Source organism: Gopherus flavomarginatus, chromosome 10, assembly GCF_025201925.1.
Source record: "Gopherus flavomarginatus isolate rGopFla2 chromosome 10, rGopFla2.mat.asm, whole genome shotgun sequence".
In the NCBI taxonomy this organism is placed as follows: domain Eukaryota; kingdom Metazoa; phylum Chordata; order Testudines; family Testudinidae; genus Gopherus; species Gopherus flavomarginatus.
The window spans coordinates 7,396,046-7,540,224 of NC_066626.1; the positions used below are offsets into that span (position 1 = coordinate 7,396,046).

Below are 144,179 nucleotides of genomic sequence, written 5' to 3' on the forward strand. Positions count from 1 at the left end.
GTTCCACAGATTAGTTATGCATTATGTCAAAATATTTTCCTTCATGAGTTTTCACATAGTTGCCTTTAAATTTCAGTAAATAATCCCCATAATCTTGTGTGTGAGACAGTAAATAGGAGCACCTTGCTCTTCTGCATGCATTATTTTGTATCCCTTTGAAATGACCTCTCTTAATAATCATCTTCCCTTATACTAAACAGTCTCAAGCTTTTCAATCTCCCCTTTTTTGAAAATGGTTCCATGCCTCTAACTGCAGGGTGTAAATCAGCAAAGTATTTGGCCCAGGCAGTTTAGAAAAGACGAGGAAGAATATCTCACTAAACTGTAACTATAATGTAGCCCAGTAAGGTGCTAAGACAGTATTTCCAAGCCACGCTAGAAGAATGCTGTGGAAACCCTGTTTTTATTAATTGTGTTTAATTTTATAGTCAGAACCATATGGCTGGCCATCTGGACCCTCTTCCAATCAAAGCTTTCACAATTAACAGTAATTTACTTGCCCCTAGACTTCCATGATTCCTACATGTGTTTTTCCTCTCAGCCTTAATATGTGTGGTCCACTCATGCAGCATTTACGACTGAAACCCTATCCTGGGACTTGGCCATAGCTGATTGTAGTGGAGAGTCAGCAACTGTTTCATTGAGTGGTTCTCAAAAGCCACTTGGATTCTTGCTAGTGGGTTCATTTTTTTTTGTTTTGTTTTGTTCCATCAACCCCTTGTGACAAGCACTGATCTTAGCTATTTACAGAGGCTGGAGCTAGGCTGCCTATCGGCTCCTTTTCAGAACTGTAAGAGCTATGATTGAAACAATACCTTTGAGTTATCAGAGTGTGTGTGTGTGTATATATATAGTCATGTGGGAAACCTGATAGACATTAATTGGAACATGGAAATGAAGTCCCTTCTTTTCCACCAGACTCCCGGCTATCTCTAGAGAGATCTCAGAAAGATCTTAGTATTACTGGCGTTCTACTGTGGTTTAGATGATTGAGTTTAATTAAGCAAACTACAGCTGATTCCCCCATGGACATTCTTTGAGAGCATTAGCAGCTGGAAATGATAATGGTACATTTCTATGCAGTATTCCCACCAGAAAGTTGGGGAAACCTTCCTGGCTTTCAGCAAACTTGAGCTCTTTACTACTAGCATGAAGACAGTTACCAGGAGACTCCAGTAACTAGAAAACCAAACATCTTAAGAGAAATTTATCTCTGGGGCTAACGCCATTGACTTCAGTGGATGAATTTCGCCCATTGCAATTTGTGGTAAAATAGAGGTGTTTTCAGTGATAGCGCCAAGCAGTCTGCAGCTGACAAATAAACATTTCCAGGGACTTTGGGAGCTGCCTCAGCATTTGCGATGGCAGTTTGTAAAGCAGTATTTCTAGTAGATGACACCCTTGCGCAAATGGCATTTCCTCACCAGCAATGCTGCTCTGCTGGTGAAGTCATATTACTTTCATGAATGACATTGTCCTGATGGTGGATGCAGGTAGCATGTATTTTAATGCCCTTATGTCTCCAGTGACTATGTCCTTTCCTAACCTCCTACAGCTTAATATAATTAATATCTAATGAATACCAGATGAAAGATCTGAATAGCAGGATTTAAGATCTGCCCTGTGCATTATGTGACTGTTAACTTTGCATGTTATCTTGATATGGTTTCTCAAACGGAATAGGAAAAAAAAGAGAAGCTTTTCCACTCATTCTTCAGAAAATCATTTGATTCTTGCTGATTTGGTGTAGCGCTGATATTTTGACTCCTTGGTTTAGCGGGTCAAAAAACAAAACTATGTTTTCAGATACCCAGGGTGCATTAGAATATGGCTAGGCTTCAGCTTCCAAGTTATTTATTTGCAATGGTGTTTGTGAGGATAGCCTCATGAAATGCAGTTCACAGGGCTCCCTGGAACAGCTGACAGGCATTAGGTCTGCCATGAAAACGGGCATATCATTTCATACAGTACAATCGTCAGATCTCAAACACATAGCAGAGAAGTGGATGTGACATTGCTCCAGACCTGTTCCTCGTTGCAGTCTAAAGAACAGCAATGATTAAAGCAAAGTGATGGCTGAAGAGTATGCCTGCCTAGGCAATGAGAGGGTTATTACTGGAGCTGGTTGAAAAATGGTATTTTGTGCTGCAAGTTTTGAAAAGGTTTGGATAAAATTTTTCTGAAAATTTTTTAAATGAAAACCAAAAATTGTACATTGGGGGATTTTCTCTCCCCCACCACTTCTTCCTGTTTTCCCTGTCCTCCAAAAAACCTTCTGCTTTTCCCAACCAGAACTCAATTCTGTCTCTATGGTACAAGAAACACTGGAGAGAATTATACCATAGAGAGGAAGGATGATCCAGTGGTTAGAACACTATCCAGAGACCTGCATTCAATGCCCGACTTCTCCACAGACTTTTTGTATGACCTTGGGCAAATGACAGACTTCTATGCCACAGCTCTCCATCTGTAAAATGGGAATAATAATGGGTTGTTATGAGACTACATATATTGAGGATTGTGAGGCACTCTGATGCTATGGTGATGCGACTATATCAGTACCTAAGATACGTAGAGGAAAATCAGAAGGCACCAATCTCACAGGTATAGAATCAAGAGTTGGTTCTCCCAGGTTGTGATCCTTGTTTTTAGAAGCATTAAGCTATAACCTCTAATTAGCTTCTATGTCATATTTACATGCAGTCTGAGATGATGAAAACCAGAATGTCAATTTAGTCTGATCTGGGATGCAGGCACTGGATATTTCTACATTCATGCTCTGAAAAGTGGGATTTGAACTTGTTTTTTGCCCATTGTGTCAGTTACATAGAATATCAGGGCTGGAAGGGACCTCAAGGGGTCATCTAGTCCAACTGCCTGCTTAAAGCAGGACCAATCCCCAGACCCCTAAATGCCTCCCTTAAGGATTGAATTTACAATGCTGGGTTTAGCAGGCCAATGCATAAGCCACTGAGCTATCCCTCCCCCCTGATTCCTTAGTTCATCAGAGAAATCAGTCTGACTTGCCAGCTGGCTTCCAAGGCTCAGCCTGAGACGGAATAATATGTTCCTCCCAAAGGCATTGTGATCTTGATGTACCTTTGTTACCAGATACCATTAGAAGGCTGAACAAGGAAAGAGGTGTTCTAAGTCGGCAGAAAGAAGCACCGGACCAAGTGAGAACAGGGGATGGGACAGCAGGTGTGCAGAATGGGTGTTAGGAAAGGGAGAGGATGAAAAATGACATCTGCTGGAAGTCGACCCTTATTTTAACCCATTTATTGTTGCAATCAGAGCCCCATTGTCTGGCTGCTATACAAAGACCAAAGCACAAGCCGTCCCTGCCCCAAAGCGCTTACAATTTAAATAGCCAGGACAGACAAAGGATGGCAAGAGAGACGGATTGCTATGCCAGTGGTAACACTAGGGAATAACCCTGGGTCTTCTGAGTCCCAGTCCCGAACCACTACTCCAGCTTTCCTGTCTGCTTGAATTTGGCCAAATCCCAGGGTCAATCATGGTGCTGCAGAGATGGGGCCTCGGGAGCATGCAGACTGGATGCTGAGGGAGCGGAAACTATTAGATGCTAAGTGTCTTTCTACTAATCAAGTTGCAGTGGGGGAGGTTTAGGCTGGATATTAGGAAAAACTATTTCACTAGCGGGGTGGTGAAGCACTGGAATGGGTTCCCTAGGGAGGTGGTAGAATCTCCTTCCTTAGAGGTTTTTAAGGCCCGGCTTGACAAATCTCTGGCTGGGATGATTTAGTTGGTGTTGCTCCTGATTTGAGCAGAGGGTGGGACTAGATAACCTCCTGAGGTCCCCTCCAACCCTAATATTCTATGACACAGAAAAATAGACTGATAATGAAAAAATCAAAGTGTGGGACATGTTTGGCTGGAGCTGTATGGCCTGATTTTCAGAGGTGCTGACCACCAACGAATCCTTTTGTCTGTGCTGAGTACCATTCATGCAGAGCTCAGTACTGGCGCAAGGGCTTTCAGCAGCATGCCGGATTTTTTTCAGGAAGCCCATGAAATAAGTGACAGTTCAGTAAACGAATGCGTTATTATTCATGAACCTTTCTTTCTTTTCCCTGCTCCCTTGAAAGACGGCAGCGTAATGTCATCACTCCCCAAGCAGAACCCAGCTCTTGCGCCTGATTAAAGGGAACTGAAATAGAAAATATTGCAATGAGTGATTTCCATGAATACCTCCTGTGTGCACTGACTCCAGTCAGACAGCCTGTCCTCCTGGTTTACTCACCAGAACCGCCGGATCCCGTCACATTTAATTATCCAGCTCAGAAAACTAAACATGGTGTAAAATGTAGTGTGCCCAGATGCTGTGTGGCAGACGGGGATGAATTACCGCACTGTTTGTGGTTGTTCGGTGGTCGTGTATGAAACCATTTTGGGTGCATTGTTCCTTTTTGCCTTCCTGTTGCTCAGACCACATTGTCCTGGTGCCCTTTGTTGATTCAACAGCATGCAGATCTGGGCCAGATACAGTCAAGTCAATGTAAAAGGGCCCGTTTTAGCGATACTACTTGCAGACTTTAATACTGAAAAGGAAATATCAGCATATTTCCCAAGCTACTGGTTTGCTACCCATAAGGCCATGCACTTTGCTTCTGGTGGTCACCTTCAGCCAAATGTTCTCTGATGGTTCTGTAGTCAGATGGATCTGAAGGATGGATCTCTCCATGTGCTCCATGAGGCTCCAAGGGTGGGGGCTGGAGATGACAGCACCATCCTTATCCTCAGGCCCCAGCCAAGCAGTCAGATACCACTCTGATGGGCTTAGGCAAAAAATACATAGAGAATCTGTCAGCGCCAACTCAGCCTAGTTCCCCTGTTGTGATGTGAAGCATGTCTGAGGGCAACTGGTAATGAAGACACTGAGGTAGATCAGGCCATTCAGAAGGCAAGCTACAATGGGAGCCTGTGATGGGGGAAACAGTTGACAAGAATTAGGTGAAAGACATGTTTGTTCGTATCAGGCCCTGAAGGATGGAGCCCTCAGAGAAGCACGGGTCAGGGCACCATTAGACCCCAGGCTGGGACTGTTTGGTTTCAGGATAAAGGCCAGGAAGCAGGCCCTGGGAAGTGTATCTATCTCTGGAGAGGGGAATCAGGGTGTTGCTACAGCACAAGGAAAGAGTCAAGGAAGGGGCGCTAGCTGTCAATCTCCTTTAGCAAAGCATGTTGGGAATGGGAGGAGCTTGGGCTCTTTATAAGGCAGGCACTAGTCTTCTGTCACTGATAGGCAAGATGCTGCTGAGGAAGGAGATGGTGGTTGCTGTGCTGGGAAGAATGCTAGGTGGTAAGCTCTGAAAGGGGACATACAGGTAGGAAGGAGCCTCCGACTTGGCAGATTCTAGGTGTATATAGACTGGCTTTAGGGTGTGATTACTGGGTACTTTGTGAAAGATAGTTCTGTGCAATCTAATGTCTATAGAAGTAATAACCACCCTGTTTTTTTTTTAAATAGAGCAGCTTCATCTCAGTTCCTCTGTATTCTGCCTCTTTGCTATGGTTGGTGATAGTGCTCTGCAAGGCACAGCTCAGCTACCACGCAGCTCGGTACATTGGGTCTCTAGGGGCTGGGGGCTGTCAAACTCCACGGCTTGAAATCTTTTCTTGCCCTACTAGGGGCAAACTCTGATGGACACAATCAGTAGTAAGTCCCACAAGCTCCTTCGCATGGAGTCTGCTGCTCTCTGTCTGTGGAAAGCCTACCCAGGGAATGTTTTTGGCCCTAATGATTAGGAGTAAGGCCAAACTGGAACTTGTGATCTTAACTCTAGGTGCTGGAAATCTGGATCCAGATCTTGTGGCTTGGCCCACTCTTACTCTTGTCTGCCCTTAGAGCTTGAAACAAACAGCAGTTGTGATGCACTGATGACTTCCCCCTTCCTTTCTCTAAAAGCTTTTCTGTGGCAGCTCTGTTTGAGCTCTGGCAGAGTTATAGAAGCCCTGAACCCGATGGCGGGGGCCTGCTGTATTGTTATATTGCAGGGAAGTCACTGAGCTGCTGCTGTGTTTATGGCACATGTGTAGCTGATGATCCATCTGTGAGCCCTAGGAGGAGGTTTCGAGGGTTGGAAGTAGGAGCCATGCCTGGGGCGATTCATAGTCTCTGCTACCATTCACTTTAATGACAGCAAGCCAGCTTCTCTTTGGGGTTTATTTTATTACACTCTTAGTCACAGGCTCTGTCAAGTGAAACTGTAACTTTACTGCATCACACTGGGGCCAATTTCCTACCAAATATGATTAAAAGGATGTGGGGTCACTGGCCCTGACAACCTCCATGACAGTTTCCAGATCCTTATCTCTTACAAACGAGTGCAGAATTCAATTTAACGGTGAGATTGGGGCTGATTTGAAGCAGGGGGGATAAAATGTGTCCAGCTCCCCATGGCGGGTGAGTAGAGAGAGAGAGGGAGAAATATATATGGGGGATAGTGACCAAAAGGACTCCAATGATCTCCTGTGTGCTGCAGAGGATCAGCAGATGATCTGTGGCACTACAGCTAATTGGAACACTTCTGTTGAAGGTGAAGGAGGAGACACGACTCTCACACTCTGGAGACTGGTAGTTAGAGCCCTAGGCTGGGATGCAGGAGACCCAGGTTGAAGTCTGTGATCTGTGAGGAAAAACTCTGCTCTGAATCAGGCAGAGCAGGGGCTTGAATCTGGGTCTCTCATTTTCCAGGGCAGTGCCGTAATCATCAGTACATGCACACACCTGCCTTCTTGCATTGAGACACTCGGGTTCTGCTCCAGAAATGGACCCATGCTGACCCAACTCTGTTCTCACGAATGTTCTTGAAAGCTATTGGTTTCATTCCAATGTGGAACAAAAACAATGCTCAAAGATTCCAAAATTGCAGTGAAATCACATTGTCATCCTCGGATCAGCTGTACTTCCCACCCCCCTGGGATCCCATAGAACCTCTGCTCCAGGCCCACCGGGTGGCTTGAGATTTGTAGGGTGGGAGTTATTGGATGTGGGAAGGTCTCTTTGTAGCATGGGGCCCTCAGGACATGGCCAATGTCCAGTCTGAAGTCTATGCTCTTGAATGGAGGCAACAGTATCTCCCCAGTGAGGCACTTACATCCCTCAGAGAGAGGATCCTGTCAGTGCTCCTAGTGGAACCTTCCTGTCATGGTGGGGCCCAGGTAGCCGTGTAGAAGGGAAAGACGTCCGTGAGTGTAGTGGGCTGTCCATGTTGGTTTTCCCTGAGAGACCTTTGACTTGGCTCGTCTTCCTGTCTGTACCCAGTTCACCAGGCCCCAAAGCCCTTCCCCAGGAGGCCAGAATGCAAGTTCATTCCCACTGGTGAAGCCAGTGCAACTTCTAGTGTAGTCCTGTGGGGGATTTCTGCACTGGGACCCATGGACTGACCGGGACAGGAATGAGAAGGAAAAGATGGGAACATTTGGAAGGAATGACAGGGAAAAGGAGAGGGAGGAGCTAACTGAACAAACACAGAAATCTCCCGCAAACAAGCTGAGGACTTGCATCTGTGCCACATGCTGGTAGATCAGAGTTGGCACCGACTTACGCTGACCTTGCTCTGGCGTCAATGGTTACACAAGGTGCGAGGCGAGGGTCTGACCCATTTTGCATCTGTGTTGTTTTCATGTCATTAATGTCATGCTGCTGCTTCTGCACCACTAAATTCCAGGAGGGCGCTGGAACTCTTTAACATTGATGGGGATGTGCGCGGGGGGAGGGAATTGGGCACTTGTTTCCCTCCACTTATGGGTGAAAGATTCCACCCATAAGCCTGGCAGTTGCAAACAAAGGTCTCCATCCCCATGGCAGCTTCCATCTCAGCAGCTGCAAGCAAACCCCGCCCCCTGCACCAAAAGACTGATGGTTTCAGGGACCTGAAACTATTTTGTTGGCTGATGAGTGGCCCCCAGGTTTGAAGCAAGTGAGGAACCTGGCTGAGTTAGATGCCAGTCAGCTTTCCCCTCCCTCTGGTAGTTGATTCTATGAGCGTCACCAGCAGTTATCTGCCTGCTCAAGCTATCTAGCATGCACATATGTCCTGTACTCCGCCCCTCCCAGTCCCTCAGGCTGTGCTAGGATGCTCAGTTCTCAGCACTAAAAGCTATCACCTCGTCCACTTGCATGGTCAGACTCTGTTCCCTTACAAAACCAGAAGTTCACGGGGTGCTTCCTGGCCAGGGCTAAAGAGCCCTGACATGGGACAGATCATTCTTGCCGTTAACATTAAAACACCCTGATTATCTGTCACGAGCTACAAATTCCAGAACCCGCCTCATCCTTTAGGAAAGGGTTTTAAAAAAACCCAAACCAAACAGTCTTCATTTCTCTGATAAAACAGTAGTGGTTCAGGATAGTTTTTGTGCTTGCAGTGATGAACGTTTCAGCTGCTTTACCCAGGGTACAATTTATCACCCTCACACATTCTTAGCAAATTTATCTCCTCACTCCCAGAGCACGGTTGTGCTGGTTTTAAGATTGCACTTTCCCTTTTTGAAAGTCTGCCAACAACAAAACAGTACAGAACAGACCCTTTGTAGCACAGGCTGGTCTGTGTTCGCCTCAAAGGCTGTGACATTGTACATTTGTGTTACTTCAGGAATCTGCCTCTCTCTGTTACGCAGCCCAAACAACAGTGGTCATGCATGTTAAATTGTTGCAGTTTAGACTTGCCGCATTCTAAGTGGGTGTAGCTTTTCCTGTCTGCAGAATGAAGTCAGAGCTGATGTTAGGCTAATGGTTAACAGCATAAAAGAGAAGGGAGTTGGCTGGAACGTGGTACTTCTTGGGAAGTTCGTGTGTGGCAATGATAAGGTTGAAACGACTCTAAAAACAGAGCAAAACCACCCGTCTTCCTCACACCCGGCAAAGAGCATGCTGAAATGGGCAACCTCAGTATGCAGTCGGTCCCAAAATAGCTGTGCCGGTCCCAGAATATTGGAGAGACGAGATGGGTGAGTGTGACATACTAAGACACAATCCAGACTAATGAGTAGCTGTATCACCCCTGCCCTCTAACCTGGGGTGCCTTTTCCACTGCTTTGCTGCTCACAAACGGCCTCCAGCATGTAAGTCACTCCCAGCTGTGTCTCTGTGTGTGTGTAGCCAGCCAGACACACCTTGGCTCTTATCAGCTTTTAAGCTTAGCTCAGGGTGACCCCACCACACTCCCAGTCTCAGCTTTCCCCCTGGAAACATATGTCCTGTACTGCCCAGCCCTCTCCTGGACAATACAAATACACTGAGTCTGTTATTCCTTGTTACCCCAAATGGAGTTACCCAGACACTTCAACTTCAACACACTGGATCAGCTAAAATCTAACTCGTTTTATTGTTTTAAATGAATACCAGTAATGAGACACAAGTCAGAAATGGTTACAAGAAAAACAAACATAAAATGCTCACTCATGCCTAACTTAACAAACTTTATATGAGATTCAAGCAAAGTTTTTCACCACGTGATCCAGCAGATTACAGACCGAACTCTCATGTCAGGACCCTCCCTCAGTCAAACGAACACTTCGTTTGTCTCTTCAGGTGCAGTAAATGCAATAGGCAGTGAGAGAGAAAGGGGTTCCTTAGAGGGTTTGTTCCTCCTTTTTATAGTTTCAGTTCCCCCATGAAAAACGTTTCTAGCTGAGAACAAGGGGACAGATTCTATGTGGAAGGATGTTCCCTGCTGGTTGCTGGGTTCTTTTTTTCATTTGTTTGATCTTCTTCTTTTGTCTTCCCTTCCTGCTCGAGCACACATTCCTTTGTTTAGGACACATCAGTTAGCCAACTTCTGTTTGGGCAGAGCTGTGGGGTTTAGAACATGTGTTAATAACACCACACAGGGGAATCTTATAACTTCACATACAAAGTTGCCACATATACTTTACCAGGACAATACTGACCAGCAAATTATGAATTTTCTGATCATGTCTTTCAAGGTATACTTTGTACAAAGATTATTACTGTAGGATGTAAATACAGGGATATATTCTGTCACAGTGAGGTGATATCTTTTACTGGACCAAATTCTGTTTGGTGAGCGAGACAAGCTTTCAAGCCACACAAAGCTCTTCTTCAAATATCACTGTCTATAACCCTCTGACCACTACCTACAACTCCAAATACTCTGAACAGTTCTGTAGATGGGCTTCAGAGAAACTGAGGAACCCCTTGCTGCACCTCTCATACTCCAGAAGGAATCACCCCAAACAAGAAATCATCACATACTGCCACATACTGGAGGAAAAAAAAATGAGGAATTTCACTTGGAAATCATGCAAAAAATCTAAAACAAGTATATAAAAAAATCTGATGATCGCCATCCAACACAAAAACACCCCCACTACACAATTGACTTCTTCCACAAACTTTGCAACATTAACAACCTCCCTCAGAATACCATCTTCGCCACCATGGATGTCGCTTCCCTATACACCAACATCCCTCAAAATGAAGGCATCACTGTCTGCCTCAAATATTTACAAGTCAACGAACAACCCTCAGATACCAAGCCCAAACACATTGCCATACTCAGCCATTTCATCCTGACCTTTAACAATCTTACATTTAACTACAAACACTTTCCCCAAACCATGGGAACAGCTGTGGGTAATTGGATGGGTCCCCAATATCCCAGTCTCTTTGTGGGCTACCTTCGAAGAAGAATTTCTGGACAAATGCACCTCAAAACCAATGATATATGTGAGATAAATTAATGATATTTTCATCCTCATCCTTTAAGACAGCTTAAACTCCCTCATAGATTTCCACTACAATTTCAACAACCACCACTCATCCATTAAACTCTCTCTGGAACACTCCCACACTAACATCAACTTCCTGGACACCACTACTGGCTTTGACAATGGAACTTTACAGATAACCATATACAACAAAACCCACAGATGGCTGCACCTACTTTCATAGATCCAGTAACCACTCAAAATACATCAGGAAATCTGTTATCTGAATGCCAGGCTGTAGATACCACAGAATATGCTCACAGTAAAAAGTCCAGGGTATTCACCTTAACATGCTCAAAACTGCCTTCACCAAACAAGGACACTCCACAAGAAAAGTAGATCATGGAACGGGCCACTCAAATATCTGGAGAGAACCTGGTTCAATACATAGGTATATCTCCTATTATATAGATATATATCTCCTAGAACTGGAAGGGACCTTGAAAGGTCACTGAGTCCAGCCCCTGCCTTCACTAGCAGGACCAAGTACTGATTTTTGCCCCAGATCCCTCAGTGGCCCCCTCAAGGATTGAGCTCATAATGCTGGGTTTAGCAGGCCAATGCTCAAACCACTGAGCTATCTCTTCCCCCAAAACAGAAATAACTCCCCCTCCAACCACACACTCCTAGTTGTCACCTACTGCCCCACACTGGAACCCATACAGGGTATCATCATATAACTAAAACCCATAATCTTTCCTGCCCCTCCACTTCTGGCCTTCAAACAAACTCTCCAGCCTCTCAAAGTTCATCATCAGAAGCTCCCCACAGAACAAGACACAACTCAAAGAGGCACCAGAACCTGCCAGAACAGATGGGAAACTGCAGACATATCTCCCCTGCTACAATGATCAACACCCCTCACAACACACCTTTCAAGATCCAGGGATCCTACATGTGCCTACCACAACATGTGGTGTGCCTCACCCAGTGCACTAAATGCCCCAATAATAACTATGTGGATGAAACCAAACACTATGCTCGTTAATGAGCTCAGACAGGTCACTCCATATCTGACCTCTCAGTCCTCGTCCTCAAAGGAAACCTGCACAGCACCTTCAAAGGACGAGCCTGGGAACTTGAATTCATAACTCTGCTAGACACTAAAAATCAAGAGCTGAACAAAGATCCTGGATTTATAGCTTAGTAATAATGTCTTTACCCACTAACACCCCTTTTTTTCCTATGACTGCAGAGGTGTTAACGGGCCTCTGTACCTAGAATGGTCCCTTAGAATATGTGTTAACTACTTACGTTAAACAATCTGTTCCATGGTGCATTTAGCTGTGACGATGGAAGTACCTTTCCCAGACTTGAAGAAGAGCTCTGTGGCTTGAAAGCTTGTCTCTCACCAACAGATGTTGGTTCAATAAAAGATTTACCTCACCCACCTGGTCTTGCCAACTTCAATATGGCAGATGGCTCTCTTCAGAGGAAAGCCTTTCAAACAGTGATTAGTGGCTAAAACGTCTTCCCTCCTGGCTCATTGGGGATTGCCATAATTTTCTTTCCTTTCCCTTTCCTCAGCAGTTTGCACCCTATCTTATAGCCAGGGCTGGTGCTTCCATTTAGGTGACCTAGGCGGTCGCCTAGAGCACCAGGATTTGGGAGAGTGGCATTTTGCCGCCCTTGGCGGCAATTCAGCGGTGGGCAGTCCTTCCGCGCTCTGGGTCAGCGGTGGCAATTCTGCAGCGGGTCCTTCACTCACTCCGGGACCCGCCGCCGAAGTGCCCTGAAGACCGGGAGCACGTAAGGACCCCCGCACCGCAGAATTGCCAGGAACGCGGAAGGACCTCCGCCTAGGGCGCCAAAAACCCTGGTGCCATTCCTGCTTGTAGCCCTTCTACTTAGGGTGACCAGATGTCCCGATTTTATAGGGACAGTCCTAATATTTGAGGTGTTTTCTTATACAGGCTTCTATTACCCCCCACCCCTGGTCAGCATACTTCTACTTTGCTACTTTCATAGGTTCTTAGATTTCAAAGCCAGAAGGAACCATTGTGATAATTTAGTCTGACCTACTGTATAACACAGACCAGAGAACTGCCCCAAAATAATTCCTAGCTGATCTGTGTATTAGTGGATGGACTGTTCTTTATCATTAACCTCCTATGCCATCTCCTGGCATACAGGTGTCTGCTTTAGAGCAGCAAAATCTTTTGGAAGATTTTTTTGTTTTAAGTAAACAATATCTTTTTGGTCCAAACAAATGCATGTGGAGCAAAATTTTCTGGTTTAAACTTTTTTAGTAAAAATCTTCATTTGGGGATGGGAAGGGATTGTGATGTTTCTCTTTATTCATCTTTCATAAGGAAAAGTACAAAAAGATAACTGATGTACCAATAGAATAATGCAGTTTGACAAGCTGAGAGAAGACAGACATGTTACACGAGGGTGGGGATTACAGTAATAAAATAGGAAGAGAGAACTTTTTACCAAAAATGGAGCTCTTCATTTGAAATTCTAGAGACCCAATATTTTTTTTTAAATTTCCCACAAAAATTAATTGGTGTTTTTTGGCTAGCTCAGGTCCATTTGATCACTTTATCTGTTTTTCCTCTATTTATTTACATTGGCCTTTTTGTCTTGTATGTAATTAAAAAAATTTTTCTTGGTATTTTTTGCTCCTCCTGTTTTCTTTGCTCCCCACATTCCTTCACGCATCGAGGGGGGTATACACTAACCATGGAAGGTCTATTAAATGGCTCTATAGTGCGGGCTGTTAGTGCTTTCACAGCTGAGCTCATTGCCCTGATAGCAGAGCAAAGACTGGAGTGCCTGAGTGCATAGGCCGGTCCACTGCTGGCTGCACTCAGGCCTGCTGTGCACACAGGGAGAGAAGCTGGATGACAAAGAGCTGCCTGTTTTATTTGCCATCGTGGGATCATGCTTGCACTGGCACATGGCTAAAATGCCCAGACACCTTTCCCTGTCCCACTCCCAAGGCCTACTCTAGTCATATGTTCCATTCTATGCATCCGAAGAAGTGGACTGTAGCCCACGAAAGCTTATGATCAGATAAATTTGTTAGTCTTTAAGGTACCACAAGTACTCCTGCTCTTCTTTCAGCAAACCAAGCACATGCTTGTGGCAGCACATTTTCAGGGGAGGCATTTAGGCCATCTTTTTTTTCTTTTTCTTTTGCTTTGGGGCAGTGCGTTGTGCGTGGGGGTGCCCTGGGGCCACTGCAGTTCGCGTCATGGGGGAGCAGCGCCTGCACCTTGTGGCTGGACCGGGCAGGCTCTGAGTGGGGGACACTCGGGCTAGGGGCCACCCCGCGGGGTGCACAGAGCAGCTTGCAGGTGCTCCAGGGCAACTGCCCCCCAGAGCCGCAGCCGGGGCTGGGCAAAGTGGCCCGAGCTGCCCAGGGACTGTGGCAGGGTGGCCAGAAGCAGCAGCAGCAGTGGGGCTGTCAAGGTATTTTTCCCACTTTGAACTTTAGCTTCTAAAAAGTGGGGACTTGCATGTACCCTTCTAAGCTTAATTCCTAGCTTAGATCTGATAGTGCTGCCACCAACCAGAAATTCGAGTGTCTGGTACACTCCCTGTCCCCCAAAACCTTCCCTGGGGGACCCAGGACCCAAACCCCTTGGGTCTTAAAACAAGGAGAAATAAACCATTCCCCCTCCTTCCCCGTCCCAGACTTTCCCATCCCTGGGTTACCCTGAGGGGCTACACTGATCCAAACTCCTTGGATCTTAAAACAGAGAGGAACTAACCTTCCCCCACCTCCTTTCCCTCCACCAATCCCCTGGTGAGTTTAGACCCAATCGCCTTGGGTCTTAAACAAGGAAAAAAATCAATCAGGTTCTTAAAAAAGAAAGCTTTTAATTAAAGAAAGCAAAAGTAAAAATTATCTCTGTAAAACCAGGATGGAAAATATTTGCAGGGTCTTCAGCTTATATAGACTAGAGGGATTTCCTCCCCCTTAGTCTAAGATACAAGTTACAGCAAACAGAGGTAAAAATTCTTCCAGCAAAATACACATTCACAAGTTAAGAAAACAACCATAAGACTAATCTGCCTTTTCTAGCTAGTACTTACTATTTTGAACATGAGAGACTGTTTCAGAAAGATTGGAGAATGACCTGGTTGCACGTCTAGCTCCTCTTAGCCCCAAGAGCGAACAACGAACAACACAAACAGCACAAACAAAGACTTCCCTCCACCGAGATTTGAAAGTGTCTTGTCCCCCGACTGGTCCTCTGGTCAGGTGTCAGCCAGGTTCACTGAGCTTCTTAACCCTTTACAGGTAAAAGAGACATTAACTCTTAACTATCTGTTTATGACAGGGGCCATAGAGGGCGAGGTGCTGCTGTGTGGGGCCCGTGCCCCACTCTCCAGGGCTTTACACCCTCTGGGGCTACCCTGCCCTGGCTCCTTAGCCCCCAGCTGGGGCGGTCCCCCGGCTCTGCTCTCCCAGGTCCCAGCTAGTTCTGAAGGCGGGAGCCCTGGCTGGAGGGACTGTGGGCGGAGGTGCAGCCTGGGAGCCCCGCTGCTTATCCCAACCCTGCCAGCGCTGGACCGGCTGGAGGCGAGGGAGGAGTGGGTGGAGTCAGCACTGGTATGGGGGAGCCAGGGCTGGGGCAACACGGGGGTGAGGGGAGGGGGGGACTGGTGTGGGAGGTGAGAGCCCAGGGCTGGGGGGCAGCCAACAATTTTTTTGCTTGAGGCGGAAAAAAAACCCTAGAACCGGCCCTGCCCACTCCTTTCCCCTGAATCACTCTGGCATTTCTCCCCACTCAGGAAACTTCCCAGTATCCTCTGGTCCTGAGTCCACGACACTGCCCCTAGCTCAGGAGCGCTCGATGAGGTGCCTGCCAGAGACCTGAGCCCAACAATACAGCTCCTTGAGTCAGCCACAGACGTCACCAGAGCTCAGAGACGAAAAACTTCCTTCCCCAGAGCGAAGTGAAGCACTCCTAGCTCCTGCCAGTTTGGAACATTAACCTGAGGCAATGAACATGGGCTGCTCCGAATGCACTGTGCCATCTGGAGGGCCATGCCTGTGGGTCTTCGGAAACCTGAAGTTTTGCTGGTCAAAAGCTCTGTTATAACAAAGGCTACTTGTTCCTCTCAATGAGCTGCCTTTATCCGTTTGAATTATTTTGTGGTCTTGTCTGTAAGCATCTAAATCATCATTTCAGGCTCTCTTAGATGCGTGTTTATTAGGTGGGTTCTCAGAGGAAGGATAGCCCAGTAGTTAGTGCACTAGCCAGAGGCATGGGTATAAGACCCTGCTCCGCCACAAGTCGATGCTCAGTTCACCATCAGTCAAATGGGGTTAATCGTATTTCTTTGCTCCGTGTGGGGTGTTGTGTGGATAAATCCATTAGACCGTGAAACGTTCAGATGCTCTGGCAATGGAGACCATATAAGGACTGAAGAGAGAAAACGTTCCCATACTGCGACTCTTCGTTACAAATGCAGAGATTCCAGGCTCTGACTCCTCCATGAAGAAAGGCGGGATATTCCGTTTATGAACCCAGGATGCTGCATTCTGCACATGGTAGCAAAGAATTCAGTTCTGAAGTGGTCAACTGACTTCTCAGGAAGCCCAGTCCTTGGGTTTTTACAATGTCTTGTGTCATTTTTACACTGTTCATCTGAATGCTTTTGTTAGCTGTTATGCACTTCATCTGGGGAAGCGTCTTGTTGCAAGTAACTGACATTAGTCTATTACCTCTTCTCCAAACGGGGCAGCATGTGTTTGTGCTGTAAAAATACAAATACTCTTTTAAAGGGAAATTACTGTCTTTAAGACACACAAGGAAAAAATTCAGTGGGGCCACTGACAGCTCTGGCTGGATGTGTGACTACTGAAGAACCTAATGTCTGGATAAAAGTACTTTGAGGGCAGATTGGAAGCTGGATTTGGAAAGCACAGGAGCTGTACGTGACAACTAGTGAATAACAGATCAGTACTGGAAATGCTGTGGAAATAAAGGCAGTCTAGTCTGTGCATAATACGTGGAATTGATCATGTGATTCTACTTGAGCCAGAATATTCTTTCAGAAAGAGAACTGACCAGATGTCTCTTTATTACCTTGGACAATGGTGCACTTATAGTACAACAATCCATCAGGGGGTCTCAGCTCAGCCCCACAGAAAGTCCTTGACACATTTATACAGAAGGGCCATGTTCTCACAACTTTGGTGCATTTTTACACTTGACAAATAGCTGTATGACTCCGGTTTTGTTCAAAGTCACAGTGAGTCAAGCACAGTGCCCCTATTCAAGGGCCCACCAATGGTGGTCTACATCTCACTGTTTCCTCCTTCTTTCTTGTTTTGTTTTCCCCTTGACGGACATTTGTGTGCTACATCTCTCACGTATCTAGGCTTCTAAAAGAGTTCTGGGGATTTCAGCAACTACAAAATACATCTGCTAAGGGCTCTAAGAACAGGGGCTGGAGAGTCTGGAGTGGGGAAGTGTCATTTGCCTCATGATCTTGTCGTCTGTTGTATCTTCTGCTTCCTTCCTACAGTACTCTCCGCTCTTGGCTTTCTCAAGTTCATAGATTATAAAGCCAGAAGGAACCACTGATCATGTAGCCTGATCTCAGAGGCCATAGGACTTCTCTGAATGAATTCCTGTTTGAACTACAGCATTTAAAAAAAAAACCCAAATAAATCCATGTTTATAGAAATGGGTAACGAAGCCCTTGAGCATCTTCAGAATGCAAGCTGTTGGCTCTTCTGTACTGACAAATGGAACCACTGGAGATGAGCTCAAACCCAAGGCTAGCTCTGAGCACACTTCAACTTCAAGATCTGGATCTGAATTAAGCGGCCTGGAATCAGCTCTAAAACCTTTAGATAAAGATTTATCTCTTCCGTCAAATGAGTTGATTTTTTTAAATACTTATGACAGACGTGCCTAGAGGCTCCAACAAAAAACAGGGCCTCATCATGCTAGATGCTGTAGAAATACCTAATGTGAGAGAGAGAGAGAGAGAGAGAGAGAGAGTCCATATACGTCAAGTGGTTCTGAAGGTTCAGATCTAGACTTCAAGCACCATGAAAAGTCATGAAAAGACTTCAGGCACAAAGAATAATAAGATGGAGGTGTGAAGGGCCCAGCCAGGAAGAAATTGGGCACAGAATGGCTACTGGAGAGCAATATTCTACTGAAAAATTTGTATGAGCAAAATTTCCAGCTGAAGGGCCTTGGTTTAATCTTTGTGTGTAAGTACAGATACTGTGATTCTTTCCTGGATAATGCTCCCTTTGACTGCAGCAGGTATTTTATCTGCTTGGGGAATATATTTCATCCGTTTACCTTAAGGGGCAGAAGATATATGGAATACGGAAAGAGAATTTTGGGTCCCCAGTGCTACAAACTCAACACATGTGCATACGTGTTTGCAGGAGTGGGACCTAAATATGCAAGTATACATATTAAAGCCACTTACACAGTAGGGTTTAGTGTTTTCTGACATAGTCTCATACTGGATTTAAGTCGATATGAAATGTTTTGGCTTTTTTGCTTTAAAATATCACCATATCCAATAGTAACTTTCTCAGAGTAAAAACAGCAGTGAGGTAATATCCATGTCCAGGCACTGTTTAACTGGTCTAGATCTGAACAAATAAGCTTCCTAATGGCAAAAGGCTTCCTAGCCTGTTACCAATCCTGCGCCATCCTGTTGCCTGCTTCCATCACTCTTGAAAAATGGAAATTTCTTCCACTAATATTCAGTAAAAGCAGGGTGATCTTATACAGCCTTCTTTTACACAAACCTTTGTACAATAGCAAAGTATCCCATTCTCCACAGAAATCAGATGCAGCATTGTAAATGTGGCAAGTTATTTAACTTCCCATACTGCTGCCCTTCTACCCCATTAAATTATGGCAAGTATATTATGATTTATCCCTCCTATTATCATTCTCTTCCTCTTGCTATTCTTCTAGTCATGCATCATCAATATGGAGATCTTTGGTGTCTCTTTGTACACTCCTGTAATTTTTCCAGAGCTCGGTTTATGTGCCTTCAGTCTAAGCATCAAAATGATCTCACAGATCATCGCAAGATTCTCTCTAGCATAAGGTCCCAGGGCTTTTGTGGCAAGTGATATGAGCTGCTTGACTGATCACTTTTAAATGGGAATCTGGGATTAATCTTTGTAAGAAGGCAGTTTATGAGTTAGCTTGTCTAGCGTTCTTTATTAATTAGCACAGTGATAGTGCATCCGTTCTTACTTAGAGGTATGAGACTCACATATGGGGAGCGAAAATGGAGAATTAGCCTCTTTTTATTAAATTATCAATATTAGTAAGACCAAGTGTTCAAAATCATGATTCTAGCTAAAAGTCTTTGGGTTTTATTTCTTTTATTTTCCGTCTTCCAGTTTTTGAACCTTTCGGAGTCATGCCATCTTCAAGCAGCGCTTTTCTGCAAACTTGAAGGCTAGGGACTCAAAAGCTGAGGTTCTCATGTTCCCATAAAAGCAGGAGTAGGTAACATTAAATTCTTTGCTTACTTTAGTATTTTTGCAACTTAGAGTCAGTTCAAACTCCTGTAGCAAATGCCTCTATCACACAATGGATTTTCTTTTGTGAACCTTCACGCAGAATTGATCATACACACTTGTGAATTGGAATCTTTTGTGTGCGTGTGTGTCGGGAGAAGGGGGAAGAACTTGATGTATTTTCATATAAATCTGTACGCAGTAGGACTTGTTTTGCCAGATTTGCAGGAAGTAAAGGAGTCCCCGAGGCATGAGATGAATGTCTGACAAAAGCAGATAGTGTCTGACAGCTCTTATCAATGCGCAGGGGTCAGACTGTGGAGCTGGAGGGCACGGTGATCTGATCTTACTGTATTTGGGGAAGAGTCATTCTTAAGAATAGTGCAGCTTTGTGCTATTCGAGGCATTCACGTTCACTGCCAGTGATTGAGTCCCTTGTTGCTACATCATTGCTTATTATTAGCGTTCATTCCAGGGGATATAGCTGGTGAAAATACAACTGAAGAGAACAGAGAGAAGATGTCTGGACAGCTTGTCTCTCTTTAAATTGGCCTTTTTTTCTCCATTAAAGGACCAATCCTTCAAATCCTTACTTGTTAGACTTTTATGATTCAGAGGCTTCAGTAGACCCAACACCTGTGAACTATGGTTGCAGCATTGCGCCCCAATCCAGAGCCAGATGGTGTCCCCCAAATCCATATGTGAAAGGGGCCCTTGACATACAGATCTTCCCCTTTGGCAGGAAGTAGGAGAGAGACAGCTCCCTCCCTTGAACTCTCCTCTATTGCTATGACCATGTGTAGGGCTCTTTGGGACTTCAGTGGAACAGGCTTGTCCCTTGATTTATTTATAGTGCGTTGTGGCTAAATGCAGACGGAGCTGAAATTCTCTATAACTTGGGGTCCTTGTTTATAGAGTGGAAAGGTCTCTGCTTTCTGTATGACTTAAAGACTAAATCCAGCTCTCCTTACTCCAGTGAGTAGTCTCATATAAATCCATTCCCCTGCTGTAGCCTGGCCAGAAGAGTGAGGCGTGTTGGCAGGGACTAGGGTGACCAGACAGCAAGTGTGAAAAATGGGGACAGTGGTAGAGGGGTAATAGGAGCCTACATAAGACAAAGGCCCAAATATTGGGACTGTCCCTATAAAATCAGGACATCTGGTCATCATAGCAGGGATATACAGGGAAGCTGGTGTTGCTCTGCCTGTTCTCCATTCATTTTGTGGATAAATAAAGAACTCCATTTTCCAGAGCTCTCCGGGCAGCTGCCAATACTGGTTTTCATGTAATGCTGTGCTGTCCTGCTTGGGAACCCTACTCTGAGTGAGTTAAGTATTTCTGAAGGTCTGACTGCAATTGCTTAAAGCCAGGCACTGCCCAAGCTTCCCTAACATGTCATCCCTCGCTCTGCGTTTCAGCATCTCAGCTATGCTGTTTCATTCAGCAGAGCCTGCCTGTTAGTTTGAGTTGTAGCTTGGCTTTGTGAGGTGGATGAAGATCTACAAGCAATCCCCACAAGCTTGGGACCTGAAGCAGAATCTGAACCCAGGTTTCCAGAAATGAAAGGCCAAGCCACATATTAATACAGTAATAACCGGTTTCCAAAGAACTCAAGGGTTACATTTTGATTACAATTCAAAGCACTGTTCGAGTTCTGTGCATCTCTACGGAAAGTTCATGACAGAGAGAGAGAGAGCATGGCTGGGCTCCTGTGAACCGCTCTGGAATAGGATAAATGTATTGGATAAGTGTATAGGATAAGTGTATTAAGAGATGAGTCATTTCTGCCATTGAGTCTTGAAATTTCTTCCATGAGATCAAACCATATTCATTTGGTTTGGCTTTGCAGGTTGTCAGGGAGTTCAGAGAGAACTCAGCACAGCATGGGCAGTTCTGATTTGTGGTGCTGTTTGATTCCTCATGGCAGGCAGCTTCCCAGTGGGTGTGATTTTTGTGTTGCTGGTTGCATTTTCCTGTAAATACTTATGCCTAAATCCTTTCACCATGTATCCAAATTACTGTGTTCCTCTGTGTCTTATTCCAGCATTCAGGTCGAAGGCATTTTTTTATTTGGTAGTGCATCTGTTTTGCTCTTGCCAGATGTGCATTGCTTTAAGAGGCATAGGCCTAAATTTTCAAAAAAGACTAGTTGCTTTGGATGCCTCAGTGTCTGGATGCGCAACGTAATTCCCCTGACAAGGGGATTTTCAGACAATAGAGAGCACATGCCCTCTGAGAATGAAGATTCTTCAAGGTTTCAGACTGGGTACCTAACATCGCTAGTCACCCTTGCGGATGTAGGCTGTCACAAATCTGTCCGTCTGGGTTCCTTTCTTCACTTGGGTAGGCGGGGTGTTAGGTCACCTGCTCTGGTATTCACTATCTTGCCGTGGTCACTTTAAAGAGGCCAGCTGTCTTTGTGCTGCATTTACTATTGGCTTTATGCCTCTGGAATGTGGTACCTGCAAAAGAAAATAAAGCACCAACCTGGTCACTTCTAGAAAGAGATGCATGATGCACCACTTTGCCAAAGCCTTCCCATATGACTATATCCTGGTTTCTAGATGATTTATAACCAGGCAGCAAGGGAACATGGGGTTTAATCTCCTTTCAAGATCGTAAATACCAGGCTTGATGGAGGAATCCAGGACAAGACTTTTACAAAGGCCAATGGGAATTGAATGACCAACTCATTCAAACTGGGAGGAGTGGTAGATATGCTGGAGGGTAGGGATAGGATACAGAGGGACCTAGACAAATTAGAGGATTGGGCCAAAAGAAATCTGATGAGTTCAACAAGGACAAGTGCAGAGTCTTGCACTTAAGATGGAAGAATCCCATGTTCTGCTACAGACTAGGAACCGAATGGCTAGGAAGCAGTTCTGCAGAGAAGGACCTAGGGTTTCCATGGATGAGAAGCTGGATATGAGTCAACAGTGTGCCCTTGTTGCCAAGAAGACTAACAGCATTTTGGGCTGTATAAGTAGGAGCATTGCCAGCAGATCGAGGGACATGTTCATTCCCCTCTATTTGGCATTGGTGAGGCCTCCTCTGGAGTACTGTGTCCAGTTTTGGGTCCCACACTGCAAGAAGGATGTGGAAAAATTGGAACGAGTCCAGCAGAGGGCAACAAAAAAGATTTGGGGGCTGAAGCACATGACTTATGAGGAGAGGCTGAGGGAACTGGGATTGTTTAGTCTGCAGAAGAGAAGAACGAGGGGGGATTTGATAGCTGCTTTCAACTACCTGAAAGGAGGTTCCAAAGAGAATGGATCGAGACTGTTCTCAGTGGTAGCAGATGACAGAACAAGGAGTAATGGTCTCAAGTTGTACTGGGGGAGGTTTAGGTTGGATATTAGGAAAATCTTTTTCACTAGGAGGGGGTGAAGCACTGGAAAGGGTTACCTAGGGAGGTGGTGGAATCTCCATCCTCAAAGGTTTTTACAGCCCAGATTGACAAAGCCCTGGCTGGGATGATTTAGTTGTGGATTGGTCCTGCTTTGAGCAGGGGCTTGGACTAGATGACCTCCTGAGGTCCCTTCCAACTCTGATATTCTATGATTCTATGAACTCCCTTAGGCCCTTCTGAAAAGTTCTGACCCAGACACCCTGATGATGGGCACCAAATAACTGTTTGGAATTAAAAGTCAATTTCTGTTCAGCACTCAGGTCACTTCCTGAGGATACTGGCTTCACTGTTATTCAGTGTCACTCATATTATCATTGAAATGTGCACACAAGGAAAAATCTGGCCAATGATTCATCACCTGAACTTCAACTGATTTCTCCTGATAAGGAATCTTGGTTGAGATTTTCAACCCTTATGTTTAGCAGGATACATCAGCATTCTAGTCTCCCCATGTGACAGTGTTCTAGTTTGGAATGGGAAGTAATGCTTCTACCAGTTTGCTGAGAAAGCTAAAGATACTATTTTCAGATTGTATCTTGGCAAAATGAGTTTGACAATGGCTTTGGCTTCTTGGGTCAGAGGATGCCTGATTTACTTAGTGACTGAGAACTTGCACTGAAAAATATGTGAGGGAAGATCGAAGTTGGTGTGTTCTATTTTCATATTGCTAGGCTACATGCTTCTCTTTCTGCAAATTTTTCCCATGCTGGGGCTTTTAGATGAGCTTCTACTTGCAGAATTTCCTCCCCTTTATTCTGTGGGAGAAGGCAGTGGGGTCAGGACTCAGAATCTGCAGATGGCAAGTGGTGCTCAGATCCAAAGCCTCTTGAAGTCAATGGGAAAAACGCCTGTTGACTTCAATGGATCAGGCCTTAAAAGGATATTTATCTTGCAGCATATGTGCATGGGCTAAATTGAAGTAAATAGGAATCTTTCCAATGGCCTTACTAAGGTTTGGATTGGTCCCTTAGTTACTGGACTAAAAACAACTTGAACTGGTCAGGAATTTTCTGTTAACGTTTTTGACAGAAAATGTGGCTTCCACAAAATCAAACTTTTCCACAGAAAAGATTTTTTCCATCCCAAACTTTTCAGTTTTTCCATCAGGAACATCAAACCAAAATTGATTTTTGTTTTGGGTCATCCCAAATTAAGACATCTGGGTTTGTGGAACTGAATCACGCTGTTTTGATTTGGCTCAGGTTTACATTCACCTGTATCTAGCTGAGCTGCCACATTGCCTCATGGGAGTTGAAATTGGGCAACTCATGCCCCCAGTCTCTTCAATATGCTGTGCTGCCTGCCTGGCCTACCTGTCCCAGGATGCACTGCAGCCTCCCCTCTGGCTGAACTGGTGCATTGCAACATGGACCTTTCAATTGAAGACAAAAACAAATATTGAAATATAGAAATTTTCAGCAGAATGGAAACTCCAATTTTCAATCAGGTTTTAGAATTACACATTGTGATTTCCCTTTTTTTCCCCCCATAGAAACAAAAGAATTCACTGTCCTTGCAGGAGTTAGACCTGGGAGTAACACCATAGATGAACTTGCCTTTAAGCTTGACTGCCTTCGAATAGGTCATAAATACTACATACAAGTAATCAACTTATTCAGTGTAATTGATTATGGGACTATTGCCAAAGCAGAGTATTTCCAATCACCTCTCCATCTAATTTGTAAAGAGACACTGTAGTTCACCTTGACATGTTTATTATTTGACTCCAGAGCCAGTTATCTAAATGGGCTCCCTCTATATCTCCTGCGACTGGCATAACAATATCACATCATGGCTCTCCTACCTGGCTTCCTATTGCAGCTGTATAACAAAAGGAAAGTAACTGCAGAGAGTGTTCCTTTGAACCAGCTTCCCTAAGCTGATGAGACATTCAATCAGCCTGTTGCTAGGAAGGTTGGGGATGTTATTTTTTGCCAACACCATTAAAGCATTTCTCCCCTGAGTTGAATATATCAAATAGACTGACAGAGTCAGACACAAAAATGTCCCTTTCTTATGTTCATCCAAAGTGTGTTCCTTGTCAGATGCCACAATGCATTCCTATGAGTCAGTTTGACCTTCTGTAATCCTTTAAGCCCTGGCAGGGGTGATGCTTCTAACCTATCCATCCACTGGCATCACAGCAGCTAAAATGGGGTGTTAGTAAAGGTTACTGCTGGGTGTTTGCAGGGAATGATCTCTGAATCTGTCGAAAAATTGAGAATCAGACTTTTAAAGATAAATATAAACCCCCCAGCGCATTGGTCAGTGCAGTGAAGCAAGGAAAGTAACCTGCTGTTATTCTGTACTATCATCTTTCTTTGAGATGTTGGGACTGATTTTCCACGTCTCTGGACTAGTATAAATATACACAATACAATGTGCCAAATCTATATGTATCTTATATGGCACTCATTGACACCTCACCATCTTTTAATATAGTTAGTCTCACCACATCACTCTAAGGTAGAGAAGTACTATAATCTTCAGCGTTTAGCTGGTGAACTGAGGCTCAAAGACTAAATGACTTGACCAAGGTCATATAGATAGTCTGTGGCAGAGCAGGGAATTGGAATCCTGGTACTCCAAGACCCAAGCTAAGCCTTTTCTGCTGTACCAGATAACACTGCAGTCTGTAACAAGTTGAGAACTGAGTGTTACTGGAGCATTTGTTCAAGATGGGTGTGGTTTCAATAAGATCTATGGACCCCAATGCACAGCATCCTCTGTGTTTTGATCAAAAATTGAGTCTGAAAGCAAAATCGAGCCTACTATCTCATTCCAGTGCACTAGGAGCAAAACAGCATCATTTTGCATCTCCTGTCTTCAGCTCGAGAGTTAATTATAAATTGCTTTTCTGGTAACTAGTGGCGTGTATGACGAATTGGCAGTTATCTGAGGCAGGTCTTTAATGTTCTCATAGACTTATAGACTTTAAGGTCAGAAGGCACCATTATGCAGGCCACAGAATCTCACTCACCTACTCCTGTAACAAACTCCTAACCTATCTCTGAGTTACTGAAGTCCTCAAATTGTGATTTGAAGACCTCAAGCTGCAGAGAATCCTCCAGCAAGTGACCCGGGCCCCATGCTGCAGAGGAAGGTAAAAAACCTCCAGGGCCTCTGCCAATCTGCCCTGGAGGAAAATTCCTTCCCGACTCCAAATATGGCGATCAGTTAAACCCTGAGCATGTGGGCAAGACTCACCAGCCAGCACCCAGGAAAGAATTCTCCATAGTAACTCAGATCCCACCCGATCTAACATCCCATCACAGACCACTGGGCATACTTATCTGTTGATAATCTGAAATGCCTTTGCTAAGAAGGGTTGAATAGAACTTTCTTTGGAGCCTATTAGTCAGCGAGGTTGTGACACCATTAGCCCAGAGTGAGAGCCTTGGCTGGGGAACTGTTTTAAAGAAGTGTGGTGAACTAACCTGCTGAAGCTAAGATAAAAGGTGTGGTGTTGATGTCTTCGCTAACATAGTCTCCCAACATAGCTTTAAATTCTGGGCTAGATGAGGCTTGGAGGGCCAGCCTAATGAAGAGCGATTCTAAACCACTGCAGCGTATGTCTGTAGCCCCATGCTCTGATTCATGCAGTGTGCTGACATAATGATGTGCTACAAATCACGTACTAAATTGTTGCTGTAAGATCTCTTGATCGCGGTGAAGCCACAAGCAGGATTTAGATAGCTGTGTGTTTATTTATCGTGCATATGTGCTTTTATTATAATGGTCATGGTTGTTTATACCATAATGTTACTGAACTCTATGGAATTCTTTGACCTCTAATACACAAGAACCATGAAGCAATCTTGACATCTCCTTGCTTTTCTGGGGTGGGGGGTGTCTGTGTCACAAAATACCTTAGCCCATTGAGTATCAAAGCTATGGAAAATCTTGCAAAGCCTCAAGAAAATAAATATCCTTAATTTCTTACAGCCCACGCTGTTGTTTTGGGGCAGCTTTGCCAGTCAGAGAGAAACAATGAGCCCTGAGTGAGGCCTCTCTTTCAAATCCTAAAACTGGGATTGGGTAAATCATTTAAAAGTGTATCCATCTTTTATGAGCCTTGAGTTGAATGAGCGTTCTGGCTTTCCTTGGACACTGATAATGATCAATAGACTCGCTGTAAGTTACAAGTGTTTCCAGTCTGAAAGTAGGAAAGTCAGGAGATGGTGTCACTAATTCCCCCCTCCCACACAACACATTTTATTTGCATTAGGAAACTTGATACAATGTGTTGAAGTAATTACCTCCAATTGCTTCTCCTCAACCTGTTGGATATTCATCACCTTCTCTCTTGGGGCTGCTGCCTCCTTTCCTACAGCAGCTGTCATGTCACTCTCAATATCATCATTTAAAGGTTGCAGTTCTTAGATGTCCTGTCCTGTCCTGTTCCCCACCTGGCAGCATGGGCATTACAAAGAGATCTGCAAGCTATCCCTGATACAGTTGAAACAAAAACCTCATGGCCACACACTGCTGATTTCTCAGCTGTTCCAGAAGTCAGGAGCTAAACTCCTACTGGGGTTGGCTAGTCATTAATGCCACCAATACAAAACTATTCTAGCATCTCTCCATCCCAGAGATGCTGATTAGGAGTTTTTCCTCTAACACTGACTTGATCCTGGATTAAACTGGGTATGTGGAGCTAGATGTTACCCCCTGTTGCTGAAAATCTTCCAAAAGATGCCAGAACTATTCAGTGTGAAGGGGCTTCAGTATGCCAAACACACATGAAGGGTCAAACTCCTGCTGTTACAAGTTGTACTCAGCTAAGAGATGTATCAAGTGACATGTAACCTGTCTGGATACCAGTGTGGGCCTTTTGCCACCCTGTGGTGGATGGACCGCAAAAAGAGTTCAAATTCTGTTACTAGAGAACCTCCAAAGGCAGTGGTCTGCTTCTCTAATGCTTTTGGATTTTGAGGTCCAAGTTCAATCCCCACAGGAGACTGAATAGGACTTTCTCTCTGTTCTTGCTGATGTGGTTCTGGCAGCTTCTCACTTTGTGTCATATCTTGTGCGCTTCCTAACTCTTCCTCCACATCTGAGCCTGACTCATCATCAAACAAAAAGCATTTTGGGCTATTACTTAATAGTCTCCGAGGCCATAGCGCTGAGGGTCAGAGTAGGACGTTTTAGGTGAGGCCCATGCTGGAGGGGTTGTGCAGGGTATCTGCTGGAGCTTGTGTAGATCGTAAATAAACTTGACATGGGTTGTTGTGAAGGTCAAATGCATAACTGGGTTCACAAAAGAATTAGATAAGTTCATGGAAGATTGGTCTATTAGCAGCTATTAGCCAGGGTGGTCATGGATGCAACCCCATGCTCTGGGTGCCCCTAAGCCTCTGACTGTCAGAAGCTGAGACTGGAGGACAGGGGATGGATTGCTCAATAAACGGCCCTGTTCTGTTCATTTCCTCTGAAGCACCTGGCATTGTCCACTGTCGGATGACAGGATACTGTGCTAGATGGACCGTTGGTCTGAGCCAATATGGCCATTCTTATGGCCTCCTAATTTGTGCCCATAACTAGTCTGTGTAAGTCCATGTTCCTAAGACTGTTGTCCTCATGCTGCCTCTGCTAATTTGTTACACCTACTTTCAGGGCCGGCGCTATTAGGTGACCCTAGGTGGTCACCTAGGGCACCAGAATTCGGGGGGCAGCATTTTGTGCGCTCCCCATGGGGCGCACGGGAGCTTCCGGTTCTGCTCCTGTCACGCTGCCGAAGAAGGACCTTCTGCCGACATGCCATGGAAAACAGCGGCAGGCAATTGAGCAGCTCAATGACTGCCGCTGTCGCCTGCAGCATTTTGGCGGAGGGTCCTTCTTCGGCAGCGAGATGGGAGCAGAACTGGAAGCTCCCGTGCAGCAGCAGGAGAGGGCAGCTTTGATATGCTTTGAGGGAGGACATGGTGCCCACTGACCTGAGCGGAGAGCTCTGTATTGCAGGGGCTTCTGCCAACATCACCCAAGCAGAGCCCTGGTTGCAGGGCAGCAGTGAGGGCCCTGCCCCACAATCCCCTGCTGGAGTAGTGTTGGGCAGGGATGCTCAGAGCAGTGGTGGCTACAGAGTTCTCACTCCATTGAGATGAATGGGGCAGTGAACATCTCTTAGCTATAGTTTCAGACTTTCTGCAAATTCAGACACACATTACTTTTCTTTGCAACTATGCAGGCTAGCAACAACAGCTCATCTTTTAATGAAAGCAGGAATTGTGTCATCACATGACTCCAAGAGCCAAAGCCACAGCCATGTGGCTAGCCCTTAATCTCCTGTGGCCCTGTACATGAATGGCCCCCAATTTTCTATACTACATCTTATTTATTAGAACTGGTTGAAATGTCTAACTCTTTCCACAAACTTTGAAAAGTCATGAAAACCATTTCACTGGTTTTGTTTCTTTTTACCAGCTCAGTTACTTATTCTGTTTGAATTTTAAATGTCCATTATTTGTTTTTTTTCTTAAAAAATAAACTAAACCTGGATGTGCATTTGGTTATTTACATATGTGCATGGCAACATCCGTGTGACTCTGAGTCTGACTGGCTGCAGGTGTGTTTACAACAGTCCTTGCCTTATCCCAGACAGCAGCATAAAAAGCTCTTCCAAATTATTCCGCATCAGAAGCGAGAAGGATTTGGATAGACTCCTATGGGAAGCTCTTGAACTGTTGCCCAAACCTCAAACCCAGTGCTGTAAGTCAGACACGTGGTTGAGATTTTAGCTGCCCAACTTGGATTTAAAGACTTTTTACTCATTGAGGAAATGGATACTTGGAAGTAATTTTAGTCAATGATTTCTGGGAACTGGACTAGCCTCTTTTTCTCCATCCCGTCCCGAAGGCTTTGCTGCACCACTCCCAAGGAGACAGTTTTCTGTGAAAAAAAAGGGCAGCCACTTTGGCAACCAGTGAGATTTGGTCTGCCAGCCTCCAGAACAGCAGGGGCAAGGCCCAGCAGGCTGAAATGAAAGGAGTTGCCTGCTGTCAGCAAGGCAGTTCTTGGCTGGACCCAGACGAGTGAGGAAGGATGCTCCCTAGGCTACAGCCAAAGGAACCAGGTTGGGCCCATTGCTGGGTGCAATCAGTGGCAGGAGTTCATGGGGGACCCTGCTGACCAAAACCTGGAGAGGGAATTTAGTCTAATAAGGCAAAACACTGTTTTGTTAACTGGCCCCAAAGGGCAAGGAATTCCTTCCATTTTGAGTTTGTTGTCCCCGAGAAGGGGTTTTGGTCCATGTGGCCAAGCCAGGAACCACAGAACAGCTGACAGCCTGCAGGGGGTGCTGAGAGCCGAGGAGAGTGATAGTTTTAGCATGCCCCTAGCTTCGAGGTTATAACGACCTTTCATTTATGTTTCGCCATTCATGAAAATACCCCACTAGCTTTACTGGGTAACAGTACCCTGGTCAGGCTGGCTGTGAGGATCCAACCCAGGACACGTGGATCTAACAGCTGCCTCTCTGAGCTTGGTGTCAATAGAAGACTCTGTGCATAAGAGAACCAATAGATGGCGACAAAGTGCCACTTTGAGTTGCACTTGCACAAACTGCTGCATGGACAAAATCGTGTCCTTACATTTCAGAGATGCATTGCTGGGGGGGATGGAAGCTGTGCCCGCACCTGTGGGGTGGGAGTCATCTTCCTGTGTAGAGCAGGATGTAAGGTCAGGCAGGCACCAGGGAAGTGAACATAATGTGAAAAATAGCTACCATTTCCCTACTCATCCTAACAAAATAGGTTAGAACAGAGAGAAAAATGTCACTGGGTACTAATGTTCTCTAGTGCTCACAGTATCTTGATTAGATAGCATTAGTTTGGTTTTAATCTTCTACTCCTACCTCATGAACGGACTCTAGCTCAAGGGCTTTTAGTATCACCAGCCCCAAGTGTTCAAAAATCCTGTATCAGTCCCTCCCACCCCCAGATCATCATATTGGTTTAAACTGTATGTGGTTAGAAATTGGGGGGCAAACTTTTTATTTGCCTTCTACTTTTATTCTCATGACTCCAGGAATGGGAGCTCTAAGAAAAGCACAAGATTAATAAAAATCAGAAGAGTTGGCTCCCAGTATAGATCCATCCTACATCTGTGTGAAGCAGGGCCTCCATGATGTGACTTACATGATCTGGACGTGAAAATGCAGTCAGGCCCCACAGGCCAGGAGAATTTTTATAAAAATGGCCCTGTATTTGCTTGCTGGTCTTGAAGCCTCGAGGGTTAGTAACTTTAAGCTGCAAAGAAAAGCTGGTAACCCCTCCTCCTTTTAAAAAAATACAGAAGACATTATCCTATGAACCCCATGAATGGGAGTTTTAAGAAAAGTCCCACCTATCTCTGCCAACTCTTGATTTTATCTAATCTTAAAAAGAAAAGTGATATTGACTTCAGAGGTCAGGCTCACCTTGTCTCTCAATCATTACCAGGTAACATCTGTATTAAGAGACTGGAGTTTAATATTTAATCCCTATTAAAACCTGGCTAAAGGCCATGAAACCTCTTGGTCTTTGCTACCCAGTATCCCCGTTCAGAAGACTATTTAAAATGAAGAATATACAATAACTCTATCCAGATGAAGCAGCTGAAATTACCGCTTGCAATCATTTGTCTAAATCTATTCTCAGGTAGACATCCCAGTAAAGAGGCTGTCTTGATTAAATGCTTTGCCATTAAGTGGAGCAGACTGTGCAAATAACTCTGAAAATTATCGCGTGTAGAAATCATGGAAAAAACCATGAAAGATAAATGGATTTATCTGCCAGTCTGATTCATTGAATTCAAGGGTTTTCCACTGTGAAAATAAATATACTGTTATCCGGCTGGTGAGAGCTTCTGTATCCAGGCAGCTATTGCACTGGGCTTCCTTGCTTTCGTCCCAGAGACACCATCTCCTAGCGTGTTCAGTTCACCTTACTGGTTGTAATTCACATGCCAATACCCAGCAGTATTAAGAGAAAAAACAACTCTGCAGTCTTAATTTTCCTTGAAGGTTAAGATGCAGACTTAAGATCACTATGTAAATTCAGCCATGGCACTAGCCATGGGTGGCAATTTAGAAAGGCCGCTAAGCTTGTGTGTGTCCTAAGATTATTCCTGCCAAGCCAGAGCATTAGAGTGAGGAACAGAAGTCTCTCCCATCTGGCTAAACACTGGCTTCTGGTCTCTTTTCAAATGCCCATTAGACTTATTGATGGGGGTGGTGGGATAGGGGTCAAATCTCATGAGAAAGCTAGGCTGAGTTATATCAGCTGAGGATCTGGCCCTACATGTTCAAAACAAAGCTAACAATTTGTGCAAGGCCACATGGAGGTGATCCACAGTTCCCACTGCAATGCGTGGCTTCAATTTGAATCTCAGCCATGAGGCTGTATTGGCAAGCAGTGGATTTTTATCCAAGGGATATACGGAAGAATTTAGACAATCTCCTGTATTGCTCCAAGCAGATTCCAAAGAGAAAACCAATGCTTTGTTGAAGTATTCCTTTCACCTTCTACTTTTCCTTTCCTCCAAAAAAATATACTGGTCAACCTGAGCAGAGATTCCAAAGGGGCATCTGCTATAGCTCCTAGTGAAAGGGGGAGGGATAGATCAGTGGTTGTAGCATTGGCCTGCTAAGCCCAGGGTTGTGAGTCCCATCCTTGAGGGGGCCATTTAGGAATCTGGGGCAAAAATCTGCCTGGGGATTGGTCCTGCTTTGAGCAGGGGGCTGGACTAGATGACCTCCTGAGTTCCCTTCCTGATATTCTATAATTCTATAAGGAATTTAATCCCTTAGTAATTGGAGATGGAAACTCACATCTCCTGTACCTGACCAGACACAAGCCTCCTTGCCAAGATTCCAGATCTCTTAGAGGAACTAGAGCACTGACAAAGATACACAACACCACAGTGTAAGCAACAAGGCCTGGTTCCTCAGCTGCCATACCTGGATGCAGCTCTGACTTCGGCAGAGCTATGCTGATGTTACATCTGCCGGGAAGCAGGCCTCCTGATAGCAATTGTTTTTATGCTGTCCGCCAATGTGGACCAGTAAAGTCGCTCAAATCTGAGGCCTGTGTTTTAACAAGCATCAGCTGATATTGGAAACCTGGATATCTGTTTCAGCATCTTATACTCTTTCCCCCACCAGCTCTGTTTAGGCTAGGCCTTCAGTCTCAATCACATCTGGAGAATTGCTTGGTTTTTCAAATGTAAATAACTCCCCCTGTGCTGCTCTAATTGTAAAGGACACCACCCTGACCACAGGATTCATGCCACGCAGCCGAAAGCCGATGAAATACTATAAACTGGAGAAGTGACACTGGATTATAGGTCTACTCTTTCTTTGAACTGTGATTTCTGTCTTCGCATTTCTTGAGGAAGCCGTGACCTCTCAGTGCGCCATCACCACTTAATGATCTTTCAGTATAATCACATTCAGAGGTGCCTCATCTGAAGCAATAGTAAAACAATCTACCTGTGATATGAAATAAAAATATTAACTTCTCTAGCATTGGCAGCTTGAAGCAATTTCATCCAAGATCTAGTCTAAATACAGAAGTTGCACCTAGTTAAAAATCAGCTTAACCAACTGGTATAAAACCCAGTGATATTTTAAAAATCAGTTTAAATTGTGATCAGACAAGACCTCACCTTACCAGCACACACTGACCAACGTTACCTAGTTTAGCTTTTATATTGATTTATATAAAGCAAGCCAACTGCATGTGGACACTCCGTTTGGTTATATCGGTTTAGCTGGTGCCTGTAAACTTACCCGTGCAAGCTAAGCTATCATAATTCAGTTTGTAACCGATATGAGTATCCACATGTGAGTTTGCCACAGTTTAACCGGTGTGATGTCTGCACGTAGATGAGGCCTAAGGGAGTGTAGAGAGGAGAAAGCTGGGAGAAGAATTAAAGGAAAACACTCTGGACTAGACCAGTGGTTCTCAACCTATATTGTTAAGGCTACAATTTAGTCACAGGTATTTTTAGTAAAAGTCATGGACAGATCACGGGCAATAAACAAAAATTCACAGCCTGGGACCTGTCCATGACTTTTACTAAAAATGCCTGTGATTAAATCTTGGGCAGGGGGAGGAGGGTTGCTCGAGGACAGGAGGGGGAGGGGCACTGTTGGGAGGAGCGCCCGGGGCCAGCGGCACCAGTTGCCAGGGGCCGCGGATGGTGGCTGCTCCTGCCAATCAGCGGGAGACCGCTGCCTGGGGCCATGGACTGCAGCTGCTCTGGCTGGCCGCCCGGGGACTGCTGCTAGTGCCACCCGAGCAGTTGCTGGTGTGGCTGTCCCTGGGGCTGCTACAGCAGCAGGCCACCTGAGCAGCTAGCCCCGGAGCCAGCTGCTTGGGTGGCCCTGACGTCAGCCACACTGGCCACTGCAGAAGTCACGGAGGTCGCCGCAAAATCATGGAATCCATGACTTCCACAATCTCCATAACAGACCTGGAGCCCTTACTACTGTGGTCCTGAGAATGTCACATGGGCTGCAGCTGTGTGCTGATTGGGCCACAAGCAGCCCACGGGCCGCAGATTGAAGACCACTGGACTAGACTGTGGCAGCAGTAGCTAGTGCAGAAGGGCACCTCATCAGTAGCACTAGCTGTGGGTAAACAGAGCCAGATCCTACACTGACACGTACTCTGTGCAACTGCACACAAGTCAATACGGTGTAAGTAGAAGCAGGACTTTTGCCCTCTGTCGACAGAAGAGACATGCCAGCAGAGTGCTGCTGAGACCACAGGAGCAGCAACTGTGAAGCCCTGTAACAGGCCGTGGCATGCACTTCCACGTCCCAGGCTGCATGCAGTGCAGAATGCAGGTGAGACCCTGAGGCCCTGCGTCCTGCCAGTGTGGAATGACAGCGCCCCTGCTTTTGCTCAGAGTGAGCACCGAGAGTCTGAGCTCCCCTTGTAGATGGAGGAGGGAGAAGGGTTCTCTGCACTCACACTTTGCCTCCCCTTGTCCAGCTGCACGGAAGCAGCAGGACAGAATCTGGCTCTAAAGGCAGTGAGACTGGAGAGAAATCTCATGCGCTGGTTAATTTACTTTGTAAGTTGTCAATGTCTATTAGGTTTTCCTATTATGATGTCGAGCCATTTACTTCCCCAGCATCATTCCTTGTTGGGGAGGAGTCATGCCCTTGGCCCCAGGGCACAGTGTGGTAGCTGTGTAGTGTCACCGGGCTTGGAGTACTTCCTCCCAATACCCAGAGGCCTGTGCAGCTGTAGGCGGCTCCACCTACCAGCGGAGTTCTACAGATGTAACTAAGGGCAGAATTTGGCCCTACACATATTCTGCGTTAGTGATGTGCAGTATATGTTTCATTATCTGAATGAATGCAGGGAACTTGGATGGTTTCTGCTATGTGCATTCAAACCAGGGGTTAGCTGTTCTCCACTCTGGCAGATGCTATAGCTCATCTGCATTCAGTTGGTCACACCAACCCGCTGTCATGCACAGTTCTGCCTTTAATTTCACTTTTTCCATGCTGTCAGCAGTTGGAGACACTTGAGCCAGAGGCTTGGCTAAACCCTAGAATATCTTCTGCAGTGCTCTATAAACATTCATAGAATCACAGAATATCAGGGCTGGAAGGGACCTCAGGAGGTATCTAGTCCAACCCCCTGCTCAAAGCAGGACCAATCCCCAACTAAATCATCCCAGCCAGGGCTTTGTCAAACCTGACCTGAAAAACCTCTAAGGAAGGAGATTTCACCACCTCCCCAGGGAACCCATTCCAGTGCTTCATCACCCTCCTATTTTTTCCTAATATCCAACCTCCCCTACTGCCTCCATGATGCCAACTTCTGGTAACTCTTGTTCTACGCTTGCTATCCAAGTGAGAATTAAGCTGCACACAATTCCAGAGTCTTCCTCTCACCCTTTGCTAACTCCAGAGCCTTGTGATAATACAACCCCATTCCAAACCTCTTATACTTGGTGAATATTCCGTGGTGGCTGTTACCATATAACTACTAATATAGGGAGATACTCATTTTACTCTGGAGCCCTGTAGTTCATCAGATGGTATCAAGCAGTTGCGGATTTAGTCTAGTATCCACTCACTGAGAATGACTGGTATTGGGTGTTTTCAGAAAAAGGTGTAAGGAGAACGCTGCAGTAGGCAGTTGTGGGCTAATTTTTTCCACCAAGGAAAAAGTCCTCCTAATTACCAATAAGTAGAGAGATTGACTTAAGCTTTGAAGTTTGAGAGTTTATATCCCTGAAAAACCTGTATCTTTTAAAAAATATTTACTGTTATAACCCTGGATATTCTTGTTTTCCATATAATCCTTTTCTAAATCCTGCTAAGCTCTTGGTTTCAATATCTTGCAGCAATGAGTTTGTCAAACTAATTACACACTGTGTTTAAAAATATTTTTGAGTCTTGAATTTGCCTTCTATTCCTTCCTACTCTTTTTCTCTTAGCCAGTTTTTGACTGACAGGGCTCTGCCTCTCAAAATAGAACTGCTTTCTCTAGTGAAAGCATTGGAAAGCCTAAATGGATTATCAATTGGTTGTCCGGTGTATTCAATTAGATGGAATATGTGGGCTAATGCTGCTAACGTAACCCAGTCACTGTTCAATATTAAACAGTGTTAAACAAGGTCCAGGGTTTGGTATATAGAGACCTCAGTCTGTTTAGTACCATGACAAACAAATCATTAAAAATCCTTGTCACTTTTCTTTAAAGACAAAGCATTTGAAATGCAAAGTATCAAATAAGGTTTGAATGTTAACATCCTGTGTTCCCTTTCCCTGTAGTTGCAGAGCATTTTTAGAAGGAAAATAGCCCTTGATCGACAGTCTCTGAGACAGTATCAAAGATGACAATAACTGTCCTTTTAGGGAAAAGAGAGGAAGTTAGTAGAGATGGGTGGGAGCTGCTGTTAAACCCTGATCCAGTTTCATCCCAGGTGGTGGTCAGGATTCAGCTAGAGCTAGTAGAGGTGGTGATGTCATCTGGGTCCCTCTTTCTGGGCTGGTCTGGCCAGGACATATCTCAGGATAAGGATGAGGAAGGCCCAGAATCCCAGGAGATGGTGGGGGTGATAGCCATGATGGTGAAGCTCACTTCAGTAGCCAATTTTTCTTCCAAACACTTGTCTTTAAGGATTAAAAAGGGAATGCAGAATAGCCCATCCCCTTCACTGTTTTGTCCACCAATATGCTCTTGTTTCCACTACTTTTAATACACTGATTTCTGAATTGTCATGTTTACCAAGCACGATCTTAACACAGTCCTTGAGTTATAGCAGGAAGACCGAACGAGTCCAAACAAAAAGGCCTTCTGTCTTCCCTTTGTACCTTTTCCCTTCAACAGTTGTTGTTATAGGTTATTGTATCATCTTATGAACATTCACATACTTCTTTCAGCTGAGCCCACAACTAGGGTAAATTTGTAGGCCCAATTATTACCACAGTCCTACATCTGCTATTATAGAACTGTTTGAAAAAATGGGAAAACAGTTTTATGAAGAAGAAAATTTGAAATTTTTGAAGTTGTTTCCATTTTGCAGGGTCTGAAATGCACCCAATTTTTATACTTTTTTTAAAGAATATTTTATCAATAGCTCAATCAAACATATTTGAAATCATTATCTACACTTTTGTTTAGCCAAAAACTTGGTTTGAGTTTTGGTAAATGAAGGAGACAGATGACTTTAATTAAACATTTTGATTAAAATATCCAACAATTATGGAAATTTACCTCTCTCTCCCCCTGCCCCCTAATTGACAATGTTGATGATACTCACAATTTTTGGAAAAATTGTTTCAGGCCATATTTTTACAAAAGGAGAATTTTTGAGTAGCTGTTCTAGTCTCTTGACATGGTCAAAGAATTGATAGGTTTGTACAGGACCTTGCAGAGGTAAAAGAGAATGGGGGTCGGACACTAAGCTATGTCTGTTGGAGTTTTTCCAACAAGGTTATGATGGACTGTGTGTGTCCAATTGGGATTTCTGTGACACTGTTCTTACCACCCAAGCGATGCAAAGGAACTGCCCCATAATATTGACACTGGCACAGTGTCAGGTTTTTGTATCTTTGCATAAGATTGTATCACCAGAAAACAAACTTAAAATATGAAAGAATGACCCAGTGTGGGCTTTTCACTCTATCAACAAGTGATACCCTCTCCATTGTGTATCCTGAACTTATTTCTCGTCCTCTGCAGCACTGATAGTCTATCACCTCCTCTCAATGAAAACATGAACTTCTATCAGCGTGCCCCACTTTCAGTGATGCAGCCCAGAAGATACATTTAGAGAGCTCTGTTCTGCTTAGAACCCTCTGCACTCAGCTGTAGATCGCTATCTCAAAATCTTTAAGTGTGAGGGTTTCGTCATGCAGCTGTCATTGACACTAGTGCCAGGAGAGTGACTAAAGCCATAGACCCTGTTTTGAAATGTTTACTATTACCGTAATCCTCCTTCTTCCTGCCGATCTATCAGACGCTTTTTATGCTTTCGTGAACAGCTGTGGGTGGGAGCAGATGAGACTTAGGGAAGAAAAAATGATTTGGTCATTTATGATGTATGTTGTTTAAGTGCCTTTGGTACTGTTGGAAACACCCTGGAAGACAAGTCCCTAACAGAAGGAGCTTACAGTTTAAGGGTCCAATCCTGCAAATTCTCTGCTTGTGGAACTCATTCCTTTAAAAATCTCATTGCTACTCATATAGTTATATTGGGCCCCGGAGCTCAACTGAGAGCCCTGAACTGAAATCAGAGGCCCAGGGTGCTCTGTACTGTACAAACACACCAAGACAGTCCATGCCCCCAAAGAATTTACAATCTAAATTGACAAGACCAGCGAAGGGTGGGAGGAGAAAACTGACTTGACCATGGTAAGTTCGGGGCTAAGCCAGGAATAGAACCCAGGTCTTAGAACTCCTAGTCACTGGACTATGCTATCTTTTGATTTTTTTAAAAAAATCTACTGACAAGTAACAACACATAAAATTCCTAGAACTGAAAGATTTCAACGAAGTATTTTTGTCTGTCTTGTTTACTTTGTTGATAGTATAGGACAGTATTTTGTCTGCAGGTTGTTTCAGTTTTCCCTGTATCTAGTCTCAGTTCCTTATTTGTGGGCAGGGGCAGTTTTCCCCAAGAAGCAGCCAAGACATCTCTTTTAAAAGTAGGAAAATGTGATTGTAAACTTACAAAGATAATTGGTAGGGGCAGGATGAGAATCTGAAATGACTTCTAACTTACTTTTAAAAAACCCGCCATCCTGATTGGCTGTCGATGCTTGTCCTGTTAATAGGAGTTCCATGCTGTGAGGGGGTTGCAGGACTGAGGTTCTAAATCACAGCTTTGGTTCTCTCATTCTTGACTTGGCTTTAGCTGTCATACGGACCAAGGCTCAGATCCTCAAAGGTATTTAGGTTCTTAATTTCCATAGAAGTCAAGACTAACAAAGGGTGGGAGGGGAAACTGAAGTCCAAGGAAGCTAGGAATCCCAATATATTTGAAGATCTGGGCTGTAGTCCCCATTTGGGGGATAAAATATAAAAGGCTACAAAGTCATCTGTTCTGATGTCAGTCTCTGGCCTATAGTCAATGCGAGCAGGAAGCATTAAAAGCCATAGAGATTGTTGTCTAGTAAAAAGATGAGTACAAAGTGGCTGTATCTAGTGAGAATAGTGCCATTTATAAGATCAGTACCACCGGCATCTACTTCAATGAGCATTCTTCATTCATTTCCCTTTCAAAAGCAATACTCATCAAAATTTCTCTGACCAATTTTTTCCTTCATGTAAAACTATCAAGTTTTATTAACTCTGCGTCTAAAGGTATCGGTAAGGAATGCATATTGAGAGACTAGCAATCAAAGCACAATGGTGCTTTGAGTTGTCTGTCAAGATTTGACAAGATTAAGCCTTCCGAGCTCAATCAGCAGAAGAATATTTGAGAGGCACTGAATTTGAAACACCTGTAGCCCATTGCTAAACAATACTGACATTTCTATGCGTCATGCTGCCCACTCTTTCACCCAGATTAAATACAGGAAATAAAGTCCAGGCTATTGTGTATACAAGCATAATCCTCCATCCAGAAGCATTTACAAGGTTCAGTGGTGGCCTACCTTTCACCGAAATAATTCTGCTAGAAAGATCTAGTGAACAATCTGAATAAAAAGCCTATTTTTCAAATACAAGCGTTTATTCACCAAAGTGATAAACCGTAACATTGTGGGGTTATTTCCTTTACCAATATAGCATTTTCCTTTCTCTGACTGGCAAAAGGTATCAGGGTTTTAGAAAGCAAGCTTAAGGATGTTTTAAAACATAGCCATTCTTTCAAGCCCATTCCTCTTCTGTTTCAACAAAACACTATTGTGCATTACTCATGAGGCATATTCTGGAACTAGTTCATATTAATCATCCTATTTGTTTTCCTTGTGGTGCCATAGCTTTGTTCTGCTAACTAGTTTAAAAGGTTTCAGAGTAGCAGCTGTGTTAATCTATAGCCGCAAAAAGAACAGGAGTCCTTGTGGCACCTTAGAGACTAACAAATTTGAGCATAAGCTTTTGTGGGTTAAAACCCACTTCATTGGATGCATGCAGTGGAAAATACAGTAGGAAGATATATATATACACACAGAGAACATGAAACAATGGGTGTTACCATATACACTCGAATGAGAGTGATCAGTTAAGGTGAGCTATACCAGCAGGAGAGAAAAACAATTTTTTTTATAGTAGTAATCAAAATGGCCCATTTCCAGCAGTTGACAAGAAGGTGTGAAGAACTGTAGGGGAGAAAAATAAACATGAGGAAATAGTTTTACTTTGTGTAATGACCCATCCACTCCCAGTCTTTATTCAAGCCTAATTTAATGGTGTCCAGTTTGCAAATTAATTCCAATTCAGCAGTCTTTCATTGCAGCTCTCCAACACCACATTCTACAAGCCATTACCCTCTGATCCTATTGAGAATTACCAAAAGAAACTACACCATCTGCTCAAGAAACTCCCTGAAAAAGCACAAGAGAAAATCTGCAAAGACACACCCCTAGAACCCCGAGCAGGGGTATTCTGCCTGCTATCCAAGATCCATAAACCTGGAAATCCTGGATGCCACATCATCTTAGCCATTGGCATCCTGACAGCAGGATTGTCTGGATATGTAGACTCCCTCCTCAGGTCCTATGGTACCAGCACTCCTAGCTATCTTTGAGACACCACTGACTTCCTGAGGAAACTACAGTCCATTGGTGAACTTCCTGAAAACACCATCCTAGCCACTATGGACGTAGAAGCCCTCTAAACCAACGTTCCACACAAAGATGGACTACGAGCCATCAGGAACAGTATCCCCAATAATGTCATGGCAAACTTGGTGGCTGACCTTTGTAACTTTGTCCTCACCCATAACTGTTTTACATTTGGGGACAATGTGTACCTTCAAATCAGCAGCACTGCTATGGGTACCTGCATGGCTCCACAGTATGCTGACATTTTTATGTCTGGCTTAGAACAACGCTTCCTCAGCTCTTGCCTCCTAAGGCTCCTACTCTACTTGGGCTATACTGATGACATCTTCATCATCTGGACCCATGGAAAAGAAGTCCTTGAGGAATTCCTCCAGAATTTCAACAACTTCCATCCCACCATCAACCTCAGCCTGGACCAGTCCACAGAAGAGATCCACTTCCTGGACACTACAGTACTAATAAATGATGGCCACATGAACACCACCCTATACTGGAAACCTACTGACACTATACTTACGTACATGCCTCCAGCTTCCATCCAGACCACACCACACAATCCATTGTCTACAGCCAAGCTCTAAGATACAACCACATTTGCTCCAACCCCTCAGACAGAGACAAACACCTACAAGATCTTTATCAAGCATTCTTACAACTACAATACCCACCTGCTGAAGTGAAGAAACAGATTGACAGAGCCAGAAGAGTACCCAGAAGTCATCTACTACAGGACAGGCCCAACAAAGAAAGTAACAGAACACCACTAGCCGTCACCTTCAGCCCCCAACTAAAACCTCTCCAGCGCATCATCAAGGATCTATAACCTATCCTGATGGACGACCCATCACTCTCACAGATCTTGGGAGACAGGCCAGTCCTTGCTTACAGACAGCCCCCCAACCTGAAGCAAATACTCACCAGCAACCACACACCACACAACAAAAACACTAATCGAGGAACCTATCCTTGCAACAAAGCCCATTGCCAACTCTGTCCACATATCTATTCAGGGGACACCATCATAGGACCTAATCACATCAGCCACACTATCAGAGGCTCATTCACCTAAACATCTACCAATGTGATATATGCCATCATGTGCCAGCAATGCCCCTCTGCCATGTAGATTGGCCAAACTGGACAGTCTCTGCGTAAAAGAATAAATGGACACAAATCAGATATCAAGAATTATAACATTCAAAACCAGTCGGAGAACACTTCAATCTCCCTGGCCACTCGATTACAGACCTAAAAGTCGCAATATTACAAAAAAAAACTTCAAAAACAGACTCCAACGAGAGACTGCTGAATTAGAATTAATTTGCGAAGTGGACACCATTAAATTAGGCTTGAATAAAGACTGGGAGTGGATGGGTCAATACACAAAGTAAATCTATTTCCCCATGTTTATCTTTCCCCTCTCCAGTTCCTCACATCTTCTTGTCAACTGCTGGAAATGGGCCATTTTGATTACCACTACAAATTTTTTCCCCTTCTCCTGCTGGTAACAACTCACCTTAACTGATCACTCTTGTTATAGTGTGTATGGTAACACCTATTGTTTCATGTTCTCTGTGTATATATATCTTCCTACTGTATTTTCCAATGCATGCATCCGATGAAGTGGGCTGTAGCCCACGAAAGCTTATGCTCAAATACATTTGTTAGTCTCTAAGGTGCCACGAATACTCCTGTTCTTTTTGAAGTTAAAAGGGAACATTCCAAGATATTAGCTGTGGAAACTGCCAAGCTGAATCAACCCAAGGCATTATGCAAGAGCAGCGAACTTTCGGTTATATTCAGCAAGCTTTCGGTCTGCAACTCTACTGGGAATCAGCCTGTGCTTTTTAACCAGAAAATGACAAGATATTAAATAGCATGGCAGCAGCCTGGCTAAGTCAAAAGGGGCAGTGTTGAGTGCTAGTGTGCTCCTAGGCTAGGAGCAAGGGGGCAGGGATCTGCTATTTGATTCTGTGGCCCCATAAGGGATAACACCATAGTAGGTATATTCTGGGAGACTGCAAGAGTTGTGAAGCAGGCTCCAACTAAGGGCAAAAACTACCCACTTCCAAGGAAAAACCTATGTAAATTAGAGGTGACTCTGAGTTCCACTCTACGGAATTCTGGATGCAGGGGGACTTGTGGCCCTTTGGCATGAGACGTGACCCAGGATCTGCAAAGATCTCAAAGACACCCAGCAGATCCCAACACCACCCACGTGCCCACTGTTTCCTCTTCTCCTAGCCCCATGTCTGACCTGGGATTCCATTGTGTAGATGGGAGCGCTTGCCGTGGGAACAACAATCAATCTTTCTAATCTCTCTGTTGTGAACTCAATGCATCAAATGGACTCATCACGAGAAGAAAAACTTTGGCTGGATAAATTGGCTAACATAAGAGCTGCTATAATACCCAGCCCCGCACCCAGAATTTAAGATGAACCTCAGCTGACCTGGTTCTGAAGACAGTAACATTTTTAATATTTCCCTTGCTATCTTCATTCACTTCTGGGTCTAACCAGGAGCCAATGTGGGAATTATGGACCGCAACAAAAGAAGCTATTCTTCCTTTCTGTTCTGTTCAACTTCCTACACCAGGCACACCACTATGGTATTCAGCAAGACAGAGAGAAGAAGAACAAGCATCTGTATCTCTGAAATTTCCAGAACTGTAGGTAAGAACTGAAAGATTCTTATACGTTGGGTGACATCTCTAGATTTTTTAAATCTCATTCTGAGGATTTAACTGAACTCGTTAATTTTTCCCTTCAATACAGTGAGATCCAGCTAATGAAAACATACAGTGGCAAGTGGAATTTAGCCTTTGACCTCTTCGAAGACCCACTACAGCTGTGACATACAAGTTTTATTTTGCTTTTCTGACCAGAAAATTTGCAAGAGTGTATCAGGCAAAAGGTGACTGTCTTTTGCCTTAGCACAGATTATATAAATAGATAAATATTTAGGACCTAATCCAGAGACCACTGAAAGTTAGTAGAAAGACTCCCATTGTCACTAATGGGTTCTGAAACAAACCTTTGCACTCTAGTAGCATACAGAATAAACTTTCCCTTACTTGATTACATAAAATTTTCCACTTATACCACATCTCCTGTAGGTTCTGAGCTGGAAATTTTAGGCATTTATGGATTTTTGGCTTAAAGTTATTTTAGAAAAAGATTAGCTTGGCATTCAGTCTAACAAATTCTTGCGTACTACATCATGGAATGATGTTACACTGGACTATTTTTTTTATTGTCATTTATTCAATTGGGGAAATTGAGAAGCTTCCCAAAGGTGGAATTCTATACTGTCTCCCTCTTTTGTGAGCCACTGCACTGAGCCCGTAGTTTATGCTGTAGCCAGCTTTCCATTATAAGACTAATTTTAATCCTCTTCTAACTCTGTTTGGACAAAACCTTTCTGTGAAATTCCCTCTGGCTGGTGTTCTGCTAGAGGATTATTTTGTAAGAGAGCTTGTGAATGATCAGAAAAGGCACTTTAGATATGAGAGTTTGGACAATTTGTGGTACCGTATTTCACTTTTACAAGCATGTGCTTTTTAGTTTTATATAGATCTTTTGCAGCATCATATCAACTTTTGGATTTTATACTGCTGTCCTGTCACCTTAGTATCTGGGCATCTCCCACGGAAAATCAGTAGCTAAATCTTTAGAGAAGGAGTCCATGGATTCTCTGTCTCTTCTTCCTTGTCAGAGGCAACTCAGCTTGCAGTAGGGTAGATTGTTTTGGTATGGGGATGGTTGCTTTTGGAGGTTTGGTAGAAGGGGTGTCAGTGAATGTCCTTTTTCGGGTAGCAAGACCTCTTCACTGAGAAAAGTTCTGCAGCACTTCTTAAAGACCCAAGTTCTAGATTTGCCAAATCTCCTCTGGAAATTTGTTCCCTAGCCAGATTCCCTTGAACAAGATAGCTTTGGTTGTGGGCTTTTGTTTTTGTTATATCTAGAAAAAAATCTCATTCTACAAACTCCACCTACAAACTCAAGGCTCCACAAGTACCTCAACTCTACTTTTGCTTTGTGAATCCAATTGCTAGAGCTATTGTGTTCTGAGACTGAATTGACTTTGTTTAGGGCTTGAGCTGCTCAAAAAATTTCCATCAGAACTATTCTATGAACAGTGTCTGCTTTCTGCAAAAAAGGACTCTTGATTTTTATGAAAGGAAAAAAATACTTTGGCTGAAAAAGAAATACTTCAACTTAGATACACTGCTGCTGTGCCTCATGGGAGTTATAGTTTGATTTAACACATTCTTCTCTATGGGCTGGGAACCCTGGCTGGACTACATCTCCCATGATGCACCCTGGCTGTGGACTCCCATGATTAATTGCTTTCTCTATCCAAGAGCCTGCTCTTCTAGGAGAATGGGAATTCCATGAGGCATTTCCAAATCATATCTTTTTAGTAGCTGAATTATCACCACACAATCAAAAATTGCCATGGAAGAAACTCTACCACACCCTCCCAACCACCTTTGCTCATGGCATCTCTGATATAGTTTCTGGTGGCTGCCATTCAGTGCTCCAGAATATCAGCTTTCACTAAAACAAAAGTCAAGAGAAGGTGGGATTTCTCTGCTTTGGAAAAGCTCATTTCCTTCTGTGGCTATTGCTAGGAATCCTGCCTGGGTTGCCTTTTTACCACTCGAATTGCACCAATCTGTTAAACTTGATCAGTTATAAGGCAACATGTACCTTCTAGGTGTTAGATGTCAGAATTTAAGCATATGAGTCTCAAGAGCTCATCTGGTGCAAATGTCAGAGCTCCAGTGTCTTCAAAGGGGCTACATGGATTTACACCAGCGGAAGATCTGACCCACAGGCTAATCTGTGTTTGACATGCTATAAATGAATCCTGTGTCCTAAGGGCTGGAGTCTGCACTGATACACAAATTAATGGGGGTTGCACAGAGTGGATGTTAGGGCTGGAGTTGGAGTTTAGTGTCTGTATATTCCTCTCATACCCCGATGCTTTCATCTTCTTGCCATGGTTGCGGATTTACATGATGTGTGAAGACAGGCAGTTTGGAGGTGATGGGGGGGGACAAAAATCCCTCCGGCTTGCCAAGAGGGTTACAGTCTAGTAATAAATCTAGCAGAGGAATGCCTATGCCGCTCTGCTCTTTTCATGCCTTTGCATGCCACCCTTTAAGTGGAACGTGAACTGAACATCTGCACAAATAGTATTTAAAAAGATTTGCCTATAAATATTTTTCTTTGAAACTTCTTGAAAGGCTTTAGTTCCCCAGTTGTCCTCGCTAAAAGATGCTATTGACTTGACAGGCTCTCCACAAATGAAGCGTTTAATGACTGTCATGCGAACATCAATAAAAGGGCATTCTTACTGGTGGTGTATTCTCAGCTTAATGCGTGGGCAGTTACACATGTAACTTCCTGGATACTGATTTGAGGTTTGAGCAGGTCTGCAGTAGAAAGTAGAGATTAGGAAAGCATTCCATTCTCACAGGGTATATCACTGTGTATGTTAGAGTAGTGCCCGAGAGCCCCTACTGGGAGCAGGGCCCCTGTCGCGCTACAGACACATAACAACAAAGACAGTCCCTGCACCAGAGACCTTGGAACAGTTGATCAATTCATTCTGGGGCCTTAACTCATGTACGGTGAGGTTCTGCCACCTTACTTACATTTATTAAGCCCTTATAACCAATACCCCTACTTGCAACATAAGGGGCTCTTTAGCATAATTGGAAGAAGAGCATTACAGCCTATATGCAGTAGTACAGCATAATAAGGGGGGAAGGATAGCTCAGTGGCTTGACCATTGGCCTGCTAAATCTAGGGCTGTGAGTTCAATCCTCAAGGGGGCTACTTAGGGTTCTCAGGCAAAATCCATAATTGGCCCTGCTAGTGAAGGTAGGGGGCTGGACTCAATGACCTTTCAGGATCCCTTCCAGCACTATGAGACAGATATATCTCCATGTATTGTTATTATTATTATTATTTCCTTCAGGCGCAGGGGAGTTCTCTCTGATGCTCTCTTGACTCACTAAGCTACATTTGCCCTACACATCTGTTGACACAGCTCTCTCAGTCAGGGGAGTGATCTCTGACCACCCTAAGTGTGCTGACAGACACTCCTAGTGTAAATACTGCTATACTAGCAAAACTGCACTTCTACTGGTAAAACTTGTTTGGTTTGGGGGGTGGCGGAATAAGCTATACAGGGGAAAACATAGGCTTTGATCATGTAAGTGGTGTCCATGCTAGGAACACATTGCTGGTATTGTATAGCTACACCTGCAAAGAACCTCTAGTGTAGACAGGGGCTAACGCTGTGAAAAGTTGGAACTCAGAGCAGATAAAACATTACCTTTGAGCCAAGTTGCAATGCACTCAGTTTCAGCAAGGGCAAGTGAGTGAGAGGTACCCAGTTGTGGGCCCTTCCCCATCTGTAGCTGTGTGGCCAGGCTGCCGAGGCCTATGTCTTTGTTCAGCAATTACCTCAGCTGCCAGTCCCTGTCCTGGGACAGAGTCCACGTCTCGACCACACTCAAGCATGAAAGAGATGACATGAGGAAGAGCTGCCACTTACGCCTTTGCATTTCAACTCCAGGCTTCTCTCCCAGCTACTAATCAAGTGGGGGTTGCAAGGCAGGAGAGGATGTACTGACCGACAGCTTTTACCCTTGGATGATGGAATCCACCTGGGCAAAGCAATCTTCACCAGGTGGAGATCAAGAGGAGGACACAAGCATCGCATGATAACATGGATTTAAAAAAAATAATCTATGCTGGGGGATCAGCCATCTTCCTCTTTCAGCCTCTATCACAGCTCTGCAGGGTGACTGCAGCTCTGAGCACCAAGGAGAGATGGAGACCAGAAGCTTATTAGGAAAGAGCTCTGTTCGCCTTATGTAACAAAACATGAAGGCAGGATTAATGCTGTTTAATAAAGAAATGCAGGGATAGGGAATAATTGAACTAATACACAGTAATGGCTTTTCTGACCAGTTTTTGCTGCACTGCACAAGCTACTCAATCTGTTTGCAGAACAAAACAGCCTGGAACCATTTTGCAAGAAAAGACCCTAGTCTGAGCCACATGAGTCCTGCTCCAGTGTATAGGTTCCTCTATCAGATTACTAATTTGGTTTTCAAAGGGGATTACATGCTAAGCAGTAGCTCTTTATTCAGAAGGAAGATAAACAAATGAAGTAGGCAAGATGTGTGCATTTTCAATGTGTTATAATAAACCGTAATGGAAAAAGCTGGAGGATTTTTTTTTATAAGCTACTTAATGGGTGCATATGCATGGTTTCCTGTGCCCAAACCTTTAACATAAAAAGCAGACCACAGCTGTTACTGTTCAGCCTGGAAAACTTGCTGACAGACTGTACCTGTGGCGCTGATTCTGATTGTCGTATTTAGGCTCATCCTAAACCTTCAACGCCACACACTGCTCCTTGGGCTTCATGTCAGTGTACAGCTCTTAGCTGCATGAAGCATTCCATTCCCTTCACTAAGAGTTTGTCTGGCCTCTTCAGGATAGGGTGACCAGACGTCCCGATAAAATCGGGACCATCCTGATTTTGAGGAGTTTGTCCTGTGTCCGACCAGAGTACGGTCAGGATGCCATTTGTCCCGATATTTTGTTTCCTGGTCTTCGGCGGCAATTCGGCAGAGAGTTCTTCAGTCGCGGATGGTCTTTGGCGATATTTCGGCAGTGGGTGCTTCTGTCTTTGGCGGCAAGGTTTATTACCCGCTGCCGAAATACCGCCGAAGACCGTCCGCGAATGAAGGACTCTCCGCCGAATTGCCGAAGAACTCCCGGCTGGGTGAGTGTGAAACCCCACCCCACCCCGCCCCCCGTGGCAGTCCCAATATTTTCCCCTTAACATCTGGTCACCCTACTTCAGGATGGGGTCTGGAGTTGGGAAATCCAGGTTCCTCTGCACAGGAGTAAGCATCCAGGACACATTTTGATAATTGAAGTGGACTGGATTGTAGGGATTCAATGGGAATACCATTGAGCGCCTCTCTGCATCTCTAGGCTCCTAAATATCTTTAAAAAACTGGCCCTATGTGACTTGCCCACAAGGAAGTCCGTGGCAGAGCAAGGAAGTAAACTTGGCTAACAGCCTAGCCACTAGACCATTTCTCCTCTCTATTTTGAAAGGATCACTTTGCGTCACCAAAAGCTTGATATTTGTGTTATTGGGTGGTGCAAAGGGGAGTGGAAGCTGGCAGCCAAGCACTTTAGATGATCATTAATAAGGGTAAAAATGTGCATCCAACACATCATTACACCCTTCGTAAATGCAGCAAATACTGCAGGGAGCGTACATGCTGGTAGAATGGTGCCGCAGTTATCCATGCCTATGGAGTGATGCTATGTCCTGCACCCAGTTTGCTGATGAGCGGCAATGCGAGGAGATACTCTTGAGGAAAATACAGATCCTGACAAGCACTAAGTTACCTCAGAGCAGGGATTCTCCTAAATTGGACATTGGAAAAGCAAAGAAAAGCTTCTGGGTGCTCTGGCCCCCAAACCTGCCAAAAAACATGTAGGCACATGTTTCACTAATGAATTCCCAGGCCAGAGGAGCTAGAGTGCTCAACTAGTCTGCCTTCCTGTATAACACAGGCCCCAGGCCTTCCCCAAGATAACCCTAGAGCATATCATCGAGAAGAACCTCTGTTCTTGATTTGAAATGGTCAGTGATGGACATGCCACCATCCCTCTTGGCAAGTTGGTCCAATGGTTAATTACTCTCACTGTTAAGAATGTACACCTTCCTTCCATGCACAATTTGTCTAGCTTCAACTTCCAGCCACCGGATCATGTTATACCTTTATCTGCTAGATTGAAGAGCCAATTATTAAACATTTGTCCCCATGTAGATACTTCTACGCTCTAATCAAGTCACCTCTTCACCTTCTGATTGTTAAGCTGAATAGATGGAGCTCCTTGATTGTGTCACTGTAAGGCATGTTTTCTAATCCTTGAATCATGGCTCTTTGCTGAATCCTCTTCAATGTTATCACCATTTTTCTTGAAACATGAGCATCAGAACTAGATCAGTGTTCCAGCAGCAGTCACACCAGTGCCAAATGCAGAAGTAACATAATCTCTCTACTCCTAGTGAAGATTCCGCTGTTTATTCATCCCAGAATCACATTAGCCCTTTTGGCCACAGTGTCACACTGGGAGCACATCCGAGCTCTCCAACTCAATGGAATTCTTAACTTGCTGAAAGTTAAGCTTGTGGCTGAGTGCAGTGCTGGACTGAGGCCTGTAAATCAGAGGCGACTTTGGAAGACTGAACTGAACACAAGCTATCCAGACTCAAAAGAGATGCAGCAGACAATTGAATTTGCCTCCTAGAGCACTGGGACAAGTTAAGGACAAATTATTGGCTTTGGTTTCTTTATGTTTTTTGCCACAGTCATAACACTGAGCAAACCTGGAACAGAAAGATTTGGATTAATATGGAAGGATATAGGCTCCCTTTCAATGCCCTCAGTCTGTTAATTTTTTGAGAATCATTAGAAGTGGATTAAAACACAAAAGAAAAGGGTGAAATCCTGAATGACATATGCTCATTCCTCAGGCAGAGTATCAGGAGCAGTGCTGACAAAGTAACATCTCTTCATGTGATGTTATATAGATAAAAATCGTCTGTCTCCTCTGGTATGCAACAGCTTTCCAATTAGTGAATAGGACTGGAGGTTGAGAGTTTAGTCTGGTTCTGACCTGTTTTAATTAAGGCATTTTTTAATATAACCTCTGCTTCAGGTCATCTGATAAAACTAATCTTGCTGTAATGCCTAACCTTCTTAACCTTCCATTGTTACTTGTGCAGTTTAATGGCCATCTTAAAGAAACATTACTCCATAAATTAGATGCCAGGTACTGAAGAACAAAAACAGCTGTAAATTAAAATGCTTTTAAGGGATAATTGGATGTGTCTTGAAAATCAGCTCCCAGCTGACTTTCCTGGCTCGCCCATTAAAAACATTAATGCTTACATTTCTCTTGGTAATGCTGTCCATAAGCAAGCAGATGGATTGAGAAATAGATTCAGAAGGGGGTCTTCCTACAACTGAACCCACTTATGATGTTGGTTAAGCAATCAAGTGTTTCATCTGTATGTGTAGTAACTTGCTGAAAATGATGAACCAATTCAAACAAACCTAAGCAACGTGAGTTTGTATTATGAGCACCTGCTTCTTGCTTTTTTTAACGAGTCTTTTAATATAAGGTAACTCCCAGCTTCTAGGAAAGCTACACATTTACAGGCCTGTTTGCCTGGATAAGGTCACCCAGCCATCAGATTGGTACACGCAGATATTACGCTGGTTTTCGATGGCTTAGCCAACACAATACATAAGGGCAATATTGAAATGACCCTTATGTGTCACTACAGGCAGGGCGATCGATTGATTATTGAGGCATTAATAGAAGAAATGCAGGGACTGTCTAATTTTGAGAGCACTTTTATAACATTCACTTAGCCAAAGGAGGGAGTCTGTATTGTTCTTAATATTTCCTGTAAAGGAAATGGAATGCTAAGTGATTCCAGAAACCACAACAGTTCATGAAAAGCACATGCAATGCCATATACAGTTTTTGGTTCTCTTAACCAAAGCAGCTGAAATATTTTCATTGGCTGTCGAACATTTTTGAATGATCAAGCTAGTTAAATTGTGGGGAAAATACAGTACTTTGATGGAGAGGAAGAAAGAAAGATCCTGTCAATGATTTAAAAAAAAAACAATACCTCAGTGTGATTTGACCTGGATTCAGAAATATAGGCTGGGATTATCGAAAGTGCTCACACTGCTCAGCACTGGTCTAATGCTGCTCCCACTGAAGCCAAAGGTGACTGCCATTGACTTTAATGGGAGCAGAGTTAAGCCAGTTTTTGAAAATCCCATTCATATAGTAAGTGCCTTTGAAAATGTTGCCTGTTGGGCCTACATTTCAACACTGACCTGTCATGCCCAAAACACACTGTTGCAATGTAATTGTTAGATAGCCAAGTACCAGTGTTGGGATTTCTCTAGACACCTCGGCTCCCAAGAACTCGGCTCAAATCCAGATTTGTCATTCAGGTATTTTAACTGGCATGCACTAAGACCACACAGAGTGGGTACAGGATATACCACAAATCCAAAGAATAAAAATATTGATTACTTTATATACAAATTTAACCCCATACTGGCACATGCATCTTCCTTTCTACATCCAATCATGCACTTTTGATTGGTTATTTTCAGGAACAAGCCCTGAAAATAATGTGCCACATATACACAGTATGCTCCTTCTATTTGTTGTTTCCTCCCTGTCTGCTTCCACACATTCTTAGCCATTGATGCTGACACAATTATTTCTAGCATCTGTTTTTACACAGCTTGTCTCTTCCCTCATCCACGGCTGCTGGAGCTCACTCATGCCAAGTGAGGTTGACACAATGTGTCTACAAATCAGAGTTAGACATCCAAGTGTCATCATCTGGGCCCACAAATATTTGCTGGCATAGGCCAGTGAGCATCAAAATAAAATAAAATAAAATAAAATGAAAAAAAAGCAGGGAAGAGTCTTCCAAGGGCAGGTAAGTATGCCCCGTGGTCTGTGATGGGATGTTAGATCTTGTGGGATCTGAGTTACTACAGAGAATTCTTTCCTGGGTGCTGGCTGATGAGTCTTGCCCACACGCTAAGGGTTTAGCTGATCACCATATTTGGGGTCAGGAAGGAACTTTCCTCTAGGGCAGATTGGCAGAGGCCCTGGAGGTTTTTCGTCTTCCTCTGAAGCATGGAGCACAGGTCACTTGCTGGAGGATTCTCTGCACCTTGAGGTCTTCAACCCACAATTTAAGGACTTCAATAACTCAGAGATAGGTTAGGGGTTTGTTACAGGAGTGGGTGGATGAGATTCTGTGGCCAGCATTGTGCAGAGGTCGGACTAGATGATCATAATGGTCCCTTCTGACCTTAAAGTCTATGAGTCTTTCATCTTCTCAACTAGCATCCCAGGTATTTTTTCTTTATCTATAAAGCACTAAGTGGTCTGGGTCCCTCGTGCAACACTGCATTAACTGTGATCAGCTGAGGTTCTAGAGTTATTGGCTCCCTTAGTTTAGGGCTGGATTCATCAAGGTGTTTAAGCAGGTGCCTGCCTAAAGCTTCAACTCAGGCATGTGCTTGAGAACCTTGCTGAACCAAGGAGATTTAAACAGAAGGGGACAAATGGCAGGGCCTTCTTCTTGAAGGGCCATTGACTGTGGATTCCGCTTTCTGTTGGTTTAGCAAAGCCTAGATGGAGCAGCCTTTTGGGCATGTGGTGATATTTTCCCAGGCAGGCTGAACTGAGGTTTTGAAGTGGAGGGAGAAGTAGTTTATTCTGGTGGGTAAAGAGTAAATTCTGTGGGATGTTTATCTGACTTCTTTATGTTTACACCAATTGTGCAGTGCCTACATCCGCCAATAAGTTTAAATGAATTAATAATAAACAGTAGAGCCTGCCTGATCTGTTCAGGACTAATATTCATTATTCATTCAGCCCATCCTGATTTTCCTTTAATGTGTTCATTACTTGTAAATATTTGCCAAATACTTTGTCTAAAAATTGTCTCTTCCCTAGAGTGTGGGGATGCAAACTTTCATGACATGATTTAATTTATATTTTGTCTTCAGTAAAAAGTTTTTGCTATCCATTCTAAGTGTGTTTCTCCACAATTAGGGAATCCCATAAAAATGACTTTTTTGGGGGTATGTGATACAACGACTACCTCTGTGCAACACCACAATGACCCTGCTATTCAGCAGGAGTAAATCGGAGTAGGGAGAGAGGTGATACCATTATAGGAAAACGGTACTCAGGTCTGGTGTTTGCATTTCAGAAAGGATCTCTCAAAATTAAAACGGGCTTGGAAAAGAGCCACAAGGATGCTCCATGTTTGGATAGTATATCTTATGAGAAGCCTGAAGGAACTCTTATTTGTGGTAACTTGCCTAAAAGAAAGTTCAGATGTTACTTTGATCACTCTATAAGTACCTACATAGGGAGAAAAGAGTTGATAATAGAGGCTCTTTAATCTAGCAGAAAAAGGCATAACAACTTCCAATGGCTAGAAGTTTGTCAGAAAAATGTAAAATGGATATAAAATGCAAATTTTTAACAGAGAACGTAATTAACCCTTGGAATAGCTCACCGGGAGATGTGGTAAACTATTCATCACTTGAAATCTCTAAATCAGGATTCAGCATCTGTCTCTAAGAGATGTGGTTGGACTAGACCACAAGTCATTAAATTTGATGCAGGAATTAGTGGGTGAAATCTACGGCTCGTGTTACATGGGAGGCCAGACTAGTTGACCACAATGGTGCCTTCTGGCTTTAGAATCTATGCATAAAGCCAGGCTGTTTTATACAAGCTGGGAATCTGTCCCAAAGGGAAAATTCCTTGCTGGGCCCCAATTAATTCCACCCCCATTCCTGTGCACCTCTTAATTTCGAGGTCTTCAGTGGTGCATAGGCCTCATGCTGGCCCTCTGCGCTGGGAGGGAATCTCACCCTTAAAGAATGCTTTGTATTCTCAAGACAATATCCCTAATTCCCCATCAAGTCTGCTCCTGGATAGAGCAGCAGTATTGTGCTTCCTAACTTGATTAGAGTTACCACCGTGACCCTCGATGATATATGATCGTGTCTTAACTCATTATGTCATGTCAGCCAACACAGTGTTTATTAATAGGATTGGATCTGATGCGGTGGCAGCTGCTTTGAAATTAAAACAAGAAAGTTGTTTGTGCACCAGGGAGCACATCTGTTTTGTGGCATAATTCAGATTAACTTCAGGGAATATGCTACACGTCCGTGTCTTCAACAGTGACACAAAACGCAGAGAAAACCAGACATTGGAAGCTTTTGTGAACACTCAGCACTGAGAACAGCTTAAATATTTTTTTTTAACTGGTAATGTCCCATTTCAACCAATTTGATCTAATTCTCTGTCATACTGATTGTAATTCCATAAAGAACTCAGTACCATAGTGGTATCTGCTCCAACCTAGGTGAAGAGATTAGCTTTCCACCTTTCCCCTGGGTGCCTGGCTTGAAATTCAAACTGATGGTGTCAAAACCTTCCTGTGAGAACACACAGAGAAGCTGTGCTTGTGCTGTGTGGCGCATACCGGAGCAGATTAATCCCCTTACAAGACTCCCTAGTGCAGAGCTTATTTATTAACTCTATGCAAAGGACCAGGATTTGCAGCTGTTCTCTGTGTGCCAAGTTCCTAGTGAAAGCTGTGCATATGTATCCAAGGGCAGAATTTGACCCTAAAGGTACGGCTGCGCTGCAGTTAGAGCTGTGACTGCAGCCTGTGTAGACATACTGAGCTAGCTAGTTCAAAGAGCAATAGCAGTGAAGCTGTGGCAGCATGGACCAGCCAGTCGAATAGGTACCCAGGGTCCCAAGCAGGATTGGACAGCCCATTCTGCTGTGCCATTCAAGGTAGATACACCCAAGCTTGCTTTGATCTATATACACATGCTGAAATCACACTTCTGATTGCACTGTAGACGTACACTAAGAGAAGAAAACACACCATCAATTTAGCAGACAAGTTTGGAGCAGAAGGGAAGGATGCATGGCACATCTCTGCCCTACACCCATATTATACAGTCAGTGCAGTCAATCCCTCTATGCCAAGTTCATGGAGTTTCAGCAGGTAATATGGAGGCAGCAATACTGTTTCTATTAAAAACTGATGATCTATTGAAAGCACGTCCACAAAGCCACGTGGGAACAATTGACTGAATCACAATGGCCCACTAAACATCAAGATTTCTTCCAGACCTAAACTATGAAATAAACAATAGGCTGGCTATTGCATGAGCAGCCTGTTATCTAAAACAAGAATTTTAAAAGCTAAGGTCCTCATTGCATCCTTCCAACAAGTGACTGTTTTAAGGTTCATTCAGACAAAACCTTTCAGAACTATAGGAGAGAACATTTACATTACAAACAGAGACAAAATCTAGTGCCTGACAGAACAACAGTAAAGGTATTGTTAATGATAAATATTAATAAAATAGGATTAGAGAGCACCATTTGTGTACCCACAACTTTACAAACAAGCTAAAAGATATGGTGTGTCTCCTGAAGAACTTTAAATTTAACCCACCCTGATATAGTATAGAACTTAGTTCAAGGCAAGGGCATATTCTTACTATATGTAGTATGATAATGCCTAGAGTCCCCAGTTGAGCTGACACTGTACAAATGTTCCCTGCTCCAAAGCACGGCCATCTAAATAGAAGACAAAGAAAGGAGCGGTATTATTGTTCCCATTTTACAGACGGGGAGCTGAAGCAGACAGAAGAGACAGAAATCACACAGAAGGCCTGTGGCAGAAAGAGGAACTAAACTGAATCCATATCGCCACTGTTCCAATCCATTCCTTTAATCACAAGACCCTCCTTAGTCATCAGTGAGGTCATTGGACAAGACTGAGTGAAGCGGGTTTTGGTTTTTTGGAAGAAGGCTTTGAGGGATATGAGTTGCTCCTGGAAATAGAATATTGTTCTAATACATATCAGATACCAAATACAGATATTTAATTGGCAACTCTAAAGATTTTCTTAAATGTCTCCTGTCTAAAATATTAACTTTGTCTTTAAAAACCCCCCACAACCTAGCTCTATCTGAACTGAACTTCTATTTCCCTCCAGGTATGTTGCATCGGCTTATATAAACATTCACAACTGAGAGTGTACCAATAGCTCAGAGAAATTCTTACACCCTTGTGTCAGCTGACCCTTGGAGGAGTACATTTGCACGGAATTGGTTAACTCTATAGATATAGGTTCTTAAATTAATTCAGTGGGCCTAGTGGATAGAGCACAAGCCTAGGACTCACACATGGGTTCTATTTCTGGCTCTGCCACTGGCTTGCAGGATGACATTGGGCCAGTCACCTCTCCTCTCTATGCCTCTGGTCTCCCATCTGTAAAATGGGGTATTGATGCTGACCTCCTGTAGTAAAGTGCTTTGAGGTCTTCTGGTGAATAGCACAAGGTAAGAGCTGGGGATTATTATTATTTAGGACAGTAGTCAGTACCTCTCTGATCGTTCAAAAGATTTGTTCTTCCCTAATGAAACAAGCAAAGCACCCAATCTTCAGACACTTGTACTGAATGTAATGCTTACCACAGTGAGCAGGTCTCATTCAGTGGGACCACTTGGTAGGCAGTGCAGCACCCAGTACCATTGACAGGATTGAGCCTGGCTGTATTTGCACACTACAAACATCAAGAATATGATGTAATTGGGTTCCAAATAACAGTGTTTACTAACAAACATACCAGGCCTGAGTTGATTACAGTGTGTAAGTAGCTACATGGGGACAATGGGCTTTTCGTCTAGCAGAGAAAGGTATAACATGATCCAATGACTGGAAGTTTAAGTCAGACAAATTCAGAGACTGGAACTAGGGCATAAATTCTTAACTATCAGAGCAATTAACCATTGAAACAATTTGCCAAGGGTTGCGGTGGATTCTCCATCACTGACCATTCTAAAATGAATAATGGATGTTTTTCTGAAAGTTCTGCTCTAGGAATTATTTTGGGCAGTTCTCTGGCCTGTGTTATGCAGGAGGTCAGACTAGCTGATCAGAATGGTCCCTTCTGGCCTTGGAATCTATGAAGGACATATATATAGGCTGCTCTCTTAGGTCCTTGTGGCTTCCGTAATTGAAGCTGGCGACACTAGAGGGCTCAAACTATTTAAAGAGATAGTACCCAATTCCGATACAATACACTGCTCTACAGCCAAAATGCTTCTGAAATAAATGTAGTCCAACTTTACAATCCTGGGTCACTGAGAATGAAAATGATGCTTAAAATTGTTGATTGGCTCTAGTTTTCAAGCTATGCTATTGGGTCAGTTTGGGAATGGCAGAGGATAAGTGAGTTATAAAGGGAAGGGATCTCAATTTAAACCAGAAATGACTAAAATACATCTTGGACTGGATCTATGAATAAATCTATGACTGGGTTTGGACAGTACTTGCTTTTTAGGCAAAACAATGAATGATGCAATCTGAAGCTGGTATTGCATCATACATGATATGAATTGCATCATGTTGTTCCTAGAAGTCATGGATGATGCAATCATAACAAAGCTTACATCACTCTGCTGAACAAATTGCCCTATATCAGCTCTAGAAATCATACAGTGTCGTGCTCTCTTATTTGTCAGTGTTTGATTTTGCAAAGGGACACATTTCTGTTTAGCCAAAGTGAGCAGAGATGCCTCGTACTTCGTGTGTGAACAGTGCAGATAACTTCTGCTATGTTTGTGGTGAAGTGACTTTTGCATCACAAAAGCGCAGTATAACCACTATGGTTAAGAAAGCCTGTCACCTTTATTTTGGCAGCAAAATTGGAGATCAGGACAAGAGGTGGGCCCCACACATATGCTGCAACACTTGTGCAGCAAATCTTCGCCAGTGGTTGAACAGGAAAAGGAAATCTATGCCATTTGCAGTGCCAATGATTTGGAGAAAGCCAACAGATCATACCAGCAATTGTTACTTCTGCATGGTGCCTCCAGTTGGGAAAGGTGTGTCAAAGAAGAAAAAGTGGACTGTGCGTTATCCAAACATTCCATCAGCTATACGTCCAGTACCCCACGGAGAAGGACTGCCGGTTCCTGATGCACCAGAATCATTCTCACTTGAGTCAGACGAGGAAGAGGAAGAGGATGAAACTTCTGGTCCTCAACCATCAATGTCACAGGACCCATATTTTCTCCCATCCTCCTCCTCTGAACCACACCTCATAACACAAGGTGAACTGAATGACCTAGTCAGAGATTTGGAACTACCCAAGAGTAAGGCAGAGCTGTTGGGCTCCAGATTACAGCAGTGGAATCTCCTGGCAGGCTATCAGGGCAAATGGAGCCCATCAATGCTTGCAGACTATTGCTGGACAGTGACAAGAGATGCTCCATTTAATGAATACAAGAGACAAGCCAAGAAGCGCCGAGTAGACACTGAATAGGACTAAACTATGTACATAATAGTTTTTTTCCTTTTGTTTCATAATAAATTTTATTTATATAACCCTTTTGCTGATTTTTAAAGTGTTACATAAACAGGACAGGTGAAATATTATCATGTAAAGCAACCATAAACACATGGAAAGACCTAGGTTTACAATTTATGATTAAAACTCTACTATCTACACAATAGACATAGACATAAAATGTAAAAACTTAAATATCTTAGAAACAGTAGCCGTTCAGTTGTTTTAATTGTCATATTTGAATTCAGCACATCAAAATACATAATAAATAGCACATTTTATCTCTGAAGCAGATGACTTCTCAAAAATTGTAGACCAGTGATATTAGAGCCTGCAGTGTATTTTTATTATTGTTTGCATTGTGGTTGTGCATGCAAGACCCAGACATGAACTGGCACCGTATTGTGCAAGGTGCTGTACAAACATGACAACAGCATAGCATATAGCAGTATAATCCTGAGTCTAGTAAGTTGTCTATACACCAGCTGTTTCTAATGTCTCTTCTTCTCCCCAGATTAGCACCAGGTCCTTCTTTTTTAAATTCATCCTGTCATGGTATGAACCCCCACTCTGAACCTTAGCATCCAAAAGATGGGGTACCAGCATGAATTCCTCTAAGCTTAGTTGCTAGCTTAGATCTGATAGGGCTGCCACCAACCAGGACATGCAGTGCCTGGTACACTCTGGTCCCCCCAAAACATTTCCAGGGGACCCCAAGACCCAGACCCCCTGGATCTTAAAACAAGGAGGAACTGACTATCCCCCCCCCTTTCCTCCTCTTAGACTTTCCCTCCCTGGGTCGTCTGGAGAGGCTTCACCAATTCACTGGTGAAACAAGATCCAGTTTCCTTGAATCTTAACACAAGGGAAAATAAACCCTTCCCCCCGTGTCCTCTCCCAGGCTTTCCCTCCCTGGGCTATCCTGGAGAGATAGACAGATTCAAGCTCCGTGAATCTAAAACAAAGGGAAATTTGCCTTCCCCCTCCTCCTTTCCCCCACCACTCCCTGGTGAGTTTAGACTCAATTCCCTTGAGCCTTAACAAGGGGAAAAAAATCAATCAGGTCTTTTAAAAAGAAAAGCTTTTAATAAAAGAAAGAAAAAGTAAAAATTGTCTCTGTAAAATCAAGTTGGAAAATGTTACAGGGTCTTTCAGCTTATAGACACTAGGGAGAGTCCTCCCCCCCAGCACAAATACAATCCTTCCAGCAAAATACACATTTGCAAATAAAGAAAACAAACAAAAAAGACTAAACCGCCTTTCCAACTGGTACTTACTAATTTGAACAGAAGAGATTTTTTTCAGAAAGATTGGAGGGATCTGCTTACATGTCTGGCCCCTCTCAGAACCCAGAGAGAACACACACAAAAAGTACCTAAGAAGCACAAACAAAGGCTTCCCTCCACCGAGATTTGAAAGTATCTTGTCTCCTGATTGGTCCTCTGGTCAGGTGTTCCAGGTTTACTGCTAGTTAACCCTTGATAGGTAAAAGAGACATTAACCCTTAACCATCTGTTTATGACACATCCACTTTCTGGTCCTCTTTTTAAACCCAAACTTATAGCTGATATTTTCCATAGAGCACATTGCTTATTCTTGCGGAGACCTCACAGCTTGATGGAAAATACTGTAGAACGGTGTCCTGCATGTTCTCTTTTCAGTGTTCAGTGCTTTTTTTCTACCACGTGTAAGGGTGTCCAATAGCTGGGAGCCATCAGATTTACTGTTTTGTTTTTGTTTAGCAGCTTGCAAAAATCTGTCTCTGGCGTAAATGTCAGATAATGGCTTTTGATAACCGATAGCCATGAGCCTGGAGACATTCTAATGGGTGCATTTTTAAAGATCAATCAGCCAGAAAAATGCAAAGGGCCTTCTACCTCCCTTTTTAAAATTCAGAGTTTTTGTCCTCCAAAGTGGATAAGATAGCATTTAAGTAAGATCCTCCTGAGATTTGCATTGAAGACTTCAAAGGGCAATTTTTTTAATGGATATAATTGGTTTGGAGCCCTCTGTGGCAGATATACTAAGTATCCAAACACTCTCTGTCAGAATCTGATTCATCAGTGGGTCTTATTTTGATGTGGTTCAGATCAACCTATTTTTTTCTCTCTGAAAGGTTTCTCTCTCTTTAGCTTGCACTTTTCATAGAATCATAGAAGATTAGGGTTGGAAGGGACCTCAGGAGGTCATCTAATCCAACCCCCTGCTCAAAGCAGGACCAACCCCAACTAAATCATCCCAGCCAGGGCTTTGTCAAGCTGGGCCTTAAAAATCTCTAAGGATGGAAATTCCACCACCTCCTTAGGTAACCCATTCCAGTGCTTTACCACCCTCCTAGTGACATAGTTTTTCCTAATATCCAACCTAGACCTCCACCACTGCAACTTGAGATCACTGCTCCTTGTTCTGTCATCTGCCACTACTGAGAACAGCATAGCTCTATTCTCTTTGGAACCCCCCTGCAGGTAGTTGAAGATTGCTATCAAATCCCCTCTCACTCTTCTCTTCTTCAAACTAAATAAGCTCAGTTTCCTCAGCCTCTCCTCATAAGTCATGTGCCCGAGCCCCCTAATCATTTTTGTTGTCGTCCACTGGACTCTCTCCAATTTGTCCACATCCTTTCTGTAGTGGGGGTCCCAAAACTGGACACAGTACTCCAGATGTGGCCTCAGCACTGCCGAATAGAGGGGAATCATCACTTCCCTTGATCTGCTGGTAATGCCCAATATGCCGTTAGCCTTCTTGGCAACAAGGGCACACTGTTGACTCATATCCAGCTTCTTGTCCACTGTAACCCCTAGGTCCTTTTCTGCAGAACTGTCGCTTAGCCAGTTGGTCCCCAGCCTGTAGCAGTGCCTGGGATTCTTCTGTCCTAAGTGCAGGACTTTGTACTTGTCCTTGTTGAACCTCATCAGATTTCTTTTGGCTGAATCCTCCAATTTGTCTAGGTCACTCTAGACCCTATCCCTATCCTCCAGCATATCTACCTCTCCCCCCAGTTTAGCGTCATCTGTGAACTTGCTGAGGGTGCAGTCCATGCCATCCTCCAGATCATTAATGAGGATGTTGAACAAAACCAGCCCCAGGACCAGCCCCTGGGGCTCTCCGCTTGCTACCGGCTGCCAACTAGACATCTCAGCTCATTTCTCCATCTGGCTGTCCATGAAGGTTAAGTGTGCCAACATGCTTTCTAATCTAGCCACCATCTCAGGCAGAGGATTGTTAACCTGTCTAGTTTTGTGCTTGCCAACAGTTTCCACAATCACCAGGAGAATTTTATTTACCAAGTCCTGGATTGCTCTCTCATCATTTGTGCCTGAGCAGAAAGGAAGCAAACAACTTCTCAGTGAAGCACAGAGCTATGGTGGGAAGTTCTGGCTGTCATTTCAGTTTAGACTTGGCTTTCTTTTCCCTCTTAATTTTGGAGTTCTTGGACAACAATGTTTTTATATGGCAATTTACCTTAGCGGATTACAGAGGAGACCAATATCATTATTTCCATTTTTAAATATGGAGAAACTAAGGCACAGAGTGGCTGAATGACTTGCTCACGGTCACTCAGCAGCAGAGCCATGAAACAGAACTCAGTTCTTCTGATTCCCAGTCCAGTGCTCTGTGTGCTAGGCCACAGTGGTGGCTGCCTTGGATGGGAAGATCCCTCCAGAGTCGATAGCAAAGTTCGCATTGACTTTAATGGGAGCAGTCCCCAAATCAGGCCCTCAAGCCACTTGCTGTATAACTGACCCGAATTAGTTGAGCCACATTCATAATTGACCTCACCCCCTTGTCTTCAAGGGAGTTAAATTAGGGGTGAGTCCTGGTTCATTGAACGTGTCAGTAAATGGCACCAATGAGCTTGGAGCTTTGGTATGGTGTATCTGCTCAGACATGCATCAGGCTCTGGCTCCCACACACATTCTTAAATGTCTCCTTTCAAGGGGATTGTAGTGTAGGAGGCCTGATACAAAGAGTAATGCACGTTTTGTTATGTAGCCATGCATAACGTGTGTATACACAAACAGTCATTTCAATGGGAACAAGCTTCCATCCCATTTAATAATAAAACACACATGTGGCTCTTGTGGTTACTCCTTCAATCCTTCACCAATTATCAGCTAAAATTTCCCCCATCTGAAAACCTGCCTGGTAAACACCCCCCCACCATTTTAATGCTGACAGCTATGAGTGACTCTTTGTTGTGAGGAAAAGGGACATCCCAACCCATATTAACTATGGACATGCTGACACTCGACTTCTTCATGTGGAGTAAACTGGTTGTAAACTTTACCGTGGACGGGAAATTGATGTTTCTGTCGTGTCAACACTAGAACTTTTAGCCATATATGAGCATCGTGTTAACTCACACAATTATAAGTTCAAATGTAAACATATCACAGGCAGAGATTTTTTTATTATTTTTTTAAAAAAGACTTTTCCATTTAAGGTAAAATGCTGGAATTTTAAAATTACAATTAAGTTATATGTCACATATGAACTTGAATGGTAGAGTTGATCAGATCTGTATACGAAAAAGAAGGCTCTGTTGTACCTTAAATCAAGTGAACAGTGCCATAAATGCTTTATCACATGAAAAGAACTGTCTCTTTTCTCCCCCCTCCCCAACTTCTCTTCTTTTTCTCTGTGACTCTTGTAATTTTTTTCATGGATCTTAAGGTCAGAGGGACCATAGATCACCAGCATAACAGGCCAGAGAATTTCATCAGTTACCCTTGCACTGAGCCCAATAACTTGTGTTTTGTTGAAAGCACACTCTAACGGGTCAGGACTCACCACCGCAGCGCCTTCTGCTGGTTGCTCGGGGAATTAGTTCAGTCCAGCTCCGGAGCACCCTCTGTGGGTGATGTCTTGCCCGTTATTTGTTCTACTCCGCTGTTGCTCCTCCGCTCAGCCATGTCCTCTTCAGGGCACTGTCCTCCGGCAGTGCCCACTACTTCTTTCTCACCCCCTTTCTGGGGGTCACAACAGTCCTTCGGCTTGCACCCGCTGCAGGGGCCAACCACAGCCTAAAGTCTAGCCCCTCACTTCAGGGGCAAGTTGCAGGCTGTATTGGCCATGCTCCTCTGCAGCCAGGTGCAGTGCAAGGGGGAAGGTGTGGGGGGGAGACCCAAGCCCACACGCTACTCTGGGTCCTGACCCAGGAACCCTCTAGTGGCAGCCTCTCTGCCCTTCTTCTCTCCCCTTGTCTGCCTATCGTCCCTGGGCCACTTCCCCTTGGCCCTTGCCCCTTCTTGGCCTTTTCTAGCGAGGGTCTGCAGCCTAGCAGATAACAAGCCAGAGCTCACCCTCCGCTCCCCTGAGCCTGCCCAGCACTGCTGTATCTCAGATGCTATCCCTGGGAGCCAGTCCTCCTCCCTTGCTCGTCAGGGAGAGACTCCCCTCTGCTCTGCTGGGCAGTTCCTTATAGCTCGGCTGCCGCAGCGGCTGCCGCTTATCTGGCTCCAAATAAGTCTCGCCTTAATTAGCTGCAGCTTTCCACAGCCTCCCTGGCTGCTTCTGCCCCACCCCGTGCTGGAGTGGGCCATCTGCACCGCTACACACACCTTCCAGAAATGCATCCACTCTTCATTTGAGGCCATCAAGTGATCCATCACTTCCCTTGGCGGTTTGTTCCGTTGATTAATCACCTGCACTATTTAAAAAAATGTGCCTCCCCCTGCCCCCAAGCATTTAGTTCCTACTCTTATTTCTCTTGATCATGGCCTGGAAACTTTATATCTTTGTCTTATTGCTGTTCACTTTGATCAACTCGTGGAGTGTCCTTAAACTGACAAACTTGAGCTTCTCAGGATTTTTTTTCTTTGCAAAATTGTTTGATGATTTTTGTTTGCCTTAAAATTGTTCATTTCGTTAAAACAAAACAACATTTTGGTTGCTGACAGCTGAGACGTGTTGGGGCTTCTGAAAATCCTACCGCTGACCCATCAATTGGAGATGAAGCCAATCACATTGTTCTGTTTTTCTTTTTTCTCTAATGTTTACCAGTGTTGTAATGGTGGTAAAGTGTTTGAATAAAGGAGGTTACAGAAATAATTCCATAAATAAAAGAGTTACAGTTACATAATAGAATTGGGCCAGGTGTTATACTTGTGCTTTCGGTCTCCTTCATGCACCTGGAGTACTGGGGCCTTAGCCTGGGATGATATCTGGCCCAGAGTATGTGCTGAATGAGTAACTTTTGGGTTGAGAGAGTGAAAGGGGTGTGTGTATATTGCAGGAAAAGTAGTTTGAATGTATTTGTATGTTTTCCATTGCATGCAGGGCTAATAAAGGCTTTTAAATTGCAGACATTTTGTAGTTTACTAGATAGAATTCATAGGTCCATGATCCCATGGAGAATCACCAACAGTCCTAGCTGTGCTGGTGGGTATCAGGCATGGTCTGATATGACAGAACAATACAATTCCATGTGTTTCAGTAATACCCCCATAGCCCACAGCTGGGAAAGATGTTTGATAGCAATTGCTTGTTGCCGTGCGGTGTGACTGACAGTGTGACAGCCTGAGTATCTAATCTATAGAAGAAATTGTTATGCTGTAAGTTGGAATGATGTTGACTGCTCTCCTACAGTAGAAATGGAATACATAGGATGACCAGACAGCAAGTGTGAAAAATCGGGATGGAGGTGAGGGGTAATAGGAGCCTACATAAGAAAAAGACCCAAAAATCGGGACTGTCCCTATAAAATCGAGACATCTGGTCACCCTAGGAACACACGAATTTGTGGCTGAGATGCTCAAAAATGGGTGTGTAAAATTTAGGCTTCTAGATCCATATTAGGGCTCTGAAGTAAGGTGGACAAAGTACTGATTATTCTGCATCACACAGAAATCAGAATGAACATATATACTTGGAAAGAACCCTGAAAAAGAGGAAGGAAGATCTTGTGATTAAGAAAATAACACCAGAATCATTCCCAGCTCTGCCACAGACTGTGACTTTGGGCAAATCAGTTAATCTCACTATGCCTCAGTTTCCCATCTGTAAAATGGGAATAATATTTTATCTCACCCTTTGTCTGCTTAGAAAGTAAATTCTTCAAGAACTGTATCTTGCCGTGTCTAGCATAATGGGGCCCTGATCCCTAGCTGGTCTCTTTAGGCACTAGGCCCATGCAGATTTCACTGTGTACATATTATATGTATACAATGTACGGATGAATCTCTGTCTGTTTTAGAATGTCATTAGTTTCCTATGGAGAGCAGCCAGTGCACACTAGGCCCCATTTTATGGCTCTTTCTAATGTTAAAAAGGGTGGGAATTTTCATATCTATTTGATTTTCTTTAATAGTGAGTCCCTCAGTCATTGAGCACAAAAGTGTCCGGAAATTGAAACTGTTTTGTTTGGTTAAAAGTGGAATTCCTCTTGGAATTTATTATCCATTCCAGACTAGTTTGAAGTGTCTGACAGGAAAAACTGAACACAAAAAGCCTCTTTGGTATTCATTTGTACAAGGTTTTAGGGTTTCCTTGGATAGTCATCAAGAAGATTGAATAATTCACTGGCTCCAGGAAACAGGAAATCAAGAAACTCTTAATGAGTCCAGTAGTGGTGGCAGCGAGCATTATAGAGCCATGTTTTTAAAGCAGTGCCCTGAGTAAGGGTCAGATCTTGCAGAGATTTATATGGGTGAGTAACTTTATTCATGATAACCCCTTTAACTTCAAGGTGAATACTCGGGTACTTTGTAAAGTTACTCATGCGTGTGACTGTTTACAGGATCGGTCCCTTTGAGTTTGGTTTTAATTGCCTTACATCTTGCACCATAAATGTCATCTGTGCAAAATCGTTGTGAAATGAGTGATGTATTGAAAACTGAGTTTAGAATTACAAGCTTTCACTGTTAAGTTTTAAGGGGTTTCCTTGTCCTGCTTGCACGTAGGCCATGTAGAGAAGTATGCTATCTGGCCCATCTGCAGTTAGTCTAGAACAAGGTGCAGTTGTGCCAGTCATCCTTAGGGAGCAGTCTGCTTTGTCTCTCTCTGGTTTTGGTTCTTGTTTGGTAGGGTTCTGGATTTAAAAAAATAAAGTTGCAATCTTCCAGAAAGATAAAACCATAAGAAACTCAAACATCTGTCTATAGGCCATGAACATAATAGAACTCTGGTCTGTTAGTGTTCTGCACCCACCTCAGCAACATTCTGATTGATTTTTTTCATGTGGAAAAGTTTTCCCGCCAAAAAATACACAAGTCAAAACCTATAAGTCAGCTTCAAAGGGCATGCTGTGATTTCCCACAGGAAATGTTGAAATCAATTTTTTTTGCCTTCAAATACATATTTTGAAACAGAATGAAATTGGTGTTTCATTTCTACTTTAAAAACAAAATACAGTGTTCATTTTGAAATATTCGTTCAAAGCACATTTTTTGCTTAAACTTGGCTCAATTTTTCGCATGAGATGTTCCAGTTTTCAGACAAGCTCTAGCACTGTGATAGACTGTAGCCCTGTGTCCACACCCTGCACATGATTGTTATAATCTTTGTACAAAATATGCCTTGTGAGCTGTTATTTTAACCCTTGGCCTTATATGTGAAGTTAAAAAGATAAGATGAAATCATGATTAAAAGTATGTTTTCCAGAGAAGTCTGGGGAGTGGCCAAACCAGTTCCTCGGAGACCAAGCTGAAGCCCCAGACAGGTTGATGGACCATTACCTGCTAAGTGGCCATTCTTTGACAGGAAAAGGGGCATGGGTGACACATTTACATCTTAGCAAAGAAACAGCATGGAGCTCCCTTCCGTACAGACTGTCTGCTGCCTTGTTCCCTGCTGGAAATGCTTCTCCAAGGTGGGACAGGACTACAAAAAGAAGGAGCAGAAACTCCAAGGCACCCCCTCCTCTCTCTCTCTGCCCATCAGTTCACTGCACCAGAAGTGACAAAGGAACCAGCACTGAACTGGAGAAGGGGTCCTGACCTAAGCAGTTCGGTCAGGAAGACTGCTGAGGGCATGTGGTGAGAAAAACTTTCTTTGAGTTTAACATAGTTTAGGCACCAGTTGTGTTTAACCTTTATTTTTCTTGTAACCATTGCTGACTTGTATGCCTCATGACTTGTACTCACTTAATCTGTTTCTCTTTGTAGTTAATAAACTTTTTCTCATTATCTAATCCAGTGTGTTTTAATTGAAGTGTCCAGGAAAATCCATTTGGGGTGGCAAGTTATGTGCATATTAGTTCTATTAAAGCAATAATGGACTTTATATGAATTTATATTGCCCAGGAGAGGGCTGGGCAGTAAAGAACATACAGTTCTGGAAGAAAATCCAGGACTGGGGGTGTGTTAGGGTTACCCTGCAGGTAAGAACAAAGGTGTGGCTAGCTGGCTGCAGCACACACACAGATGTAGCTGGAAGTGATTTACATGCTGGAGGCTGTTTGTGAGCAGTCCAGGCTGGACGCTGCAGCAGCAAAGCTATATAAAGGGCAGCCCAGGTTACAGGGCTGGGTGACACAGCTACTCATTAATCTGGATTAATTATGGGTACCCATTAACCCTGGGGACATCAGAAACACCCACTTTGCACTCACTGGCCCAGATTCTCTGCTGCATTCACTCTTTGCTGGTCACAGAAGGTGAGTGGGCAGGTTAAGTCATCCATAATGATTTCACCATGGTAGGCTGGGTCAAGAGTTGTCCACTGAAATATCAGATGCTCAGAGCTGAGTTGGTCTAATCCATCCCTCTGCTGGATTCATCGCTCATCCTTTTTCATATTTCTGCATGGTACACATATGAATAGACCTCTTTATCCACTTATATTTTATGTTTGACTTGAATAACTGCAATTACCATGTAAGGCAGCAACCCCCACCCACTTAAGACTGTTCAGTAACTATTCATATTTAATCCTTGTATATGGCATGATACGTGCTCCCAGCCTAGAAGTTACATTTCAGTGGTGCTTTTTTTGGGGGGGGGGCATGGGGAACATGGAGACTGCGATATTATTGCACTAAAAAATATAATGTAGGTGTAACACCGACTGACCCTGGTCATCGGGATTGAACCTGGGGCCTCTGGAGGTTAGTGCATGAGCCTCTATTACCTGAGCTAAAAGCCAGCTCGCTCCTAGCTATGGTGCTAGAGCAGACTCATTTTATATCTCTCGCTAAGTGGTCCCGGTGTTATTAAATAAGACAGAACACCACACCCAGAAGGTGTGTGGGTTACATAGGGATCTGTCTTGATTGGTTCCAAGGGGATGGTCAAAACTGTGAATTTGTGGAGATGCAAGATGAGGGGATGAAAGGAAGCAGGGAATTCCCATTGAGAGCCTAGCTTTGGCAGTGGGAGTGCAAAAGTCCCACGGATGTAGCTATGTTGTGTAATAAAGAAAATTAAATATACAAAACTAGCTTAACAGCACAGATCAGATTAAAACGGCAAAAAACAGGAAATTCAAAGGCCATGGCTGAGAAACCTCTTTTTAGAACTGAATGGATTATCCTATCTTCAGCCTTCACTCTGGAATTCTATTTTTGCTTCTATTTTTTCTTAAGTAGAAAGTCAGTTTATTGCACATAGTCTTAATATTGTGATGTGTATGTATTCTAACCTTCTAAATGTGATTCAGTGACTTATTCTCAATCTATTTTCTTCTCCACACTTCTCTCACTACTTTGATATAAATCAGGAGTAGCTCCTCTGAAATTGGCAAATTCTATGCTGATATAACCCTCTCTGGGAAAAGAATTGTGCTTTATACGTTTATAAACAGTGAAAGAATATGCATATCTCTACACTCACAGAGTTCACATTCCAAAAAGGTTCTCTTCCCCCAACACTCAGTAAAAAAGTTGAATTTCTGCTCTAAAACCTGCAAATATCTGGTAGATGGATGGCACAATCTGCAAATCTCAAAAGCAGAATCCAGAGAAAGTCAAATGTCTATGGCACAGCAGCTCTATTAATTGCCAGGAGATAAAAGTTCTGGGATATAGGATCCTTGGGCTAAAGATCTGGGATCTGCTTTTTGGAATGAGTAGCGTAGGATGTTCTTTAGTCAAAGACATTTGCCTGATCCCAAATTCCCATCAGTGCCATTCCCTGTGGACACTTATTTTGGTTTGATTGTTTTTTACCTGTTTAGCTTAAACTTATTCTAATTGATTTAATTAGGGTTATTTTGGTTTAAGAGAGCCTTTCACACTGACTTAACTAAATCTGTTTAAAATAGCACCTTGTTAGATCGGTGCAAATCTGCATGTAGACAGGCCCAGAGAAATGCTTTCTGTCTGAGCAGTGAAATAAGCTGACCAGAGATAGGAAATGGGAAGTGGGTTTTCCTTGCCCTTCCTACAAAATTAGAAATCCTGGTTTAGTGCACCAAGGAAAGTTCTGTGTGAGCTGATGCTGTGTTCTGTAAGAACTCCTGAATTTTATAGAATCATAGAATATCAGGGTTGGAAGGGACCTCAGGAAGTCATCTAGTCCAACCCCATGCTCAGAGCAGGACCAACCCCCAACTAAATCATACCAGCCAAGGCTTTGTCAAGCCTGACCTTAAAAACCTCTAAGGAAGGAGATTCCACCACATTCCTTGGTAACCCATTCCAGTGCTTAACCTTCTAGTGAAAAAGTTTTTCCTAATATCCAACCTAAACCTCCCCCGCGACAACTTGAGACCATTGCTCCTTGTTCTGTCATCTGCTGCCACTGAGAACAGTCTAGATCCATCCTCTTTGGAATCCCTTTTCAGGTAGTTGAAAGCAACTATCAAATGGCCCCTCATTCTTCTCTTCTGTAGACTAAACAATCCCAGTTCCCTCAGCCTCTCCTCAAAAGTCATGTGCTCCAGCCTCCTAATCATCTTTGTTGCTCTCCACTGGACTCTTTCCAATTTTCCAGATTCTTCTTGTAGTGTGGGACCCAAAACTGGACATAGTACTCCAGATGAGGCCTCACCAATGTCGAATAGAGGGGAATGATCACGTCCTTCGATCTGCTGGCAACGTCCCTACTTATAGAGCCCAAAATACCCTTAGCCTTCTTGGTAACAAGGGCACACTGTTGACTCATATCCAGCTTCTCGTCCACTGTAACCCCTAGGTCCTTTTCTGCAGAACTGCTGCATAGCCTTCGGTCTCTAGTCTGTAGCAGTGCACGGGATTCTTCTGTCCTAAGTGCAGGACTCTGCATTTGTCCTTGTTGAACCTCATCAAATTTCTTTTGGCCCAGTCCTCTAATTTGTCTAGGTCCCCCTGTATCCTATCCCTAGCCTCCAGCTCCTACCACTCCTCCCAGTTTAGTGTCATCTGCAAACTTGCTGAGGGTGCAGTCCACGCCATCCTCCAGATCATTAATGAAGATATTGAACAAAACTGGCCCCAGGACCAACCCTTGGGGCACTCCACTTGATACCGGCTGCCAGCTAGATATGTAGCCATTGATCACTACCTGTTAAGCCCAATGATCTAGCCAGCTTTCTATCCACCTTATAGTGCACTCATCCAGCCCATACTTCTTTAACTTGCTGGCAAAAATACTGTGGGAGACCGTATCAAAAGCTTTGCAAAAGTCAAGGAATGACACGTCCACTGTTTTCCCTTCATCCACAGACCCAGTTATCTCGTCATAGAAGGCAATTAGGTTAGTCAGGCATGATTTGCCCTTGATGAATCCATGTTGACTATTCCTGATCACATTCCTCTCCTCTAAGTGCTTATGCGTAAGCTGCAAATTCTGTGATATTCACCAGCATGCCTTTTTAATATTTAATGGTGTGTTGGCTCTATAAACATCATAACAACAGTTATAGACCTACATTCAATAGAATGCAGAATTTAATTTAACATAGAGAAATTATGCGGAAATAACTAAAACCTCCAATCCAATCCTCTAGCATCTAGATTGGGGGTGGCCAAACTTACTGGCCCTCTGAGCCTCATATAACAATCTTCAGAAGTTCGAGAGCTGGGGCAGGTCTGCTGAGGCTCAGGGCCTCAGTCCTGTGGGGAGGAGGTTCTCAAGGCATCAGTCCTGCAGAAAGCGCCTGCCAGGGCTTCATCCCCGCTCCTGCAGACGTCCTGAGCCCCAGCAGGATTGCCATGTGTGGCTGAAGCCCTGAGACCCTTCCTTCCACTGGGCAGAAGCCAGAAGCCTTCCAATTTTTGCCAAGGTTTGCTGGCCTCATTCAGTTACATGGTCCCGCAGGGCCCCCTCCCTACAGCAGCTTCTGAAGCTGTCAAGCTGGGAGCTGCGGCCGTGGGGAGAGGCATCAGCAAACAGTTGGGCACTTCAGGGAAAGCCACTGCTTTGCTGCCATCTCTCCCTGTGGAGCTAACGCAGCCACCCCTCCCTGCAGCTCCCAGCAGTTTGCGGCTGCGTCTCCAGATGGAGCTATCACCCCGCAGCATCAAGGAGTGGCCGCTGTGTGTAAGAGGAGGGGTGTGCCTCAAACTGTATTATGCACATGGTATTAATATGATATAGATTATATAAATGTTGGGAAGTTATGATACCTGAATGTATTGTGCCTTTCCCACAGTCCTGTTCATTCATGTCAAGCATCTCACAACACTTTGCACAACTGCAGTCAGCTTTGGCATTAGAAAATATGAAGCCGGCCAAAGCCAAGATATGTGAATGTTGAGTCTTAGCACAGGTTGGGATGCACCTGCCCAGCTGGCTTAGAATGTGGTATCCAAAACTGAGATAAGGAAGGATGCAAGACAAGAAATTAAAGAACTGGTGGGTTGGATCTTGGATGACGTATAAAGTGCCTTTATACTTGTAAACAGCCATGAATCCAGCATCATGGCAGGGGGTTAGACTAGATGACCCTTTCGGTCCTTTCTAACCCCATGGTTCTATGATTGTATGATAAAGTTAAGTGGTTTTGCAGGTGTGTCGTTGAAGCACAGCTGTGTAAAGTGAACATGCTGTGAGATAAGAATTGCTTCTTAGAAGAAAGATATGTATATCTCCTTTTTGTATTGTATTCTTTTTTCTTTAGACAACACATTTGGTCTCTTGAACACTTTTCATAATGAACTGCAAGTGTAGTCAATCAAGCCATTTATCTGGGAGCAGACTTTCACCTGTGAAAGAGCACATTTATCTTGTAATAGCTACCAACAGCTAACGGGGTCACTTTTGTGTCTGATCCAGCCTCCGGTGAAACCTGTGTCAGTTATTCCACTGTCTTCAATGGAAGCTGGATCATATTCCTTCTGAAGAGTGGAGGAAGCAAATTTAGCACACACTTCAAGCTTGGCAGCGGGATCTTGTGGAGGCTGCTTCTTTCAAACAAATCATTTCAAAATCTTTGAATGAATTCCACTGCAATCAGTGTGTCCCTGGTGTTCCAGTGAAGTCTGTGGGGAAAACAATCAAAAAGACAAATGTGAAACTCTTCCATTCCCCATCCTAAGGGCAAAAAAATCTCCTGTCTAATCCATAGTGTGGGTCTACTGTGCACTCCATGGGTCTCCATGACACACTCCATACTTAGATCTAGGCATGGAACTGTCATTGACATCAATGGGGCACTGAATTCAGAAGGTGCAATTGAAATCCCAGTGAGACTATGAGGAGATGTCCCCCCTGCCTGCTTTCCCCCAGCTATTGTCACCAGGATGTAGAAGAGAGAGAAAATAAAATCTCAAATTCATTGCAAAGTTTCTGGCTTCCTGGCTCCTTTCTGGTCTCCTACCATAAGCACTTCGATAAATTAATCTCTCTGCTGTTTGACTCACATCATGCTAGGATCACTGGTTTTAACCACAATCCCTCTTTAGGAATGAGGATAAAGCCAAGACTTAATGGAAGCCATAATACCTATAGTTCTCTCCCTTCTTATTCATAGGCTTTATATGTACATAGGACATTCTGCTGGTCATGAACTCTATGGGTCTGGTTTGAGTACAAAGCTTCTTAGGAAAGTATTTTCTCAGTGCTAATCTTTTGGCATGGGATTTAGCCTCTAAGACACAATTGTTGCTTTTATCCATCTATGAATGTTTTACTGCTCAAGCTGGGTGGTCTTAAAGACACCATATACAATTGTAAGCTGACTTTGGAGAACTGAGATGCAGTATCACTGATGAAAGTGAAAACATGAGACCAGTCAAATTCCTTGAATGCTACTTGTTCAGAGGTGGAGATTAGGATCAATGCAAGGCAATGCAGCATTCTTCTCAAATGATTCATATAAGGTGATCTATATATGATGTCTTGATTGTAATTACCTGCAGCTGTCCCTCAGCCAACTAGAGATACTCAGTGCTATCATTTGGGAAGTATTGCCTCTGACAAAGGCAGCACCACTGGAAATAACAAAGTAGGTCCTTCAAACCAGTTTCCACCACTATGACCTCAGGTACTGGTGCACCTAGGTCCCTCCTATTCTCTTTCTGTGGCACATAGAGTCTAGTCTCCTGTGGGCCATTGTACTTTGGTCTAATTTCAGTTGTTTGGTTTAGTGTATGGGTTCTGGGCTGTGTTGGTGGCCTGTGGTACACAGGAGGTCAGAATAGATGATCCGGTGGTCCCTTCTGACCTTAAACCTAATCCTCGGAAGTAGCATTGAACATACCATTGCTGCTCCATACAGTTGGCAGGTAGCTTCATGGCTGAAGGTATTTAATCTCCACTGGGAATTCCTTCAAAGCCTGTGGAACATTCCGCAGTTTTGTTACACAAAATATTTCCAGCTATAATTGGAAGAAGAGGTCAAATTTTCATTACAAAACATTCCTTTCATGTTTTGAATCTACTATATTGCAAACTATGGATAGAAATTCCATGCTTGAATAATAAGAGGATAGCAAAAGGAATATACTTCCGACCACCTGGACAGGGAGATTGTGAAATGCTCAGGGAGATTAAAGGGGCTATAAAAATAGAAAACTCAATAATAATGGGGGTTTTCAACTATCCTCATACTGACTGGGCACATGTCACGTCTGGATGGGATGCAGAGATAATTTTTCTAGACACCCGAAATGACTGCTTCAGTCCTGGAACCCACAAGGGGAAAGGAAATTCTTGATTTAGTCCTAAGTAGAGCACAGGATCTGGTACAAAAGATCACTCAATCACTCAGTAATAATGACGATAATATAATTAAATTTAACATCCTTGTTGCAGAGGTGGAGAATGGGGGTGGAAGAATACCAAAAAAGCCCACCACAGTAGCATATAACTTCTAAAAGGGGAACTACACAAAAACGAGAGATCTAGTTATATGGAAATTAAAATGAACAGTCACAAGAGTGAAATGCCTGCAAGCTGCATGGAAACTTTTTAGAAACACCATTATAGAAGCTCAAATTAAATGTATACTCCCCCCCAAAAAATAGTAAGAGGACCAAAAAAAATGCCACTATGGCTAACCAGCAGAGTAAAGGAGGGGGTTAGAAGGCATCCTTTAAAAATAGGAAGTCAAATCCTACTGAGGAAAATAGAAAGGAGCATAAACTCTGGCAAGCGAAGTGTAAAAGTATAATTAGCCAGGCCAAAAAATATTTGAAGAGCAACTAGCAAAAGACTCAAAAACTAACAGCAAATTTTTTTTTAGTACATCAGAAGCAGGATCCTGCCAAACAATCAGTGGGGCCACTGGATGATTGAAGTGCTAAAGGAGCACTCAAGGAACACAAGGCCATTGTGGAGAGGCTAAATGGATTATTTGCATTGGTCTTCACTCAGAGGATGTAAAGGAGATTCCCATGCCTGAGCCATTTGTTTTAGGTAGCAAATCTGAGGAACTGTCCAAGATTGAGGAGTTAGTAGAGAGGTTTTGGAACAAACTGATAAATTAAACAGTATTACGTCACCAGGATCAGATGGCATTCACCCAAGAGTTCTGAGGAACTCAGATGTGAAATTGCAGAACTGCTACTATTATGTAACCTATTACTTAAACCAGCTTCTGTACCAGGTGACTGGAGGATAGCTAATGTGACAATTTTTTTAAAAAGCTCCAGAGGCTATCCTGGAAATTACAGGCCAGTAAGTGTAACTTCACTACCATGCAAATTGGTTGAAACTATAGTAAAGAATAAAATTATCAGATACATAGCTGAACATGATTTGTTGGGGAAGAGTCAACACAACTTTTGTAAAAGGAAATTATGCTTCACCAATCTGTTAAAATTTTAACAACAAACACGTGGAGAACAGTGATCCAGTAGATATAGTGTACTTAGATTTCCAGAAAACATTTGACAGGGTCCCTCACCAAAGGCTCTTAAGCAAAGTAAGCTGTCATGGAGTAAGAGGGCAGTATCCTCTCATGGATCAGTAACTGCTTAAAAGACAAGAAAGAAAGGAGAGGAATAAATATTCAGTTTTCAGAATGGAAAGAGGTAAATAGCGGTGCCCCCCAGGGATCTGTACTGGGACCAGTGCTGTTCAATATATTCATAAAATGACTCAATGCAGTCAAGTCCAAAGCTGACTGTGAAGAGTTACAAAGGAGTTTTACAAACCTGGGTGACTGGGCAACAAAATGGCAGCTGAAATTTAATGTTTATAAAATTCAAAGTAATGGCCATTGGAAAACATAATCCCAACTATACTTACAAAGTGATGAGGTCTAAATTAGCTGTTACGACTCAAGAAAGAGATCTTGAAGTCATTGTGGATAGTTCTCTGAAAACATCTGCTCAATGAGCAGCGGACATCAAAAAAGTGAACAGCACGTTAGGAACCATTAGAAAAGAGAGAGATAGTAAGAATGAATATCATAATGCCACATCCACATCGTGAATACTGAATGAAGTGCTAGTCTAGAGCTAGATGGGGTGAAAATTATATTCAGGAAGGGATTGCTATTTAGTCCCCAGTAGTCAGTGTGTTTTACAAACAACTGATTAAGCTTCACAACATCTCGTAGAGGTGGTAAATGGTGATACATCATTGTTTCATTTCTTCAGCAAATCATCAGGTACAGCAGTAAATGACACATGTAATTTCTAAAACTGTGAAAACGAAAGCTCTATATACATCCAGTGTCATGGAAATCCCTGTATACCAACAAATACACTGGCACAGGTCTGAGAGAATTCCAGTCATTAGCCAATGAACTGCCATGACTGCCCACTGAAGGATACGGCATCGGCTTTCCTGTTGGCTTGGTAGCTATCTGTCACTGCAAATTCAACTTGCTATGAGCAGTCTGAGTCAGCGGGGATGCTGTTTTATCTGACACAGAACATCCTGGGATGCCATACCAACACGAAAACTTGCTCTTCTGTCGCATCTGTTCTTGAGCCGGTGCCTGAATAGATGTGACATTAGAATTTCAAAAGGAATGTTTGGATCCTGGGTTGTCTTGGAATCACTCCTTTGCTTGCTCCTTTCTTTCAGAATGTACATTTACCATTTAAAAATATGAAATTGCATAAGTGACTTGCTAGGGCATCTGGGTTGAAGATTGGTGCTGTTTACTTACAGAACAGTCTGGATGCCACTCTACCACTGTGGTTCAACTTTGTCCCAGAGGGAGCCCTTCCAAAGGTTCAGGCTCTATGCCCATTCCAGGAAGTCTTGACAACTGCTGTCAGTTTGTGGTAGGGGATTTTACAATGTGTACGCTTGCCCGCTACTAATTGGCCTGAAACCACTCATTCATTCCCACAGACCATCTGTCGGGTGGTAATAAATATCATTGTCACCATCACAGTATCCGTCCCTCTAGGCATCCAGTCCCCTATTCTGAAGGTTGGCAAACATTCTTCCGCTTCACCACAGCTTCCATCTGTTTAACACAAACCAGCTATAATCCTGCTTAGAATAGTGCCTGAAGGCCTCAGATCAGGCTCCCGTGGTCTAGGCATTTGGGGTGTAATCCAGACCAGGGAGGGGATTTGTCACTGGCTGTTCTGCAACATGGGATGCCTCACAAAGCTTTGCTGCTGTAGCGGCCAACCTGGGCAGCTCGCAAACTGCATGTAGGTCACACCCTGAGTGCCTGTGTCTAGCCACAGCCCTGGTCCAGCAACACTCACCCCACCAGCCTGTCAGCAAACACCAGCCACACTCTGGCTCCTAGCAGCCTTGGTTACTACCTGCAGGGTGACCTCAACACACTCCCAGTCCCAATTTTTCCCTCAGAAAATGGGTGTTCTGCACTCTCCAGGTCTCTCCTGGACAGTTCAGATGTTGTAGGGCCCTTGTGTCTGTAAGGGAACCATATACAACATCTTGCCACCTTATTGGAAGTTACCCACAGAGTTCACAACACTGGATTAATTTTGATTAAAAAACAAACAAAGTTTGTTTAGCTACAGAGAGATAGGTTTTAAGTGAGCACAAGTATTAAGGCATTAAAATCAGCCACAGTTACAAGAAAAATAAAGATAAAACTCTTCCTAGTACTAGAACTTTACAAACTAAGCTCGGCAAAGGTAAAATTCTTACCACAGGCTTCCAGGAGCATTGCTGACCGATCTCCAGGTCAGGATCCCTCCCAAAGTCAAAGAGCTGGATTATTTTGTCTTCTTAGGTTCAAGAGAGATGGAGAGGGAAAGATAACTTGGGGTGTTTTTGCTCCTCACTTTGAAATACATTTTCCTGAGAGTGACCCCTAGATAAAGTTCTGTCCAGCTGAGAGCAAGGAGACGTGGGGTCTGCTGGAGAAGAGGCGTTATAGTGTTTCTTTTCACCTGTGTATGCGGAAATGCAGATTTTCTTTGTTTTCTTTCTTCACTTTCTCACTGTCTCAGACTCAGGTTACAGTTTATGTGCAAATTGAGGTCAACACACACCTCTTTGTTTAAGACAGGCTCGTTTGACCAGTTCCACCTAACTGGGGCTTGGTGAGTATGAACATGTGCTTTTAACATCACACCGGGGGGATTTCATAACTTTACACATTTTGCTACATATCTTTCACCATGATGTTATTGGCCAGCGAATTATTAGTTTTTAAATGACCCCTAAAGACATATTTTGTACAAAGATTATTACAATGGTGTGTAGGGTATGAACAAAAGGCTGTGTGCGGTCACAACTGTACAAACACATTGTGAGTGAGAGTTTCATCTGCCAAGAGATTACAGTCTAAACAAACAAGAGGTAAAGGGGAAACAAGGCACAGAAAAGCCAAGTGACATAGCAGAGTTAGGAATAGAACCCACCATACTGCTTGGGGCAGTGCCATGCCACCAGGTCACACTGTCACCCAACAAAGTGGCTCTATAACTAAGGAATATGTGTATTTTAGCTTCTGCACACTAGGTGCTGCAGAGTATCCTTCACTGGGATGTCTCTAGCTTGCAAACAATATAGCCTCAGCCAGTGTCATCAAAAGCCTTGCTAGTCATCATGGTGGACAAGCTACCACAAGCACTGCATTTGCACTAGTTCACTCAGTCCTAATTCCAGCCCATGTTGCAGTTCTTTGTGTTTGGAAAGCACCCCAAAAAACCCATCTCCTGTGACAATGCCAGAGACTGCAGAAAAGGAGACCCAGATCATGCATTATTTACCATCCTGGTTGCACCAGAGCCAGCCAAAATTTGTATTAAAAAAAAATTGTTGTTGCAAAATTGGCCCTTTTCTAAACACAATTTTTTCCATAGATGTTTTTGGAGACTTTTCATTTAAAAATTGGAAATCTGATTTGGGGGGTGAAAATGCAAATTTTTGGATTCTTTTTCCCATTTCTCTTCTCCCTCCCCATCATTTTGCCAGTGGAAAAGGGGGAAGAAATGTAAAAACAAACTTTTTTGACAAAGAACTGAAACAAAGAGCAAAAAACCCCAAACCGAAACATCAACAAAAGCCAGACTGTTTAATGGCATACATTAAACAATGTATGAATTATTAAATGTTTATATGTTATTTAATCATTATTAACGCCAACTTTATGTAATATAAGAGTCATATAAACTCACTTTACAGATCTGGAGAATGATTTTTTTTTATTATTTATTTAAAAAAATCCAAGACAAAGAATTACAATTTTTCAACCAGCTGTAGTTTTAAGACATGTGGAAGTGACAAAATAGTCTGGACAAGAAAACAGTGTTGAGGATCAGCTACATTAAACCGTTACACAGACAAATGAGGCGGCCACCCATTCCATAGGCTTGATGTCCCTGGAACAGTTTTCTCGTTTAGTACCACCTGGGGCCTGTCATTCTGAAGCTGCAGAAATTCACCCTTCTTGCAAAATTGAGCTCCAGAATCTAAATTTTATTTTTTAACTCATGTTTCTTGTTCTCATGGTTGCAAAGATATGCTTGAAAGTGTGAACAGAGTATAAAATGATGTAGCAATCTCTGTCTGAGACTGCAGAGAACTGAGCCAGGCAGGCACTACCTCATCCATCCTCAATGGGTTGTTAACTCTAAAAACCTAAAAAATGACATGTTCAGTGTCAAAATTAACTAGTTCACTGCTGACTCTTTTGGCAGAAAGCTCTAGCTTATTTGCTTATCCCACAGCCCCAAATAAACACACCCCTCATTAAACTGAATATAAAAAGGACTAATATAATTGAAAACCTTAATTTTTTAAAGTTCAGCTGAACCTGCTGCAGAATTTCTAGTCTGGTGTACCAAAGTCTCAGTAACGAGGAATCTCCCTGCAGAATTTAGTTCCAGCTTGCTGCAGCGAAGACTGGGCCTTATTGGTAACTCAAGGACCCAATGGGATAAGATCATAGTAAAGTTTGCAAGTACCAGAGATGCAATTCCAGCCCCACTTTAGTTCATAGCAAAACTCCTGTTGATTTTGAGGAGGAGGAGAGGGTCAGGACTTCCCTTCAGGTGGAAGAAGGGTAGAGTGATTGTTTCAGGGGCCTTTTCTCTTCAAAGCTCTCTCTGCAGTGACACTGAGACTAGAACTTGGATACATTTTAATATCCAGCTCCTGCTCCTATGGTTCAAATATATCTTCCCTGGCCAGCATAGCACAATCCTTTACAAAACATATTCCAAATCTCCGAAAGCGCAGGTAGGCACAAAGGTTTTAAAAGACCATGTACCGACTTTACAGTGGAGGCAAATCTGATTTAAATCATGTCGGAAGAAACTCTTTATGAAATAAGTTAAAAATGGTTCTACAGAATGTGAGTTAGAGTGACCAGATGTCCTGATTTTATAGGGACAGTCCCAATTTTTGGGTCTTTTTCTTATATAGGCTCCTATTACCCCCCACTCCCATCCCGATTTTTCACATTTACTGTCTGGTCATCCTAGTGTAAGTGCAGGGAAGTCACTTGCAAAATGCACAGCAGAGGTCAAAAGAAACAAAGAGGATCATCTATTTTAAGACAGGGATAGAGAACAATCTGAGAATATTATAATGCCATTGTATAAAATCGGTGGAAAAATCCTCACCTTGTGTACACTCCACACGCTTCTGTTCAGCCCAACTTAAAATGTCCAGAGCATAAACGGAATAGGGCCAGAGAAAGGCAGCAAAAATGCTTAGGCGTCTGAAAAGATTTCCATAGGAGGAGAGGTTAAAAGGATTCGGGCTGTTTAATTTAGCGAGAAAATGACTAGGAGGTGACATGATGGAGGTACACGAAACAGTGAAGGGTACAGAGAAGGTCACTCAACCACTCCTACTGACCTGTTCATATATTTTACAATACATCCAGTGATACTAAACGGGGACATGTTTAAAATGAATAACAGGAAATTCTTTCCTGATACAGGCAAGAGCTTTGTAAATACATTTCACTGCTGCAGATGTTATGAAGGCAAAGAACTTAGCATGTGAAAGGGGACATTTGTGTAAATAATAATAATACCTGACTCTTATCTAGTACTTTTTAAATCTCAAAGTACTTTGCAAAGGAGATCAACACCTCCATTGAACTGATAGGGAAACATACATACCTAGGGAAATGCAACCTAGATGGAGCTACAATAAGGTGGGTGCAAAACTGGTTAGAAAACTGTTCCCAGAGAGTAGTTACCAGTGGTTCACATTCATGCTGGAAGGACATAATGAATGGGGTCCTGCAGGGATCAGTTCTGGGTCTGGTACTATTCAATATCTTCATCACTGATTTAGATAATGGCATACAGAGGACACTTATAAAGTTTGCGGATGATACCAAGCTGGGAGGGGTTGCAAGTCTTTGGAGGATCGGATTTAAATTCAAAATGATCTGGACAAACTGGAGAATGGTCTGAAGTAAATAGGATGAAATTCAAAAAGGACAAATGCAAAGTACTCCCCTTAGGAAGGAACAATCAGTTGTATACATACATAATGGGAAATAACTGCTTAGGAACGAGTAGTGTGGAAAGGGATCTGGGGGTCATAGTGGACCACAAGCTAAATATGAGTCAACAGTGTAACACTGTTGCAGAAAAGGCAAACAACATTCTGGGATGTATTAGCAGGAATGTTGTAAGCAAGACACAAGAAGTAATTCTTCTGCTCTACTCCCTGTTGATTAGACCTCAACTGGAGTGTTGTGTCCAGTTCTGGGTGCCACATTTCAGGAAAGAGGTGGACAAACTGGAGAAAGTCCAACAAAAAAGAGCAACAAAAATGATTAAAGGTCTAGAAAACATGACCTATGTGGAAAGATTGAAAAAACTGGGTTTGTTTAGTTTGGAGAAGAGATGACTGAGAGGGGACATGATAACAGTTTTCAAGTACATAAAAGGTTGTTATAAAGGAGGAGGGAGAAAAAATGTTCTTCTAAACCTCTGAGGACAGGACAAGAAGCAATGGGCTTAAATTGAAGCAAGGGAGGTTTAGGCTGGACATTAGGAAAAACTTCCTAACTGTCAGGGTGATTAAGCACTGGAATAAATTGCCTAGGGAGGTTGTAGAATCTCCCTCATTGGAGATTTTTAAGAGTAGTTTAGACAAACACCTTTCAGGGATGATCTAAATAATACATAGTCTTGCCATGAGTGCAGGGGACTGGACTAGATGACCTCTCAAGGCACCTTCTAGTCCTATGATTCTATACATCTTGCCCAAGATCACCGAAAACACTTGGATGAAAAGCTCTAGATAAGAGCTAGGTATTATTAATAATAAATTAATAATATTAATATTATTTACAAAGGGGGGTCAGTATCATCTCCAGCTTAACTCCAGCATGTGCAGTTACAATAGACAGGATAAAAGTCTGGAAGGGATATTAAACCCTCATGTTTTAGGCTTCTGAATGCTTCAGCAAAGCCAGTGGGGTTTAAGCAAATGCTGAAGGCTGGTATTTCAAATGATGTTAGGCTCCTGAAATTCTATGGGAATTGGGTGCCTAACTCCCTTCGTTTTATTTAGAAACTATATCCTAAGTGCTTTGATTAATAGGGATGGGACTTAGGCATGTGCCAAAGTGTTTACTGAAGCAAGACCTCAGGGCTTATTACTGCCTGGGATCAGGAAGAGATTTTCCTCCTCCCAACAGCTTGAATGTTGAATAGTGACTCTGTGCAATGAGCTGCTTGCCAACAAGCTACTGATCAAGAATGAGTTGGTGAATTTGGAATAATGTGAATTAGAGAACAGCCTGTATATGTTTGTAGACAATTCCTTGAGCAAAACAGAGGTGAAATTTGTCCAGTTACTTCTTCTGAAGAACTTGCATAACTGGGGATAAAGTACAGTATATTCACTAAATAACTGCCTTGAATCCATGGACTTTAAAGACTGAAGATTTCTTTTACTACACTGTGAAGAGGCCAGACACATTTAGGGCCAGACCCTCAGCTAGTGTAAATCAATGTAGCTGTAGTGACTTTAACTGAGCTCCCTTGAGTCACACCAGCTGAGGATCTGGTCATATGTTTACAGCAGCAGTAAAGAGGGAAATAGTACAATATGTTCCTACAGCAGATAAATCTTAACTACTTTAAGCACTCTCACCGCTCCTGCCAAATGTTCATGCATAGTAATAGTGTATGAAACAAATTTGCCTCAGACAATATTTGTCTACCTCAAATTATTTTATAAGGAAACTTCTTTTCTCCACTACTATAACACAAAAACAATAATAAAGCAGATTGCACTGTAAATTTATGTGGCACTTTATAACAAATATAGAATCCATGGTCCCTTCCCACACTGTTATATAACCAGTATTGCTAATCCTGAGCAATCAAAGATTGAGTCAAAGCTCCTCCTCCAAAATCAAGAGATTTTTTTAAAATGGTAAATGTTTTTTATTTGCTGTCTGGTATATGAGTCTCTAGGTTTCATAGATTCATAAAATCATAGACTTAAGGTCAGAAGGGACCATTATGATCATCTAGTCTGACCTCCTGCACAATGCAGGCCACAGAATCTCACCCATCCACTCCTGTAACAAACCCCTAACTTATGTCTGAGTTACTGATGTCCTTAAATTGTGGTTTAAAGACCTCAAGGTGCAGAGAATCCTCCAGCAAGTAACCCGTGCCCTATGTTGCAGAGGAAGGCGAAAAACCTCCAGGGCCTCTGCCAATCTTCCCTGGAGGAAAATTCCTTCCCGACCAGAAATATGGCGATCAGTTAAACCCTGAGCATGCGGGCAAGACTCACCAGCCAGCACCCAGGAAAGAATTCTCTGTCTTTCTCCACCCCTACATTCCCACCCCTTTCCCTCCAGCTCCTCTCTGTAACCATGAGAGCTAGAAACTTTTTTAAAAGGCAAGTTCAAAGTCTCATGTAATCACACGACTTCGGGAGGTGGGACTGTAAGAAAAACACCAAATATTGTGAGATTCATCATGAGAAAATCTCAAGAATTGATAACGGTGTTTAACTCACTGCTCAGTGTGCATTATGCACGCCCCTGTCCACCTAATCCATAGGACAGGTTTCTACTTCAGCTACTAGCTAAAGGAGTTAGTCTTTTAGCTCATGCTTTCGCGGCTCAAACTTTCAGTCGAGTAGGTTCTTGGTTCCATCCCTGCTCATCACTAGGAGGGTGGTTGTTATGCTCACAATCTAACTGAGGTAAAAGCATACAAGTGGAGTGTGTAAGAATTGAGTAGTATCCCTTCCTAAACTTGGGGAGCCCTTCAGTAGCCCTTGCTGCTTTCTGTGTTCCAGAAGCTAACAGAACCCTCTGGAGTGTCAGTGTTTGTATGTCTCCAGGCCTTGCATGTCCTGTGTAGCTAGTAAACATGGCTATTTGGATCCCCAGGTGCCCTTATGTTTCCTTCATGCTCTGTAAAGAGCACGGGACACAAGGTAGGGAGAGCCTAGAGGTGGCTAAAGGATCCCTGAAGGGGTGAAGTTGGAGGGATAAGGAGAGAACTTCATGGATGAAAGGAAAGATGGAGATTGTTCCATCCGTTGCGGCAGCCATTGTGTAAGGCACACAGCTAGAGGAGGAGTTGAAAGGAAGGGAAATGAGATCAGAGAATGACATAGGTCAGGGTTATGTAGGACCTTCAGGCATTTCGGTGGCAGGAGAAGACTAAAAGAGGGAGGTGGCAAAAACTAGCATTTCTGGTGCCCACAACTGCAAACACTATTCATCTGATGAAGCAGCTCGTAGACCCGAATCACACTTACTCTTCAGCCCCATGTCCTTTGCGTCAGGCTGGTGCTCAGTTTCATGGATGCTGCTTCTCACAGCATTGCAAACTCAGTTCCTGCTTGCATTGGAGTCGTTTGGTGCTGACAGCTGTGCTCTGATCTCACTGCCAACTTCACAGTGTTTGAATAGGCTCTCTCTCCCTGTCACACCACCAGTGCAGCCTCAGCCAGCTAATGATCCAGCTGTTTTCTGTAGCCTAATCTCTTCCTGTTTCCCTGGCGACTTTGGGGAAAACCTACTGTACTCCTATTTGTTCTGATCTTAAAATGAATACCCTGCATAGGCAGCACTTGGTCTGTTCAGCAGCAGCTGTGGATAAAAGGCAGGTTCCATAGCCCGTCTGCGAAGGCACAGCACACTAAAGATGCAGGTCGAGGTGTGCGTCTCTGAATGCTCCATGGGGAGGGGTAGTTACAATGTAGAATAAACAGACGTTCTTGGATGAAATCATTTGTTTGTACATCGCAGGTAACAGCTGCACCGGGAAGGGAGACTGTAAAAGCACTTCCTGTACCACCTAAAGGTGAACCTGAAAATGGGCAGAGCTCAGGTTTATCTGCAGCTTAATCTGAACCACATGAGCCTTGATAACTGGGCAGGACAATGGGTGAGAAACAACCTTTTGAGGGCTCTTGAGGTTGGTCTTCTAGCCCTTAAGACCCACTTAAGACCCATTTTGCATACGGTGCCCAGCCCTGATGTTGAACTGCTGCCGAGGGATGGTTTTCCCCTGGTCAGAGCTGCTCAGTATTTGGCCCAGCAGATGCCAGCTATAAAGCAGGGTGGGGGGAAAGCACCACACCTGGGTGAGCACTTCTGAACCTCAGCAAAGGCTCAGTGCAGGAGGTGAGTGAGGGTTGGAGCCGGGAGGGCAGGGAAGGGGCTTTTTTATCTAACCTGGCTCAGCCAGGGGGGCCTCATGCCAAAGGCTGGGTTTGAAAGCAAAGCTACAGGAAGTGTTTGCTACTGGCTGGATGTGCCTAGTAGACACTGGCCCTTGTAGGGAGCAGAGCTGAGCTGCGTACCCGAGAGTGCCAGGAGGTGTGGGCTGGTGATCACTTCACTTGGAAACACGTAGGCCCTGTGGCCTAGTAGATATAACACTGCCTGAGAGTCAGACCCAGGTTCCAACCCCAGCGCTACCACTGAGCTGCTGCGTGACCTTAGGCAAATCACCAAACCAATCTGTTTGGCCTTACCTGTCTATTTAGGCGGTAAACTCTTTGTGGCAGAGGCTGTGTCTCGCTAGTGGTTTGTATGAACTCTAGTTTCGCATGTCCCTGCCCTTGGTTGGGGACATCAGGCATCACTGTAATAAAAGCCATAATAAATATAAGGAGTTCTTCCCCCTTGTCGTTAATATTAATTGTGTTGAGTATCCAGTGACCATTAACTTTTTTAGTGATGTCTGAAGCAAAATAGGCAATAAAACACCTCAGCCTTCTGGATGTTATCGGTTACTAGATTTCCTTCCCTGCTAACAGAGGAACTGTACTTTCCTTCATCTTTTCCTTGCTCCTAATGTATTTAAAGAACTTCTTCATATTGTTTGTGTCCCTAGCTAGGTGTCACTCATTTTGAGCCTTAGCTTTTCTGATTTTGTCCCTACATGCTTGTGCTATTCTTTTTTATGTCTCTTTAACAATTCATACATGTTACCACTTTGTGTAGGGTTCCTTTTTGATTTTCATATCATTAAAGAACACCTGATGGAACCATATTGGCCTCTTACTAGTCTTCCTATCTGTTTTTCACACTGGGAAAGTTTGCAGTTCTGCTTTTAATGTTGTCTCCTTGAGAAGTAACCAGGTCTCCTGACCTCCTTTATCCCTTAAGTTTGTCTTCCCGAGGACTTTTCCTACCAGTTCTCTGAGTTTTAGCCAACATTTTTGAAGTCCATTGATCTCATTTTGCTGTTCTCTCTCCTTCCTTTCCCTAGAATCATGAAATCTATCATTTCATGATCACTTTCATCCAAGTTGCCTTCCACTTTCAGTTTTCAACCAATTCCTCTCAGTTGGTCAGAATCAAGTCTAAAATGGCTGCCCTTCACTGGTTACTTCATTCGATTTCTGAAAGAAAAGATTGTCCCTGGTACATTCCAAAAACCTTTCACCCTTTAGGCAAGATGCAACACAGAAAGATGCCACTACAGTGTTTAAATTCTGCAGCTAAAGTACCCTGAAATCTTATTTTCTACTGCACTCCACCTATTGGAGGGGGTAATCATGGCATAAAAGAAGTCTCTGTAATTTGGAGACAATGTTTTAAAAGCTGTACTGTTAAAGGAGTAGATATGAGCCAATGCACTGAAGGAATCACATGCAAGTAAGGGCTGTTGTACTATACATGAGAGAAAGAGAGACATGGCAAGACACAGTTAAAAACACTTCCATGCTTTTATATTTGTAGCGTCATCATTAGCTTTATTAAGGTCCCTTCTTGCCTCTTGAAGCCAGCACAAGCCCTGTTTGGAGGGCTTAGGTAGCATGTAGGTTATGCAGGTATTATGCTGCCTCTTTGCACAGAGTGGAATTTCACCCTTTGGGAGCTCATTTACTGGGTCCTTTTTTCCAGGTTCCTGAGGCTTCATGTAAAACTCTGCAAAATGGACCAAGATCAGAAAGCTTTTTTTTAACACTGCTCTTAGGAAGGGTTTATGCTGAAACATTTTAGCCCAGGCATAAACTTAAAACAAATATTCAAGGGCCCCCAACTGCACAAGGATCAAAACCATGTTAAGTGAAAGCCTTCTTAAGATCAGTTTAGTGAGATGGATTCTGAGCACAGTCAGTTCTGCAGCGTCCTGCGAGCTTTAGAGTCACCGGCAAGGTCAGATTTCTCTCTCAGCATCAGCATTCATGTGGTCATCCCATCATGATGATTTTCAGGCCATGTCAATGTTGCCATTATAAACTCCTTATTGTAATTCACTGGTCAAAACACGATCCACGGTGAAACCTAGCATGCAAGGGCAGAGTCCCATGGCAATTGTTCCTCTCTGCCTTCAAGTTTGAAGAGGTGAGTTTTGGTTCAGTTATTTTTATGGCAGTGCAAAAAGAAAATGAGAATTGAGTGGCTTTCAAACATTTGGCCTTTCCTTGGAAGTCACCTTGTTAAACCTGTGGATTGCAGCTGCCTTTATCTTCCTGCAGAGGGACAAGCGGGGAATAACCCGAGTGTATAACCTTGTACTTTAGGTAACTCCATGGCTGTCTTCTGTGCAGGACAGCGAGGAAGTGTGAGCGAGCAAAAAGCTGCCCCCCCTCGTTGTATCTCACCTCCACCCCATGGAGATATAAGCTAGAGTTCTTTTGTCAGCACAAACTAGTTCCTGCTAGCACCTCCTGGGGTGCTAGTGACCTTGAAGGGGACAGGGAGGGGGCAGGTGTCTCTGTTCCCGATCACCCCAGCTGGCCAGCAGAATGGACTGACCACACAGCAAAGGATACTGCTGCACCTCGTTAGGGGGATGGACATTGTGGTCCCTGTGTTAATCTGCGCTGCTCCCAGTGCAAAGCTGTGGCTAACAGTCTCAGCAGAGCCCCAAGTAAACAGCAGCACTTTGTGTAACAGTATGGTGTTCAGAAATCACTCTGCACCCAAGCACTTGAAAGAGATCCTCTTTATTCAGTGATGCAGCTTCCAACTGCCTCTGCATCACGGAGCCTCTGCTTCTGCCATGCTCCTCCCCCCAGACATCCTGTCTGGGTAGCGAAACCACTTAAGGTACAGTTCCCAATACCACGTCTTCCTTTCCCAGCCGAATCTTAGTAATAATGCCCACCACACAACATTTCTATAACACACCCAATGCCAAATCCATATAACCAACCAACTAACCAAAGTTCCTAAGGAATCCTAAGTTACTACGAATCCTGCAAGGTACCCTATGCTGTCCCTTTGGCTTGTGGGCCTCCCTGAAAATAGCAGTACTGCTGTTGGTGAGAGGTGATGAGATCACTTGGTTTTTTCAGTGTTGTGGCCTTGGGCTCATTTGCTTGTAGTTGTTGCCTGAATGAGACCTTCTCAGGCAAAATGGCAGCCTCAGTGCCCCTTATCGCCACTGCTTCTGGACGCTGGAGAAGGTGTCGCCTATTCCTCCTCAGTAGATGTCTGTCTGAGGTGACAACCTCGGGCAACCTCCGGCGACAACGCTGCTGTTTGTGATCTCTGATTTCTCCTCAGAGAAGTGCACTGCATTATTTTCATGATGCAGTGGCAGCTCCTGGAACCCTAAATAATATTGCTTTTTTGTTTGTTTAGCTTTATCTGTCTCTTCATACATCTGCGAATCCCCAGTTCCCAACATTAGCTTCTAACATTACAGGCATTCGAGGTCTCAGTTTCTATTAAACAAAGTATCTGCAGATGACAAACCACCTTTAACGGCTGCTGTCCTGTAATTTAACAGTGACTCTGCATCCTTTTTCAGTAGCCAATTTGTTATTTGGACATGATTTTCCACCAATCTATTGGACTGGAGCTAATGGGGGACTAGGGCTTTCATGTCTTAAACCCAGACTTCACTGCAAACTGCTTAAGTTCACGCCAGCTAAATTGCCTCATATTGTCGGATGTTACTGTGTCAGGTATGCTGCGTCTAGTAAAAATAGATCTGACATACACAATCGCCTGTTTAGCTGTTGTATGTTCTAGTGACACTAATTCAGGGTAATGAGAATAATAATCTAGACAAGTACATCACTTTTTTCAGTCAATGTAAACAAATCTATGCCTATATTGCTCCAGGGAGACAGTTTTTCCAATGCTACAAAACACAGACTTGTTTGCTTGACATGATCTGTATCTTTGGCACATGCAACAAGCCTTATGCAACAGTGGTGCTGTCGTCCTTTTTGTGCACTCTGCTGGGGTGTGAAACTACCTTGCAAAGTGATAATCCATTGCATTTCTTGCATCTTTTCCCGTATGCTGAGCATTGTCCCAGCTTGTGCTGATTGTCACAGCATGTGCTGATCCATGTACTGTTCTGGCTTGATTCCGACTTTGAGCTCCACATCTTTTCTGCTTCAGGTCTCCTACCTTGCTTATGGTATTTTGGGTTCTCAATCATGCCTGTAGTGTCAGAGAACTGTCCTCTCTGCATAAGCTTCATTCTGGGCTGAGTGACTTCTGCTGCTTGGTAAATCCCAATTGCCTTGTCAAGGGCTAATGTTGTGTCTCCCAGTAGTCACTTGTTGAGATTTTTGTTCCAGATCCCAATCCCAATCTGGTCTCTTGTCAAGGACTCCGTTAGCCCGCCAAAATTGCAAGATTGGCTATTCAGCCTCAGATCAGACACAGACTTCCATACTTTCATTTTTTTGTACCCTCAGGTTAAAAACATCTCTTATATGTTTCATTTTTAGGTGGAGTGCATGCCCCAAATTTCTGCACTGGAAACTTTCATAGTTAGCCTCTTCTGCCTGTGTTAACTGAAAACCATTAATCACATCAAGGGCATCCAAACCTGCTATAGTCAGAAAGAAGGCAATCTTCCATTTGCCTTCCTTTTCACTGGCCCTCATTGCTGGTACATACTGAGTGAAGAGCTCTCTGGAGTAATTTCTTCCATATTTCCAGAGACTGTCAGCGCGGGTGGAGCTTTTAGTTGCTCCATTCAGGTTATTTTCTTTAATTTCTATTTATTCCCAGTCCTATCTGTTGTTCAGGGCTGACAGTGATTGACATAGGTACTTTTTATTCAGTTCTAATGGCCTCTGCATCACAGAGCAGGAAGCTAAACCTCTGAAAGATGCAATCCCCAATTCTACAAATGGGGTAAGATTAGAATAGCATTTTAGCATTAACCATGAGACGCAGGGCACTAGTTCACCCCAAATACTGGCTTAATCTTATTTTGCTCTATTGTTTCCTTTACAATGACATACTTCTCGAGCAGCACAGACCTGAGCACCTTTATTAGCCAGATATAGGACATGTGAACTCCGACACCTATCCGTTAGGTACATTGCTGCTGGGACCTAAGGCTCTGTCTTTCCCACAGGGCTGAAGTTCCCAGAATTAAGTCCTGACCCTGAAGGAGAAAGGTCCAGTAACTCAAAAGCTCACCCAACGTTTTTAAATCTAGAGCAGCTGGGTAGCTGCACCAGGTTTAAAAACAGTGGGACCTACAATTTTTTGAAACAAAGTAAATCAGAAAATCCCAGCTGTAAAAATGCCACTTCCCACTCTTGATTCTGTTCCATTAACCTGTTATCAGAGTTTGCTTAGCTACTTATGAACAGCTTAAATTCTAGCAATAGTCTCCTGAAAGGAGATACAGGTAACTCATAAAAAGCTTTAATCCATTTTAGAGCTGCCCTGTTGCTCCCATGGAGCAGGCAAACAGCTGATAAATAGGCTTGATATTTAAATGTTTGTCTGGTGAATGGGTGTAAAAACCTCTCTGGCTTTATAAATCCATCACTAACAGCCTTCTGGGGACCAAACAATGCTCCCTTAACCATTTGTCAAATTCATTTTCATGTACAGTGATCATTCCCCAGATCTATCCCTCTCCAGTACCTTTGGACACTTGTAAACTTATTTTTCACCAGCATTTCACCCATTCTCATCCTGAGAGGTTTCAATGTGCAGGCACAAAATCTAGCATCTGCTCAATCTGTGCCACAGGAATGAATTCCTGTGATCGCTGGGCACAGTTACTCAACACTGGGTTAAGCACAGCTGCCCTATATATATTATATATACAAATACATACTGTGAAATCAAACCTGCTGCCAAAGCATATTGGCTCTTTTACTACACCGTGAGCTCTTCTGCAAACGGATGAATTGCCACTGTTGTAAGGACGTTAGCTTGTCTTCGCTGAAGATGCAATCAGCACTAGGCTGATAAATTCACCCCGCTTGGCCTTCTCTTTCTTACCAAGCCAATTGCGAAGATGCCATGTTCTGCTTCCATCATGTTATCAGATGGGACTGTTCCTTCTGAGCTAGCGAACAGGAACAACAAAAAGGGGCAGCAAAGAGTCTTGTGACACCTTATAGACCAGTGGTCCCCAACCTTTTCGTCTGGCGGGCGCCAGACGAAGGACCGTGGTAGCGGTGGTGCATCTGCCGAAATGCCATCGAATTTCTGCGGCGTTTCGGCGGCGGCGCCTCTTGATGACACCACTTGCCGCCGACAAGTGACATCATCGAGAGGCGTCACCGCTGAAATGCCGCAGAAATTCGGCGGCATTTCGGCAGATGCTCCACCGTCGACCAGGACTCGAGCGCATGAGCACTGCGTTGGGAACCCCTGTTATAGATTAACAGACATATTGGAGCATGAGCTTTCGTGGATGAATACCCACTTCGTCAGATGCATGAAACAGAGGAGTTCTGCAAGGGAGTTCTACAGCTGGAGGAGGAGTGACCATATGACTTTTGGGCTGAGTTTGTTGTCTGTTTGCCTGCCGTATGCCTGCTTGTTTGAAATGTATAGTGTGGTCTGTTTTTGGGGGGCTGTGTACAGAGCCCAGCAGCCTGCTTGCTAGGCAAGGCTGAGAGCTTCTGAGCAAGGCTCCAGCCAACCGTTCTTTGACCCCTAATCTCTTTAGGATCCCTTGGCAAGGGGGCGGGGCTAGCTCAGGGAGAACAGGGGTTTTAAAAGTCAGCTCCTAGGCAACCAGAGGAGCTAGAGAACAGATGAGTTTTTCAAGGGAGCTTAGAGAGGGAATGTGAGAGTCAGGTACGCTTGGACGACAGACTCGAAATGTACGTCATTAAAATGTCCCACCACCATGCCCAATATACCCAAAGAGCACACAGCAACAAAAAACCCTGCAAGAGTAAAAAGAATGCAGGCAGATGTCCAGCAGCAGAGTCGGGGCTATCCAGTTCATTGCACTGAATGGAGCAGGTGGCACGAGTGCACTCAGTGCAAGCAACTCATGGCCTGCAGAGACCATGTATGGGCTTTTGATACCGGAGTGGCTGAACTGGAGGAGCTAAGAGAGACAGAGAGGTACATAGATCAGACTTTCCAGGACACAGGAGAGCAGTCCCACCCCCAGTCTGACAGCCTCAGAGCTGTTCAGGAAGACAAAAATCCCGGGGAAGAGAACATCAAAGTGGAGTGAGGGAAACAATCTCCTAGTTTCAGATCCTCCTTCCAGATGATGTCATACTGTCCTATCACACTGAGGAATCCCCTCTGGGGGAGGGTACATCAGTTATCAGAAAGAGACAGGTAATAGTAATGCTTTGATTTGATTATTAGAAATATAGATAGCTGGGTTTGTGATGACTGGGAGAACCACATGGTGAATTGCCTGCTGAGTGTGAAGGTTGAGGAGCTCTCAATGCATCTAGATAGACTTATGTGCAGTGCTGGGGAGGAGCTGGTGGCTGTGGTACATGTAGGTACCAATGACATAAGAAAAGGAAGGAGAGAGGTCCTGAAGGCAAAATTTAGGCTGTTAAGTAAGAGATTAAAGTCCAGGATCTCCATGGTAGCATTCACTGAAACACTTCCAGATCCACATGCCAGTTAGACAGGCAGAACTGCAGGGTCTTGACGAGATGATGGTGTAGGGAGGGAGGTTCTAAGTTTATTAGAAACTGGGGAAACTTTTGGGAAAGGAGGAGCCTACACAGGAAGGATGGGCTCCACCTAAATCAAAATGGAACCAGATTGCTGGCATGTAAAATTATAAAGTTTGTAGAGGTTGGGGGAAAGCCGACAGGTTGGAGTAGCACATGGTTCTGCCAGCAATAGCTTTTAGAGGAAGATTTCTTAAAGGGGATACACTATATTGTAGTAAAGAAGAGAGGAGAGAAGTTGATAAAGTACAGGAAAAAACTGAAGAGAAACAGTCGAATGTAAAGGAGTCCCATGAAGTTATTAGGGGCTTGTCTTATATATACAACTAAAGCTCCACACCGAAAAAAGGTCCCGATTTTTCAAGCTTGTTAACTGGTCAGCCTACCTAAAAGTCTAAATATTAAGATGAGTGAACTTGGCCTGGTATTAAATGAAGATGTTGCTATAATAGCTATCACAGAAACTTGGTAGAATGATGATAATCAATAGAACATGGTAACACCAGGGCAGAAAATATATAGGAATGACAGAGTAGGTGGTGCAGATTGGGAGCGGCATTATATCTGAATTATTCAAGATAGTTAAGTCCCAAGCAGACTGCAAAGAGTTACAAAGGGATTTCACAAAACTAGGTGACTGGGCAGCAATATGGCAAATGAAATTCAATGTTGGTCAGTGCAAAGTAATGTGCATTGAAAAATGTACTCCCAATTATACACACAAAATGATGGGGATCTAAATTAGCTGTTATCATTCAAGAAAGAGACCTTGGAGTCATTGTGGATAGTTCTCTGAAAACATCTGCTCAATGTGCAGCGGCACTTAAAAATCTAACAGGATGTTAGGAACCATTAGGAAAGGGATCAATAATAAAACAGAAAATATTTTAATGCCACTATGTAAATCCATGGTACATGCAGACCTTGAATACCGAGTGCAGTTCTGGTTGCCCCATTTCAAAAAAGATATTCAAATTAGAAAAAGTAGAGAAGGGCAATGAAAATTATAAGGGGTATGGAACAACTTCCATATGGGGAGAGATTAAAAAGACTGAGACTGTTCAGTTTAGAAAGAAATGACTAAGAGGGAGATGATTGAGGACTATAAAATCATGAGTGGTGCCGAGAAAGTGAATAAGGAAGTGTTATTTACCCCTTAACATAACACAAAAACCAGGGGTCACCAAATGAAATTAATAGGTAGCAGGTTTAAAAAAAACTTGTGAAGAAGTGCTTCCTTATAACGCAAAGTCAACCTGTGGAACTCATTGCCAGGAAAAGCTGTGAAGACCAAAACTATAACAGGGCTCAAAAAAGAATTAGATAAGTTGATGGAGGATAAGTCCATCAATGGCTATTAGCCAGGATGGGAAGGGAAGCAACCCCATGCTCTGGGTGTCCCTAAGACTCTGACTGCCAGAAGCTGGGACATGGATCACTCAATAATTGCCCTGTTCCACTCACTCGCTTGAAAGCATCTGGCTCTGGCCACTGTCAGAACAGGATACTGGGCTAGATGGACCATTAGTCTGATTTAGTATGGCCGCTTTTATGTTCTTTTCTTTGCCTGTAGGAGTTTTATTTCTTCTCTGATTCAGGTCTAACAGATCATTCACTTGCTTCATTTTTTTGCAGCCAATATAACCAGTAATGGCCAAATTTTCAAACCTTGCAGCTTAAATTATAGTCCCATGGACATCTATTTACATGATTCAACACGGGGAACCAGTGCATTCTAAAGATCAAATACCTGTTTGTGCAAGAGAACTTTGCACGTGCCGTCAGATGTGAGATCTGTTCATGAAAAAGATGCATGTGCAAATGTTGCAGGCCCATATGCTAGTTGGTCCCATGTTGTATGTGTTAGTGATTGGCAGATCTCAGAAGGTTCATAGATTCATAGCCTCTAGGACTGGAAGGGACCTCAGGAGGTCATCGAGCCCAGTCCCCTGCCCTCATGGCAGGACCAAAGGCGTACTTTGGATAAGTACCCAGTTTCTCTGAGCTTTAGCCAGATTAGTACAAAGAGGCTTTCGGATAGAGAAAATAAAGGTGACCAACATATCCACGGCAGTGTAGGTCGCGTTACAACAACTGTGGGGTATACAGAAAGCATATTACTATACACACAAATAATAAGTCTTTGCTACATATAGTTCATCCACCGAGGCTCATCTTTCCAATATTTCACTTAATCGAATACAGGAAGTAAATAATTCAATTTGGCATCAGCTCCATCCTTTACAAAATTGCTGCCGTCCCATTTACTGTTCATGATTTTGTGTTTATCAGACACTGAGGTAACAGAACAGTGTGATTTGTTAGCGAAATCAATCCAGCAGATTTTGAGAGACATAACTGAGATCCAGCCACAGTGTATACTGATGAGCAGTGTGAACTGGATACAGACTGCTGTTTAACTAAGACTGTGCCTAATTCTTGTCTTTCATCACCTGATCAAACAATCACCAAAAGAAAACGTTGACACTCAGCCCATTCATTCCAAGATAAGCCAAGCGTTCTGCCTTACAATATGCCACTGGTCTCAAGTTAGGATTTTTCTTTTCCCTTCAACAGAATAGATTGAGGCCAGTTTTTATCACTCTAAAGCAAAGTGTGTCCCTTCCAGTGTTTTCCCAAGTGTTTCTTTAAAGCAAAAGGCACATTCAAATTGATTCCCATATCTCACTTTGGTTTCACATGCTTTGTCAATTTGGCTCGACTCAGAGAACACTGCAGATATAAAGGAACTGTTCCAAGCTACTGGAAGCTGCACATTTGAGTGTTTTAACCTTCTGTGCTTTTTCCTTGTTGGTCGGATGGATTTTTATTCTTATAAGGGAATGTACAGCACAGAGCCACCTTTATACTTGATAAAGAAGTCACAGATCATAACGTTAAACATATTCCTGCTAGGACCATTGGGTAATAGCAAAAAATTGAAGAGAATGTGGAAAATTTCTCCCTATTAAAGCCATAAATCACATACACTCCCAAATCATAAGTATGTTAAAATTGGTTCTCAGATACGTACATATGGACTTTGCCAGAAAATGTATCTGTACATGAGGGCAGAGTTTGGTGCCACCTGGAAAAAATTAATAGATGTAGAGTTTGGCCCAAGACAGAGAGGAAAAAGCACTGAGCTCTAGTTTTGACATGTGCCATTTAAATACCGGCTTTACAAATGAGCTTGGGCACTCAGATCCCTTTCCAGGAAGGAAGTGGTGATAGTGCACCAGACTGGGACTCAGGAGGCCTGGGTTTTATTCCTGGCTTTGCTGCTGGCAACCTTGGTTAAATCTTGTCACCGCTCCGTGCCTCAGTTTCCCCATACATAAAATAAAGAGAATGACACTGTCCCGTTCTGTAAAGCCACTGATGAAAAACCACTATAGATGAGCTTCTATTATCATTATGTTTGGGTACTAAGGGCCAGATTTTTAAGGTGTTTAGGTGCCTAAAAAAGCAGATAGGCACCTAGTAGGAGGAGGCACCCACTCACCTAACATCTATTGAAATCAAAGGGAGTTAGGCACCTAAGAAGGATATTTACAGGCACGTAGGTGCCTCTCTGCATCTTAGGTGCCTAAATATATTTAAACATCTGGCCCTAACTCCCTTGAAAATCCCAGCATATCTAGTCAAAATTTGGGTTACAGCTGGTTGAAAATTTGCCATTGAAATGTGGTTTTTTTGGACAGAAAATGGCAGTTTTAACCAAAATGTCCATTTTCATTGAAATCTTTGAGGGAGGGGGTTGCTTTAAAATAAACAAAAAACCCAGAGATCTGTTGGTTTGAATCTGAAAAAAAATAGTTTTCAAGTTTTTCCTATTAACCCCCTCCCCAAGTTGAAATTTTGTTTGACAAAAACAAAAAATGTTGATTTTTCACTGAGATTTTTCCTTGGGAATTTTTTTTCTCTGACTTGATCTCAGTTTGTAGATGAATTGAAGGGATGAGTAGCCAGATCAGTATAGCTCAACTCCTTATTAAAATTAGTGTGACTCTCAGATGAATGGATTTGGAACAACTGATATCTGAGCATTAATATGGCTGTATCTTTCTTTAAGGAAGTAGTTTGGGTCCAAGTAAGAAATATGTACTAGAATTAGGATGACCAGACAGCAAGTGTGAAAAATTGGGACAGGAGCTGGAGGGTAATAGTAGTCTATAAAAAAAAAAGACCCAAAAATCGAGACTGTCCCTATAAAATTGGGACAGCTGGTCACCCTAACTAGAATTACTCAATTTGCCAGAAGGGACCATTTTGCTACTTATCATAACTGCTGTTTATTTTAATTTCTTGTGATAGTTTTCAAGAGAATAGGAAATAAAAGAAAATGTATTGCCTTAGAAACTATTTGTCTTTACATCCCAGTGCCAAAATAGCATACAGGCATTATGCTTGAGGTAGCCACCACAGGAAAATAATTACAGGAGGGCCGGTGAGGTGGGGTTTGGATGCAGGTTAGGTTTCAGCGAGGGTGTGGGTTCAAGGCTATATCAGGCTCAAATGTGATTTAGATATGATGGTGCCAAATGTTGCTAGCAGTACTCATGGGCTTTTAGCTCATGATGGAATTTGTGCTATCTCACATGGTGTTTATAAGATCAGTTGTTCTCCTGAGACTTCAACTACATTTAAACTGGAACTAGAAAAAATGATCTGGCTTTAGACCAGTGGAACAGTAGGAAATGATCCAGATGTGGGATTCAAATCCAACCCCCCAGCTCAAAATATTAGAGGACTTTGGATTTGCAGTTCTGGTGGTGGGCCATCAGTAAGAGGAAAATAGTTTGCATGCTGGATTTTCACCAGGAATCTTTCTGTCTTGTCTTTAGAAATGTGTGCGGTGCTAAAACGAGAAAATAAATTAAATTTTTAAACAGCTGTGTGTGTTCTGCATAAGCCAATTCATCCGGCTTTCAGCTGAGTCAAATTTACCGCCAGGAAAAAGTAGACAAAAGATGGATGCGTCCTTACAAATACAAAGCCAGCAGCCTGAAAATAAAGACTTGCCTCCAACAAGCCTGTCTCATCCTACCAGTTGGCAATACAAGTATATAATTCCTGGGTACATTGCTCAGAGACTGTTGCAAACAGACATACATAAGAAGAGCATGAGTACCATTGATTCAACCCTGGTTTCGATTGTCATTTTTAGCCACAGAAATTTCTTCCTGTTGTTAGTTACATTTTGACCTAAAGCAACGAAAAGGTCATACTTCTGTAACTTATCAATTACAGATTCCTATGTGCTGTATTTCATGTCCTGTATTATAAAAGAGTGAATACTCAGAATGATTTATTAAATGCTTTTGTGCTAACTTATATGGCATCACATCTCTTGTCCCAGAAAAGAGTCAGCGATGATTAATACACATTGCACAGTTACAAGCAGGAACAGGCTTATTTAAACAGCATATTAAATACAAATAGATCCCACAAAAATACATGAAACCAGATTTTCCTTTGTGACTGAAATGACTTGTTAAAGTTTAAATGAAATGCTTTGTGCCTGTTACAGGGGAATGTTAGAGATTTATTGAAAAGCTTTGGGAATTCCCAAGCTCTTTAACACATTTTTATTTTAAACAATAAAAATGTTCAAAAGCAACTGACTTTGGGTGCCCAATTTGAGACACCTTTACATAGCCCCAGAATGTAGGGGCTCAGCACTTTGTGAAAATCAGGCTCCAATAAATATCTCAGATCAGGCTCCTGAAAATTTTCTGTCATTCAGCCAAAATAGCACTCTCTGTAGTATTTATTTCAGTTGAGATTCTGCTCAGTCAGGATTGGGGCCCTAGTGTGCTAGGAAAGGAAGACATGAGTCTTGCCCTCAAGAGTTAACAGAAAAAGAGCTGATGATCTAAGAAAGATAGGTCAATCTAAGAAAACCGGTGGGAAAACTAAATAGCCCAGCTCTAGTGTATTTCCCAGCTGTATTAGAGTGAGTTAAAAAGCAGAAGTGAGTGGAAAAAACCAGCCGGGAAAGTTACAAGCAAATGAAAAGCAATAGTTTAGAGTTTAAAGAAATATGTGCAGAAGCCAGTGCTGGTGTTTTTCATAGTAATCAAAGACTTCTCCAATCATTTCCTTTTCTATAGAGCAGAGCAGGCTGGATTTCAAAATCAAAATGCTGGCACCAGCTGTTGTAATGATGCCATCAAAGAAAGAGGCTGGTGGGTTTGGCAAGATGAAACGTGTTCGTCATCTTGTCTGTTGTCTGCTATTCAATTGTGCAAAGGCTTCTGGGAACCACAGGAATCAATTTCACTATTATGATTTGTATTATCGTAGATACTAGGAGTGGAGGGTGACCCCAGGGTAAGCGTCGTACAAACACAGAACAAAAGACGGTCCCTGCCTCAGGGAGTGCCCGTTCTCAGAAGGGAAGTTTGCTACGGTGAGGAGTGAAGAGTATGCCTAACGCGAATTCTTGGTGGGATACAGAGCTTGGTTCCTGCTTAAGGGCTAGATTGTAACGTTAGTCATTGCCTTGAGCAAGGGGTCAAGCACAGGCTGAGAGTCACTCCCTCTGAGGCACTATTCCCTTTCTGCTTCTCCATCACTGCTGGAACCATCATCATTCACTGCTGGCCTGTGCTGGGAGGTAAATTACAACCCATCTTGCATTGCCCCAGCTACTCTGGCCAGGGCGTGGAAGATATGTGAGGTCAAGACTCCAGCCATTCCCTTCGCCTCTCCATGCACCTGCTCTGGGATAGGCGCAAGGTAGCGATAACCCTGCTTACGCCTACGTACCCTGACCAAAATCCAGGTAGCTTGTGCAAGGGGAGTTCTCACCCCCTCTCACTCCACAGCACAGGTGTGCAGTGCAAGTCCCACTCTAGTGTTTGCAGCAGCTGTGCAGGAGTTCAGGACATCAGGGAGTGAAGTCACTGTGACAGGAGACTTAGACAGCCCTGAGTGAGGACAGCTCACAAGAAGGTCCCTCTGGAAGTCTTCAGACACTAGAGGCAGCAGATTGAGGCAGCAGGTGTTGATAAAACTGATCTAGACTGAAGATAGGGAAGAGGGATTTGTCCCAGTGAACTCCAGTGGGAGGTAGGGAACAGTGCTTATGTAATTCCAACAGACCCAGGTCAGCGGTGGGCAGGATTGAACTGGAGACCTCTGGAACTTAATGCCTGAGCTTCTACGATATGCGATAAAAGCCAACTGTAGAGCAAACACCTTTTATCTCTCTCTTTAAGTGGTCTCGGTGCCACTAGATGGGACAGAACACCACACCCAGGAGGTGTGTGGGTTACATTTACACCTCTACCTCGATATAACGCTGTCCTCGGGAGCCAAAAAATCTTACTGCGTTATAGGTGAAACCGCGTTATATTGAACGTGCTTTGATCTGCTGGAGCGCGCAGCTCCGCCCCCTCCAGAGCACTGCTTTACCGTGTTATAGCCAAATTTGTGTTATATCGGGTCGCGTTATACCGGGGTAGCCGTGTACTTAATAGCACCAGGATTTACCAGTAATCTCTCCTGCCTGCTGCAGTTTGGAGTGTATTAGCTAACAGATTAAGTGGTTTAAAAGGATCCTCTATTTATTGAAGAGTTTTTAAATTGGGCTTTATGTTTCTTTGAGAAGCTGTCTCTGTCCTACAGAGCACAGTTTAGGGCAATATTAATACACTCAGTTGAACAGCTACCACGAGTCCAGGTGGATAGCAATGGCAGTGAGACTGGCCAAAGCTGCAATATTTGGTGCATGGACCCAGGGTTTCCCGTTACAGAGATGGGGAGCTATTTGCAAAATTGTAATCTGCACCCAGAATTTAAAAACATTGGCAGCTGGGGTGTCTGAACCGTGTAGAAACATAGCTCAGTTGCAAAACTCAGAGTCAGATCTGAACTTTGGATGTTAAGCCCCAGCCCTCCCACTCCAAGGTCTGGGGCTGCTGAGGGTTTGGCTCTCGGGTGGTGGAGTTTCATGATGACCATTTCCCATCTAATGAGAATACAATGAAATCGTGCCATTGTTACAGAATAGAGCTACAGCTTCTTAATGTTCTGCATGTGGTGTGTATATTGTGCATTGTTGAGAAAGAAACAAATTGAAGGCGGATGCAGTTAAATTTAAAAACTTGCCTGGAACCACATTATGCGGCTTGTCTTTGTCAGACGGCTTTCTGCGAACGGGGACTTACACATGGGAACCAGATGCAGCCATCCAGTGGGTTTGCTTGCTCCTTCACTACCTAATTTTTTTTAAAAAACCATGGCCTTACGCAAAGGGGCCAACTCTCCATCTGGGGTTAAAAGGTAACCTGCAGTGATTTCTAACAATGTTAAAAATGGGTAAAGGAGCATTTCAATAACAAGGATACATACATTGAAAATTCTTAAAACAGCAACAGACATCCTAGTTTCCTGTTTTAATATCTCCATGCTCCTGTTTTTTTCCCCATTATGGCAGGATGCGAGCTATTGAATACTTCCCATAAGCAGAAGGCATAACAGACTCCTAGGGTAGAACTAGAAATTGAGATTTTCAAGGGAACCTGAGGGACTTAGGTGCCAAAATCTTATTGGAAGTTAGGTGTCTAGCTCCGTAAGGAGTGAAATCCCTGCCATGAGATATTGGCAGCAAATGAAGGATCAATGCTTATACCATGGCAAGTTCAAGTTCTTAGTTTGATTCCCCCCACCCACAAGATCTTCAGAAAAATGTCCCCCAGTTCTGGAATAGCCTTCCAAGGGGAGCAGTGGGTGCAAAAGACATATCTGGCTTCAAGACTAAGCTTGATAAGTTTATGGAGGGGATGGTATGATGGGATAGCCTAATTTGGCAATTGTTCTTTGATTATTAATAGATAAATATGCCCAGTGGTCTGTGATGGGATGTTAGATGGGATGGGATCTGAATTATGACAGAGATTTCTTTCCTGGGTGCTGGCTGGTGAGTCTTGCCCACATGCTCAGGGTTTAGCTGATCACCATATTTGGGTTCGGGAAGGAATTTTCCTCCAGGGAAGATTGGTAGAGGCCCAGGAGGTTTTTCGCCTTCCTCTGCAGCATGGGGAACGGGTCACTTGCTGGAGGATTCTCTGCAGCTTGAGGTCTTCAAACCACAATCTGAGGACTTCAATAACTCAGACATAGGTTAGGGATTTGTTACAGGAGTGGGTGGGTGAGATTGTATGGCTTGCATTGTGCAGGAGGCCAGACGAGATCATCATAATGGTCCCTTCTGACCTTAAAGCCTATGTGTCTAATCTCAGTTACTGCCCATCTTCATGAATATAATGACAGTGGGTTGGAAAAACAGAATTTCTGTCCTACGGGAAATTCTGACATTTCTAAACATATTTTTTCCCTGAATCAAGACACAAAGTCAAAACTGCCTGCGCAATGGACATTTTGAAAAATCGAAATTCAGGAACAACAAACTGATGCTATCAAAACATTTCACTTCATTGAAGTTGAAACATAATATACTGAATATGTTAAGCTGGAATGAATTGACAGTCTAAATGGAGTACTCCTTTTCAGTTTTGAATCATGTCAACAGTTTTCCATAAATTTTGTAAAAAAACAACACATTCCCATGAAACATGTAAAAGAAGTGGTATTTTCTGACAGAAAAGAGAAAACCAGAAAGTGAAAGAGATAAAGAAACATGTTCTGTTATCTCTAAGATGTGCACAGAGAGAAAGCAATGCGAGGGCTTCTCATGAGGGACCCCGGACTTTGATATTAATTCCCCAGCATGGCCCAAAATAACTCAAACTAACTGATCCTCAGGATGCACAACAAGACTTTTGGAGAGGCGTGCATGCACCTGAGGGCACGGATCTGTACCTGAACTGCTCTTTTCTTCCATGTTTTTGGAGCAGGTCGCTGTGTTTATTACTGTATCATAAATTTATGCTGACGGTGCCTAGGTGCAGATCCTCAAAAGGTATTTTAGGAGCCTAACAAGAGTTATAACCAAAAATAACACCCCATAAATAGAGCCCAACACTTTGGGACAGGGGGTACTTAGTACATCTCTACCCCGTTATAACGCCACCCGATATAACATGAATTCAGATATAATGCAGTAAAGCAGTGCTTGGGGGCGGGGGCAGGGCTGCACACTTTGGTGGATCAAATCAAGTTCGATATAACGCGGTTTCACCTATAATGCGGTAAGATTTTTTGGCTCCCGAGGACAGCGTTATATCGAGGTAGAGGTGTATAGTCAGAGATTTTTGAGGCCAGAAGAAAGTATTTTGATCATTGAGCCTGACTGGTGCATAAACTAGGGCATAGAATTTCATCTATTGCTTCCTGTATCAACCCATAACATATGGTTGAGCCACAGCATCGCTTCAAGAAAGAAATCCCATCTTGATTTAAAGCGAAAGTGGACTAAGCATAACATGCACAGAATGGACACGACACACATCGCACAACCAGGCACTATTTTGGCATCAGGATACAGGCCCTAAAATTGTGTGAGCTTTTTTCTGTCAATCATGTTTAGGAAGGCCATGTTCAAGCAGTCTACTTGAGAGTCCAGTGCATCTGATTTTGATTTTAAAATGGATTAAATAAAGGTTAGATGTTCCGGGTGGTATTTTCAAAAATGCTCAGCTTTGGTCAAACTTGGCTCCCACTGAAATCAGGATACCACTGACTTTTGACCAATGCTGAGAGCTTTGGAAAATCTTGTTCTCTAATTACTTCAGGCCAGATTCTCAGCTGCTGTTGATCACTGTAGTTCCATTGGTGACAAAGGAGCTATACTGATTTACACCACTGAGAATCTTGAACTAGAGTTTAAATAACTTGCATAACAAATGCAACACTTCCTGCTGCAGTATCTTGGGACTGGTTTACTTGTGAATCAAATCCTTGAACAGTGGTAGAGATTCTTCTGATCAACAGGAGTCAGATTTTCCCACAACAGATCTAAATGCTTATGCATTAAATTTGTGGAGGAAGCTGTGTGTTTCTGCTCAGTCAGAACACAAGCACCTCAGAAGTAGCCTCTGTCACGGGGTGAACCGTGTGAACTGTCGAGGAGGCCCTGACATCCAACCTAGTATCATGCGGTGGCTGGATCCGGACTCAAGGACTAGTTAAACATTTTATAACAGATTATAGTACAGTCCCTGAGCTGGCACATGACACCTGTCAAGAAGATGTTGGCTTAGACTAATAAAGTCTAGGGAGGCTGCTATGATCTACTGCTCTTTGAAAAGACACTGTCTGACCAGGTCTGCTGCTATTTTATCTCCCATGGTTTTTAATCCTTTGTAAAACATGGTTATCCCTGAAAGTGCGACAGTTATGAGGATTCTTGTCTAACCTACTTAAAGCAGTTAGCAAGAATCTGTCTCTGTCTGCTTTGAACATCTCTGGGTAGGGTTACTGATGACCTTTTAGTGCACAATTACTCTGTGTTACCTTCTCTGTGGCTTTGTCTTCACTGTAAGAGAAAAAAAAAGTGTGTTTTACCACAGGAGAAACAACACCTGTTAGCCATCCCACTGTAATGCCCCAGGGACAGGACACTATGGTTTCATTGTGAGATAAAGTAGGCGAGGTCCCCTAGAGGCAGACGATGTGGTGCTAACTTCGGGTATGTCCAGACTACCCGCCGGATTGGCAGGTAGCGATTGATCTATTGGGGATTGATATATCACGTCTCGTCTAGACGCGATATATCGATCCCTAAATGCACGCCCATTAACTCCGGAACTCCACCAAGGAGAGAGGCGGAGGCAGAGTCGACAGGGGAGCCACGGCCATCAATCCCGCGCCGTGAGGACGGGAGGTAAGTCAATCTAAGATACGTCAACTTCAGCTATGCTATTCCCGTAGCTGAAGTTGCATATCTTACATCGACCCGGCCAGTGTAGACCAGGCCCTCACCTAGCTACCTTGCAGTAATAATGACAGCTGCCTTGCATCAGCTAGGATTTTAATGTGAGATATTGGTCAGACCTTAGCTATCTTACACCTTTTTTTGGCAGCGAAGACAAATGGACGCCCTAGTGACAGCTTCCATGATGTCCATTGTTTTTAAGAAGGTTTTGTTCCTTCCTGCTATGTCCCCCCTCAACCCACATGCCTGTTCCTGTCAGATATGTCCTGCCTAGACTAAGCGCACACCAACCGTTCAGCCAGGGGTGGGAAAGGCACCTTGGGTAGATGTACCGGCTCTAGCTGCACTGGACCTAGTTTGCTAAACATACCAGTGAGCACCCCGGAGTGCAGGCAGGCTGCACTAACAGGAGTCAGGCAGGCATGTGCAACCACCGCTGAAGCCCACAATGGGGCATCCTCCTCACTTCTGTTTTTAGCAAGCTAACGAGAGCAGCGATTCCCAACCTTCTCTCTGTCATGGCACTCCTTGATACCTTTAATTATTTTGAGGCACACCACCATATTGTCTCCAGATGAATATTTATGAGCCAACTCAGAATAAGGCTAGTAGGGCTACAATCAAAACAACCATGGTAGCTAATGTTAGATCGAGATCTGTCTTTTGTGCCAAAATTAACGTTTTTAACAGTGGGAACTAACACACATTAAAGCTAAATAGAAAAATTCTGGACAAAAGCATGCTCAGTGGAGAAATTGAGAGCACTTGAGAATAATAGTTTGGGATGACAAGCTATTAATTGTTTCTTCTCATTCCCAAAATAGTCTTCCCAAGTGTGTGTAACTTTCTCCGCTGTTTATAAAGGCAGTATAATTTAATTAAATCCCACTTGGAGGATTGCCAGCCTCAAGAGAACAAAAAGTAAATGAGTCAGACCCCAACAAATCAGGAGATGTGGTTATTTACAAAGAGATCCTATTGTTTTTTCAGCCTGTCTAATGATTCGTGAACTGTCCCTGCCCATCCTGAGAGAGAGAGAGAGAGAGAGAGAGTGAGTGAGTGTTAGTGCTGCCTCTGTTCCCTAATGTACTGGGGATGAGGATTCTGGCCCCGTCTGCAGGAGTCTGCACACCCCTACATCTGCCCATCCTCTACCTAGCAATGAATTCTGCGCCCAACCTCCAAATCAGTCCTGAGCCTTGAGTCTCCCACTCAGTTCTGCCTCCCAGCCCCCATCAGTTCTGTCCTCCCCTTCCAGTCTGGGGGTGGCTTCAAGGGCTCCTCCTCCCACCCCCCGGCTGGTGGCTGCAAGAGAGTGGGGGAGGGGCAGAGGAGCAGACTTGCTGTTCACTGGAGGGGAGGGGGGAAAAGAGGGAGATTAAGCTCTGATTGGTTGCTCTGCCCTGAAGGAGGTGGGACAATGAGACAGACTGACAAGCACAAGGCGACTTCCCCCCCCTTCCTTCCTGCTCTTGTGTGCCCACCCTGCAGGACTCATATTTGCTATCATAACCTCGCTTGGGGGAATGGAATGTGAAACATGCATCATATTTGAAAGAGGCCTCGTTTGAAAGAGCAAAAATACGGATTGTGATTTGGCACGGACACTAATTAAAATACAAGGGAAGGAGGTTTTGTTCTCACATGTAGTTTTTCAAAAAATTCCAACAGCACACCTGTTCGGGCCCGACGGCACACCGGCTGGGAAACACTGACCTGGGGCACAGCTAGCATGGGTATGTCCACACACGCTGTAAATCACACTCTTGGCTAGAATGTAGACATACCACCTCGTTTCTCAGGGCGTTTTAAATCATACTGGGCAGCACGCTGTACTGAACATTTTTGTAAATACCATCTGCTATGGACAAAGTTTAACATGTTCACAAACAGGCTCAGGCTTAGAGTGATCCTGGGGCAAGACAATACAGCCTTTTATACATATTAATGAGTTGATTGTCAGAGAGCACCCAGCACTCCCAGAGCTCCCAGACATTAATAGGTGGAGTGTGTGCTTACACCAGGGATTGGCAACCTTTGGCATGCGGCCATTTAGGGAAAGCCGTTGGTGAGCTGGGACGGTTCAGCCAATTGCAGCTCGCACTGGGCCAGGTCACCTCCTATCGCAGCCCCCATTGGCCTGGAACGGCGAATCATGGCTAGTAGGAGCTGTGATTGGCCGAACCTGCGAACGCTGCAGGTAAACAAACCGGCCCGGCCCGCCAGCGGCTTTCCTTGATGGGCCATGTGCCAAAAGTTGCTGATCCCCTGCTTACACCAAGAGTTCAGCCAATTGTGTCTGCCTCTGTGTGTGTGTCTGTTTGTGTTAGGAGCACCTCAGGAATGAAGACAGTTATTGCAACTCCAGGGGACCATCACTAACCTTAGGCTTAGCTTTTGTTAATTGGAGTTCAGTTAATTCTAACTGCAACTAATTTAGGCCGTGTCTACATTACTGCTATTGTCGGCAAAGTTTAGCTTGCTCAGGGGTGTGAAAATCTTCATTGTCGTAAGTGGTAATGTGCACAGAGGTATGTTGGCAGGAGAACGTCTCCGAATAACGTAGCTACTGCTGCTCATTGGGAGTGGCTTAGTTATGTTGATGGGAGAGCACTCTCCTGTCGGCATAGAGCGGATACACAAGCAATCTTGCAGCAGTACAGCTGTGTTGCTGTAAGCTCGCTAGTGAAGCTATGGCCTAGTCACCCAGATAGGATGAAATTCACACACCCCTGCCAGAAAGTATCAGCTATTTGGGGAGAGACGCGGAGGGGTTGGAAAAGCTAAGATCCAGTCCCTACCCCAAGCCATTAGTATTGTGCAAGGCTGATTTTATGAGCTGGAACAGTTGTTGCAGCCCTCCCCGTGCAGCGATGGAGAACACGGATTCAACGGGCAGGTGATCATCAAAATACCAGCCCCAGTCCTTGGGCTCTCAATGAACACCCCCTTCAGATGTTTCTGTTCAGTGAATTTGGCCTCTGTTGAGCTGGTACGTATCACTGCTCCTAAGCAGCACCCCAGGATGGGAGATTTCAGAGGAGCCCAGCCCTTTGGAAAAATCTCAACCGCCGTGAGTAAATCGTGCGTGTTAAGCACAGCCCAGCAGAGTTGCCCTGCTCCAGGGAGACAACAGGGAGGAAGGGTGGGATCCTGACCAGTTCCCCAGCTACCAGGCAGCGCATGCGCAGTAGCGCAGCCCTCTCTGTGCGTGAGACACCTCCTGCGAGTCAGGACTGCACATGAAGAGTGGGGGAAGATTCCTCCTCACCCACGGCTGGCTCTAACTTTTTTGCCGCCCCAAGCAAAAAAAAAAAAAAAAAAAAAAAAAAAAAAAAAAAAAAGTGCCGCCCCACCATAATACCCTCCCACGAGCGCCGCACCGCTGAACCCCCCCGAGCACCACGCCACCTAAGCCCCCCGCACCCCCGAGCCGCCCAAGACTCCTCCTCCCCGTCCGAGCATCACCCGGCCGAACCAAAAAAAAAAAACCAAACAAAAAAACCCGAGAGCGACCCTGCCCCAAGGTGCCTCCCCAAGCACGTGCTTGGTTGGCTGGTGCCTGGAGCTGGCCCTGTCCTCACCTCCCACTTCTCTGTGCACTCCCGTAAACGGCAGTTTTGCTGACCTGTGTCTAAGGCGGGTGTGTGTGTGTGTGTGTGTGTGTGTGTGTGTGAGAGGAGGTGATATGTCCTCAAGCAGAGGAAGCTGGCAGTCAGTCAGGGGCTGATTCTCCACTCTCACACACTCGAGTCAGCTAATGTGGTACTGTTGAGATGGAGGGGAGACCTGGGCCTTTAGGTCTTACCTGCTTGAACTAAGAGCTCATGTTTGAGCTTGCCCACGTTATGCAGTAGGCACGTCAGTGACCAGGGTTGGGAGTCGAACATGCAAAATTTGATTTCTCAGCCACTGATTGGTACGGTGAAAGGAACCATTGCTCCAGTTCAGGCTCTTGAACTGTGTCTAGCTGTTCTGAGTCACTTCATCTCCGTGCTCTCTGGAGGCTCACACATATTCTGGGTCTTCTCTACTCCCCCTCTGAGTCTCAGGGCCAAATTCTCGGCTTGTGGAAACTGGCGCAGCTTGCTTAACGTCAGTGCAGCTCTAGCACTTTATAGCAACTGAAAATTTAACTCTCAGTTCTTACATGGCCGAGTGCCAGGGAGCTAAAGCTGCTGTGAGAAGCATAGTAATGCCTTCCAGGCTAATTTACATTCCAAAATCAAAACATGAATGGACATCAGCATTGCAAGGTGATGAAGTTGTTGGGATTGTCTTTACTGGAACAGTCTGTCCGGTTCAATCTGGTGTTTATAGATGCTAACAGGGTGGATCACTAAAAAGCAGTCAGAAGATTGTATGAAATGTTTGACACTGGGGAGATGTCTAGCTAGCTGCGTAACAGATGTTAGAAGCAGAATGAGTCGAGTAAATTAAGGACTAAAGAGCAGATTTGCCCAGCGCCCCAACCCAGAGTCAATGTGTCATGTTGCCCCAAGAGCAGCTCACAGTGAAAATCTGCTTTGTGTTGTAACAAAAATGTTGCAATCTAAGACAAGAGACAACAGTGAAAGGGAGCATCAGGCACAAGCCAGAAGCACCATCGGCTCTTTGTTATCGACATCAGTTAAAAAATATTTGAAAACATTGCACAACATTCTGAAAAATACACATGCCAATAAACCCCAGAGGCCTTTGCAAACTTCCCCATGTGCTTCAATTGCATTTCAGCAAGCACAGAGCCACGGGCCATTTCCAGCGAGCTGCTATGTTCGTGTTCTGAGAATCTCTCATCTTACTAGTTCAGAAGAGACATAACAGTGATGCTCAACCACAATGGCTAGGTGTCTTCCAAGCTTGCTGCAGGAAAAACCCACAGAAAGCTGCAGTTTTACATAAACCACAACGTTAGTTCTGCTCTCACTTAATGCTCTTATTAAACAGGGACAGAGGAAGTGCAGCAAAGGGGTCATCCCGATCAGACGAGGTGCAAGAGACAAATTGTTACCTAGGTAGGTTCTTTCTACCTTCCTCTGTCCCCTAGGCCAGAGCTTCTCAAACTGGGGGACACACCATACAGAGGGAGGAGGGGTGAGAGCATGAGCAGCTTTGGGGGAAAAAAATGTACTGCGCACATTTTACCCCCAGCAATGAATAGTTAATCTGATTCCTCCAGGCATATCAAGTTCTCCCTTGGATGGTGCTGTGCATTTGACTCTAGAGGGCGCTGTGCCTTTTGACAGATATCTGTTACGCTCGCACAGCATTCTCCAAAGCGGTTGCCATCTGTGCGCGAATCCGTTTGCTGCCACGCGGCGGGCACATTTAATTGTGAGCATCGACTGCAATTGCAGCTTTGCTTTTGCTCTTATCACAGCGGGTCGTTGGCTCATTTGTGCAATCCATGGACTTGGGGGCAGGGATAGCTCAGTGTTTTGAGCATTGGCCTACTAAACTCAGGGCTCTAAATTCAATCCTTGAGGGGGCCACTTAGGGATCTGGAGTAAAAAATTCTGTCTGGGGATTGGTTCTGCTTTGAGTAGGGGGTTGGACTAGATGACCTCCTGAGGTCCCTTCCAACCCTGATATTCTATGACTTGCTCTGCTCTGAAAACCAGGCACAACATTTCACTTAAAATGTTCATCACTGTACACTTCAGTGGCTCTACTGAATCAATGTCTTCCTGTTTTTAATGTGCAGTGAGAGTTGCATGTTGATTTTTGTACCGGTATATGTATTTGTGTGACGGGCAAGGGGTATAAACGGGTACAGACACAATGAAGGGGAGTGTGTGATCAGATCAGTCTGAGAACCACTGCCCTAGGCCACATGCAGATCTCCCTAGGCAGGAATAATTCTCTGGGAAAGCTGCACTAACAATGCTGAGTACCTGGCTTAGGACGGCTAGACCCACAGCTATTGCAAATCCCAAGAGAGAGAAGCCAAATGAGTTTATAATGTCAGCAACTGGCTCTTTCCAGCCACAGCCATTCTAAACCCAGTGGAGAAATCCAAGCTTAAACAGAATGAACCATTATTTCTAAGCTCCTGGCTATTCAGAGCGTGTAATGAAGGGGAAAATATGTCAGAACAGAGAGGTTATGTACCATAAACTGGCCATGCTACCTCTGCATAGTCATGCTAATGGGAAAGGCACCTGCTGTGCTCTGAGGGAAAGTCATGTCCCTTGCGGGGGACAAATGGCCATTTGCTGGTGTGTCACCTTAGCGGAGTCAAAGAGGCTGGTTACTGGGTGAAGGCCAGAGCTCTCCCTTGGACATTTCCTGCCTCTCTGGACCTGGGACCCTGCAGCTGAGCATTGCCTCAGGGGGCAGCATGAGCAGTAATAAAAACCAGCTGAGGATATTAGTGAAGTCTTGTATTGATCCAGAAAACTGCCCCCCAAACAACCATTTCCAGGCCTGCTGATGAGCAGAGCCGTACAGGGCGGGGAAAGGAAGTGCCTTTAAAAAGAGGATGGGGGCCTGCCTCAATCATTGGCTGAACTGTGGACATGCTGAGTCAAGAGAAGCCACCAAATCCCTTCCACTCCCTGGTGCTGAAGGGAGAGAGAAAAGAACCAAAACTCCTGCCAAGAAAGAAGGGCCCAGAGAGAGCCCATCTCTGTCTGCCTTGCACTGACGCAAGGGGGGGATGAGGTAATATCTTTTATTGGACCAGCTTCTGTTGGAGACATAAGCAAGCTTTGGCGCTACACGGAGCTCTACTTCAGCCTTGGTGTCTGCAGTCCCTCCCACCTGCCAGCTGGGGAAACTGCCAAACCGCATGAGAGAAAAAGTCACAAGACAGCTTCTGCCTACCGCCAAAGCGTGTGGAGGGGGGGACGGGTGATGGAGCGGATGAATTGACAAGGAAGGGCAAGGTGAGACAGCAGCAAGTGACGGGAGGAGTGGGGAAAGGAGCAAGGGTGGGGCCTTGAGGAAAGGGGCGGAGCGGGGCTGGGCCTTGAAAGGAAGAGGTGGAGCATAGGGGTCTGGTTTTCAAAAATTAGAACTTTGGCATCCCTATCTTCAGGGGGAAGATTAAACCATAAGGATGATTATGTGAAAAGCAGATGCAAGAGTCTGGGTAAATGGGGACCCATTAACTTTAACAGGAGGGGCATTTTCCTTAACTCATTGTTATAACCAGCAAACAATCTGATAAGCCAGATACTGTGGCAAACTGGAGTTCCTTCTCACAAATGCAAATCTCTTGGACTTAAAGTAAATCTGTTGTATCAGATTCTCCTCTCATTTACACCAGTTTTATGTGAGTTCAACTCCATTAACTCCAGTGGCTCTGCTCCTGATTTACTCCCATTTAAATGAGAGAAGAATCAGTCTGTTATGTGCAAATATTGTCTACACATTGCTGCAATAAAAAATGTGGTGATTTCAAAACAAGATTGGTTTGATTGCTGACAGGGCTTCTGTTAACTTTCTTACACTGTGAGTCCAAACTGCAAGCCCCCTTTATGATTTGTAATTACCTGCATTGTTTTCAGAAGAAAAATGTCTTGGTATGAGTGTAAACAGGACAGTCCTGGAGATGCAAGTTGAGGCAGTAAAGGATGCCGTGTTATGAACAGTAGGTGAGCTGGAGAAAAAGGTTAAAACTCTAATGACGCTGCTAATGCTAAGCCTGTCACTCATCAGAAGCAGGAAGAATCTGTACAGAGAAATATCCAACCATTAAAAACCAAAAGGAAGAGGATTTGGTCTCTAGTGGTTCGAGATCTGCACTTTCGTCTGTACATGGATTCTCAAAAATAGACAGGCTTGGCAGATTCAATTTAAAATCAATAGATGTTGGTCAGCATTGACTGCAGCTGACGCACTGAAATGGATGACAAAGATATTGAGCAGTAAGGACTGGCAGGTGTGTAGCCTCCACCCACCTTGCACTTGCAGGGACTGGGTGTCACTGGCTCTGCAGTGGTGCAAGGGATGCCCTGCAGCTCCGCTGTCATGGACCCGCTCCCTCACTTCCTGACAGAGCCATTCAGCAGTGCGGTGGCTTCCCCTGTGGCTGGCAGCTCGTCCTCCTGTTCCTCACAGTCCTGACCAGGGGTCTCTGCTCCACTGGGCCAGGACCACAGCCTCATCTGCACCTTGAACCCCAGTATCTTGGGTCCCTCTGCCAACATGAGGAGTCCCCTGCAATCTCACTGTCAATACTGCCCCACTCCCTCCTCTTAATTCTCAGCCCCTGTACAAATGAAAATAGTTAAAAAAAATTAAATTCTACCAAGCCTGAAAACAGAATATATAGAGATGAGAACAAACTGGAGGAAGTTCAGAGAAGAGCAACAACACAATAAGAGGTTTAGAAAACCTGATCTATGAGCAAATATTGAAAGAATTGGACTGTTTAGCCTAGAAAAGAGAGGGCTTAGAGGAACCTGATAGCAGTTTTCAAATACGTAAAAGGTTGTTATAAAGAGGATAGTGATCAATTGTTCCCCATGTCCACTAAGGTAGGATAAGAAGTAAGCAGCTAAGTTTGCAGCAAGGGACATTCAGGTTAGATATTAGGAAAAACTTTCTTGCTATAAAGGGTAGTTAAGCATTGGACCAGGCTACCAAGGGAGGTTGTGGAATTGCCATCACTGGAGGTTTTTAAGTACAGGTTAGACAAACCCGTCAGGTATGGTCTAGGGTTACTGAATCCTGCCTGAGCACAGTGGAGTGGACTAGATGACCTCTTGAGGTCCCTTCCAGTCCTACATTTCTATGATTCTATCATGCGCATATCTTGTGGATTACTATTACAAAGAAAACAAGTCTATTTAGGCATTCAGCTACTATGTCACATGTGCTAGGTTTTATGATATTTATTTTATGTACACCACAAACCTTTTGCCAATTTTAATAACGAATGAAGAACAATTCATGCCAGCAGCAATGGTTACCCAGAAAGAAGGACACAGTATATAGCTATTCAACCAATTGCAAAAGAACAGTCAAGAATTTCAGGTGATAAATTGTTCCACTCAGTTATAGTCCTAGGAAAAAGAAATAGTCAAACAATCATTCCAGGAATTATAACAAAAATATTTATAGCACTGGTTAGTCACACTCCAATCTCATGAAACTATATAATAATTAAAAATATTCACTTTTATCTGGACGAAAGACAGAAGATGCTTTCACATCATCATCAGATGATCACAGACCTTCAGTGCCTTCACATTCCCCAACCCTCAAGTCATTTGGTCTCAGTCTCCACGTAACCCCAGCTAGTTTGGGAAAGTGAGAAAACAAAAACCACTCATGCTGTAGTTTCTACTCAGTTCCCTGGTTGGTAGGTATCAGGTTCATTGGCCCTGTCCCCTCCTCTATTCTACCTAATGCCCAAGCTGTTACAGGTGGAAAGTGAAGAGTTAGCACTCAAATTGCTTCTGGTGGGTTCTTGTGGCACAAAATGGGTGAATGAGTCCCGCTGCCCTCACAGATTTATATGAGTGGATCTTGTCATCACAGGGACAACCTAAACAGGCCTAGTTTACAGTAGACAGGTGTCTCACCACCACACTTATTTACAGGATTTTACAAGGCTTTCCCCTTTGGTTCAGTCCTATAGTGTAACAGAGAACCTGCAGTTTTTAACTGCCTTGGTGATCAGTGGAGCCCTCTGGTGGCAAACCTCCATCATTGCTTTAATGACATTTCCAGGAGATAATCTACTTGTCACCTCTGCTAGAATCTTAGCCCTTACGAAAACAAGTTCAGGGCACACAGCAGTGAGGTCTGGCTATTCTAGTGTTACCCAAGGAAGTGGCTGGCAACACAAGGACCTGCTCCTATTTATAACATGCCCTGAAATCCCACATGTTTCAAAATTTCAGTACAAAAGCAATATATGCTGTGTGTGAAGATAGTTAGTTAATACAGAGAGCACCATCTGCTGGACTATAGGAATATCTGGTATTACTCTTCACCTTGCAGAGTCAATGACATTTTTGTTGTGTTGTGGCTGCCACACCCAACGTGGTAGGGACATAGGAATTACCACGCTAGATCAGATCAGTGGTCCATCTACTCCAGTGTCCTGGCTCCCCAAAATGGTCAGCACCAGCTTCTTCAGACCAAGATGCATGTAACTTTTAAGTGGACAGTGGTGAAATAAAGTTTCTTCCTGACTCCCAGTCACCAGATATTGGTTTGTAACCCATCTAACTCTAGATGGTCATATCCATATAAGTGTTACATCTTTTTATCTTGGTACAGATATCTTGTGACAGTGAGTTCCACAGGTTAACCATGGGTTCTGTAACAAATGTATTTCCTTTTATCCATTTATATTTGCTGCCTTTCAGTTTCACTGAGTGTCTCTTTGTCCTTGTATTATGAGAAGGAAAATGGAAGGGCCTGATCTAGTTTCTCTATACGTTCTATACCATTCAGGGTGTTGCCACTCTTAGTTTTGTTATTTGGCCTTTTCTTAATGCCCCAGCTTCTGGAGTCAGATGAGCATGGGAACATTTCAGCTTTGTTTCATAAAAACAGTTTCTGGTGCTCATGGTTATGGAGAACAATTAGAAAATGTGACAACCTCTCCTCCCCCCAGGCTCAAACACCAGAATTCAAATTAAAAACAACTGACAAGTATTACTCTTAAAGCCTCACTTAAATTGATTACCCACTCCTCCTGCAAACAGATCCCCAATGTCCCTCTTTGCCTGGGGTAGCTGGAAGGAGGGGACCCCAGGCACCAGGTGCAGCCATGTGAGAAACCATGTCACCCTGCGCTAGGTGCTCCATTCCTTATGCTCAGGCAAGGGTGGGGGGGCACAGATCCTGCTCCCTTGCAGGCTTCCTGGCTCACTCCCTGCCTAGCATGGGAAGCAGCCAGAGACACTCCCCCTATTCCATGCCAGGTTGCTCCTTAGCACGTGTAGCAAAAGGCAAAGTAGCTTTTCTGAGTGCTCACAGAGCGGGCTGCTGCAAAGAGAGGAGCTGACTGCAGGGGAGCCAGTGAGGGAGAAATGGGAAACCACCTTCTAGTGCCTCTGTCTAGTGACTGCACCTAGCACATTGGGGCCTTGATTCTCATTGGGGTTTTTGTGATATTATAACACAAATATTAAATAATCATCTTGCTCCAAAATAAAATGATTCCGATACATTGCCAGCTCTTTGGAAACATGTCCTCCCATGTGCTTGTGTAGTCCCTAGCTAACCGTGGCTCCGATCATAATGAGGACTTTTATGTACTACTGTAATACAAATCTCCTTTTAAAAAAGCAAATGTGCTTTGGCTACAAGTGCTGAACAGAAGTTGATGAAATTATGGACTGATAAAAACATTACCTTTGGTACCAAACTGAAAATTGATCCAAAGGTGCACTAATAATGTTACTCTATGGTCTGGAAGCAGCTGCTTTGTGTTAAACAGGCACCAGAAGGCGAGAGGCACTAGAAATGAGAGTTCTGTGGAGGATGGCAGGTGTAAAGTGGAAGGCAAATGAAGAAGTTAGATGGAAAGTAGGATGTGAAATGTGCGTAGAAGATTGGCCGCAATGAAAAAAGATTACCGTGGCAGAGACGCTGTAGAAGACAAATAGATGATAGGAAGCCAAAGGAAGTAATGCAAATGCAACCAAGGTCACTGTCCCTCTAGGCTGACCACTAACTAGACAGTGGAACATCTTACGCAGGGAGATGACCAGGCTGGGCTTAATGGAGAGACAAGCTATGGACAGGAACGAATGGTGACCCTGTCTTCAAAGATGCTTTGGGATCAGAGGAAGAAAAGTAGTATCACAAATAATATAATGATTTCCTGATGTCTCAAGATCTACACAGCCTCAGGGGAAGAAGCTAATGCTTCTCTGAGCTGAACTCTTATCGCCCACTCCCCCCAGCCTCAAAGGCTTTGGTTTTATTTCCATCAGAACTTTATCTGAACAAAGATAAAAACAACTTTACTTATTAGACAAACTTAGTGCTGCTAAGGTTTCTACCTACATTGGTGACTAGTGAAGATACTGGTGATGTTGATACCAGAGATGAGTTTTCAGATTGGAGCCATAATTTGATTAGTTTGCAAAGCATCACACAGTGATTACTGTGCAGATAATTACAGATTATGCCAGAATGCTCAGTTTTCCTCCCCCATCCCCCCCATCTGAGGTCCCTATTTCTCTTTCCCTTCTGTGATCTTCTTCCTCCATTTTTATTTTGCCTCCGAGATCCCTCATTTCTTCCTTGTTATTCTCTTTCACCTCAGGGGTTCCAAGTTTCTATCTTTCCTGTCTTTCTCTCTCTCCTCACCCCCGCTTCATATTTCCATCCCCTCCCCAGACATCTTGGAGTGGGCAGGATGAATAGAGGGGACTTTGATTAGGGAAATTAATAGTGGAGGCAGGGAAAATATAACAAGTTATCTCATCTTAATAAATTAATGTAACAACCTAAAGAGATAGGGTTATTCTTCTCTGCAGGGACTTTTTCTTTGTAGAGCACCTAGCATAACAGAGCTCTGATCCTGACTGGGGCCTCTGCACATTGTATTTAATGCAGTAAGGGAGACTGGTTTATACTGCATTATTTCCAGTTAGTTAATAAATTGACACCCTCCAGGCACATATTTTCTAGATATGTCATGCAAGTAGGGCCACTCAACTCTGTCGAATCCTTTTTTGGCATCCACAGCAGGCAGAAAGACCTCTGTTTATCTGGGATTAAGGGATGAGGTGTATGTTTTTGCACATGTTGGCAGAACTTGAAAATGAAAATAGAAATTCTGATGTTATACTTTATTTTAGTCTTTAACCAAGCGTGCTGGTTTCCTTCGCAGGAAGGCATGCTATTGCTAGAAATTATAAAAGAAAAAACTGGATGATTTTGATTCTATAACCATCCCTGCTTAAGTCTCTAAGGACCTCAACACTCTACAACTTTCACCCAAATACCTTATTGAGGAAAGGACTTAAGGATGTAATTAAGTTCACCTCTATTTAATATAGCACTTAAGTACATGCTTAACATTAAGCATGTGTTTAAATTCCCATGACTTTAAAGGCAATTATGTGTATGCACAAAGTTAAGCATGTGCTTAAACTATGTCTTGAAGAGGGATGTTTTCCTGAGGCGGGACCCAAACTTGTAACAATTTAATGATATGGTCTGCTCTAAACACAGTCTGTGTTCATAACTACCATGGTCAATGCTTGGTTAGTAATAATGGCAGCTAGTTGTATTTCATCCTTGCCAGCAAGCTAGGTTAGCACTTGATTTACTCTTTGTATGTGGTGTGGTACAGAGTTTTTATTCTTTGATTGTTATTTGTCCCTTTGTAGGTGCCATTCCTGTGGTACCAATTTGGCCAGTTCTTCCTGCTATAGGACATCCCAGAGTGCTTTCTTCCATCTGCTGATGGTGCTGTTTATATATATATATATATATAATCAATCAATCATCTGGGCACTCGATTTCTTGCTGAGGCAATGTGAGATGCCCAGATTTTTCCAATATACATTGATACAAACATGCTTTGTCAGCATAGTGAGGTGTAGACACACAACTACGGGTAACAAATGGTTGTGTCTGTGGAAAAAACACCACATCTGTGTGGACACAACTGCCACATCAGATAAAGTGTTACAAACTAGTTACAGAAATACCATTGCACCGGTAACGTAGATGGGCCAATAAACATCATTGACATTGTAATAGAGTCGTGCTAGCTACAATCACAGTTAAATACGGTTGTTGCTAGCAGGGTTCTGGGGCACTTTTTCGAAGCAGGGGTGACAGGGATTTCTCTTTTTAAGAACTGCATTCTGTGAGGAGGCAGGGCCAGATGCCTATAGGAAAGTAGTGGGAGACAGAGATATTAGCCCCAGGCTAAACAAATCCCTGTTATCAGGATAAGCAAATGGCAGTTGCTCCAGGTCAATTAAGACACCTGGGGCCAATTAACACCCTTCCAGAAAGCAGTGAAGACAGCTAGGTTGATTGGGATACCTGAAGTCAGTCAAGGGCTGGCTGGATAGCTCAGTGGTTTGAGCATTGGCCTGCTAAACCCAGGGTTGTGAGTTCAATCCTTGAGGAGCCCATTGAGGGAACTAGGGTGTAAAAACAAACAAACAACACTGTCTGGGGATTTGTCCTGCTTGGAGCCGAGGGTTGGACTCTAGATGATCTCCTGAGGTCCTTCCAAACCTGACATTCTAAGGGCTGGTGGGAACTCATTAAAAGCCTCCCAGTTAGCCAGTGAATGGTGTGTGTCAGGAGCTGTGCTGCTGGAGAAACTGGGCAGTACAAACCCTATCAGGCCCAAGGAAGAAGGCCCTGAGGTAAGGGTGAAGTAGATATTGAGGAAGTGGGGGCTGCTGTGGGAAAGCGGCCCAGGGAATTGTACTCATCCTGTTTAAAAAGGCTGCTACTATTAGGGTGCCTGGAGTGGAGGATGGGCCTGGGCTTCCTCTGTCTCCTTGATTAATCACAGAGACTGTGTGAGGGAAGGTTGCTTCTTCCTGTCATAAACAGATAGCTAAGGGTTAATGTCTCTTTCACCTGAAGCACCTGACCAGAGGACCAATCAGAAAACCGGATTTTTTCAACTTTGGGTGGAGGGAATTTAGTGTCTGAGTCTTTTGTCTGCCTGCCTGCTTTCTCTGAGCTTTGGAGAAGTAGTTCTACTTTCTAATCTTCTGTTTCTAAGTGTAAGGACAAAGAGATCAGATAGTAAGTTATATGGTTTCTTTTCTTTGGTATTTGCATGAATATAAGTGCTGGAGTGCTTTGATTTGTATTCTTTTTGAATAAGGCTGTTTATTCAATATTCTTTTAAGCAATTGACCCTGTATTGTTTCATATTAATACAGAGAGACCATTTGTATGTATTTTTTTTCTTTCTTTTTTTATTATAAAGCTTTCTTTTAAGACCTGTTGGAGTTTTCTTTACTTCAGGGAAATTGAGTCTGTACTCACCAGGGAATTGGTGGGAGGAAGAAATCAAGGGGAGATCTGTGTGTTGGATTGCTAGCCTGATTTTGCATTTCCTCTGGGGGAATAGGAAAGTACTTTTGTTTCCAGGACTGGGAACAGAGAGGGGGGAAGGGAAAAAGGATTATTTCCCTTTGTTGTGAGACTCAAGGGATTTGGGTCTTGGGGTCCCCAGGGAAGGTTTTCCAGGGGGACCAGAGTGCCCCAAAACACTCTAATTTTTTGGGTGGTGGCAGCAGGTACCAGGTCCAAGCTGGTAACTAAGCTTGGAGGTTTTCATGCTAACCCCCATATTTTGGACGCTAAGGTCCAAATCTGGGACTAAGGTTATGATATGGTGTGCAGCGGTTACGGGATAGACAGAATCCAGAAGCCAGTGGAAATATTTTATTTTTCTTTTCTCTGCTAGGGGCTTTTTAGCAGAGAGAAACAGTTTGGTTTTAAAAGGGAACCAAAGAGAATTTTTTTTTCTCTGCTCTCTCTGGCAGTTTGTGGCTTGCATGTTAAGCGAGAAGCCATTAAGAGACTGTTAAGGGTCTTTTGTCACACAATAGCACTCCCATTGAGAGTCATTACCAGCACTATATGAATGCAAATAAAGTGGTTTTTCAGGTTTACTTAACATTGAAGATTAGCTAAAGGCATTGTTGCTAAGCAGACTTCAGGAGGCAACAGAGAACCTGCAGTTCAGAAAATAAACACCGGAGGGCACCCCAACACAAGAAAACAGGAATCATGACTTCTAAGGCAAAAATTGAGGCCGAAGAGCAATTCAGAGAAGCTGAACACAGGCGACAACTGGAAATAAAACAAAAAGAGATGGAGATGAAAGAAAAGGAAGAAAGCATCAAACTGGCAGCCTTCCAAAGAGAACAGGCAGCCCAAGAGGCAGCACACAAAAGAAAACTAGAAGAAGAAGAGGTGGCCTACCGAAGGAAACAAGCAGAAGAAGAGTTGGCCCACCGCCGAGAAATGGAAAAACAACAAAAAGAAATGGAAAAACAACAAAAAGAGAATGAAGAGAAGGGAAAACAGAGAAAACATGAACTGGACTTGGCAAAAGCTGGGCTGCATGTGCCAGCCAACCCTAACAACCCGGCGCCAATTATTGCTCCACAGCACAGGAAATTTCCCACCTACAAGGCAGGGGATGACACCGAGGCCTTCTTGGAAAATTTTGAAAGAGCCTGTCTTGGGTACAACATCCCCGAAGACCAGTACATGGTAGAATTAAGGTCACAGCTCAGTGGACCTTTAGCAGAGGTGGCAGCTGAAATGCCTAAGCAGCAAATGAATGACTATAAACTTTTTCAAACCAAGGCCAGATACAGGATGGGGATAACCCCAGATCATGCCCGTCGGCGCTTCAGAACCCAAAAGTGGAAACCAGAGGTGTCATTTCCCAAACACGCCTACTACATTGCAAAAAACTATGAGGCCTGGATAACAGGAAACAACGTTCAAACCTTGGAAGAACTGCACCTCCTCATACAAATGGAGCAGTTCTTGGATGGTGTTCCTGAAGACATCACACGGTACATACAAGATGGAAATCCCAAAGATATCGCTGAGGCGGGGAGATTGGAGCCAAATGGATGGAACTGGCAGAAAGCAAGAAAGCTACTGTCAAGGGGAACGATTACCCAGGGGGCACACAGACCATAAACCCTACAACCGAGGACAGCCAAAGACCCCACATACCACCCAAGTAAAGCCACACATACCCTACCCTTCAACCTCACCAGTCTCCAGTAACTCACCTCGGCCCACTGACCCATCAGATGGAAGATGCTTTAAGTGTAATGAACTGGGACATATCAAGGCCAACTGTCCCAAGAACCCCCTGCGAGTGCAATTCATTACACCACCATCACACCAAAGATCCCCAGGCCCGGATGCCTCTCAAATACCCTTGGAGCGAAGGGAAAATTTGAGAGTGGGCGGAAAGAAGGTTAGTGCGTGGAGAGACACGGGGGCACAAGTGTCAGCTATCCACCAATCCTTCGTTGACCCCAAATTCATCAACCCAAAGGCCAAAGTTACAATTTACCCCTTCATGTCACAAGCTGTAGACTTGCCTACAGCTCAACTGCCTGTCCAGTACAAAGGCTGGTCAGGAATGTGGACTTTTGCAGTCTATGACAATTATCCTATCCCCATGCTACTGGGGGAAGACTTGGCCAACCAGGTGAGGCGGGCCAAGAGAGTGGGAATGGTTACACGTAGCCAAACCAGGCAAGCTTCCAGACCCATTCCTGTTCCTGAACCGTCCACAGACGCCCCATCTGGGTTACCAAAGACCCAGACAGAGGTAGTGGATCCAGATTCCATGCCAACCACTGAAACAGCCACAGCACCTCCAGTCCCAGGCCCGGAACTGAAACAGCAACCAGCACCAGCCATTGCAACCCCGTCTTCAAACTCAACGCCAGTGGGCGCCAGCGAGCCACAACTGGCAGAAGCAACAGACATTCATACCCAAAAGGCTCAGCCAGAGCCTAAAATACCCTCAGGTGCACCAGCGGAGAGCGGTTCACCAGCAACGGAAACAACCCCATCACCTACATCGCTTCCAGAGGGACCAAGCCCAAGTCCACAGTTTGAGGAAGAACTGGTGACCCCAGCCTCAAGGGAACAGTTCCAGACTGAGCAGGAAGCAGATGACAGCCTTCAGAAAGCTTGGGCGGCGGCACGGAGCACCCCACCGCCTCTCAGCTCTTCTAATCGATCCCGGTTTGTTATAGACCAAGGACTTTTATACAAGGAAATTCTTTCTGGTGGACACCGGGAAGAATGGCAGCCGCAAAAACAGTTGGTGGTTCCAACTAAGTACCGGGGGAAGCTCTTAAGCTTAGCCCATGATCATCCCAGTGGCCATGCTGGGGTGAACAGAACCAAGGACCAGTTGGGGAAGTCCTTCCACTGGGAGGGGATGGGCAAGGACGTTGCCAACTATGTCCGGTCTTGTGAGGTATGCCAAAAAGTGGGAAAGCCTCAAGACCAGGTCAAGGCCCCTCTCCAGCCACTCCCCATAATTGAGGTCCCATTTCAGCGAGTAGCTGTGGATATTCTGGGCCCTTTCCCAAAAAAGACGCCCAGAGGAAAGCAGTACGTACTGACTTTAGTGGACTTTGCTACCCGATGGCCGGAAGCAGTAGCTCTAGGCAACACCAGGGCTAACACTGTGTGCCTGGCCTTAACAGACATCTTTGCCAGGGTAGGTTGGCCCTCCGACATCCTTACAGATTCAGGGTCTAATTTCCTGGCAGGGATCATGGAAAAACTGTGGGAAACTCATGGGGTGAATCACTTGGTTGCCACCCCATACCACCATCAAACCAATGGCCTGGTGGAAAGGTTCAATGGAACTTTGGGGGCCATGATACGAAAATTCATCAACGAATTCTCCAATAATTGGGACCTAGTGTTGCAGCAGTTGCTGTTTGCCTACAGGGCTGTACCACATCCCAGTTTAGGGTTTTCACCATTTGAACTTGTGTATGGTCACGAGGTTAAGGGGCCATTACAGTTGGGGAAGCAGCAATGGGAGGGGTTTACGCCTTCTCCAGGAACTAACATTCTGGACTTTGTAAGCAACCTACAAAGCACCCTCCGACACTCTTTAGCCCTTGCTAGAGAGAACCTAAAGGATGCTCAAGAAGAGCAAAAGGCCTGGTATGACAGACATGCCAGAGATCGGTCCTTCAAGGTAGGAGACCAGGTTATGGTCTTGAAGGCGCAACAGGCCCATAAGATGGAAGCATCATGGGAAGGGCCATTCACGGTCCAAGAGCGCCTGGGAGCTGTAAACTACCTCATAGCATTTCCCAATTCCTCACTAAAGCCTAAAGTGTACCATGTTAATTCTCTCAAGCCTTTCTATTCCAGAGACTTACAGGTTTGTCAGTTTACAGTCCAGGGAGATGATGCTGAGTGGCCTGACGGTGTCTACTACGACGGGAAAAAAGACGGTGGCGTGGAAGAGGTGAACCTCTCAACCACCCTGGAACGTCTGCAGCGGCAACAAATCAAGGAGCTGTGCACTAGCTTCGCCCCATTGTTCTCAGCCACCCCAGGACGGACTGAACGGGCATACCACTCCATTGATACAGGTAATGCTCACCCAATCAGAACCCCACCCTACCGAGTGTCTCCTCATGCCCAAGCTGCTATAGAACGGGAGATCCAGAACATGCTACAGATGGGTATAATCCACTCATCTACCAGTGCATGGGCATCTCCAGTGGTTCTGGTACCCAAACCAGATGGGGAAATACGCTTTTGCGTGGACTACCGTAAGCTAAATGCTGTAACTCGTCCGGACAACTATCCAATGCCACGCACCGATGAGCTATTGGAAAAGTTGGGACGCGCCCAGTTCATCTCTACAATAGACTTAACCAAGGGGTACTGGCAAGTACCGCTAGATGAACCTGCCAAGGAGAGGTCAGCATTCGTCACCCATGCGGGGGTGTATGAATTCAATGTCCTTCCTTTCAGCCTTCGAAATGCACCCGCCACCTTCCAGAGGCTGGTAGATGGTCTACTAGCTGGACTGGGAGAATTTGCAGTTGCCTACCTCGATGATGTGGCCATTTTTTCAGACTCCTGGCCCGAACACCTACTACACCTGGAAAAGGTCTTTGAGCGCATCAGGCAGGCAGGACTAACTGTTAAGGCCAAAAAGTGTCAAATAGGCCAAAACAGAGTGACTTACCTGGGGCACCAGGTGGGTCGAGGAACCATAAACCCCCTACAGGCCAAGGTGGATGCTATCCAAAAGTGGCCTGTCCCACGGTCCAAAAAGCAGGTCCAATCCTTCTTAGGCTTGGCCGGATACTACAGGCGATTTGTACCACACTACAGCCAAATCGCTGCCCCACTGACCGACCTGACCAAAAAGACCCAGCCAAATGCAGTTAAGTGGACTGATGAGTGTCAAAAGGCCTTTACCCAACTTAAGGCAACGCTCATGTCTGACCCTGTGCTCAGGGCCCCGGATTTTGACAAACCATTCCTCGTAACCACAGATGCATCTGAGCGTGGTATAGGAGCAGTGCTCATGCAGGAAGCAACTGATCACAACTTCCATCCTGTCGTGTTTCTCAGCAAGAAACTGTCTGAGAGGGAAAGTCACTGGTCAGTCAGTGAAAAGGAATGCTATGCCATTGTGTACGCCCTGGAAAAGCTACGCCCATATGTTTGGGGACGGCAGTTCCAACTACAAACTGACCATGCTGCACTAAAGTGGCTTCATACTGCCAAGGGGAACAACAAGAAACTTCTTCGTTGGAGTTTAGCTCTCCAAGATTTTGATTTTGAAATTCAACACATCACAGGAGCTTCTAATAAAGTTGCTGATGCACTCTCCCGTGAGAGTTTCCCAGAATTCAGTAGTTAAAAAGTGTTCTTAAAATGTAGAAGTCTGTTACTTATATACTTAGGGGTATATGTAAAGGTGCATGTGTTGTAGTAATCTGTTTATTTTAAAGTTCTAGAAGGAAATCGCCGCCAGTGAGCTTCCCCACTGTCTGCAATTTGGGGGGCGTGTCATAAACAGATAGCTAAGGGTTAATGTCTCTTTCACCTGAAGCACCTGACCAGAGGACCAATCAGAAAACCGGATTTTTTCAACTTTGGGTGGAGGGAATTTAGTGTCTGAGTCTTTTGTCTGCCTGCCTGCTTTCTCTGAGCTTTGGAGAAGTAGTTCTACTTTCTAATCTTCTGTTTCTAAGTGTAAGGACAAAGAGATCAGATAGTAAGTTATATGGTTTCTTTTCTTTGGTATTTGCATGAATATAAGTGCTGGAGTGCTTTGATTTGTATTCTTTTTGAATAAGGCTGTTTATTCAATATTCTTTTAAGCAATTGACCCTGTATTGTTTCATATTAATACAGAGAGACCATTTGTATGTATTTTTTTTCTTTCTTTTTTTATTATAAAGCTTTCTTTTAAGACCTGTTGGAGTTTTCTTTACTTCAGGGAAATTGAGTCTGTACTCACCAGGGAATTGGTGGGAGGAAGAAATCGGGGAGATCTGTGTGTTGGATTGCTAGCCTGATTTTGCATTCCCTCTGGGGGAATAGGAAAGTACTTTTGTTTCCAGGACTGGGAACAGAGAGGGGGGAAGGGAAAAAGGATTATTTCCCTTTGTTGTGAGACTCAAGGGATTTGGGTCTTGGGGTCCCCAGGGAAGGTTTTCCAGGGGGACCAGAGTGCCCCAAAACACTCTAATTTTTTGGGTGGTGGCAGCAGGTACCAGGTCCAAGCTGGTAACTAAGCTTGGAGGTTTTCATGCTAACCCCCATATTTTGGACGCTAAGGTCCAAATCTGGGACTAAGGTTATGTCACTTCCCTTGCTGGCTTATGATGAAAACAGCTCAATAGGCTGTGACCCTGGGCCCAAGAGAAAGAAGGGCTACATAGAAGGTCACAGTGAGTCTCTGAGGCTAGCGTAATCCACCTGGAAGTGCGGGACCCACTGAGACAAGGTCGGATCTTTGCCATAATTCACAAATGGTGCCACTGGCTACCTCTTTAGTTAATCTATACAAGGTTTAGAACAGAGTATAACTGTTTATACAAAGGTTTGGTTGTGTATAAGTCAAATTCTAACTAAACCTTTTTTAGGAATTTTTGGATAAAACTTTCTTTAAATAGATTTACTGAAATCAAAACTTTTAGTGGGAAAGGGTTGGTTTGGGCAAATTTTTGGACTTTTTTTTGGTTAAAGTTTCAAAATTGTCAGAAAGTTTGACTTTCTTTAAATGAAAACCTCACATTTTCCATTTCAAGATGATTTTTGGTTTGAATTTTAAGCTAGAAAAAAAATGAAGTGCTTAACATAAACATGAAATGTTCTGAAATTATGTATTGAATTATATTATTATTATTATTATATTATGAAATATTTTGACTAACTCAAACTGAAAATTTTGATGGATTTTTGCCATGCGAAAATCCTTAAGATTTTGTCTTTTTGTCCTGATTTAGGACAGAATTTTTTTTTGAAGTCTCCACATATCACAGATGTGAAAACTATTTCCTTCTGAGCTCTAGGTCTAACATAGTTTGGCTGGTCAGCAGTGATGGGGACAAACTGAGCTCAAAATCTGCACTCTGTCTCCGGGTAAGGAAAGATACTTTGCTGGTCCATAGTTTTAAAGATCTATTCTGGTTGTGTCTACTACATTAGGGCCTGGTTCACGCACAGCTGCTAAACAGTTGTAAGGCATATTTTATGGGTCTATCATAATGCTTAGCTGAAACAATCCATCCAACCACACTGGTTAGGGAAACCTAACTATAGCCCTGCTCAGGGGTTTTTAAACACAATCTTTGCTAGCCGGATGTTGATGTCAAGGTAGATAGATCATAACAGCAGAAAACTGGAAGTAATCTACACAGAGTCCAATCCCTTGCCATCACAGACAATGACATCACATAATCCTTTTCATAAACTTCATAATCCTTTTCATAAATTTAAATTTCTATCTTAAAATCAGTTAAGTTTCTTGCCCACACTTCTGCTATTGGAAAGATGTTCCACTACCTTACTCCTCTGATAGTTAGAAACCTAATTTTCTGCCTAAATTTACTCACAACCAGTTTATCCCCGTTTGTTCTTGTGTTGACATTGTCCTTTATAGTGCAAAGGAGACCTTTCAAGCTAAACTCAACTAATTGGCCTCTGAAACCACTTCTGTAAATTCCCAGGGCCACTTGTTAAAATTCCACCACCATACACAATAGTATTGGGGTGATTTTCCCTGCTTCTGCCTGAGTTCAGCATTTTTCTGGTACTTTAAAATCACACTTTTGGGGAGGACTTGTTCTCTGTACGGTTGGCGAAAATAATTCTCTAGCACAAATTTGCTTGATTTTTGGAATGGACCAGATTGCACTAAATCAGGCGTTCTCAACACTGGCGATCGCTAACAGCTGTCAAGGGGTCACGACCACCCTGCTTTTCTCATGGGAAGGAAATCCCAGTATGGAAAAGGTAGAGAAATCACTACAAGAACTGTAAAAAATTCCCTGGAGGCTGTCACCATGTCTTTCTAGAGAGTCTTCACCCACCACTCCTTCTTCACCTTCCACACAGTGCTTTACTATCTAGGGAGTTTTTTTTCAGGAACAAAATATAAACATCTTCATCAAAGTGTAACTTTAATACTTGTTCTTTGCCTGGAGGTGCTGCAGTATTGGTTAGAAGACCTTTTCCGTAAATGAGAAAACATATCAACTTCCCCAATATTTCACCCTTCCTTTCTGTCAGATTCCCCTCTCCCTTCACCATCGGTACTTGGGTTTTGTCACATATATATGAGAAAATATTTGTGGCGGCCCCTTGTTAAAATTACTGGCCACACGTCACTGTCTCCTCCAGCTAGACCATAGCTTCATCCTGCAGCGTATATGAAATCAAACCCTATTTTAATTGTGTGGATTTCTTGGATTTGCCTCCAGGCTGCAGGTCCACCACCATGTGCGCATTTATGACTATTGTGTTATAACTTGGTGACCCCAAATGATAAAACCTGTCATGCAGACAGGCCTTTCCCAATGGCATTTCCCTTCCCTCCACTGCCTGCCCGCTTTTGGGAGTGATTCTGAATCACAGCATCTGCTTGCTTCAGCTGCTGTGATTAAAACTGGAAAAGAAAGTGATCAGTGAGTCTCTTTTCCCTCCAAACAATACCAAAAATCTTCTGAAAGTGACATGGTCTGTACAATTTGAATCAAAAACTCTGCATTAATAAGCATGCCTCTGGACCCTAAGAAGTGTCTTTTGTGCTGGGCTCTCCCTGAATTTTAATAAGCGTGGCTTTTTATAAAGAGCTAAAAAGAAACAGACACACAAAGACAAACTGAATTAGGCTCTAATCTCCAATAGGCAGTCCCTTCTTTGACAAATATGCTCCGGCAGATTTCTAAACCCTTTCTGCCAAGTAACACGTTGTTTGTTCCCACCAAAATAAAACTTGTCTCGGAAAGGTGCACGCAAGATCAGTAGGCAGCGCACAATATGTTGACACTGAGAGAAGCTATGATTAAAAGGATAACCCTTTTCTGAAGGTGAGAGGTTGTTAATTAGGTGCCCCATACTGTAGTAGCCCAACAAAGCCTTTGATTAAAAGCATGCCAAGGGGTGAAGGCTGATTTATATTTGTATTCAGCCACTTTCAAGGAGGGCAGTGGTGGTTAGGGGCAAACCAAAAAGACAGAAATGAAACATCGTGAAATGCAAGGCAGGGTTGCTTATTTTGGCAGCAAAGTTGGAGCTGATGGCTAGAAATAGGAGGGGTTAGATGGCAGAAGAGCTTGCTTTGGTCATTGTATGTGAAGAATTACTTTGAAAATGACGCGGGGTTTTAAAAACAAAAAACAGGCCTCTCCAAGCTAAGGAACTTAAGTCTCATCTACATAAAAGCTGTGCTATTTTATCTATGCTGGTACAGTTAAAGTGTGGCCTTAGTGGTGTTGATATAAAGGTACTTCCCTTATGGAAAGCAGAATAATTACATCCATATAACAATACTGAAAAAAAAAACATCCCCATCAGATAGTTATACTGGTATAATTTATAGTTGTAGACCAGGCTCTACATCAATGCAAGCACAGGCGCCAACTTTCCAGAGTGCCGGGGGGTGCTTAACACCTGACTTTGCCCCAGGCCCCGCCTCTACACCACCCCTTCCCCCAAGGCCCCACCTGCACCCCATATCTTCCCATCCCTGTTCCACCCCATCCCCCTCTTCCTGCCCCCTCCCCTCAGTGTGCCATGTCCTCGCTCCTTCCCCCCAAAGTCTCTTGCATTCCTCAAAACAGCTGATTTTGGTGGGTGGGAGGCATGGGGAGGGACAGGAAGGCACTGATCCGTGGGGCCCACCAGTGGGTGGGAGGAGCTGGGGCAGTGGGGAGGAGCTAGTAGGGGAGATGCTCAGCATCCACCATTTTTTCCCCATTGGTGCTCCAGCCCCGGAGCACCAACGGCGTCAGTGCCTATGAGTGCAAGGACCATCGGTCCTGGTTTATACGCAAATTTGCACTAAATTAACAACATTGTTTTTAATTCACACTTCTCAGTATTTTGGTGTAAGTCTGTGCGTGGAGACCCTTCAGAATTGAAGTGATTTGTTTCCGTTTTGCTGATTACTTACAGCTAGAGCAAAATAGGACATTTTTTATTCTAAAATAACAAGCACTTCTACCTGGTATGTTTGCAGCATACACACAACTCCACCCACCTTGCTTCAGGTGGCTGGCCCTTTGCAGATCCACAGAGGATCCAGATCACACAGCGTCCCTAAGAGAACCCCTAGCCTGCAAGCCGGACCAGGAAACCCCTTAACATTACAAGCTCTCACTTTAAAGTGTAACTGTTTCCAGTACGTCACACCACTAAAATAACAAAATGAGGGAATAGAGCCTGACTGGATTCTTTCAATTTGAGCATAAATCAGCCCCGGAGGGGAAATACCTCTGTAAATATAACCCACGCTAACATAGTGCAGCTCTCTGCTCCTGTTTAATGTGGCTGGACGACGTAGAGAGCTTTATCCATTTGCCACTGACTCTAAGGTAAGAAGTCTGGTTCTTTAGCTCAGACATCTGACCCTCCTGGTTTGAGGGCCCATGGCGTTGGGTCAATCCCCACAACCACAGCAATGTTCTGTCGAGTTATTTGGTTTTCCGTTGGATCCTCCCAGTCTAGTTTTTGTTTCAGTTCAATCCCCAAATCCTGTTTCCCCAAGGACTGTCCAACTCCAAAGACAGCTGCTGTAGCGTGATAGGTCTGCTGTCAAGCCAGTGAGAGATTCTCCACTGCCTTCCTCCTCAGCTATTCATTTACTTGCCTGCACCAGAGGGCATAAATGTTTCTGATCCAGTTTGCACCCACTTTGCATCGGAGTAAATGACTACATAAGGATCAGGCATGGGTGATCAGGCCCACACTGTGCATAAGGAAAATATTAGGAAGAAGAAACCACATGTGCAATAATTATGGGGACCCAAGTGGGATTGAGGTGCGGCCCACAAACAGAATGAGCCTTCCTGATGGAATTTTTTATCTAAAGAATAAATCTACATCCAGTTACAAATGTCTGAAATTACACCGCAGCTCACGTTAACTTCTTCAGCTAGCAGCTGCCTGAAATGTTGCTTCCACACGTGCTGCAGCAACACATGATGGGGCCAGATGAACAGTCTGCACCTCATATCTGGATAATGGTATTTGTAGCCCAATGTATTCAGACAATGTTTGGAAATGGAAGCTCAGTTGGCTACAGCTTGAGCTAGACTATTACATTTCCCTGCATGGAGGTGGACAAGGTCTGGACATGTCGATGGAAGTCTATGTTAGCATGGACTGCACATGGAGGCATAGGCCAAAGGGTAAGTGGAGCCAAGGGTAGGTAGGTGCCTTGGGTAGGTGGAGAATAGTAGCTGCAAAAGGCCACCAGGAACAGTAGTTAGGAGAGGAACAGACAGAGGAGAGGAACACCCCTCATTTACCTCTCTTTTGGTGATCAGACAGGACAGTCTCACCTCCGTGTCCCTGGTTCATGCAGTCAGGTAGGCTTTAGTAGTGCTGAGCTGTACCATACATACTCTATGGCATCAGCCCGGATGAGAGCAGGATACGATACAGTGGCAGTAGCTGCAGCAGGAGCACAGAACTCAGAGCCTTCCTGAAGTAGACGGGGGTTCAGCCATGTACTGGGCTGCTCCTGAACTCTGCCTAGTGTGCCCGACTTCATTGTTTTTTAAAAAAAATATGTAATGAAAATGCTAGGTCTCTGTAGGTCAAAGCGGATCCAACCAATCCCTGTCTAGGCCTCAAATGTCTAAAGTGGTCGTCCCTTATTCAAGATAGGAGAAGAAACCCCAGAGCTTCAACTCTCAGACCTTCTCATTCAAGTGGCAGCAATGGGAGGTGTTTTCCGTAGAACTGGCTGGAAAACGGTTATCCCATCCCATAGAAGTGTGTGAAATCTCAAAGGTTTCCCATCCCGAACCACGCTGAAGAGTCAAAAATCTTGACATTTTCCAGGAACTGAAAAATCTTTAAAAAAAAAATTCACTTTTGGCTCAGTTGAAATGTTTTGTTTCAATAATATCTCAATGTTTCATTTCAATTGCGATGGTTTAAAAGAAAAGTGATAAAACCCCCAAGAGCTTTATAAGCCGGTCATGTCGGGGCTCGTCGCTCTCAGGCGCGGCGGGGAGCCAGGGCGCCTCCTAGCACGCTGCAGTCCGGGTAGGCTTAGCCCCTCCGCAGGTGTTGAGGGGGGTACAGGGTCTGCAAACAAGGTAGAGCCCCGGCCCTCTAGCCGGGATCGGGGCTCTCAAAGTAAATAAGCCCCAGCCCTTGGGCAGGGCGGGGCAGTAGCAGTTCAAGCTCAGGCCTCTAGCAGGGGCTGAGCAAACACAGTATCAGCCCAGGCCCTTGGCAGGGCGAGACAGTAAAAGTTCTAGTTAGCTCTGGTCCTCTGGATCAGGACAGAGCAGTGGCAAAGTCAAAGGGGGCCCAGCCCTTGGTTCGGGCGGGGCACCAAACACAAGTCTAGTTCGCTCTGGCCCTCTGGATCAGGACAGAGCAGTGGCAATAGGCAGGAAGAGGAGGAGTCTGCCACCCGGTTGCGGGTGGCAGGGGGAACGCAGGCCCTCTCACTCCACTGCGTTCCAGCCCGGGGCCCTAGCAGCGGTCAAGACCCGCTGTGGTCAGTGGGGATCCTGGCCGCAACACACTGACATGGATTCGGGCTCTTCAGGAGCCAAACCAGGGTTGGCTATCCCCGGGCTACTTCCAACCTCCCCCTCTCTGGGTACCTGGTCCTTTCCGGCATCGTCTGGGGGGTCCCAGACCATGGGTTCCTCCGGGTACTGGTCGTGGGGAAGCTCAGGCCACTCCTCGGGGTATCGGGCACACGGCAGGTCAGGCCGATGTTCCTCCGGGTACTGGGTCTGAGGCAAGTCCAGCCAGCGCTCCTCTGGGTAGTGGGCGCGAGGCAGGTCAGCCCAGCGTTCCTCCGGGTAGTGGGTGCGGGGCAGGTCCGGCCAGCGCTCCTCCGGGTAGTGGGCGCGGGGCAGGTCCGGCCAGCGCTCCTCCGGGTAGTGGGCGCGGGGCAGGTCCGGCCAGCGCTCCTCCGGGTAGTGGGCGCGGGGCAGGTCCGGCCAGCGCTCCTCCGGGTAGTGGGCGCGGGGCAGGGTGGGCCCGGCGGGAACCCGGGCACCAGCCTCTGTCCTCTCCGGCAGCCTGCTCCCAACTGAGCGCTGGGGCCGGGCTTTTATACTTCCTGTCCCGCCCCTTGACTTCCGGGGGCGGGGACAGGCAGTGCTGACTCCGCCCACTGAGGCACCTGCTCTGGCTCATCCCTCTCAGGCGCGGCGGGGAGCCAGGGCGCCTCCTTACAAGCTTCAATTTCAAAACAAAAGAATTGTTTTGAACCAAACCCTGGAATGTTTCATTTTGAATATGTCAATATGAACCACTGACAATTGCAATATTTTTTCACAATTTTCAAGTTGAAAAATTAATCAAAACTGACATTTTGTCAAAACATTTTCTTACCAGCTCTTCAGCACCCCCTGCCACTGAACAGACATGGGGTTGCTCCCCCCAAACTGCCACCACCAATGAAATCCCCTTTATTGGGCAGAGAAAAGGGCTTGCTTTGTAGCGTGGGAGTTAGCGCTGTTACACAGGAATCCCCCTGGGGCTGAAGAGAGCAGATGTGCCTGTCCCGTTCCCATTCCCTCCCTGCATGCAAATCTTAATCCCCAATAAAGCCTTTCCAAACTGGATTCCATGAGATTGGGAGAAAGAAGGAGGAAATGCCCCACTGCTGGCATCTCCCACTTTTCTATCTACATGTCCAACCTCGATTTTCTCCATCTGACACACCTGACCTGGAGTCATGCCAACCAAGTTGTAGCAATGAATAATTATTGAAAAATCAATGAGACATGTGCTCCTAACTCACTTAAAGTGAGTCTGAAAATCTTATCCTTAATGTTGTGGAGTGGGGGACAATGACATACAGATATAATGCAGTAAAACATACTTAGAAATGAAGCTTGCTCCCAAACCATGTGTTTCTAGTATTCAGTATCTGCAGTTGGAAATCTGAGCGGTGTTGGCTGGATACACAGGTCACATAGTAGGCTGCTGCTCCCTGATTGCTTTAGGCTAACTCTTAGAATCAGGTTTCCAGTGCAAGTATGGATTTAAGGTTCATTTTCTATGATTAGCCTGCAATATTTGGTTAAACTTCACTCTTCTGATAAAAAATCCTGCCAGTAAACTCATTTTCTAGGACATCCATGGAAAACGATAACAAAAGGGACACAAACACACTCAAAGTACTGGACAATCGAGGTGCTAAAGGAGCACTCAGGGACAATAAGGCTATTGCGGAGAAACTAAATTAATTCTATGCATTGGTCTTCACAGCTGAGGATGTGAGCGAGATTCCCAAACTCGAGCCATTCTTTTTGGGTGACAGATCTGAGGAACTGTCTCAGATTGAGGTATTATTGGAGGAAGTTTTGGAACAAATTGATAAATTAAACAGCAATAAGTCACCAGGACCAGATAATATTCACCCGAGTTCTGCAGGAACTCAAATGTGAAACTGCAGAACTACTAACTGTAGTCTGTAACCTATCATTTAAATCAGCTTCTGTACCAGATGACTGGAGGATAGCTAATGTGATGCCAATTTTTAAAAAGGGTTCTAGAGGTGATCCTGGCAATTACAGGCCTGTAAGCCTGACTTCAGTACTGGGCAACTGGATGAAACTATAAAAAAGAACAATATTGTCAGACATATAGATGAACATAATTTGTTGACGAGGAGTCAACATGGCTTTAGTAAAAGGAAATCATACCTCACTAATCTACTAGAATTCTTTGAGGGGGTCTACAAGCATGTGGACCAAGGGGATCCAGTGGATATAGTGTACTTAGATTTTCAAAAAGCCTTTGACAAGGTCCCTCACCAAAGGCTCTTACACAAAGTAAGCTGCCACAGGATAAGAGGGAAGGCGCTCTCGTGAATTGGTAACTGGTTAAAAGATAGAAAACAAAGGGTAGGTATAAATGGTCACTTTTCAGAATGGAGAGAGGTAAATAGTGATGTCCACCAGGGGTCTGTGCTGGGACCAGTCCTATTCAACATATTCATAAATGATCTGGGAAAAGGGGTAAACTGTAAGGTGGCAAAATTTGTAGATGATACTAAATTACTAAAGATAGTTAAGACCCAGGTAGACTACGAAGAGCTACAAAAGGATCTCTCAAAACTGAGTGGCTGGGCATCAAAATGGTAGATGAAATTTAATGTTGATAAATGCAAAGTAATGCACATTGGAAAGCATAATCCCAACTATACATATAAAATGATGGGATCTAAATTAGCTGTTACCACTCAAGAAAGATCTTGGAGTCATTGTGGATAGTTCTCTGAAAACATCTGCTCAATGTGCAGCGGCAGTCAAAAAAGTGAACAGAACGCTGGGAATAATTAAGAAAGGGATAGATAATAGGACAAAAATATGTTGCCTCTATGTAAATCCATGGTATGCCCACATCTGGAATACTGTGTGCAGATGTGGTCGCCTCATCTCAAAAAAGATATATTGGAATTGGAAAAGGTTCAGAAAAGGGCAACAAAAATGATTAGGGGTGTGGAACAGCTTCCGTATGAGGAGAGATTAATAAGACTGGGACTTTTCAGCATGGAAAAGAGACGGTTAAGGTGAGATGATTGAGGTCTATAAAATCATGACAGCTGTAGAGAAAGTTAGTTAGGGAAGTGGATTGGACGGAGGAACTTGTGGATTTAAATGCGGAGGAGGCCTGAAATTACTTTAAGTCGCAGCTGCGGAAATTGTCGGAAGCCTGCATTCCAAGAAAGGGGTAAAAAAATATGGGCAGGAGTTGTAGGCCAAGCTGGATGAGCAAGAACTCAGAGAGGGGATTAGGAAAAAGCAGAAAGCTTACAGGGAGTGGAAGAAAGGAGGGATTAGCAAGGGAAGCTACCTTGGTGAGGTCAGAACATGTAGGGATAAAGTGAGGAAGGCTAAAAGCCGCATTGAACTGGACCTTGCAAAGGGAATCAAAACCAATAGTAAAAGGTTCTACAGCCACATAAATAAGAAGAAAACAAGGAAAGAAGAAGTGGGGCCGCTATTCACTGATGGATGGAAATTTGATCCATTTGCCCAGATCTAAGCCCTAGGATAACCTAGGTATGGCCCAATATCTAAATAAGTACTTTGCCTCAGTTTTTAATAAGACGAGTGAGGAGTTTAGCGATGATGGAGGGATGATAAACGGGAATGTGGATATGGAGGTGGATATTACCGCAACTGAGGTAGAGGCCAAACTTGAACAGCTTAATGGGACAAAATCGGAGGGCCCGGACAATCTCCATCCGAGGATATTAAAGAAACTGGCGCATGAAATTGCGAGCTCGTTAGCGAGAATTTTTAACCAATCGATAAACTCGGGGGTTGTGCCGTATGACTGGAGAATTGCTAACGTAGTTCCTATTTTTAAGAAAGGGAATAAAAGTGATCCGGGTAATTATAGGCCTGTTAGCTTGACATCTGTAGTATGTAAGGTCTTGGAAAAAATTTTAAGGGAGAAAGTAGTTAAGGACATAGAGGTCAATGGTAATTGGGACGAATTGCAACATGGATTTACTAAAGGTAGATCGTGCCAAACCAATCTGATCTCCTTCTTTGAGAAGGTGACGGATTACTTAGATAAAGGAAATGCGGTAGATCTAATTTACCTCGATTTCAGTAAGGCGTTTGACACGGTTCCACATGGGGAACTGTTAGTTAAATTGGAAAAGATGGGGATGAATATGAAAGTTGTAAGGTGGATAAGGAACTGGTTAAAGGGGAGACTCCAGCGGGTCGTATTGAAGGGTGAACTGTCAGGCTGGAAGGAGGTTACTAGTGGAGTCCCTCAAGGATCGGTTTTGGGACCAATCTTATTTAACCTTTTTATTACTGACCTTGGCACAAAGAGCGGGAATGTGCTAATAAAGTTTGCGGATGACACAAAGCTGGGGGGTATTGATAACACGGAGAAGGACAGGGATACTATTCAGGAAGATCTGGACCACCTTGTAAACTGGAGTAATAGTAATAGGATGAAATACAATACTGAAAAGTGCAAGGTCATGCACTTAGGGATTAATAATAAGAATTTTAGATATACGTTGGGGACGCATCAGTTGGAAGCGACAGAGGAGGAGAAGGACCTTGGGGTATTGGTTGATAGCAGGATGACTATGAGCCGCCAATATGATACGGCTGTTAAAAAAGCAAATGTGATTTTAGGATGCATCAGGCGAGGTATTTCCAGCAAGGATAAGGAGGTGTTAGTACCGTTATATAAGGCACTGGTGAGACCCCATCTGGAATATTGTGTGCAGTTCTGGTGTCCCATGTTCAAGAAGGATGAATTCAAACTGGAACAGATCCAGAGACGGGCTACTAGGATGATCCGAGGAATGGAAAACCTGCCTCATGAAAGGAGACTCAAGGAGTTGGGCTTGTTTAGCCTGGCCAAAAGAAGGCTGCGGGGGGATATGCTTGCTCTATATAAATATATCAGGGGGGTTAACGTTAGGGAGGGAGAGGAATTATTTAAGTTTAGTACTAATGTAGGCACGAGGGCGAATGGGTACAAACTGGATATTAGGAAGTTTAGACTTGAAATTAGACGAAGGTTTCTAACCATTAGGGGAGTGAAGTTCTGGAACAGCCTTCCGAGGGAAGTAGTGGGGGCAAAAGACTTATCTGGCTTTAAGACTAAGCTTGATAAGTATATGGAGGGGATGTTATGATAGGATAGTTTAATTTGGGAAATTGATCTTGGATTATCATCAGATAAGTCTGCTCAATGGTCTGCGGGGAGATATTGGATGGGATGGGAACTGAGTTACTGCAGAGAATTCCTTCTTGGGTGCTGGCTGGTGAGTCTTGCCCACATGCTCAGGGTTTAGCTGATCGCCATATTTGGGGTCAGGAAGGAATTTTCCTCCAGGGCGGATTGGCAGGGGCCCTGGAGGTTTTTCGCCTTCCCCTGCAGCGTGGGGCATGGGTCGCTTGCTGGTGGATTCTCTGCAGCTTGAGGTCTTCAAACCAATTTTGAGGATTTCAATAACTCATTCCTGGGCTAGGGGTTGTTATAAAAGTGGATGGGTAGGGTTCTGTGGCCTGCCTTGTGCAGGAGGTCAGACTAGATGATCATATTGGTCCCTTCTGACCTATGAGTCTATGAAAGTAGATAAGGAAGTATTGTTTACTGCTTCACACAACACAAGAACTAGGGGTTACCAAACAAAATTAATAGGCAGTAGGTTTAAAACAAACAAAAGGAAGTATTTCTTCTCACAACCCACAGTCAACCTGTGGAACTCCTTGTCAGAGGATATTGTGAAGGCCAAAACCATAACAGGGTTCAAAAAAGAACGATATAAATTAATGGAGGATAGGTTCATCAATGACTATTAGCCAGGATGGCCAGGAATGGTGTCCCTAGCCTCTGTTTGTCAGAAGCTGGGAACGGGCAACAGGGGATGGATCACTTGATGATTCCCTATTCTGTTCATTCCCTCTGGGGCACCTGGCATTGCCCACTGTCGGTAGACAGGATACTGGGCTGCATGCACCTTTGGTCTGACCCAGTATTGCCATTCTTATATTCTTATGTTCTTAAAGCAAATTTATTTAAAAATTTAAATGAGTGTTCATAAATAGATTTGATCCATTTGCCCAGATCTAAGCCCATCACTCATCCTTCCTAAAAGCATATTCCCAGAAGGTTACAAACTTATAAAGGTGTTATATTTACTGCACCTTCTCCAGTGTTAACTAATACTGTCATAAAGAAATGAAGCAATAAAAAAACGAATTTAATGGCTTCACCAATCATAGGAAAGAAGGGTTAAGATCAAGCAGGGTTACTCATTGCCATTGCTTGAGGTTAAAACACATCTGCAGCAACACAGGAACTCTGAATCAAGCCAAGAGATGTGGAAAGAGCACATCGTTCCAAATGCTTGTTCATCTGTCTCAAAAAGGCATTAATCTCGGAATCTGACAGCTGAAACCTCTAACATTAATGGCCTGTTTCCAGTGATCAAGAATACAGCCTAACCAAACATCAACATATGATTTCAAAATATATTCTAGGTTACTCTGGTCTTAGGGGCGGGGAATAGTTTAGTGCCATAAAATAGTTAGGCTTTCCGAGAGTTAGTGAAACTTGGCTGTCTCCAAACTTTCAAGAACATAAATATCTCATACAAGCCACACCCTGGAAAATGCATTCAGATTCCATTTTAGCAGGTAATTCTTACATTAGAATTACATTATGGTTGGAGAGAATATGACAGGCTTTGCCAAAGACAGTTCCATTTATTCACCATCATGCTTTGCCTTTCGCATTAATTTCTCCTCTGCTACTTTATTTGCATCTTTGACAGACCAAGCTGCCACTAGGAAGGATCCTCATGGCAGATTTTTTAAAAATGCTTTTTAGCAAGCTGGATTCACTCTCCTGTTTTGTTTGTTACAGTCCCAGAGCTGGAGCTCTGGGAGAAAGGTACGATCAAGCCTCTCCTTTCAGCCCAGTGGTATCTGACTAGGGCAGGTTGCTTTCAGGAAAAAGTAACCCTAACCCTGTAAATGGCTCTAAGGTGTTGGTATTCACCCAAGAGTTCTGAAGGAACTCACTTATGAAATCGCAGAACTACTAACTGTAGAATGTAACCTCTCACTGACATCAGCCTCTGTACTTGGTGACTCGAAGGTAGCTAATGTTACACTGATTTTTAAAATGATTAAGTGGAGATCCTGGCAATTACCGGCCAGTGGGCATAACTTCAGTGCTAGGCAAATGGGTAAAAGCTATAGTAAAGAACAGCATTATCAGACATAGTAAACATGATTTGTTGGGGAAGAGTCAACATCAATTTTGTAAAGGGAAGTCATGCTTCACCAAGCTATTAGAATTCTTCGAGGAAGTCAACAAGCATGTGGATGAGGTGATCCAATCAATATGATGTACTTGGATTTTCAGAAAGTCTTTGACAAATTCCCTCACCAAAGGCTCTGAAGGAAACTAAGCAGCTGTGGGATAAGAGGGAAGGTCCTCTCTTGGATCAGTAACTGGCTGAAAGACAGGAAACAAAGAGTAGGAATTAAGGGTCAGTTTTCACAGTGGAGAGAGGTGAACAGTGGGATCTGTATGGGGACCAGTGCTGTTTCAACATGTTCATTAATGCTCTGGAAAAGAGAGTGAATAGTGACGTGGCAAAGTCTGCAGACGATACAAAATTATTCAAGATAATTAAGTCTAAAGCAGACTGTGAGGAGTTACAGCGTGATCTCACAGAACTAGGTGACTAGGCAACAAAAATGGCAGATGAAATTGGTAAGTGCAGAGTAAGGCACATTGGAAAAAATAATCCCAATTATACAGACACAATAATGGGTTCTAAATTAGCTGTTACCACTGAAGAAAGGGATTTGGAGGTCACCATGGATAGATCTCTGAAAACTTCCACTCAATGCATAGCAGTGGTCAAAAAAGCTAGTAAAATGGACAGAAAAATATCAGAATGCTATGTAAATCCATGTTGCGCCCACACCCTGAATACGGTAGCCAGTTCAGGGTGCTTCATCTAAAAAAAAAAAAAAAGGATATAGTGGAACAGAAAAAGTTCAGAGAAGGGCAGTAAAGATGATCAAGAGTATGAAATATAAGTCTCCATATAAGGAGACACTAAAAATATTAGTATCAGAGGGGTAGCCGTGTTAGTCTGGATCTGCATCCGAAGAAGTGGGTATTCACCCACGAAAGCTCATGCTCCAATACGTCTGTTAGTCCATAAGGTGCCACAGGACTCTTTGCTGCTTTTAAAAATATTAGGGCTGTTCCACTTAGAACAGAGATGACTAAGGGGGGATATGATAGAGGTCTATAAAATCATGAATAGTGTGGAAAAGTGAATAGAGACATGTATTTACCCTTCCGATAATTCAAATACCAGGGGTCAACTGCTGAAATTAATAGGCAGCATGTTAAAGACAAACAAGAGGAAATACTTTTCACACAATACACAATTAACCTGTTGCACTCATTGCCATGGGCTGTTGTGATGGCCAAAAGTAAAAATGTGTTACAAAAAAGAACTCGATAAGTTCATGGAGGATAGGTCCATCAATGGCAATCAGCCAATATGATCAGGGATGCAACCCTATGATCAGGGTGAGCCAAGGCCTCTGACTACAAGAAGCCAGGAAGCCTCTGACTACCACAAGCCTCATTCCATAATTACCCTGTTCCATATGATCCCCTGAAAGCTCGGGGACAGGGCCACTGTTGGAGACAGGAGAGTGGGTAAGATGAACCATGGCCTGACCCAGCATGGCAGCTCTTATGTTCAGATCAGGCTTCACTGCTAAAAGAGTGGAGAAAGGGAAGCCTACCTGTCAATCTTTTTTTAACAAAGCATTTTGGGAAGGGAAGGAGTTTGGGCTTCTTTATACTGCAGGCTCTTCTACCTCTCAGTCAATGCTGGGAGGAGATCCTGGGAGCTTCACTGGAGCAGAAATACAGGCAGAGCTTTCCTTGCTGAAACTTTACCTGTGCATAGAAGAACTATGGGACTTATTACACTGAGCATGTTCTGTTGGAAACCAGTTTGTGCATGTATTGGTTTAACAAATGTTCTGGGGTTTTAAGGAAAAAAAAGAGATGGAGTGGCTCTTTATCAGATTATCCTGACTCAGTTTTGTGGCTGGCAATACATCCAGCAAGTTTTCTCTTTCAGATCAGAAAAGAGCCAGACGAGTGTGAGTTGCACTCTTCATTCCTTGAACAAGCTGCTTGTCCCTCATGCTGACTCCAGGGATAGATCTTGCACAAATACAAATCAAGCTGCGACACAGTATGGGTCTGAAATCTACCCAGTTCACCTCTAATAGCCTCTCTCGTGTTTTCACATGTCAAAAGAGACAATAAACTTGCAGTTAAAGTTTCTGTTGATCAAAGTTAAAATATATCCCTTTTACTTTAATAACTTTAATAATGAAAGGTTAAAAACATTTTCCATGAAGAAAAATATTGAATGTATTAAAAAAAAAATCACCCCATCACCCATAAGTCTCAATGCTTATTTGATCTCTCTTTAAAAATACTGGTCAAATATCCTCATGCGCGTCTCTCCAAAGCAGTATCATATATGCTGACAAGAAATCAATAAAGCACTATTAAGTATGTCAAGATTAGAAATGGGCTTGGGCACGAATTCCAGCTCCCAGAAGCTCAACATCTGCTGCTTGGCTTCAACGGCCAAAATTGGTGGATCAGGCTGAACTGTAATAAAAGTGCTTTTTAGAGCCCGGGTCCTGCAAATAGTTTGCACATGCTCAAATTTAAACACATGAGCCATCTCACTGACCTCGAGGTAAGCCTGTGCATGCTGAACTGGAAGTCAGTGAGACACTCACGTGCAGGATGGGGCCTACAGTGCTGACAAACAGAGCAAACTATGGAGCACAAAACAAATATTGTCTGTGGAGTTAAGAAATATCCCCCCACTGCTACCTTTATATTGAATATAGATAGGCATCCTATTGAGATGACAGGTCCCCGAATGCAATCAGTCCCACCGTATAGCTGAGACAACTACCAACCAGCCTGGGTTGTAACAGAATCAGTGACTAGAGGTCAAAGACTCTTTGCAGAAGAGATTATTAACGAATAAATCAGAGCGGTTTCACTTAGCAACTGTTTCCAATTAACTGCACCAGTGCCAAGATATGGCTCTCAATAGAAAGAAGAACAGATATCATTAGCACTATCTAGCCCTGTGCAGGGACGTAGTAAGGACAGACAAACAGTGCATCAGAACATGTATTTACCTGAGACAGCTAGATCGAAAGTACAATGCTCCATTCTGTGCATCTGATGAAGTGGGTTTTAGCCCACGAAAACTTATGTTCAAATACATTTGTTAGTCTCAAAGGTGCGACAAGTACTCCTGTTCTTAATGCTCAAAAAGAGACTCCTGGCTTACTAGGGTGAACGATGCACAGAAGAAGTTTTTAGTTAAGCGTAAGCCTTTCTTCCCCCCTATGGGCTCAAATGGTGACTGAAGAGTTCATGAATTTGCTCAGCATACAGTTACTTCACTAATTTTTATGTGAACATATTCCACTCTCTGGGATGCTCTCAAACCGTTTGCTGCAAGTATGTTCAGCTCTGATTGGGTTATTTTTTTCAGAAATGGAGAAGGCAGTGAATAGATAAAGTGCACTGATTCTCTCTCAGCCCACCGTGGGAGT

The 144,179-nt window shown here is 44.0% G+C and overlaps 2 long non-coding RNA genes across 3 annotated transcripts; one reads left to right on the plus strand and one right to left on the minus strand.

The window, feature by feature from the left end:
• Nucleotides 1-5,268: 5,268 nt before the first annotated feature.
• Nucleotides 5,269-15,586, plus strand: LOC127030330 (uncharacterized). Its single transcript, XR_007768359.1, has 3 exons — nucleotides 5,269-5,348; nucleotides 8,732-8,976; nucleotides 15,505-15,586. It is a non-coding gene; the product is annotated as an uncharacterized LOC127030330 (long non-coding RNA).
• LOC127030326 (uncharacterized) lies at nucleotides 9,330-64,416 on the minus strand. 2 transcript variants are annotated; one of them, XR_007768351.1, is made up of 4 exons: nucleotides 63,745-64,416; nucleotides 57,074-57,165; nucleotides 56,095-56,173; nucleotides 9,330-9,820 (listed from the first exon to the last, which is right to left on the minus strand). It is a non-coding gene; the product is annotated as an uncharacterized LOC127030326 (long non-coding RNA). The 2 variants fall into 2 exon arrangements; XR_007768350.1 differs by lacking the exon at nucleotides 57,074-57,165 and having other exon boundaries at nucleotides 63,745-64,407.
• Nucleotides 64,417-144,179: the final 79,763 nt, after the last annotated feature.